The sequence below is a fragment of the Crinia signifera genome, chromosome 6 (genome assembly GCF_055691185.1).
Source record: "Crinia signifera chromosome 6, ASM5569118v1, whole genome shotgun sequence".
Taxonomy (NCBI): domain Eukaryota; kingdom Metazoa; phylum Chordata; class Amphibia; order Anura; family Myobatrachidae; genus Crinia; species Crinia signifera.
In genome coordinates, this window is record NC_139222.1 from 87,129,365 (window position 1) to 87,268,705 (window position 139,341).

Consider the following 139,341-nt stretch of genomic DNA (forward strand, 5'->3'; position numbering starts at 1 on the left):
ATAAATATCATAGCAAATATTTGCAAACAAGAAATATTTGCAAAACTTCCCAAAATATATTGTTACTAATGTTACATAGAAATATTTAGTAACAAGCATTTAAGCATAGACACGCCCATATGTGGTGACACGCCCTTTATAACATGCCCCCTCAACAGCGTCCAATGAATCTCCCTGATTCACGTTTTGTAAAGTAGATAAGTATGAAATCTTATCATTAGTATTGCTACCAGTCCATTGGCTCCAACAATCATCCAAATATAATAAAAGGGGTGATTCATTGTGTGCTGCATTCACTCCCCTGTCAGATGTTAGGGGTTTGCGCATGTGCGAATATGCACATGTTAAATAGAAACGCTGGGCAAACCCCAAAATGCCTGTTTGGGGTAGGCGGCTGACATCACATGCCCCAAATTCGGCCATCTCCGGCCACAATAACAGTCAGTCTTGTCTGACTTTTATTAATGAAGGGGGGAAATCATTTTATGGTGAATGACCATCAAATTATTCCTCTCCCGTGCGGCAGCATGCGAGTTGATGGGTATTCAGGCACGTCCACTCACATGGAAGTGAGTGAATTCGGGTGGCGGAGGGGTGGCGGTGGCGTTTACCTGCTCGCCGGTGAACAGGTCTGAATAAGGCCCAACTCATGGATCAGTAATCATTAGCTAAATACCATTAATGTTATTAAAGAATACAAGACAAATCCTAGTTTATAGAGACCGCCTGTAAAATGCATAAGAAGCCAAAAGTCCTTTCTTCCCGCACTGCAAGTGGCTCTCAGTAACACTTATATTTAGGCTGTATTGTGATTATATTTTGACCACTTGCCAAAAAGTAGCTCATTTTCATGATTATTGTACAAAAGAAATTAATTTATCCATTAAAGATCACTAAATGCTGCGAGAATGACAAATACAGAAATACTTTACATTTGTCTCACTTTTATATTGATTAGGCATAAGTAAAATCTTGTGTGTTTATATCTCGGTAATTATACAACCCACAGAACTCTTCCGTAAAGGGAAACAAACTGATCAAATGTTCCATTAGCAGAACCGAAATTCTTGTTTATCAGCGAACTGCTTATGCACTAAGGTAATTATACTGCTGTCGTTTTGTGCCATTTCTCTTGCGGTTGCCTGAGGGGCCTTCAAAAAGAATAGAATTAATAAGATGCCAGAAACGGGAGGTTCTTAACTTCATCTCTGTCATAAACAGGAGTCACACAAACAAAATGACATTTTCTTTCATAATTGCTTGACCTGCCTCCCTCTGAGGTCAACAAGTATTCTTTGCAAATATTTGCTTGGTGTAAAGAATTAGAATGAGTGGTGAGAATAATTTATATTATCATGTAAAGTTATCAGATCACTGAACCCAGGAATCTGGCATATGGGCTGCCTACAACAGTTGTGTGCAAGTGAGTGATGCCAGTAAACTGACATATCCAAGGGTCCCGAAGAGATTACACTGGTGGTATTCTAGGCTGGGTCTCCCATTGCTATTGTTATTTAGTAAATGTTATTAACCATTACGCTCTTCTTTTGGAATGCGGTTAGCATTAAAATAAGGTGACAAAATTATATGTACACTAGATGTACGTAGATCTGTGGCCCTTATTCAGATCTGATCGCAGTACAAATTTGTTCTCAAAATGGGCAAAACCATGTTCACTGCAGGTGGGGCAGATGTAACGTGCAGAGAGAGTTAGATTTGGGTGGGGGGGGGGGGGGTGATGAAACTGAAATCTAAATTGCAGTGTAAAAATAAAGCAGCCAGTATTTACCCAGCACAGAAACAAAATAACTCACACAAATCTCACACTCTCTATACATGTTACATCTGCCCCACCTGCAGTGCACATGGTTTTTCCCATTTTGAGAAAAAATTTGTGCTGTGATCAGATCTGAATAAGGGCCTATGTGTGGGTGTGAAACAAAATGCCAACATTCAGTTTATTGACATAGAAAGCAAGCTGACACGTAAAATGTTGAAATTCACAAAGTTCACATTAAGAAAAATACTATTATTCACAATTCATCATGCACTCACTGTATTGGTGAGGAGACTAACCCTAACCCCAACCCCAGCCTACCTCTGACCTTAAATCTAACCCAAAATCGAAAAAAAAAAAATTGTGCCATCTGTTTTTGACATGATTGGGGAGATGTTTCAAATCTTGGAGAGAGATAAAGTGGAGAGGTTGCCAAAGCAAATGTCAGTTAGAATTGGATCAGAAAGTTTGGGCAACTTTTCTCTCTCTGCAAGGCTTGACATCACAATGTCACTGTTGACATTTGTGATGTCGACATCCTGTCAGTATAGACATTTTGAATGCTGACATTCAACTATGTTGCCATTCTCAATCGATACACCACACATATATACTAGATTTTACCTTTATCAAGTCAAATCTAGAAGCAATAATGCTGTTATGTATTAACGTGAGTGAAAACTCCCCCCCCCCCCCCCCCCCCCCCCCCCCAGCCAGCTCCACTGGGCATATGCTACAGTAGATCTTGCAACCACCATCAGATCTAGAAGCTGCACACATATGGGCTAGATGCATGAAGCAATGATATAGGAGGAGGTGATAAAGTGCCTGGTACTTCATCACCGGCCAATCAGCTCCTAACTGTCCTTTGTAAACTCAGCCTCTAAATTAACAGCCAGGAGCTGATTGGCCAGTGATAAAGTACCAGGCACTTGATCACTTCTCCTCCCTTATCACTGCTTCATACATCTACCCCTTAGAATTGCATACTGTACTGGCAAATAATACTTGCCGATATGTAAATGAAGCAAATTTGTGATTATAGTTTTTAATACATATGGATGATTTTCCATAGTCATACAATAGTATGATAAATGTGACGTTGTTAAATGTTTGCAGATACTGTACAGAAAAGGGGATTTTGGTCCTACCTGTAAAATCCTTTTTTCTGAATCCATGGTGGACACTGGGACAGTGGGGTGTGGGTGGAGCTTCAGCTACAGGCACCAAGTAGAATAGAGTTCTTCAAGTGCAGCCCAGGCTCCTCCTCCTCCACGCCCCTACAGGCTTCAGTTTGTTCAACAGCTTACCCGCAAGGTACAGGAAAAGGAAGAGAAACAGGAAAGAAACCAGCAACCCGAAGGAAGAATAAGTTTCAGGAAGGTGTAAGCCGACCCCCATTACTGTAGATCAGTGTGCGAGGGCGGGCGCCCAGTGTCCACCATGGATTCAGAAAAAAGGATTTTACAGGTAGGACCAAAATCCCCATTTTTCATTCATGCCAATGGTGGTCACTGGGACAGTGGGACGTCCCAAAGCTGTCCCTTTTACGGGAGGGAACGCACCTGAGCTGCACTGATGACGCGTTGTCCAAAAGCAGAATCTGCCCTGGCGAACGTGTCAAAATGGTAAAATTTTAGAAAGGTGTGTGGAGAGGACCAAGTGGCCGCGCGACACAACTGTTCTGCAGAGGCTCCCTGATGAGCCGCCCAAGAGGCCGCTACCGAACGCGTGGAGTGGGCTCTGATAGAGGATGGAATTGGCTTATTGGAAGATACATAAGCCTGTTTTATAGTTAGCCGCAACCATCGAGCCAAAGTCTGCTTCGTTGCAGGCCAGCCTCTCTTGTTTGCATCATAGAGCACGAACAGGGCCTCTGTCTTTCGTAAGGATTGAGTCCTGTTAACGTAAACTTTTAAAGCTCTTGTAACATCCAAAGAGCGTAACTCTGGGGAGTCCTCCAACTGGGAAAAAGCAGGAACAACGATATCCTGGTTTATGTGAAAACTGGAAATAACTTTGGGTAGGAACTCCTTTTTTGTTCTTAAGACTGCCCTGTCCGGGTGGAACACCAGATACGGGGATGCACTAGACAAGGCTGACAGGTCCGAAACTCTTCTGGCTGAAGAAATAGCCAGTAGAAACACTGTTTTCCATGTTAGCCACCTGAGCTCTGAGGATTCTAGAGGCTCAAACGGTGGTCTTTGCAGTGCTGAGAGCACGACTGTGAGGTCCCAAGGTTGGATTGGGGGTACAAAGGGAGGCTGTATGTGAAGGACGCCCTGCAAAAAGGTCTGTATAGCCATCTTCTTTGCTAACTTCCGCTGAAACAAAATAGAGAGTGCGGAAACTTGGACCTTTAAGGAGGACAACCTTAGGCCCAAATCCAGGCCCGCCTGCAAGAAGGCCAGGATCCTGGAAAGTCGAAACTCCCTAGGCGGAAGGTTCTTCTTCGCACACCAGGTGAAAAAGGCATTCCAGATTCGATAGTAGATCCGGGAAGATGCAGGTTTCCTTGCTGCTATCATGGTTTTTATGACCGGTAATGAAAATCCCTTCTCTCTTAAAACTTCCGTTTCAAGAGCCACGCCGTCAAAGCTAGTCTGCCTAGATTCGGATGAAGGCATGGTCCTTGTACTAGCAAGTCCGGACGAGCTGGCAGCCTCCAAGGTGGCTGCAGAGACATCTCCCGAAGGTCTGAGTACCAGGCTCTGCGGGGCCAGTCTGGGGCCAGGAGGATTGCTGTGGTCCCTTCTTGTTTGAGGCGCCTGAGGACTCTTGGTAGCAGTGCCACTGGAGGAAAAATGTAGACCAGGGAGAATGGCCATGGAGCCGACAGGGCATCCACCAGATATGCCTGTGGGTCCCTGGAGCGAGCCCCGTAACGGGGTAACTTTTTGTTGACGCTTGAGGCCATTAGGTCTATTTGCGGGAGTCCCCATCTGTTGACTAGTTCCTGGAACACATCCTCGTGGAGCCCCCATTCGCCTGACTGTACCTCCTGGCGGCTCAGAAAATCGGCCTCCCAGTTCTGAACGCCTGGTATGTGTACCGCTGACAAAGCTAACAGGTGATGTTCTGCCCATTGCAGAATTGATGTTACCTCCCTCATGGCTGCTAGGCTCCTGGTCCCCCCCTGGTGGTTGACGTATGCCACCGCAGTGGCATTGTCTGATTGAATCTTCACCGGTTTGGAGTGAATCAGAGGGCCTGCTGACTTGAGGGCTAGCAGGATGGCTCTTAGCTCCAGTATGTTTATTGGGAGCAGCGCCTCCTCCCTCGACCAACGGCCTTGGAAGGAATGTTCTGCCAGAACAGCTCCCCACCCTCGGAGGCTGGCGTCCGTTGTTAACATCACCCATTGAGGGATGACAAACTGGCGCCCTTTTTGAAGGTTTAGAGGACTGAGCCACCATGTGAGCGACAGACGTGTCTGCCTGGACAGAACAAAGGTCTGCGATTTCAGGCTTGGTTGGGAACGGTTCCAGTGACGCAGCATTTCCCTCTGCAGGGGCCTGGAATGGAACTGCGCAAATTCCGCCATGTCGTAACAAGAGACCATCTTGCCTAGGACCTTCATGCACAGGTGCACAGAGACCCTTTGTTGCTTCAGGAAGAGTTTCAGGAGGTCTCTGAGGAGTATCCACTTGTCCTCCGGCAGGTAAACCCTGAGAGTTTTTGTGTCTATCAAGGCTCCTAGATGCACCATCCGCTGTGATGGGGTTGTTGAGGATTTTTTTCAATTTATGAGCCAGCCGTGGGTCTGCAGGAGGGAAACCGTTAGCTCCAGATGCCTCTGGAGTGTCTGTGCGGATTGAGCCAGTATCAAGAGGTCGTCTAGATATGGTAGTAGACGAACGCCCTGGGCCCTTAGGGCCGCCGCCATGGTGGCCATAATCTTTGTAAAGATTCGTGGCGCGGTCGACAGCCCGAAGGGGAGGGCTATGAACTGGTAGTGGTTGCCTTTGACTGCAAACCTGAGGTAGCACTGGCTGTCCGATCGAATTGGCACATGGAGGTAGGCATCCTGGATGTCCAGGGATGCCATGAAGTCCCCCGGTTCCAGAGATTGCAGGATAGACCTGAGGGACTCCATCCTGAACTTGGGAATACAGAGATGTTTGTTCAGGCCCTTCAGGTTGAGGATGGGCCGGTATGACCCGTCCGGCTTTGTCACCAGGAACAGGCTTGAGTAGAAACCTGCTCCTCGCTGAGAAAGTGGGACAGGTACTATGACCCCTGCTGCCAGCAGGGTGTGAATGGAGCTGGTCAGAGCAGCCGCTCTGTCCTTCTCCCGGGGCATGCTTGTTGTGAAAAACCGAGAAGGCGGACGCCCCTGAAAGGAGAGGGAGTAACCCTGGGCCACTATGGTGTTTACCCACCTGTCGGTGGTAGTGGCCTGCCAAACCCCGGCAAATGACAACAGGCGACCGCCCACCTGATGTGGTTGGTGGGCCGCCTGATCCTCATGCTGAGGGCTTGTCGGCCTGTTTTGGGGCCTGACGGCGACCCGCCCAGGACTGTTTGGTCTTGGGAGCGGATGGACGCCTTGTGGGGGCCTGCGCCCTTGATGAAGGCTGACCCCTGGGCCTCCCCTGTGGACGGAAGGTCCGAAAGGACTGAGATATAGGCCTAGCCGGTGCCGAAGGCAGAAAAGCTGTTTTGGACGTTGCAATGGTGGCTACAATCTTGTCCAGCTCGGAGCCGAACAGAACATCCCCTGAGAATGGAAGGGCCTCCAATGCCTTTTTGGAATCAGAATCTGCGTTCCAAGTACGCAGCCACAGTGCACGCCGGGCAGCAATTGAAGAAGCTGAAATTTTTGAGGAGAGGGCAGCTGCATCTATCGCTGCCTCTTCCAGGTATGTGGCCCCTTCCCTAATGAGGTCCACCGTTGATAACAATTCAGAGCGACGTGTGCCTGAGGAAATCTGCTCCTGCAGGGAGTCAGCCCAAGTTGCAATTGCCTTTGCTACCCAGGCTGAGGCCATAGCTGGTCTTGCTGACACGCCAGCATTGGAGAACACTGATTTTAGGCAGTGTTCAATCTTCCTATCAGTAGGATCCTTAAGAGAGGCCACTGTAGGAATGGGAAGGGTAGTAGCCTTAACTAGGCGGGCTACGTGAGCATCAACCTGTGGAGGCTCCTCCCATTTCTTACGGTCCGCTGGAGCGAACGGGAAGAAGGAAATCAGGCGTTTGGACACTAAAAACTTTTTGTTAGGGTGTTGCCACGCTTCAGATAAGACCTCATTTAAGTCTGAATTTGAGGGAAAAAGAGCCAACTCCTTTTTCTTTTTAAAAAGAAGTGTGTCAGGTGTTGTGACCTGGGTGTCCTGTATATTGAGAGACATCCTAACAGCCTTAACTAAGGAGTCTACTCTGGACTGGGTCATTCTTTCCTCCTTATCAGGTTCATCTATGTCAACATCATCTATGTCAACATCATCGTCCGTGTCGACCAGCACCTGGTCATCCAAGTCATCCTCAGCATCTGTTTGATTAGAAGCTAAAGGAGCTTGTGCTTTGTTTAGGTGGAGCCCTCAATGCAGATTGCAGAGAAGCAGACACCTGGACTAAATCCTGAACAGAGGAGGATAAACCCTGTACCCAGGCCGGCTCTGATGCAGCAACAGCAGGCTGAGCTGGCAATGGCTGCGCAGCAGACTCTCTGTTTGCAGCTAACTGAGTAGCTAACTCCTTCATGGCTGCTGAGAGAGTGGAAGCCCAACTGGGTTCTGTTGGGACTGAGGGGCCCCCCAGGGAGTCCTGTGCAGAACAGCGTTCACACAAACCTGCTTGTTCCTGTATGGAGGAATAATTCTCCTTACAGTTAGTGCATGTATAAGCATGCAGCTTAGGTGAATCCCTAGCTGGCTTTGCTTTGGGGTGTTTCTGTGACATTTTAACACAGACAGGCCCCGTGTGCACTGGTTACAATAATACAGTGGACAGTAACACCCTCTGAAACTATAAAGGTATACAGATGGATGACAGTAGAAAAGACACTATACTCTCTGACACTCAGCCAAATACTGAGGTACAGAGGGCTGCAGAAAAAACCTGTTCCTGTAGCGTGTAGAGGAGCAGGGATTCCGGTGCACTTCTCCCACAGTGTAGTCCCGCGTAATGGCGTCTTCAGTACGCTGCTGGGGCGTGGGGAAGCTAAGCTCAGGCGGGAAAAAAGCGTTATGTCGCTCTGAGCGTGGAGGCGGGGAGCTGTGGATCAAGGCCCCGCCTCCCCTGGAACCATCAGTGCCCTGCGCCATTAACAAAAATGGCGCTCCACAGTACGGCTCCCTGGTGGTCTAGTGGCCACGCAGAGAAGACTGGGTGCCACTGCCAGGGTCACCCGGGCTGCACCCCGCCCGGTGACTCGACCGCTAGCGGTGCGCACATAAAATGGTGCGCGCGTCACCTCACATGGAGGGCCCGCTTACCTGTGGTGGAGCGCGGCGTCCTCCGTGTCATGAGGAGAGCGGCGGGTCTGGCTATGAAAGTCAGCGCGCCGCTGCCAGCCACAGGGGAGCAGCGTAACGCTGTCTCCGTGTAAAAAAAAAAAAAAAAAAAATTGAAGATTTCAGACAGAGCACGGAGCCCTGTCCCATGGTACCTGTGCCTTGAGGCACCAAGAAACAACTGAAGCCTGTAGGGGCGTGGAGGAGGAGGAGCCTGGGCTGCACTTGAAGAACTCTATTCTACTTGGTGCCTGTAGCTGAAGCTCCACCCACACCCCACTGTCCCTGTGACCACCATTGGCATGAATGAAAAAAGTGATTTTACTTTACGTTATCCATACAGAGGTTTGTTATAAATGTCAAATAGTGATGGTTATAGCACATTTAACACCTTACATTTCCCACTTTGTATCATCAGTTAATAGTGAAGCCAGCAAAAATACTGTACCACCCATGTCAGCACAAACCAGCAATTTGAAATATTGTCATCCATTACTAAGCTTTATAGTGGTTCTATTGCTCCACAAAGCAATATTGCTGTAATTGGCAAGAACTGGATCACTGGAGAGTTGATGGAGGAGGACTATAACAGGTGGGAAGGTGGCACATACAGTAATAGACTAGCTGCAGTTTTGTCCAATCACATGTGCTTATTCATGACACATTACATCCTTACTCATATCACCACTGGAATACATACAGATGACCGGTGGACAGTATGCCAGTGGTCAGAATACCAAAGCTGGCATCTGCATAAAGGGAACCCTGATAGGCCTCGATAAGTATACTTACCGTCATCTTGCTTTAAGCAGCTTATCATATACGATCCTTAAGCAATGCAAATGCAGAAGGAGGCGCATACAACCTCCTGCCTGCATTTGCGATTGCAGTTTAGAGGAACATCACGACCACCGGTCACGGTGTGTCCCTCCGCGATTACAGCTGAGTAAGCCCAACCTTATTCATACAGGCCAACTTGGGAGGTGAAGGAGACTGTGGTCCGTGGTCTGTCTCGGGAAACAAGGGCATTATGCCCCCGATTCCCAAAATGGCTTCTCTACTGATTTATGTGTGAGACAATAACACCTCATGTACAGTATACCATTGCTGATCCCCCCCTGATGAGCACCAGTAAGGTAGCCAGCCTCTTCGTCAATTCTGACTGCATCTAGTCGTTAGTGGCTGATTCTATCCTACACCAATATAGTAGGTTATTAGTGTTCAGGCACTTGATTCTCACCACTGAGCACTAGGTGTTGCACCCCCCCCCCCCCCCACCTCACCCCCAACAGTATCCATAAGCTTATGCTTGTATTGGTACTTGTTTCCTAGCACGGCGCCACCGATTTTAATTGTATGCAATCGGGTTGCAAAAATCAGGCCAATCGCATCGCATGCAAACAAATTGCATGCGATGCGATCGACCCAACCGACTCAATTTTAAATGGTCCCTGAAACCCGATTTTACATTGGCCCAATGTTAAATGCCCCCAGACCCCATTTTTCATTGTATGCCCCCCCATTGTTAACGCCACGATCAACATGAACCCGAAGCATAGCAAGCGCAGCGAGCCAGCGAGGGGCGGCGGTACGCGTCCTCCGACCTTTTTATACCCCCACTATCCACGTCGGTGGAGTTGATTTTATATAGTGTGGCGAGTGCAGCGAGCCACCGAGCCCGAAGCGTGGCGAGCGGACGCGCATTACTTCATAGGTATTACGCGTCCCCTTGCGGGGCTGGATTTTACATAGGAATTTAACATTACATACAATGCTTACAATGTAAAATCGGGTCGGTCGCGTTGGTCGCATCGCATGCCATTATAATGGCATGCGATGGACCCGATTTTACATTTGTCGGGAAACCTCAAAAATAGCCCGAAATCGGGTCGGTCGGGTCCCATCGCACACCTTAAGTTAAGGTATGCGATAGGACCCGATGGGCGCCGTGCTAGGAAACAAGTACTGTACCCTTGTTTTTCCTTATTGTATTGTACAACCATGCAATTTGGCATTACAGAGTAACTTGCCTGAAGGTATACTGAAGCCTAGACTTGAATATTGAAGGGGGTATGACAGTCATACCTACACATCAGGAGACACAGTGAAAAACTACTTAATGATTAATACAATAGGCCCGATTTCTGGTAACACCAATCAAATTCTATTCAACAAGAGAGTTTGTGTCTTCGTAAATTGTTCTTCCAAGAGGCAATGTTGCCAAACAACCAAGAGGGTGATGTAAAAACACTGGCCGGCCAATGGATTAGCAACCAATCAGCAGTAAAGTGGCATTTATCATGTACTCTAAAATGAAAGGTGGACACTGATTGGTTGCTATGGGCAACTCATCCGGTGGCCTAATTTTCCACAGTTTTCATTGCCTGATACATCTCCCCAGAAGTGTGGCTTCCTAGCATCTACCTACACCAGGCATGTCCAAACTATGGCCCTTCAGCTGTTGTCAAACTACAAGTCCCATCATGGCTTGCCACAATTTTGCTATTATGTAATGCTAAAACTATGGCAAGGCATGCTGGGATGTGTAGTTTCACAACAGCTGGAGGGCCACAGTTTGGACATGCCGGACCCACACCTTCATGGAACATTCAGCCTCTTGCTGAATGCAGCTGAGACTGGATGCTGAATAGTGTTAATAGTATTCTTTGGCGCGCTAACCACATGCACTGACTGATGCTGCTCAGTGCTTTCTACAGTAAAGACTCAATTAATGAATTTATATAACAAACTATAATGTGCATCTAATGAATTGAAACCTGTTTGCCTGCAGCACAACTCACATATAAATATCTTTAGAACAATCTATAACTAGCTTTATCTCCGATTTTATTCATAAGCGATATACAAGAAGACTCTTCTAAGATCTGTTTACTGAAGATAATGAGAAGGTTATAAATGATTTAGCTCCCTCCCATAGGTACTTAGTGAGTGCTTTAGTTACTGAGTAAGGTTCTGTATCTTTTCTTTCCTGAAACATGATGGAGAAGAAAAACTGCAAGTGCGTAGGAAATGGGAGGTGATTTATTGAGCATGTCACCATAAATGATTCTCTAATCCAATCAACTTGATTCATTAATGGTTTTCATGTTGATGCTCAATCACTGCTGCCAGACGTTTGATTGATAGGTTAGGATCTATTTGGTTAAAGTGAAAAACAAAATATTCAATTAACCCTACACGGGTTGGGATACTTGTTCCATACATAAATATGCAGGCATATGGGCTGGGGAACCACTTATACCCACAATCGTCAGCCACACACACTATAACCAGGGGTGAATAATGCAATTAATACAAATGATATGGTGTTTACAAAGCCAGTTTTAATTATTTTGTACAAATTCAAAAATAGCCTCTGTACCTGATCACTCATAGGCCCTGATTCTGGTCTGATCGCTCACCTGCTTGTTCGCTCAGGGGAGCGATGATTAGCTTCTGCGCATGAGCATAAACTTTTTTGTGCATGTGCAGCCGCTTTGTGTGAGCAGGCATGGTGAATTGGTCATTTGCTGGCCCGTTCGCACCTAGCAGTGCAGGCGAGGTGGCGGTCATGGGTAGCGCCCATGGGAATGCCCAGTGTTTCATGGGCGTACTCATGAAAACGGTGACCATTTCCATGGAAATGCGCCGGTGATGCGGCTGTCGGGGGCGGGAGCCGGGTTACGGTAAGTCATGGGGGAGGGGGGGGGGGGGGCAGACTGGAAATGAGTCCTGGGCCCCAAAATTCCTGATGACGGGCCTGGGTTGGACTGTGCACAATTTAAGCAGTAAAACTGCATCTTTCACATCGGTATTTACCATTTGTCCATAGGAAGACAATTATAACCCTGAATGTCTGATAAATAACTAGTCACATTGCAGAATTGGATATACAGTCACTTTTCTCATAACAGTAAGTGGAAGAGAGGACCAGATAACTAATATAGCAGGTATCTGTCATAAACAGGTTTCCGATTCAGAGGAGCAAATAAGGGCATACCACAATAAATCTTAACCAGAGCTCTCAAAACTGATCCACTGTAACTAGAGATAGCTGACAAAGGCAAAAAGGGATGCACACAGGGAAGATGTTTTTCATTCATGTGCAAACTGGAGAAACCTATCAATCTACAGTAAGACTGCAATTCTCCAAGAACAGTAACATGTCATTAGCAAACAGTGATACCAATACCTTCTCTTCTGGTCCATTCATCTTAATCACAGAAAAGTATCGCCAATGACCAATGCCAAAGCAAATAGAGGAAGAGGCCATCCTGCTATCTATCTATCTATCTATCTATCTATCTATCTATCTATATGCACCAATGTGGCCATCAATGTTATTGGTCTATGCCAGGCATGTCCAAAGTCCGGCCCGGGGCCAAATGCTGTCACTTTAACCGGCCCGCAGCCTCCATTCGGAAATGGCTGGAGCATCAGACACGGGTCTCTAGAGGTGGTGCCCCTGGCGAGCGCACATTTACCCTGCTGGTTTGCTGCATGCAGTGGTGAGGAGGTGCCGGCCACCACTGTAGTCTGGTGAGTATGCGTCCAACTCCTGCCCGGGCCCCAATTCATCCTAGGCCTGCAATCCCTCCCCCTGCTGCTGCTGCAACCACGATCACAGTGACCGCAGTGTGCGGGGAGGGGGGTCAGCATGCGGATTGGAGGAGGGTGTCTGTCTCCTCTCCTTGGGGTGTCTGCTTGGCCTCTCCATCATCTGGCTCACACAAGGTGCTGGGAGCGATACAGAGGAGGAGGGTCAGACAGGGGATTATACAGAGAAGGGGCAGGTTGGCGAAATGCAGTGAATGAGGCAGGTTGGGGGACAAACAGAGAAGGTGGGGCAGAGTGGGGACAGACAGAAAAGGTGGGGCAGCGTGGGGGACATACAGTGAATGAGAGGCAGGCTGGGGGACATACAGTAAATGTGGGCACAGCCTGCGTGGCATCTTGCGCATCAAAACCACTGTATTTGAGCCAAACCTGGCCTATATACTGCAGTCCAGATCTCATTATCACCCTTCAAATTAGAGCAGGTAAGACAAATAATTTAGTTTTCTGATTAATGGTTCAAAGAATGTTATGCTGAATGTTCGGCCCCCACACATTTCCACCTCACCAAATCTGGCCCTCTTTGCAAAAAGTTTGGACACCCCTGGTCTACGCACTCTATAGATGTTTTAAACTGCACTATGAATAACCATTACTAATCTCAGTTGCTGTGTCTCATCCATACATAGGTGCACTGTATATGTACAACTGCATATTAACATTTTACATATTTATTATGGTTTCTTATATAGCGCATACATATTCCGCAGCGCTTTACTCAGTGGAATTTACAATCTACAGTATATTCGCTATACATAGGGCCTGATTCAGATCCGTTCGGTACTGCGTGCATTCGCACGCAGTACCGATGTTGTGCGCCTGCGCATGCGCAGGCGGGTATCTGCGCATGTGCAGGCGTATGGTGCGTGCACCCACTGCGACCTTTCGGGTCGCTGGGTGCACGCACCCATGCCGGCGTGGGGGGGGGCGGAGATGGGCGGGTGGCGCCGGGCTGCCCCATTACCATATGGGAACGCCCAGTGTTCCATGGGCGTTCCCATGAGAACGCTGGTCGTTCTCATGGAAATGAGGCAGTGATGCGGGTGTGGGGGGCGGGTGGCTGACATCACCGGATGTCAGCTGCCCGGCCGTATCCACGCCAGCGTGCACGTATATATACGCAACTGAAAACTCACTTATATATGCGTGCATGCTAAACATCATTTGATGGTCGTGACCATCGAAAGTTGTGGGCGGTTACCCGAGCCATGCGAATGGATGTTTATGCAAAACATCCATTCGCAGCTGTTCGGGCGAAGCCGCACTTTGAGGGGGGAGGTCGTTCGCCGGGCGGGGTTTGGTGGACTCGCAAGGCTGCGAATCAACCTGAATAACCCCCATACATACATTCTAGGGTTAATATTGTTGGGAACCAATTAACCTATCAGTATATTTTTGGATTGTGGGAATAAATCGGAGTACTCGGAGGAAACCCACGCAAGTACGGGGAGAATATACAAACTCCGCAGAGTTAGAGCCATGGTGGGAATCGAACCCATGACCTCAGTGCTGTGAGGCAGTAATGCTAACCATTACACCGTCCGTACTGCCAATGTGCATCCATTTGTTTTGTTTGGTTATATTTCTGTGTAACTGTCTGATACTGACCCGGTTTGTTCTTGAGACATTTCCCTGACAAACGTTAAAGGTCTAGTAGGATCTCTAGCATCTGTCTCAGTAAAGGCGGTGCTCCCGCCAGTGCTTGGGTTGCAGTGGCGTAATTACACCACTGTGTACACTGCAGAGTTTATTTACTAAGATGAGAGTTCTATTGAAGATGGAATGTTGTTTTATGCAACCAGTCAGATTATATTATCTTCTTAAAGGTGCTAAATAAATAAGTAGTAGATTCTGATTGGTGGCCCATATCATAATCCTATCTTAAATTGAACTCACATATTAGTAAATAGACCCCTGCCTGTCTTTGCAGCAGTCAACAGTCATTGGCTGTACTTCAGTGTGAGGGCTGGTTCTAAGAATCTGGATGTCTTTTTCCCCTAAGGAAAAAAGGAAATCAGGCGCTGTGGCAGGAGCTGTGATTCTAAGGGAAAGCTGCTGCTCAAAAATGGGGGGGTAGTCAATCCCCACCTAGAAAGAGATATACACAAGGGGTCACGCACTAGGCGTGTGAGCAGCGCTTAATAGAATTTAGACCAAAAATGTATGGAAATATAAACAATTTACTGTTTTAAAAATACATATACATAAACAATTGATGCACATTACATATACACAATATAAAACAAATATTATGGGTAAAATCCCGCAACAGGACAATGGAATTGGCCCAGGGGGACAAGGGGCAATAGGGTACAGTGGGTCACAGGTAAGTTCACTTTACCGGTACTGAATGACCTTTGGGTCCAGGTAGATCCACTTTTGTAACAAGCGTTGTATGTCCTCACTATTTTTCACTATTTGTATGACCGTTTGGAGGTAAGGTGAATCAAAGGCTTCCGCTAATCCTACTGGTAGTTTTTGCCCTAGTGGACTATATTGGGATATAGCCACCAGGGTAGTCCAGGGTGCGGTGTCCGCCAGGAGATGGAAAGTCACTGGAAAGAGGCTTCTGCTCACAGGATCCTCCTACAGAATTGGCTGGATGGTGTATGCCACTGGAGGGAGGCCTTTAGAGCAGTGTCCGCCACACAGTAGTGGTTTGAAGGCAAGGGGGTACCTGGTAACTGAAAGTCCACACTGGGCAAGGTGGTGGGTTTTAGGGGTCCTTGGCGTGAAGTGCAGAGGTGTCCACCTAATGCACTTTGATAAAGCTGCAGTTGGCAGTGAAACGCGTTAGGTGGACACCTCTGCACTTCACACCAAGGACCCCTAAAACCCACCACCTTGCCCAGTGTGGACTTTCGTATGCGACCTGTGTTAACCGTCCGGACCTCCGCTGGGAGGGAGGTTCGAGGTCGGACCTGCATACCGGTCCGACTTCCGATTCATGTCTGATACACACGGGAATGCGCATTGGACCTGAGGGGACATCACACTCACCCGATTTGGGTCGATTTCTCAGCCCTTTCTGTCAGGAATGGATGAAATCGGCCCAAATCGAGTAAGTGTACGGGGACCTTTAGTAAAGTCATAAAATATTATTTTCAAGCTCTTTTTCAAACTGCTCCATTTTTTAGTCAATTCCTAAATAATTAGGCGACAGTTCAGAGTTATGTGGGTGGAAAATGAGAATGTATTATACACTTACTGTACTTCATTCTAAATTTTCATATTATTTTGGGAGAACTAGAATACAGTATATTGAAAAGACTATACAAATAAATACTCTACAACATGAAAGTAAACAAATGTGGAACCTTAGTCATTGTAGACATCCCGGTCAGGGGGATTACCTGGGAGAGCAAATCAGCTTTTAATCACTGCGTGATGTTGATTAGTGAAGGAATCATGTGAATAAAGCTACCTTTGAGTAATTATAATCAGACACTGAAAGAACTTCAAAAGCTTCACTAATAAGAGCCCCCAAAGAGCCCTTCTTAAATACTTCATTCGCAAATAAGTCAACTTGATGGCTGTTTGTTTTTCCACATTGATTCTTTTTTTATTTTAATTTGGACTAAGATAATATATTAGAATATTCAGATTAATCTCTTTCTTGAAATTATGTTTACATCATAGTGGTAACGGAATCTAATCTAATAGACCTCCAAACAGTTTATTAAAGAGTATACATCGCCTACACAAAAATCAGGTACTATTTTTTGGGGGCGATGAGACAGAAGTTGCCTCCCAATTCACTACGAGATAGCAACATCACCGAAACATGACACATTTGTAACGCACAAGTTTTATATGATCTCATTGTGCACGACTACCTAGCTCTTGTGGTGTATTGTCAATTCCTTTTTATTCATTTGTTTTTCTTCTATTTATTGCTCTGTGATACACTACATTTACAGCCATAGAGGATTTCCAGATCCATATAATCTGGGCCCATTTAACACATGCTGTAATGAAATATAATAAGATGAAGTTTACTCATACTTGCTTATTTTTAGATGCCCCCATAACAGTTGCACCCCCTGCATCCTTTATATTTAAAAAGTCCGGACATGTCTGTCCATCTATGCCACCTCACATTTTTCCATTTATCCCCCTCCCATCTGTATATTTATGCCCCCTACTATCTGTCCATATATTCCCCATATGTGGCTTTGTCTGTCCATGTGTCAGTCTATGCCCCCTAATGCTCTGTCTATCCTCCTGTCCGCCCGTGCCACTATCCGTCCTTCTGTTCATCTATGCCCTCTTCTGTTTGTCCATCTATACCACCATATGATGCTATCTCCATCCATTTGTCCAACTATACTCCCTTCCATCTGTCTGTCTGTTCTTCTATGCCCTATCCTATCTGTCCATCTATGCCCCCATATGGTGCTCTGTACATCCATCTGTCTGCCCATGCCCACATCAGTGCTGACACGTCCATTTGACCATCTATGCCTCCACCCCCATCCTGTGCTGAAGTCAAGTAGTGTCTTTCATTCTTGCTCCTTCTCCCCACCCCTCTCCCTAACACTCACTCTCTCCTGCTCCTCTCTCCCTGACACTCTTTCTCTTTCACTCACCTCTCTTTCCTGTCTCAAAAGGGCATTGTAGTGACAAAGGCACCCTCTGCAAAAATACTTTCTGGTGCCCCTCCCCCATAGTACCATCTCATTGTCAGGGGTACCACCACTGCAGGTTTGCGGTCCTGCGTGGCCATGGTGGTGGACATTTTTGGAGGCACAAATCTTTCATGGTGCTTCCCCTCAGGCTGGTAGCACTGAGTAGAATTTGTGGACTGAGCATATCAATTGGTAGGTATAGTTAAAGGCGCACAGCAAATTGGATACTTGCACTTACTGGAATATGAATCACAGTATGTATATGTGGATTGAGTGTACAGTTTGCTGGACTATGCACAGCAAAGTATGTTATACTGTAGCTGATGGAAGGGCACTGCAGAGTTGGTATAGTTGATTGAAGTGCATAGCTGGTGGATTCCTGGTGCTTGTTGACATATGCACAGCAGAGCTGGTATAGCTGATTAGATCGCACAGCAGGTCTGACTCCAAACACATAGGAAGGCACAGAAATGCTTGAATATACTGAGATGGGAGCAAGGTAACCAGTAATAGAAGCAGTTTCCCTGGCAATGGGCTGTTAAGCCAGAGGAGTTTAAATAGTGCAATCAGGTACCCATGTGTATAACCAGCCCCAGGCTCTTTGAGGTGTCATGCCACAGCCAGCGGAAACTTTTTACACAAGTTCCCGTGGCTAAAGTATGACAACCCTGACTGGGACCCTCCAATAAAGGGGTTTCCACTCTCCAGGGCAATCCAGGTCACCCTTGGACCGGGCAGAACCCTCAGGCTATTCTCAACACTACTGAGCAGTGGATGCCAGGCTGATGTTTAAAGTGTAAAAAAAAGAGTTAAAAGAAAGGTATTGGGTTTTGTGGTTGAACTACAAGCCTCAGCAAGCCTCCCCCGCATGCTGGATCTTTGTGAACCACAAATCGCACACGCACACAAAATATATTACAGACATCACCCATACATACTCACTTGTCTTGATCCAGAAGGTTCGGTCCACTTGTACAGTAGAATCCCTATACAGACAGAAGAGGACCAATATACACAACAGGTGGAAAGTAGGTAAGTATAATTTTTTTTCACAGGTAATTATACTTACCTACTTCCCACCTGTTGTGTATATTGGTCCTCTTCTGTCTGTATAGGCATCCATGGGGTCAACTGGTACTTCCCTCGGCCTATGAGAAGTGAGCACAGGGGGGCACTGAAAAGCATAGGCTGTGCGCTCCTCTATAGATGCGAATGTTACGAATTTAAGATGGGCTTCTATGGCCGGTTCCCACCGTAGACCCCTATGTTAAAGTCCTAACATATGCGTCTATGGTGCGTCTATGCGTCTAACCAAAAATTATTGTCTGTGGCATGACACCGATGACTGTTTGAGCCCGGTGCTGGTTATAAAAATACGAGGGACCCCTATTCTTTTTGTCCCCCAGTGCCGGTTATACTAGTAAGGTGGGGAACCCATGCAGTTTTTTTTTTAAATTATTCATTTCTTTTTTTCTACATTTTACACAGAGAAGCCTGCACAAATCTAAATGATCCATGCATGCTTCATCAAAATACGGATGAAAAATTTGGTAATTTTTCCATTTGTATTTTGAGCTGAATTCATGGACGGATTTATTTATACGAATGATTGTAAATTTGCCGATCTGATAGAACTCTATGACCATATATGGCCAAGTTCTTTTGATGGTGTATTCATTCAAACAATCGAATTTGGCTGAGCTTGCTGTACATAAATACGGCAAATTGTCTATATTCGTCTGATAATAAAAGAGCCGATCATGGGGTCCCAGATGTAATTAACATCGAATGGTACGAATGTGTTCATTTATACCCCTTCGATCTTAGTAAATTTCCCCCTTAGTGTCTAAAATGTAGTGTCTACCTTCTTGTGTCTGGACAGTGTGTCAGAGTACTTTACCAAGCTGGATTATACTACAGTATATTGCTTGTTCTTAATTCTAATTTTGAGAATTTGTCTATGGAAAAAGAAAAATTATCTTTGGAACATGTTGGTGAAGTTGGAAGACCTTTTCTGTCAGATAAACCTATTTTTCATTTGATACATATAGGCTAAATCACTTTCGATGTGAATACATGTCTTGGCGTTGATTCAATAATATTGCACTAGGAGGTGCTAGTGCTAGGGCTTGCTCTCAGCATTACCCTCACTGTATGCCATATTCCCTTATAGACGATTACAGCTAAGATTACAGGTGGATTAAAAATGATTGATAGAACAATGGCTCCAAACATTGTAATTTAATTTTGCAACATGCCACAATACACTTGTACCTGTAAAGTTATTGTGGTCATGTATCATATGCTAGATTTCCCATACGTAGCTCATCTGAGCAGTTGTGCCAGACGGTTGATGTGTCAGGTGTTAGACATGTCAGAATATTTCCTTACTCCTTTCCTCAGTTGTTTCTTTTTACACATTGCATGTAATTTTATATTAACAAAGTCATTTCATAAACTTTATCTGTCTAGACAATGTACATGTCCTGAAAGCAAATAGTTGTATTTATGCCCGCAACATTTATAATATTTCATGAAATAAAAGTCTGCTAATTATTACTGACTGCTTTTGACAAGCAAATTTGTTTCATATTCTCAACATTAACATGAAAAATAAAGCAGAGTTTAATAGCTATGCTGAAGGCTGTACTTACAATGAATCACCACAATGAAAGTGTTGTGGCCAACATATTAAACACAAAAAATTGTCCAGTACAGCTAGGAATAAAATATTTAAAGAATACAGCAGGGCTCAGTATGATTTTCTTACAACCAGTGGTCAAAGTGGGAATTTTGAGGTAGGGTATGGAAAATGAAAAGAGACACACACTTCACGGAGTACTATTGCCTGATGGAAAAGGGGCGTGGCCTATCAGAAGGGACGTACCCTTAAGAGACACTGGATAAGAGGGAGGACACATAGTGGAGGAAGAAATGAGGTGGACAGGGGCATTGGGTGAGGCAAGGTGGGATGAGGACATATTGGGGAGAAGGACAGAGGAAGGGGGGGATGATGGGTGGTAGATGGACATATTTGAGATTGGTACACTGGATGGGAGGGTGCAGGGTGGAAGAGTGTCACTGGAGGACATATTGGGGAGAGGGACAGAGGAAGGGGGATGCTGGGTGGGAGAGGACGTAGGATGGGAGGGGGACATAATGGGGAGAGGGACAGAGGAAGGGGCGGATGCTGGGTGGAAAAGGATGCAGTGTGGGAGAGGGACATATTGTCATTTGTGATAATGGATGAGACCACAAAATTATGGGGGGGAGGGGCATCATGACAGTGTGTGTGTGTGTGTGTTTCTGTGCATGGGGGGGGGGGGGGGGGTTGAAACAGAAAATCTCCAGTCAAAACAAAAGCACCTAAACTTTATGAAGTGTAGACTTCTCACAAAACTAAAACTGGAAGCCCTCCTTTTTTTTTTAAAGGAGGGCTTCCATCTTTATGAGAAGCTCAACTGCCATTCATAAACATAGGCCCAGACCATAGCCTTTCCTTGCCACTTTGTGTTGTAAATGGCATATTGCCAATTTTACATTTCACCTCAAATAATGTTATGTTGCTTTTTTTTTCATGCTCTTTGACATTGGGCAATTTGTGAAGATTAATGTTATTGAAGTTAATAATACTGTACCATTCTAAAATGTGTACGCAACCTGCCATTTTCTAGGTGTGTCTCAAAAACACAGACATGCTCCAGATGTTTTTGAGAAGGGTCTCTGTGACATCAACGAGGACCAAGTCCACCTTGTCTGTGAAATCCTTTTGATGGTAAGTGAAATGTATATGGATTTGCGAATGGATGCCGCTAAGCAATCCATTTGCAATTCTCCTATAATTTTGCATAGGGCGGTTACTCTGTCTGTCTGGGTGGTGGCAGTGTGCAGCAAAATCTCACATTAGTGATAAGGCCCGATATGTGGAGAGAGGCGTGTTTATCCATGGGTCTCCATACACTGGGACATGAAGGCAATTATAGCTGAAAAGCACTGAATGAGCTTAATGATGGCCAGGAGGGTCAGACAGGTTTGATATCCACAATAAACCATCGAGCTGTTTTCTGCACTATGGCAAGCTTACATTTTGGGTGTCTAATATAGCAAAATTGTGGAGGCAATTAAATGATTGACAGTTTTGGTGTTGATAGTGAAAACGTCAACAGTATATTGTTGTTTGCCGAATATAAACACAGGAGTAATAAATTCACTGATGGAGATCAGAAAATTCATCAGGCCAAAGGTCAGCAATATTGTATGAAATTGTGATCCCATGCTAAGATGGTTGGGACCCACTTTCGGGTCAGAACCAACAATTTGTGAACCGCTGTTTTAGGGAAATGAACATCCCATGGTGTCAGTGTATCCTTTTTTCTATGAAGAAAAAGGTTCCAATACTAAACAGGTATCAGTACTTACACTTAGAAGTTGATACGGTACTTGTTTCCTAGAACGGCCACAATCGGGGGTAATCGTGTACCTTTCCTTTGAAATCAGGTCCATTTTGCCGGCAAAGGCAAAATCGGGTCCATTGCGTCGGTCGGGTGCATTAACATGGCACGCGACCGACGCGATGCACCCGATTTTGCCATAGGGTTAAAATATTTTTAACATTGTAATCGGGAAAGAAATGGGAAATGGGCCACGATTGACGCCAACCCGAAGCGTGGCGAGCGTAGCGAGCCCGCGAGGGGCGGCGGTACGCGTCCTCCGACTTTTTCATACCCCTACATCCACGTCGGCGTGGAGTTGAGAATATAAAGTGTGGCGAGCGCAGCGAGCCACCGAGCCCGAAGCGTGGCGAGTGCACGCGTATACCTGTGAAGTTATACGCATCCCCTGGCGGGGCTCGCTGCGCTCACCACGCTGCGGGCTCGGTGTCTCGCTGCGCTCGCCACACTTTATATTCTCAACTCCACGCCGACGTGGATAGTAGGGGTATGAAAAAAGTTGGAGGACGCATACCGCTGCCTCTCGCGGGCTCGCTAAGCTTGCCACGCTTCGGGTTGGCGTCAATCGTGGGGTGCCGTTGAGGGGGTTAAAATTGGGGTCTGGGGAGACTTTTACATTGAATCCAATGTAAAATAGGGTCCCAGGGACCCTATTCACATTTCAATCAATGTAAAAATCGGGACCATCGCGTCGTCGCATCGCATGCGATTTGGCCGTTCTAGGAAACAAGTACCGTTGATACATAATGTATAGTAACTTCCACACTATGTATAAGTCTGTAGATACTTTATTCATTTCTGAAATAGTTTCACTTATTGCTTCCTGTCTCTGGCTTACGTTATTAGAATTAAATATTAGCCCTAAAATATTAACAGTAAAAGGGGAAAAAAAAACCGACGATTGCATATACTGTACCACTGTTTGTTGTAGATCATGGAATACTGTCATACTTGTTAAGCACAGCACAGAGACAGTGGACATAAACTAAAGATTAAATAGGCTTTATGACAGATACAGTGTTCTTTCTGCTTTTATAATTTACTATATTTACAAATAATATACAGGAACAGCCACCGCCATGCTGCAGTGGATCTCTTTATATGCGTGCTTAGTTAAATGCTTCAGCACCAGGGATAGCAGCATGCGTCTCCCATACTGTAGGTAAGCGTGCTGCGCCCTCCCGCACTCCTCTCCTCCCCCTGTTCTACACGCCAGACGCTCGGCCCCGTGACGTCACGAAGCTGCTAATCGGAGCGTTCCAGCGGGATCCTGGCTACACTAGCGCATGAGCAAACCGCAGGTAACCGGGTCACCGTGACGTTTATTACCGGACAAAGCCAGCGGGGGGTATCCCTTTGCAGGCCAACCGAGTTCTAGCGTTCAATATTTAAAGCCAAGTCATAGCAAGGGCAGGAAACGACCGAATGACCCTGGTCTGCGCCAGTTGCATCGCTGTGCCTATGTCAAGTCTGCAAGGGTTGTTTATGTTGATAAACATGGCAGCTACCTGTAATGTCTCTACTCATTCGCGTGCTGCGACAGAGATCAGATGAGCGCTTGTAATACTGTATTGCCCCTTTGCAAGGTTAAATGATAGCTAGGCTGTAAAATACTAACCATTACTGGAGAGGACTATTGGAATGGATTATAGTTAACTCCTTCCCTGGGTAACCTCTGGGTCTAAGCGGTATTTTCAATGGAGTCTAACTTGTGAAATATAACTACAGAGGATGTTTTCAAAATATATATTGGAATAAATGAAATCGATATATATTCTGTGAGGATGTTGCCTATAGCAACTAATCAGATTCTGTCATAAAATATAATGTGATTGGTTGCTATGGTCAATATCACCTCTTTATTTTTAGATGATTTAGTAAATATATCCCCTAAAGGCTTTATTTATGGAACTTTAAAATGGTCTTTGTAGTCATTGTTAAGCCTGGTGTGCTCTATACTGACTGCGAGTGCTTACATTATCACTTCCAATTTGTAAATAATCACAATATTTTGTGTTTTCTAACATGACTGCAGATTAGCTAGCATGACCAGACTGTAATTGCGAGAACCCAGAATATAGCAGACACGTCACTTTATTATTCTCTCTGTCTATCCACAAGCATGCATTTTAGACTATGAAAACTTGTGTAATTCCACCAAACACCAGGCCTAGTACTTATAACACTGCACTCTAATTAATGTACATGTCAGCACTTTATTCAAATGTCACTCCTTTCAAAAACATATACAGTATTACAATAACGCAGGAATGCACTTGTGGCTACAAATGGCTTGGAGAGGGCCACACGTTACCTGTCACTGAATTAAACTGACTCTCCAAAATGGGAAAGTTGTTTTATTTTTGTTAAAGTTATGCAATAATCTTTTACTTTGCCAGCTGGATTGATAGGCGTGTCTGCCTGGTATATCAGGTATATTTTAGGGAGTTGTCTTAACCATTGAAGAGATAAATAAAACTTTACTGTGCCAGTGTGCATTTTGATAAAATGTTTCCACTTGGTGTCACTGTAGCAAGCTTGTTAAACAAAACTAATCTAAAGTGGCTATATAGTCCCTATTAAAGCGATGAAACAGTGGCTGAGCCACACATTACCTATCAGTTTGTGCCCCTACCAAAAGGAGGACATGGGATTCATCGGGATACATACAGATGAAAGGTGGTCATGGTGCTGACTGTCATAATACCATTGCCGGAATCACAAAGGATAGAACAGTGACCCCATAATCTGCCATTTTAACCTAACCTCCATGCACTTAGTGCAGTGGTTCCCAAACTGTGCGCTTGGGCTCCCTGGGGTGCCTCGGGACACTTGCAGGGGAGCCTCGGGTTGGTCGTCCAGGACCAATTCAAATTATTTATGATCAATTATTTCTGGACAAAACCAGTGCTGGTGGCTGCCAATCATAAAATGTGTACAATCAGAACCAAATCCTGCCCTTTACCACATAACTGAACCTAAGAAGCACATATAAACACAATCTACTTAATTTGATATATTTTTTGGGGCCTAGGGGTGCCGTGGAAAAATTCTGATACTCTAGGGTGCCGTGATTAGAAAAAGATTGGGAACCCCTGACTTAGTGCCTAACACTAAACCCCCCCCCAGCCTAACCCAATGTCTACCCCTAAAACTAACCCCCCAGTCAATGGTATCCTTATTGATTTCAGGGTTTCCAGTGCCTGTTCAGGATAACGCAATTAGTATTGTGAACCCCGGCATCCCCACTGCCAATCGCATTCTGGTCGGTAGAGTCATTGAAGAACCAATCATCCAGCGTGAACCAGGCCATTCCAAGAGTCCTAACCCATGAACATTATTGTCGCAAATTGATGACAAATGTTAATGGTCTGATGATCCATTTCTGGCCTGCTTTATAAAGTTGTGTGGTTTCTGCATGGCAGATTTTTTTTTTAGATAGTTCACTTTCCCTGAATTGCGCATTTAGCTTCCCTAAATCCTCAGGTAACAGCAGGCACCCAGCATTGAGCAACTCAGTCCAGCTGGACATGAATCTGAAAACAGTAGTACCCACCTAATCAGACAAATTGTGTATAATCGCCTTAGGACCTGGGCATCTTGATTCGTATTCCAATTTAATTTTACAGTATGTAGTATTTCACATTGGCTGAGTGGTCAGTGCATTTACTCTGTGACAATATTATGGATTCTAGAGATGATCATTTTAAAACCCATGAATCAATCCATCAATACATATATAAATACAATTATTTGAGGTGAGATGGGATGCCAAGTGGGCTTATTTTTCAATATTCCTTATGCCCTGTTCTCGCCATCGTTTTTACAGATTTTCTGCTGTCCATGTTTCAAAATGTAAATTGACTACTGTAAAAATTTGACAATTTTTTTTAAATGACACTTAAAAAAAAAAAAAAAAAAAAAAACGCATTGCCACAAGTTGTTTTCTTTTTTTTTATGTTTAAGGAAGAAGTCATGAGATGTACAGTAAGCTTTTTAAAGTTGATGAATATATGCCAGAGAAATAGCCTTCCACCTTGTTGAAAAAAAGACATGTCTTGACTAAATGCAGTAACTGCCTACGCATGCTGGTGCCTGTAGAACTGCCAGTGCCAGTCTACCCCAACATCCAGGGCCCACTGAAACCTGTAGACCAATTTTTAACACAACTATTTTAACACAACGGAGTCAAGTGCCATCAATATTGCTTTTTCAGTTTGCACGTTTCACAAGTGAGGTTTTCGGTGATCCTCCACCATTATTGAGGCTGCAAGGACTCTTACGTCGCACACTATGAGATTATTTCATTTGTGAAGCCATATATGCGCTAGATATAAATTAGCAACTCAATAGCTGCAGAATACTGCTATTTTTACAGAAACGATTCTCAGTGGAAATTGCTCAGACTGTATGTAGAGCTGATAAATTGAATAATGTATTAACATTGTAACAAATACCCTAGTACACAACAGTTGAAAAACACTACCTTTTTGACATAAACGCTCTTCACTGACTTCACTCTGATTACACGTGGGGACAACCGATTGGATAGTGTGTACCCCTGAGTGAATAAAGACTCAATGAGTAGTACCACAGCCTGACACCAAGAGAATGTACCAATATATGAAGCTATCTATGCGCTAGATGTCAAATTGCAGCAGCTACTAATAATTGCCAAATATAGTGCATTATTTCCACTACACGTGGAGCCAACTTATTGGATAGTGTGTACCCTGGAATGAAAAAGGTGCAATTGCTAGCACCACTGCTGTGACACCACGATAGCACATTAATGCATGATTTGTCTATGCACTAAATGCCTATTAACAGCAACATTCACTAATAAATACAGTTACTCAGACAGAGTAATTTTCCACTTATTATTGTTTTGTATGTGGAAACAATGTATTGGATAGTGTGTATAACTTAAAGTGCAATTAATAACACCGCTCTGACACCACATTTTTGCATTTAACTGTGGACATATTGTATCACAGTATCTTCAAGAGCTCTCCCAGTAACAGTATCCTAAACATTTAGCAACTTATTTGCAAATACAGTAATACTGGGAAAAACAACAAAGTGGCTACATACACAGAATAATCAACACCAACACAGTGCAATATTTTAATCACTTTATTCCTTTTTCTCTTTTCTGAATTTGCACATAATATTTGTTTGTCCATACTTCGCTGGCTTGCAGCAATTTTAAAACAATTTAAATAAAAGGTACATTTTAATCTTTAATTTGTCGGTGGATACTCTCAGCGGAAACAGTATACATTAGTTGAATGAGTGCCCCGAATTGGGAATTCTTTTTTTCTTCTTTCTATTACCATTATTGAGGCTGCAAGGACTCTTATGTCGCACCTTGGGACTTTCTTCTCTCTTTGTATTATGGGGGGTATTCAATGTTGGCCAATATTTCAGACAGGTGGAAGTATTAGCAATCAGTATTCAGTTGGTCAGGACTCCGCTCATGCAAATTTGAATGTTGAATCTGCATTGTGGAAAACAGTCAATGGATTGTCGAATCCACGGCCATTTTCAACTTTCGACAGGTGTATGCGCTGATCCACAGTTTCCAACAGCCAGAATAATGGACCCGACATTGAATGAATAGTTTGATTGTCAATTTTGAACTAATCTTGTTGGAAATTAACAATATTTCCACCTGGCGGAAATATTGTCTGGGATTGATTACCCCCCTACAGGTACCACTATTGATAAAATACTTATCTACTCAATGGGAATTTCTGTGTCTCCATGACTGCTTTAAGATTAAGTTAATATCCTGCATCCCGCCTATTTCCTAGTGAAGTTGCAATCCAAGGGGAGCGGATACATTTATATTTTTTTGTGTGCAGGGTAAATACCGGCTACTTTTGCATTTAGTCCACATATATTAAGCTGCTTTATTATTGAACACAATTTAGATAATCTGTATGTACCCCACCCAAATCCAGATCTCCAGGACCTAAATATTGCCCACAGAGCACATTGCAAATGTGACCATTAATAAATGGGCCCCATAGAGCTAAGAGGGGCATATCCTAGTTTAACTCTAGTAGACCAGTATTAGTGTCCTATGGGCCTGATCTGGAAGTAAAGCAAAAAAAAAAAACCAGGAAAACACATGTTTCACTGCACGTACGGCAGATGTACAGAGATCTGGATTGTAGGTGGTCTCCAAATATTTGCAGCAAACCCCCCAAATGGGAAATAGCTGCATTTTTTTTTAAAAAGAGCTCATAAATCGGTCTGCTCATTTTAAATCTACCACACCTACTGTGCAACCCATACTACTTTTTACGATTTTTTTATGAAACTCTAAACAATTTTGGTTAGACCCCCAGAAGAGTGGTTATCCCTCCTCCACCTTTCCTACTTACTAATGAAGGAGGCTGAATGGGGAGTATAATGCAAGGAATTTTGAATCTGTGAGGAGGGAGGGGGCAATATGACACAATCCAATGAGAATTGTGTAATCTTGGCCCACTCATAGACCTTTGATTCACTGCAATATGCCATAGTAGAGGCATAGCTTAATGACAGAGCCCAACCCCATTCCTTCAGTGGCCATCTGCAAGTCTTCTGCAGGATTCTCCAGGAGAGGAGTTGAAAAAAGTAAGTATAATTAATGGACTAATGAATACAGACAAACTATGTTGGCAAGAGGTGGTGGTGGTGGTGGTGGAGGAGGAGCGTTCTTTCTAAATATCAGTGGGTAGATGGAGCACTGATGAGTCCATGTTTGGTACTGAATTGAATCTTTAAAATCTTGTACAGCTTAAGTGTCTTTCACATTGTAATATAGTCTTCCACCTGTTGTGGTGGGGATGAGTGCAGCAAAATACTTTGAAATGTATAACTATGCAAAAAATAATTGTATTAATTTTAATTGACATCATTTTATTGATATATGATAATAAATGATGCCTACTTTGTAGTGTAATAGTGTTCATTCTACCATCCGCTATCTTTGAAAACCCATGCAGGTCCTCTTCCCTACATGGGGGGTTGCTGTTTGCTGTAGTGCTTCTAGCACAATGTGGTCTGTATATCAGCACTGATATGCAAACCAGACCTGTGCTAGAAACACCACAGCAGACAGCGACTCCCCAGGCAGGGAAGAGCAACTGCATGGGTTTTCAAAGATAGCGGGTGCTAGAATGAACACTAGTGTAAAGGGGTATTTGGGTGTTCATCCATGTAAAGTATTATGCAAATGAGATAGCAGAATTTTTTTGGGACAGAATATCCTTTTAGAGGATGACTCATCAGTTCATGTGTGACAGCCTTAGTCAGTTAGAAGAAGGAAGTTCCTGGATTTGTAGTTGGTCAAATCGATCACACTTTCATATGCAAGCATTTGGGAATCTGGTGTGATTGAAATCAGTAAGTAAAAAAATCAATGGTTTCCCCCAACTCACTGAATGGTATTAGTAACCAATCTTGAACACTACATGGTAATAGAATTCAGAGATATTGGTTACATATACCTGTGCAGGTGTAAGATATGCCCCCAAGCCATGTCAAGGCTTCTCTGTAAATTGGGGGTCCCTAGCGCTATATCTAGCTGCAGGGTGCGGCACCCCAAAAACTATCATAAGATAGAAAGCCCAGAGCATCACGCCAGTAAGATACTATAGTGTTAATAAATATTAGTGATAGGAAGCCGAAGCTATACATAAATCTGTATGTGTTTGAAATCAGTAAATACTATCATTAGTGTATTATAGTGAAGCATATAGGGCCTAATTTAGAGGTATTGCTATATTTTCAAGGAGCTAATATTGAACTAAGCATTTTTGGTAGGCGCATTTCATGCCTAATCCAGGTTTCGATTTAACACATGGATTGAAATGCAATATACTCTGAATTTGTACCAAAGTTTCTTTGATTTTTCTCTTAAATCACTGGAATCAATAGCTGTTGATTTGAGGTATTATAAACAAAGTTGCCTGCAATTTTGGCATTGCAATGATGGGTACAAAAAAGTTAATAAGTCCACCCCCTTCCAATCTCTCCATCCTATAGACCAGGCTGTTCAGGAAGACAAATGTTTGCCCCTCTCAGTTCCTAGAGATAATCAGTCTATTGCTGATGAGCAATTTGGCATTGGATCGGCTATTTCTAGGTAGGGAAAGTACAGTATGTTATTTTAATGCCCCATCCTAAGAGGATAAGATCCAATGCTTGGGCCAGCCTGAGCCTATTTGAGGAAGGAGGATGCCACACTTTTTTTTAACCTATAAGCATGCTGCTTGATGAATGGTTGGAACTATCCACCAATCTGAGTGTAGCGTTCTATACCTGCCTCCCAACCTGAAGCCAAACAGTGAATGACTGTCAGCATGGGGGTTGGTAGATGACTGAAGCTATACATATATCTATCATACAGTATATATTCATGTGGAGAGATGGCACAGGACCACAGGAGGGGTACGTTGTGTAATTATTATATATTTTTTGTTCCACTGAATAGGTGTGTAGTGGGCCCCAGTGCATTGTTTTGCCAAGAGCCTACAATTCTGTTAATTCTGTTAATTCTGTTAAGATGGGCCTGGCCAAGGAACCACTATTTTTATTTTTTTGTTATTTTTTTCCTTCCATTTTTGAAAAATCAGAGGCCCAGTTTGTTCTAAAACTGTTCATTAAGTAAGTGGATCGCTTGGTTTTATTTATTTTAAATACCTGTGTGGATCAAAAGATGGATTAGCCTTAGTAACTGAATATTTTAATTATTTAATTGAATTGGTTGCTTGCCATGTAGTGGGGAATTGAACACAAAGTGTACTTGCAATATATATATATCCTGGCATTTCTAAATGTCCTTGAGAAAGAGACATTGCTACTTAACATCCATTTACCCTAAAGGAAATAAATTCCCTCGCACCTCTCTGATCCCTGACTTGGCAACTTTTACTTAAGGAAATCAAATACATTTTTTTGCTCTATTTATTATCGTAATGAATGTGTCGTTTTATTATTTTAGGCACATCGTTCCAGAGAAATTGAAAACATTGCCAGAAAATAGTTTAATAGAACTAAAATATGAAAATGGATATTTTGGCAGCGGTGCCTTGCCTATATAAATGAAAGAGTTTTAATTAGCGCAGATGGGTTATGTTCTCAGCCGCAACTTATTTGTCTTTCTTTTTAAAACGTTGACATTCAGTACAGGAAGTAACATATCAATGTATGTGAGGTTCTATACACATGACTTGTACTAAGGCTTGCTTTAGAATTGTTTAAAGTTATCAATTGTTTTCTTTGTGCCTGTTTGGTACCTCAAGTGGGCCCATAAAACTATACTTCTATTGTTATCCTATATAATAAGAGTAACACTGCTCAACGCTGCTCCTTACGTCAATGGGTGGAATTCAGGTATATCTCTCACTGGCGCCAGTCAGCCAAGCATGTCCACTACAGGCAGTGCACAAAACCCAAGCCTGTTTCAGTGACATGATATCACCGTACACCTCAACAAGTTAGTATTGAATTTCAGCTCTTTGTGTACCCATTAGATGCAGAAATCTGAACTTTTTGTTGCATTGGACCATCAATGTGGAGATAGTGGAGCTAGCAGTGAGATATCCGATACAGAATAGTGTTCATTCTAGCACGCGCAATCTTTGAAAACCCATGCAGTTCCTCTTCCCTGCCTGGTGTGTCGCTGTCTGCTGTAGTGCTTTTAGCACAGTGTGGTCTGTATATCAGCACTAACATGCAAACCAGACCTGTGCTACAAACACCACAGCAGACCGTGCCACCGCAAGCAGGGAACAGGAACTGCATGGATTTCCAAAGATAGTGGGTGTTCGAACGAACACTACAGAAGCAGATAGTTCTGGTGAGTAGAAGTATAGTTATGTAGCGGACGATACTGGAGACAGATTTATTAAACTACAGTACTTTCCTTGATGAGAGGTGTACTGTGACTAAAGTAGAGGTTTGAGAGCAAAGCCCTGTGGGATGTCAGTGGGCATGAAGAGAGCAATGTGGCAGAAATTTTAGTACAGCCGCTAATAGAGCTTTTTGATACATAGGAAGTGAACCAAGACTAAACACACCAGCCAATCAACTCCTAACTGTCATTTTTCAAACATCTGATTGGCTGGTGTGTTATCACCTTCTATGTTATCTCTTCACCATGCTAAATACATCTGCCCCTGTGTCAAAAAGGCAACATAAGTAAAGGACGTGGAAAGAGGACATCTGAACAATAGTAATGAAGCAGTACAGATTTCCAAGAGACTGATTATGGATAAGTAGCACATAGACCTTTGTTTTTTTTATAAATGCTGTCTTCCTCGATTGTTGTGTGTAAGGCAAGATGAAGGTAGTCAATAAGGAAGAGAGAGGAGAGAAAGCAGGGTAGGTGGGAGTGCATATGTTGCTATAGAAGGTAAAGGATAAGATAGAAATAGGGTGCTAATACGAGAAAGAAGCTGGAGAAATTAAACCTTCTTTAAAGGAGAATGGAAGGTATGTAGTTGGGAGAGCCATGTAGCAGAGGGTGGCATGTATTAGGGTGAAGGAGTAGAGGTGTCAAGCTGATATGGTACCATCAGTAACAGGGAGGCTCAGGGAGTCCAGTAGTTATAATAGCTCAGTACATCTTTTAAACATTCTTATTTTTGGTGTCATGGCACTCATTCGCACTACTGTGACCTGTACTAGACAAAGGTTTCAATCAATTATGAGTACATAAAGTGAGAGATAGAACACATTAGTAGGCTTGAGCCTAATATTTTCCTGATTGGCTGATGGTCTGTGATTAGCTTGCATCTGACACTATATTTGAAATATGGACATCAGGGCTGATTGTGTTAATGACTGCCCTGCACACTCCTCACTGTGGAGCCTTACTCGGCCACGTACCTGATGTAAATTGTGGTGTAAATGCTGGTCATGAGTGTCTGCCATCCATACTCATATTCCAATCTCACATGAGTTGGGAATTGCAGGGTTTAGAAGTGATCTATAAATATAGTTATCTAATCGAACATATTCTATTCTCAGTGATGAGATAAAGGATTGTGGCAGCCCTGGATAAAGGTTGCAATGTGGACTAGAGATGGTTAAGGCACACAAATGGACACTCTCATTTACGGATTCCCATTCATTTTACAAGGTGTTCCAGCATTGGCATTACATGTTGAAATGAATGGAGAATGTAACCCCACACAAACGTACACTTAAATGGATCATCAAGTCATAGCTATTTTCCCACAGAAAATACAACAAGCATGGGGTCAACCAGCTATAATGAAATCCAACCCCTAGGCTAAATAATGTGATATCCACCTGTTCTAAAGGAAGTTTGGTTCAATCAGGCCATTGCAGTATAGGAGCCATGTTAATTCCCCTTGCTTGTGCTTGAAGGGCTTTGCACAGGCTGTCACTATATCATCTTGAAATACTGACAATAATAGTTGCTTGGATGTCTCATTATCAATGGCTATACCACACACAGCCTGGTAACCATTGATGATGATGATGATGATGATGATGATTACCATGTATGGCTGTGTGTGGTACAAATTTTGTATCACACACAGCCATACATGGTAATCATCATCATCAATGGCTGCCAGGCTGTGTACCGTACTAGCAGAATATATTATCAATTTCAGTGTGTATTACAATTATCTGATTTTCTTCCTTTCAAATCAAGGGGGTAGATAACGTTGGCGTATCTAAATATATATTGTGGTAAAAGGTAAAAAGTTCTATCTATCTATCTATCTATCTGACTTTGAAAACTGTGGGTGAGATTTAATAGGATGAGAGATCCAGAAAGTGAGAGATTTGGTAAGAAATCTCCAGGTTTTTTTTTAAACGGCAATCATTTACACTGCAAAATCACACTGGTTTTGAAATGTAAATGATTGCCTTTTTAAAAAAACAAACAAACCAGGAGATTTCTTACCAAATCTCTCCCTTTCTGTATCTATTTTCCCATTAAATTTGCCCCTGTGTCTCTTGAAGCATTGGCTATTTTTGGAGTGATATACTTTTTAATGGATGTCCTATGTCCTTGTGTACCATTTTTTTTTTTGGGAAGATGTGTATTATTCCAGATAAGCACAATGATGTGCCTTTAAGTAATGGAGTGCTGGCAGATTTGGGTGCCTCAGCCACTGGCTGGAGAAACCTCTCTGGGTAAATGTGTGCCAGCTAATAATTGGTTTGGTTATACTTGAACTAAACAGGAAAAAGTGAAAGACTTGCTGCTATGCTGTACATTCACCTTTGATCAATGTTACTAAAGGGCCATTGGGGATAGTCATGTTAATGTTAAACATTTCCTAAAATAAGTTTATCCTATGCTGGCTGATGGGGTCAATTAATTCACACTGTTTGATTAACTCTATGAGAGCTAAGTCAATTTGTCAAAATAGGTATGCCAAGCAAACATTTTTATTTATCATAATGACCTGTAATGTTTACCTGATATAGGAAATATAATCTTTTTTACACAACATTTTTTATTTGAATTTATATAACAAATGTGAACGACGCTTGAAATTCTAGTGGATATTTTGGACGTCTCTCAGAGATGTTGGCACTTAAGGGTTAAGATTTATTGTGAGTGATATTGTGTAAATAAACATGTTTATGTCCAGTTCTTATCTAGAGTCTGTTTTTCTTATGCAGTCTCTTGCTAGAATTTACAAATCATTTCCATTTATTTCCCAGGTGAGCTGCTAAATGAAACAAGATGAGCTACCTCTGGTCACTTGCTGTTCAATTAAGACCTCGTAGCATTGGTTTGTTGGTCAGGCAGACAACCACCCTCAGGACATTACTACCAAGATGCTGCGTACATTCCTCTGGAGCCAAAGAGCCTTTCTTAAGTGGAACAAATTCAACGTATGTAGAGGAAATGTATTATGCATGGCTGGAGAATCCGAAAAGTGTCCACAAGGTAAAGTCACTGCACAAATTGTCCTTTCTGAAATGCCCATAAAACAATTTTTGTTGTAGCATTTACAGATGGAGCCTTCTTCAGCTAGCCTTCTCAGAACGTCCAGCATTGTTGGCGGGCTGGTGACATCACATGATGTCAGCACCCGCCTCTTGTGAGAGAAATCATTCGATGGTCGTCAACCATGAAATGATTTTATGTCGCCTTCGGCCACATGCGAGAGGATGTGTTCTCAGACCGAGGGGATTCGGCGGTGATGGTGGCGGGGGCTCGGGCATTCGTTGGGCCGGCGACTGTACGCTGCCTAGCAATTAGTTCTGAATGAGGCCCTATGCTGCCTACATAGCGCTAGACAATCAAATCAAAGTGCTTTATTGTCCTTATACAAGACAAAAATTAATTGGTAAACAAAATTCAAATACAACCCTCTAGTGCTAAAATAACTATTCTGCTACGAGCCAAGACATTACTTGCCGATCAACATACGAATTGCTGACGGGAAAAAAAACTGCCATGCAATCAATCAGTGCGAGACGTTAGTTCTCTGAACATTTTATTGGATGGTAATTTAACATACTGCGGACTTCATGCACACTAAGTAACCATATACTTATTATTTTGCTTGAAGTTTTGCCAAGAGGTTCTAACCCCCCTTTCCCCTGCAGTACAATTCCCAAACCAAGCAATTATTCCAAATGTAAGAACAGTCTCGATAGTGCAATGATAAAAGTTTACGAGAGTGTCTCTGGTCGCACCCGCCACTCTCATATATTTTCTTAAAAATGTATTTGTATCTTAACTGTAAATGTGGTAATGCAGAGTGCAGCACAGTGAGGACAGCGTCATCAGTTGAGCGATTAATCCTTATATGCAAATTGATAGGAATCGAATCCAACCGGAGGAAGAGCCTTAATCTGTCTCCTAACTAAACGCTCAAAGCATTTCACCATCTGTAGCTTGAGGCCATCAGAACATTTTTGGTGATAGGAAGTATGGGGGAACAGTTATGAGTAGTGTTCATCCTAGCACCCTGCACCTGTCACAACATGTGCAGCTCTTCTTTCCTGCCTGGGGTCTCGGTCTCTGCTCTGGTGCTTCTGGCACACTTTGATCTGTCAATGCTAAGTTCAAACCAGAGTGTATAAGGCACACCAGAGCAGAGAGCGATACCCCAGACAGGAAAGAGGAACTGCATGGGTTGCGACAGGTGCAGGGTGCTAGTGTGAACAGAGTGTAGGAGTTGCCCATAGCCAGCAATCAGCTTGGCAGCATTTTTCAATTACACACTATAAAATGATAGGTAGATTCTGATTAGTTCCAGTAGGTAACTTTTCCCCTGGCCTAGTTCTTTACTCTTATCACTTCTTCGTAATCTACCATATATACCTTATCTAAATATGGCATGGCATCAATCAATTGAGATGTGGCCTAATTTGATTACATTTTTATAGTGTGTGATGAACTGGGGTATTTTGATATTTGATTAAAAAAAAAAACACTCAAAACTGTTGAGATGGTGGTGGGCTTTAGGAAGAAGTCGGCTGGTGTACCTACGCTAATGATTGCCGACAGTGTGGTGTTACTAGTGGACTCCTTACTAGTGGACTCCTTCAAGTTCCTGGGACCACAATCACCCAGGACCTTAAATTGGGGACCAACGCTGATGCCATTGTCAGTATTCTTTGGCAACTGAGGAAGTTCAACATCCCACAGAGGCTTCTGCTCTTCTTTTGCTCCACAATTGTAGAGTCTGTGCTGTGCTCCTCGATACTCGTTTGGTACAGCTCTGCCAGTGAGAGAGACAAATGCAGGCTCCAAAAGGTGGTCAGAACTGCATAGATTATTGTCGGGGCTGTCCTTCCCTCTGTCCAGAACCTGTACCTGTCAAAAGCTAAAAAACGGGCAACAAAGATGTAAAGAACCAGCTACATCCTGGCCATAACCTGTTTAATATGATGCTATCAGGCAGACAGTACAGGGCCATTTCCACCAGGTCTTCCAGAAGCCTCAAAAGTTTCTTTCCTCAAGCGGTCCACCTGCTGACATTTGAACTCCGGCAAAATTGACTGACTAGGTGTACTAATCCAATGCATGCCACCCTCTGTGTGCCTTATGATACTCTCTCTCTCTGTATGACTGTACGTGTTTCCCCACCTGTTGCCCTGTTACCTACCTGGCTGCTGCACATCTAACCAAAAACAAATTCCTAGTATACACAAGTATACCTTGCCAATAAAGTTAATTGTGATTCTAAAGGGTTAGTGACAGAGGAATTCACAGTAATGCAGATACACCTGCTCACAATAGAGAGGAATGTCTGCTAGTTGATCTAATGATCTCAATAAAGTTTTGGCTGATTCATTAGTATACAGCTGCAAGAAAAAGTCTGTGAACCCTTTGGAATTACCTGGATTTCTGCATAAATTGGTCATAAAATGTGTTCTGCCCTTCATCTACTGTAAGTCACAACAATAGACAGACACAGTCTGCTTAAACTAATACCACACAATCAATTATTGAGCACACCAGGTAAACTTTCACAATGCAGGGTGGATATATTATGTGATGGTCGCCGACCATCGAATGTTTTTTCCCCTGTTCGCAAACATATCAGTCTTGTCCCCCGAAGCAATCGGCCCACCGGCGTTCACATAGGGACGCCCACACTTATTGTGGTATTGTGGGTGTCCCCATATTCCAGCCCCCTGACCGCCTCCATCCCGCCACCCCCTGTGCGAACCTGCACCTGCTTATATTATACGCATGTACAGAGCTAAAATATCTGTCCGCAGTGCGAATATGCCGGGGACCGATCAACCGTGAGTCAGGCCCTCAGTCCGTGAAAAGTTTACTGTTCACTACCTAGAGAGATAATTCCCTTTTCCTCATTATATGTCTGAAGCCACCTTGTGTATATGTAGGTATAAACACACAATTTTGTATTATAGATTTAAATCTGTATTCATGCAATATTGGATATGTGTAAATACTGCGTCAATCATTTTGCGAGTTTCCCTATATAGCTTTAGTATCTATTTCAATTATGTTAAAATTATGGTAGGAGGCGTTACACATCCTTTGTATAGACTCATGGCAGTCCTAAATATGAAACAAAATCCAAGTACCAATTAGGGTCTGAGGTTATCATTGCATAATAAAGAAATGATGTGTAGGCTAGATACGTCACGTGGTTCTTATCTGATGCACAATTCTGTGTGTGTGTTTGGGGGGGTTCTCAAGCTCAACAATGTACAATGTCACACATCATCAGTTTGCAGTGCTTAATACAGAACCCAACATGACTTTTCTTTAATGTACAGTATATAGTGTTCCTTCTAGGACAGTGGTCAGGGAACTCGGTCCTCATTACCCCACGCAGTGCAGGTTTTGCAGGTCTCCTTACAGAATGACAAGTGAAATTATTAACTCCACCTGCGGACCTTATAATATGTGTCTGTGAGTAATTAGTACACCTGTGCACCTGCTGGGTTACCATGCACTGTGTGGGGTAATGAGGACCGAGTTCCCTGGCCACTGTTCTAGGAACTGAGCAGGGTGGGGGCAGAAATATAGGGGCAGACCGGGCCTGCCTGCATCCCCAAAGAGGGTGGGGGCTGGCCCGCCACATCACCAAAGTGGGCGGGCCAGGCCCCGCCGAAGTAACTGCCGTGGAAGCGCCGGGCTTCAACATGGGCTCTGGGCTTCCCCGTGCTCATTCGCAGCTCTAGCAGGCTGTTCTAGCAGGGCGCTGCTAGAGGGGTAGGGCGCATTTTACCCTTTAAAAAATCAGGCATGGCGTGGCACCCGCTAAAACAGCCTAGCAGGAACACTAGTACACAGTTAGACATGAATATTAATTGAGGTATTCATTAGGCTCATACATAGCATTGCTAAACATTTATGTATATTGATGTGTCTATGTTTTTGTATCCATCACAGCCTATTTTGACCTTTTGTGGAATGAGATTACAGTTCAGCGTTCTCTCTCCCTCTCTCTGTATATTTCGTTCTTTATATTCCGGAGGCATTTCCAGTGTCGGGATTTTCCTGAAAGCCTGTTTTTAAAGTATTTCAGGCCTAATGGCAAAACATTCCATTAAATCTATTTATGACAGTGATGTATTTCTGTCTGATACTGCAGTATTGTGAGCTCCTCAATGTGACTTTATACAGTCTCATTCCAGTGATCCTTTGTCTGGGGCATATTAATTCTATTTGGAGACATGATTCAATCCAGTAATCAATCTTTGCAGCTCAGTAAACTCCTCCATTTGTCCGGATTATTTGCTCCTTCTTCTACAACTTGATCCTTCCACCATGAGAACATTGTTTAACTCCTTAGCGATTGTGTAAGTTTTTTTTTTAATGAACAAAATGGTGTAAAGTGTTTTCCTGTATACTGGGAATAATCATTTAATATGCAACTATAGTAAAGCGAATGTTTATTAATATACTGTAAGTATGAATATATTAAATCAGGCAATGTAGTCCTATCCGTCTATAGGTTCTGAAAGTACATAGATTTCAATTGGTATTCCCTCTGAGTGGATCAACCTCTGGTACTCCCTATCCACTTAGGGATACATTAAGTGATTGCAATAAGTCAATTTTAACTATAAGTTTAAGTACTGCATTATTAGCCCCTGGGGGGCATTTTATTCTAATTCAATTTTAGAAATCCATATTTATCATTATGTTCTGATCTATGATTTAGAAGTCTCCCCTCAGAGTGATGGAAAACATTTCTCATCAGACAAGAGAAATCTACATTTATTAGAACATGCAACATATTTATAGCATTTTAGGATATATAACCTGTATGCCTTTTTTTTTTTTTTGTTAAAGTTTGCAATCGTGTTTCAATCAATATTTTGTACCCATCATTTCTTGGGTCACATCTCTCCTTATTTTGTAGTCTTTCCCTTTTTACTCTCTCTCTCTCTCTCTCAGCAGTATACGAAGCTGGCGAGCACAGCACAGCGTTCTCCATTTGCTGTGTTTTCTCCATTTTTTTTCTACCCCCTCGCCATGCCTCCTGTTCATCCTAATCAATGTGTCAGCTGGTCACCGCCCCTGATGATGAGCATTGACCAATGCGGCGTATGAGGAGTTAAGGCCCATACACACTTGCCAATTTTCAGCTGAAAATCGCCTAGTGTGTATGCCCCAGAGATTGCAGACTAGCGATAATGCGCGCTCCCACATCATCGCTAGCAAGGTGGTTCATCTGCTGGTTTTACCAGCAGATGTAGCGATGATGGCTGGTTTATCACGTATGTGTACGCTGTCGGGCTGAAAGATTAGCCACTTTCAGGCTGGTGGACCGCCCCGCTGCCCCTCCCCCTGCCTGTCATACTCATGCAGCGGCTCCATGCTGTGCTGCTACGGAGGCTCCACACAGAGCCCTGCTCCCCCTCCCGGCAAGCGGCAACACTCACTGCCTGCTTGCCCCACCCCCTGACCTGCTCAACACGGAGCACTTCTCCCCCAGGCTGCCCATCAACACTCTCTGCTCGCCCCGCCCCCCCCCTACTCTGTTTAACACGTAGCAGTGAGCATTGCTGTCCACTAATGTTTAATGTTTAAGGCAGTAATATATACATTACTGGCATATGCCAGCAATGTATATATTACTGGTACCACTGGCCACCAATGTAATGTTACTTATAAGCCAGTAATATATACAGCCAGCAATGTATATATTATTGGCAGCACTGGGCACCAATGATTATTCATTTGCTTACTGCCCACAATATGAATTAGCCAGTAATATATACATTGCTGGCACATGCTAGCAATGTATATATTACTGGCACCACTGGCCACCAATGTTACATTTAAGCCAGTAATATATACATTGCTTGCACATTCCAGCATTGTATATATATTACTGGCACCACTGGGCACCAATGATTATAAATTAGCTTGTAATGTATACATTGCTGGCACAGGCCAGCAATGTATATATTATGGGCACCACTGCCCACCGGGGGTTAAAGTGAGCCGGAACAGAACTGCGTTTTGTCAGTTCCATTTCCGAGGCGGAATGGTTCCGCCTCCGTGCAAAAGATGACAGCCAGATGTGGCGTTACTGTGTTTGGAATATTGTATAATGGGCATTACTGTGTGGCATAAAGTGTAATTGGCATGGGGTGGTATTATGTGGCCCACATTACTCTTTTCATGGGTGGAATAGGCCAGAAATGTAAAGCATGCAGGGGGTACCAAACACCCTAGCACCCACCCTGGCTGTGACATAAGGGGGGGGGGGGGGTGGAGAGGCAGGAAAGATGTCACAGGTGAACGGATTTCTCCCTATGTGCACAGCGGCAAAGGAAATCGTAGCCATACACATGGGCGGGATTTTGTTCAGTCAGAGCAGAGTGGGGGGGCGTTTACCTGTCCGCTGGGCTCCGAATATACACAGCCCAGCGATCAGTTCTGAATCAGGCCCCAAGAACAGAAATGCACTGAATAAAATGGCCCCTGCTCCCACCCTTGGAAATCAAACCCAGCCCATTGTGTAAATACTGTATCCTTTTATATGAAAGTCTTTCACCTTGTGAAAATCTCTTGCTCTTTGGGGAAAATAGCTCAGTGTGTACGCACGACTTTGGTGACAGATATATCTATAATGTTTCCATTTGTAGGCAGTGTTCAAATATTGCAGAGATATGCAGAAATAAGCAAATTAGCCTAAAAAAGTTTGTATAAGTACGTAAATTCAGTTCACTTAAAAAGACGCTGAGAGCAGAATGGAGAGGCAAGCGGGAAAAAAAAACAGTGAGCACCGTTCTCCATTTTTGCATTGAATACACAAACGGCGAGGTACATCATTTCCCATAAGAACGCAACGAAGAACAATGGCGATGACCAAGTGGCGAACAGGGCAAAGCTCTCTGTTAATTTTTGGCGAACTGGGAGCTGTGAATAGGGGCAAGGTACATTTTTGGAGAGAGGACTGGCCTTTTCGCCAAAAAAAAATCGAACTTTGCTGGAAAACTCCCTGAAATGGGAGCATTGAATACTGCCCAATATATTGTCCAGTGTGTATGCACAATGCTGGACATCCTCCATTGACTGTACATGTAGGACAATGCAGGATATCGTTAGCGATTGCCATGGGGCTAACTGGTTCTGTTCCATTCATCGAGCTGTGTTATAAACTTGACATCCGCTTTAGTGGACTAATGAACAAGACTCTTCTTGTCTTAGGGCCAGTGGACATGGATAGTCACAGGCCAGAGTTACATTCCTTGTGAACAGGGATGCCATCTGTCTGAAGCCTTGTTAATTACGTATATTCTAAATAGACCACATAAAGTGTAACTCCTTTGCCACAGAAGCTGGTAGAGCACTTAGTGTAATTGAGTAAAAGCTTGCTTATCATAAACAGCTTTTATAGGATGTCACTCAATTTAATGTTTTTATGTGCTTTTCCCAGCAAAGTCATTTGGAATGACTTTGAACAGTCTGCAGTTATTCCTTAATGCTGTTGATAGATTTATGTTCCCACCTGTGCGTTTTCAGTACAGTCATAGGTGGGTTTACTAGTCTGGCTACCCCCCCCCCCCCAAAAAAAAGTATGTATGTACATACATACATACATATATACATAGAGAGAGAGCAGGTTGACGGCGGCACTCGGGACAAATAACGACAGGACACCACAGCCTGATTGATTGGCAATCAGGCTGTGGTGTCCTGTCGTTATTTGTCCCGAGTGCCGCCGTCAACCTGCTACCTAATTGTGAGACATCCTTCTTGTAGTCCCGATCAGTGGAAGGCACTGTTAACTCTTTATCAGTGAGTGCCAGAATCAATGGACTGTATATGTGTGTAATATATATATATACGTGCAATAATAGGTACATACATGTGCTTACCTTTATCATAACAAGTTGCTCACTCTTCTCACTTGTTATGATAAAGGTAAGCACATGTATGTACCTATTATTGCACGTATAACCTTGACAAAGGGGTGTCATATACCCCGAAACGTTGGAAGCTTTTTTGCTGAAAATATATTTTTTCAAAAAATCCCCAGAGTGCCGCTGTTGTCTCTTCACTATTATTTATTTATATATATTTATTTATATATATATATATATATATATATATATATATATATATATATATATATATATATATATATATATATATATATATATATATATATATATATAGCGGTAGAGTAGCGGCACTCTGAGTCAGAAATAAACCACCGGCGGGGACGCGGGGGAAGCGCCGTCAGAAGGGGACGTGCGCGCATCTCGTGCGCGCGCGTCCCCTTTCGCAGATACGGATGGCGGCATGGCGGGGGATGGCGGCTGGCGATTCTGCCGCCATCCCCTGCAAAGACCAGGCCGGCTCCATCTGTACCAACAGTTAAGGTTTTCCAGATCTCCTCACAGAATCACAAGTGAAGTAAATAGCTCCACCTGTGGATCATTGAAAAATGTTTCAGCTAGTAATGAGTGCACCTTTGCAGCAGCTAGGTTGTCTGGAAAATGTGAACTGTTGGTAGCTCTCGAGGACTGGAGTTAGCTACCACTGGTCTAGAGGATGCTTATGGGCATGGATGTGCATGGAGAAAAATATTGAGGTGATGTAAGGTTGTGTTATTTTTCTTAGTCCAATAATTTTAAAACTGATGTGCCTCTTAACTTTCCCCAATGTAGCCTAATATACTGGTCCTGCAACAACCTGTTACACATAAAGGACATACAAATATGTCCACATACATCTACAGCAGGCATGTCTAAACTATGGCCCTCCAGATGTTGTGAAACTACAAGTCCCATCATGCCTTGCCACAGTTTTGCTATTAGGGAATACTAAAACAATGGCAAGGCATGTTGTGATGTGTAGTTGTACAACAACTGGAGGGCCACAGTTTGGACATGCATGATCTACAGCGATACAAGTAGTAGGAAAACAGTGTAACATAGCATTTCGTATACAGATGCAGTCACACACTGAATATAGACATGCCACATTTTAATCCATTTTAATCAGCAGAAGCTGCTGCGTGTCCTATTTACTCTGTTTTGCAAATACAACTCTATTTAAACAAAAAAGTTGGAAAAAAAATGCCTGGCACTACCAATTGACTAGAAGGGCTTTCTAACATGAGGCTACATGCTATAATGTTACCATAATATAGCACGTGATGGATCCCAGGTTTACCAGCTAAAACCAATTCAAAACTTTATTTCCTTCTGCTGTATGCAAAACTGTGTGAGAGAGAGAGTCTTTAGAATGCAGTTTAGTTATAAAATGTTGAAATAACCAACACCAACAGTCTTTTTTTATTACTTGTCACCTGACCAACTGACTAACTAGAGCCGTAATGTAACTTCACATCTGGCAGCGGGTCTGATTGTTTTATAACTGTGCAGAGCAGTTTTCATAATTCACATTCCATGTTCCTCCCATTTATTGGATATGAAACGCCCGGAACTACTGTACAAGTTTTTATAGACTGAACCATAAAGGTTTAGGACAGGAAGTATCATGTTGGAGAACCTCGGCATTTCTTTTAGCTTGCAATGCAATTTATAAAGATTTTTTTTTTCTATGTATCCACTTTGAAACCCTAAGATTTTTTTACACAGGTTACACATGTACAGAAATATGGGACTGTGCTTTCGATTCAAAAGTTTGCTTTTAAGTCCCAATCTGGTAATGACTATGGAAATTATAATAAAATGCAACAGAAAGCAGCCATTGTATACTGTAAACCAAGCATAACTCTGTAATTGCTTTAATCTTGTTGAACTAAGTTTGGCTTACTTAATAATTCCGTGTATCATAACATTAATAATGATGACCTGTTTAGATCCATTAAAAAAAAAATACTTACCTGGGCTAGAAGCTTTGGCTTAGTCTGCCTGTCGGAGTATAACTAGAGCATTGAGTGGGAAAGCGCATATTGGCAATCTCGCTATATAATAATTACATTATAAAGACTGAGAGCTCTGCAAAGATGGGTTCATGGCAGCTAATTTGATTGGCTGTTAGGCTTCCTGCCTTCTCTGTCTAGACCCACCCCAAGGAGTAAATACAACCACTGTCCTCTGCATTGGGTGCAGAAAATTAATGGTTAAAAAATAAGGTTGTGCATGACTACTGTAGATCATTCTAGGCTTATTTCCTTCCCTATCCCATTCTAATCAAATACATAGACAAAGCTGCATGCACTCCAACTTCATGACCAAAACTCGTCATACCTCTTGACTGATTGTTCAAAGGGGGTAATTCTGGTCTGTTCAGTCCCTGGCTTATTCACACCAGGGACCGATGTTTCGGGATCACCTGCACGGCTGCGAATGGATGTTTTGCATAAACATCCATTCACAGCCTTTGGGGGGTGGACCAAATCATTAGATGGTTGCAAGTTTGCCGCTCCCGTTTGCACCCGACATTTGCATATGCGCATGCACAGATGCCAAACATCGCTCCCCCGTGCGAATGCACGGGGGGCAGAGGAATCAGAATAAGACCTTAAGTGTATAGTAATCAACATTTTAAGAGATTAGAATAGCTTTCACTTTTATTAAATTTACCTATTTTCTCCCAAATTTCAAACAATTAGTATTCACAAATAATAAAATAAACATCCCCAACTCATCTACACGAATAATAGCTCTAAAAATACCCCAGTGTTATTTTGAATAGGTTCATCTTAAATTAATAAACCACACAATTAAATTAAATAGTCAATACTATGAAACATCACCACCAATAATTGGGCTTACTATGATCTGACCATTTCATTTAATTTTTGTCAACTGGAAACCCACTTAAGGTGTGTGTTTGCCTTTAGTAAGAATAAGACTGAAGAGGTATCGTAAGCTCAGCAAAGATAATGTTCTAACATAAAATACAAATGGTTCAATTGTATATTTTGTGTAGAGATATATTTTTTTTTTTTTCGTTATATTGTTATTGTGTATTTATACATCTATGAAAATAGAAATGTCCATCTTTTAAAAATATCCTTAATTTTATTGTATAGGTGCATTACCATTATCAATTTAATTATCTTAATGCATTGCAGTTCCAGATACAGTATTACATTAAAGTCCTTTATGACCTGACTTTGAAATGTCTCCAGTAATGCTCTTGCATTTTTTCCCTTGCATCATTTTAATAATGGAGAGTTTTACAACACATTTTATAGCTTCCCAATAAGTCTGTATTAAAATACATTTTAGTTGCCCCTTAGCATTTACAAGCAATGGTGATTTGGTTGAAATACTTTCTTAAACTAAAGGATCATCTGAAAACAATTTATGCAATGTACTTCACATTAAATGTTGCTGAGTCCACCTTCCAGGTACACTGTGGTACTGGTTAAGGACCTAACACTAACATTAATATTTTTCTCCTTTTTTTTTTATATAGTCTTGGGATGCTTTCTTCCGTAATGCTGATGCTGAGGTCTCTCCCAGAGAAGCACATCAACTAGCTAACGTAGCTGAGAGACAAAACAAAGTTATGCTGATTCAAAGAGATGGTCTTGCTATTGGGTCAGCTAAAACTGAAAAGCTGGTGGAGGACCACCTGGCAGTGCAGTCATTAATCAGGGCATACCAGGTATGTTCTAATACTGTATACAAGTCTACATATTGAAACAAAGAGTTAAACTTATTCTTCTATGTGGGTTAAATGGTATTTACTCCTTTATCCATGGGACACAGAAGTACACTGGGGTATAGATGGTAGTGTACAGTTCAAGCAAGGGTGAACTGCGGTCAAGGGGCTGGCCAGTAAGGAGGTGATTTTTTCATGAAGGCGCTCAGCTGCTCGTGATGGGGTGTGGTCTCTTTAAACACCCTATTTGTCACTCTTGGGGCCTGTCCAGCAATTACGAACATGTCGTACCGCCCTGCAAGCTCTTCCCCGCTGTAAATCGTTGCTTTGTGCAGAAACGAAGAGGCAGCAAGTGTCAGGGACTGGTGGTCCTCCCCTTTGAAATGCATGTCTGATGCAGACTTACATCTTCTCTGTATCACAAGCTTCATGTGGCTCTGCCCTCCATGCAGCAGAGCTTCACCACTTATTATAGTGGTGTTTTTTCGAATAAAATGCTTTTTAATTGAAAAGTTGAACAAAAAGGCAGTCAGCACTACCGAGCCACACCAGTGTCCAAATGTAATAGGCTCCGAGTTCGTCGGACGTGCAGGATGGTGGCCGAACTCTAAGGTTTTTTTAAAGGAGCAGCCATTTACAAGGCATAGTTTTGCCTAGTAAATGATTGAGGCTTTTTTTAAAGTTCAGTCGTCATCCCACATGGCTGTCCTATATGGAAGCTACAGTATTCCATTTGGCCACATGACATGGTGCAATTAAAAAGGCTGTTTAACATGCAGGGAGGCTAAATGTAAAGTATGTGACTTGTTGAGCAGGTTGAGTTCCTTTCGTGTTCCTCGTCTTCTTTAGGCAGGTCTGAATGCAGATATGCACCTCGGATCCCTGATGGTGCAGGCTTTGTCACTTTCCATTTTTTTCTAGTGCCGCATAACCTGGCTTCCTGAGTTTATACATGTGGTCTTATCTCCAACCCCTATTTTTCCCTCCAACAGCTCTGTGGGGCTTTATTCTTGTGTTCAATTTTTTTGCAATTGGCTCTTTTTGAACTGCTTCACTCAGAGGACATCAAATATTTTACTTGTAAAGCTGGTTTTCTCCTATAGATTGTCTTATCTACACTAAGCAACTTTTCATGTTTCTCTCCCTATCTGGTTTTCATGATGACTGGGTAGAGATCAATACTAAATGCTCCTTCTTGCCGAAGGTCTTCTCAAAGTGCCACATCCATCAACCTTTTGTGGTGGTTTCCAGTGGAGATTCCTCTGCTCATATTTTCTATTCCCTTTTAGGTTAATGTTTCCTTCACTTCAGCCTTACGCAAAATAACAAGTTGTTTGTCACAAGTGTGGTTCTCACAAGTGTGGTTGACTGGCATGCTTACCTTGCTCAGGACCAACCAGTGACTGTGAGGAATGCCTTTTTGGCTTTCTCATTGTACTATTGTGTCTCCCAGTGGATTTAGGAGGAAACTGTATATTTTTTTTCCACTTTTTCCGATTCCATGATTTCACTGTGATGCTACTTGTACTGCTGAGTTTAGTTATTTTGTACATTTTTAGGTTCTAGCAGTTTGGATATTTATTTTTTGTTGTGATGCGTTCCATCACTTGGCCGGGGGATGTTTTACTTTTCTAATCCTTCCTCATCTCCATCTCTGATTGGGCTTGGTTGAACTTTGCTAAGGCAGGATACAAATTGGGAGGCGCCTCATTTAAATCAACTAAGATTTAAAGGGTCAGGCTCTACATGCCACCAGTGTACTCCAGTGTCCCCCATACATTTAAGAGACATGGATTTTACTGGTAAAGTGTTTTGGTTTCTTTATCCATATTAGATCATTTAAATATATATATGTAGATACAGCTGTTTATATACACAATGTAGCCAACCTCTTACATTTACATTTTTTGCTGTGTTTTTTTTTTTTTTTTTTGGTTACTGCCCTAATATGTTTCTATTCCTCAACAGAACTTAACATTTTTTGCATTATATTTACATCTGCTTTGTAGTTCCATTATTTCTCATTTTCTTAAAAAGTAGTCTTTGAGGCTGTGTACAATTTCCTTCAATGGGACTGCAGACAGGATATATATAAATGATATATAATCTCTTACCCATCTTGTACTTTAGGTTAAATGGACTTTTAATGGGTCCTTAGATTTTAGGAATATATCAACATTTTGTATCACACTATTAAAACCATTTAAATTGTGTTTATTGCTGCAATTATGAATTTAACACCCACAATTTTTAATAGCATTCAGAATAAACAAGAGTACACACGCACATACATATAGGGAGACAACCCAACACCAATCGAACCATCGCAATATGAACCTGTCACTATCAAACATTCCTAAAGCAAACTTACACATGAAGAATATTAAGAAAACTAAAATACACAAACCTAATACACTTTCCATTATATATAACAAGGACAGGCTATGTTACAACCCCCCCCCCCCCCCCCCCCCCACACACAATTCCCTAACCCTGTAGGGTATTACTGCATCTTCATCCTAATTATATTACACTACCTGACCCCTCTACCCCCAGCCCAAAAGACATATGGAGTAAAGTTTCCCATTTACCTTAGGGCATGGTATATCCAGAGCAGGTTCTAAGGTGCACTAAAAATACTCCTCAAAACAATAAACAGAAGCCATGATGATACTGTCATTTAATTATTAACATATATAAAAATGACATTGACAGGATATGACAATGGGGGAACATTCAAATAGAATTCAAAAGAAAGGAATAGCAAAGTACAGGAGATAAGTATTATCAAATAATGAAAGAAGCTTAAAAAAATACACACTGATATTAAAAAATCATAAATACAGGCAAACAGTGTCAAACATGGGTAATAATTCAGGTACACCAATGGAAATCAAGCATAATCATCCCAGCCTGAGGCCTGCCATCCAAGACAGATTGGACCCCCTCCACAGAGAAAAAATCAACTAAACTGTTACAGCCTTCTATAACTACTTATAGTTGAATAAAAGTCAATATGGAGCAGGAAACCTGGCTGTCAGACAAACATTGTACTCTGTGCCGATGTACCCTCATCTGGAGGTTCAAGGAAACCAGCTGAGCAAGTACAAAAGCTTTACACGACACAAAAGGGGCAATACAGTCCCCAGGCCCAGCAATCCAAATCCTTGCATACTGTATCCTGACACAGAAGAGGTAAATCAGCAGGCAGGATCCCCACCCTCTGTCCCGAGGTGATTATGGCTTGAATGGATTGTTCCATGGTTCCTACAGAAGGGTTGGGAAAACAGGAGACATCTGGAACAGAGAATATATCAGTCTACAATGGGAGGTAAGTATATTTAATAAAATGTATAACTTCAGTAGAGATCAGGGCTTCAGGGTAGCAACATGGGTCCAGAACAATCCAAAAGAACAAGGATCCAGCTGGATAAAAAGGGTAGCACTGAACTGTAGATTAGACTAGCAAGGATGGTAGAAAACATGTATCTCCTCACCAGTGAAGCCAAGAGAGTCCAGCACACCAGATCCTTGGGAGTAGACGGGAGAAGTAGCAGTCAAGCTGAAAAGAGCAATCTAGCAGGCTCCAAGACCCTGTGGGACTTAAGGTGCCCACACACTAGAACGATTTTTTGGGCCGATTTCCGATAAATCGGCCAATATATTGTCCGATGTTTACCGATAATCGGTCGAAAATCGGCCGCTATCGGTCCGATGCGCGATCCCGTGGATCTTTAGCTCAATCTTCTGATGTTACATGCTACACGAAAGAGCAGAAGATTTAACAAAAGATCCATAGGAACGCACACAGGATCTTAAGAAAAATCTTTGGTAAAGATGTGCGCTTGCCTGAAATCTTTTGTCCAGGATGGACAAAAGATTTTAAGGCTAATTTATGCGCCCATCTTACGATCGCAGATCTTTCTAGTGTGTGGGCACCTTATATCCAGGCTGCATTGGTGATGTGAAACACAGGTGCCCCAACCAAGACAGGCAGCAGAGCAGCGGCTCCTAGTACAGCAGCGTGGAGCACACTTAGGTGGAGGACAGAACAGGCGTTTTTGCGCAGCGTGTATTTACAGCTATGATGGTGAAAATCGCTCAGCGCACACTTTGGGTGGCCGGCTTTCCATAGCAGGACACTATGGAAAGCTGTGCACTCGGTAATACCAGCAGATGAACGGTGACGACCGGCCATGATGCAGGAGCGCACAGCAGCGCTAACCGCTCATCACCAGGCCGTACACACTGTGTGGCTTTTTAACCATAACGTAGCTCAAACGGTAAAAGTGAGCTTCTTTCAGCTCAAAATCATCCAGTGTGTATGGGCCTTTACTCCTTTATGTGGCCCAGACCAATTGCAGATTCATCCAAAGGGTGGGTTCAGTCCTGGGCAATGAACTGTTACATTATCAGGAAATAAAAGGACAAAGTGTCTGCGCACCACTAGGATGCAGCAGGGTACTTGTAGTATCCCCTCCAACAACACCGGATACAATAAAGAAAAGATGGGACCTATTGGGGTGTATTAAATCCAAAATGTCCAAATTATAGCTCAATTTCTGTATGTCCAATGAAATTCCTTTATGGTGTAATCCCTGATCCAGAAAGGTGAACCATATTGGAATATTGGAGATCGATGTAAAGCCAGTGTTCACCAGGAATTCAAGAATTGAGCCATAATTTGGACATTGTAATTCTAATTCTGCACACATGTATGGGCATGTAACAAAGGTTATACAATTGGCAATTGGGGTTTTAATGCTTGTGGCATGTGAAGGAGGCTTTGGCTTTAGGCTGAACAGCTGGTGTTGTACCACAATGTATATAAAGTAATGGTTCCATCAGTAGGTTACTTTGGCACAGTCATCTGGCAGCCAACTTAAGAACTTTGCCCCCCACAGTACATCAGAGCAGATGTTCGCTAAGAAGCATAGAATAAACTAGGCCTGAATTATATTCTATTGCTTTCACCTGCAAGCCTTCCCCCTCCAGCCTTGTGGTTAATCAGACACTGTACATTACATACATTTTACTGCAAAAAAGTTGTAAGCCACACACTGTGCACAGTACAAAGACCCATCATTAAATGCAGTCCTTCAGGATTGACAACCACAGCAGATATACCCACACTGATTACATGTTTTGTAAGAGGGAGGCTTCTAGTTTTAATTGAGAACCTCCAGTCAGTGTAGACCATTTTTGGATGTTCCAGGCAGAAAAGGAGGGGACATGCTACTGATCTCTGATTATTAAAGTAGCATAGTATGGAGAAGAGTGTACAGTATCATTTGTTTCCATATAAGTTTTGAATGCCGATTGTCTAGCATTGTACAGTACATTGGTACAATGTCATAAAATGAATGCACATTAAAGAAAAAACTTTTTACAGATTTTTTTTTTTTATGTTTTCTCATTCATTTGGGTTTTATACCTTTTTATTCTTTGAAGAGAAGTCAAAATAGCCAAAAAATCTTACATCAAATACGTGGTAGGTAGCAGAGATTTATGTGTTCTGTGTTGTACCAAGACAACCACTGAATATTTATGGCCTGCTTAGTTACACAGCCAAAAAGCCGTTCCCCTGGAAATAAAATTAAAAATATCAGCAAATGTGACATTTGTAAAATGCAGTATGTATTGAACTATGGAAGGAACGTTGTACCAACTTAAGTTAAAGCTCTAGACCACAGTAGCTTGAGCCAGCAGTCTTGTCCTTACTTGCAGACCAGAGGGCACCATGATGCAAGTTTGGATCCGTTAGGAATTAATGAAGTCTTTTTTGATGATTCGATGGATGAAGACGCAGTGGGACACACAAGCATTGGTGAGCAATTTATTTTGACATCTTAGGTGATTTCTTGTGGTTTTTCTTTTTCTTTGGCTTACCACTTCAAATCGGACAGATCCGTGGACATCATGTGGCTCAGCTGGACCCTCTTGGAATCTTGGATGCAGATTTGGACTCTTTTGTTCCATCTGATCTTATCACTACTATTGATAAACTGGGTGAGAACTTAAGGCTGTAGATTGCCTTCACCTGTTGGAAGATAGCGGTCATTTGCTGGCTTTATGTCTCGTCATTGTGCCTTATTTACCAGATGTGTTCCTCATATATCCAGCCTCAATACGCCCCTCAGTGAGCTAACAGGTCCTGCGAAACTATAGTAACATCTGGCGCCCTTTTTACTCAAACCATGTCCTAGTCACAATGCATTGTGACTAAGACACACCAGTAAACTTATTAATTTGATGTGCCACACCTGTATATTGTGTGTGACTGAGTCTGTATATGGTGGAGAACAGAAAGTGTGTTGGGGAACAAAAGCTGCTTCTGCTACATTTTAGCACTCCATATACCCATTCAGAGACTCAGTTGCTCACAGATATAAAAGTGTCATATCAAATTATTCATCAGTCTCCCATTGTGTTTCAGTTGCATTGTGTCCTCCCCGGTGCTAGCAGTCTCATGGGACCTGGCATGTCAAAGGGGGCTGTTTGGCACAACTGCTGCAAAGATGTTTGAGGACACATCTGTACTTTGTACTTTTTTGTGCTTTGTGTAGATTAATGTACAGTATATGGATAACATTTAAAATTTCACACACTTTTGCAATGCTATAGATTCATCACCTGTATTGATTGTCATTATCTACAGATGCAGCCACAGATCTCTCAGATAACTCAGTTACAGTCCAATCACTATGTTTGTTTATGAACCTTCACCAAGTACCTCTTTGGCGAGATGTAATCTCAATTTCAGTAATGTAAATTTGCAATATTTTTGTCTTTTAAAGTAACAGGAGTGTACGATTTTTTTTGGTAATATTTAAGAAAAAAACAGGATCAGCACCCTTTGGGCTGGTCCTGGTTTTCCAGGGGGGGGGGGAGATTAACTGGAGTTCCCCCCTATTTGTAAGAAACCAGCATTGGGTTCTTAGATTGGTCCTGGTTCCAAAAATACAGGGGTGAAAAGTATAGGTGTCCCCCATATTTTGTAACCAGCACCACCAGTGTTAATTTTTTTTTTTTAATTTTTACACCCCCAAAATCAGCCTGCCGCTCGCAGCTCCGTGGTGCCAGGGACAGCCCCGGGCTTGAACCCTGTATGGACCCCAGAGACCCTGTCCAGGGCTGACCAGCCAGAGTGTTACTATGATGACAGGTTACTTTGTATAAAAAGTGTCCCCCGGCTGTGGCATTACATCACAGGCTATTTGAGCCTGGTGCTGGTTCCAAAATATAGGGGACCCCTATTCTTTGTACCCTGTACTTTTGGAACCAGGACCAGTCCAACCGCCTGGTGCTGGTTTCCTAAATACGGGTGGACCCCAGTCAATTGTTCCCCCGTATTTGGGAAATGCAATCTGATGTCAATCTCGCCTGCCTGAGGCAGGTCTATTTTTCTTGTGATTCTGGGTAAAGATTGGGGTGCGAAAAATCCATATTACATTTGCGATCTTGAAGTTTTCTATGAGAAAACCTCTGGATGCGATTTTTTAAAGTGTGATTTTTTTATGGGGTGCAAAATGTGCAATTTTTTACCACAAATCGCACACTACCACTTCTGCAATTTTTGGTAAACGTGCACCATATTATATTTTGTCCCTTATATGAATAAAGAGACTGTACTGGTTTTTTTTGGACAGTCACACTTGCAACTTTGTGCTAATGCTAGTCTAAGCCCTTGCTCTGGTGTACACCTGTGCATCTGAATCCACACCAAGGGGACGATTCAGACCTGCACACAACGGTCCGAATTCAGCCCCTCTTTTGATGGTGGACTACTGTGCACGGGTATTTTCGCTAATGCGCATGTGCAGGGCCCGGCTGTGAGCGCCTTCAGCACCGGCAGTTGGGTGACCACAAAATGATGTCTCCTGCTCAGTGACCGGAAACAGACATTTTCCAGGGGCAGGCCACATCTCTGGGACCACCCTACTGACATGGGGGCTTCAAAGACAGGTTTCCTCCCCATGAGACCTCTTTAATATTGGGGCGCCTACAGCGTGAACATGGTTTTTGCCACAGGTGTCAGTCAAGTAAGTGACGCCGCTGCCATACCACACCATTTAGATTGAATATCTTTGTGTGTTTATTTAGCTACATCTGCTATTACCCAGGAACTCCCGATTACATTCTAGAGTAAGTGCGGCTCAATCTGTTCTGGGACACAATAGGACATGTGTCATGTGACTTAAAGTATATGACCATTTGCATTGCATCAGACTCAGAATAAGCCACTATAACAATAATTGGGATAATCTGTATACCAATAAATTGAATTTCTTTGAACTGTAGCTGCATCTGAAGTAATTCTGGCTTGTTTTGTCTTTTTGTTGTTCAGTGTGCCCTAATGGCTGCTTCTATTAGTTTATATACAGTATGTGGATATGTTGTAGCTAGAAACCTATGGTTTGTGGGAACACGGACATCCTTTTTATAAATCTCAATTAGTTTTATTGGCCCATCACTGGTGCATGCAACCAATTCCCTCAGCTCAACACACTGCAATGGGCCAGCTAAAGTGACTTGACTCCTACATTATAATAAATGCAGAGGACTTGGTTACATACATTTACACAAATCTATGGCAAGCTGTGTCAATGCTGTTCTGTGCTGCCGGCCCTATACTACATGATATATCACCACTTTGGTTCATATATATATGTATACCGAAGTTAGAACCAACTCACTTGGCTGGTCCATTACAGTGTTCCTGGGGATTTATTTTGTTCTTTCTATTTTGTTCTGACTAGTGTAGATTAACCCATTCCTTACATGCATCCATAATGAGCCAATAAATTGATTGAGCAACTTCCATTCTGTGTATCACTGTTCTGAGAACCATGTACAAGATCAGTATTTGGAGTCTATGCTAATTCCTGTAGTGCCATAATAAAGGATCCTGGGATGCCTCAGGTGAGTTGGCTCTCAATTTAGAAATACAGAAATAAATTGTTTCATACCTAGACTATCTGTGTACCTACGATTACTTTTCCTGTTCCCTATTGTGTATCTGGATGGTTTAATTGCATATTCTATTTATTTATCTACGATTCAAAGTGGTGCTATTGTCATGGCATGTAGGACCACCACAACAGAGACTCCTTGATGTGGCTTACCATATTTTTGGAAAATACATGTAACTGAGAACCTGATTGAGAGGTACATGCACAATTGTGATTTTGCTCGCAGGTAACTTGTGAAAATAAGCCTCTATATTGTGCAAAGAGATGCCCACTGCCGCTGCTCATAGACTTCTGGTGGGGACCGGGGATGGTCGCATGTAGAGCTCCCATCCTCAGCCCCCCGCAGAAGAGGAGTGCAGTGAGCAGTGAGCAGGGGGGGGGGGGGGGATTCCTGGTTATTAAAAAAAATCTTTCAAAATACCTGGGGCTTTCGTAGGCTGCTTCCTATTATTTCTCAGGGTTTTGAACTGTCTCATTCTCAGAAGTCTGTGTGACTGATTGATGGCTGTGTTTCTGAGTGTAAGGTATTGCATCTGTCAGACAGAGGTGGATGATCTGCAGCATGTGAAAGGTATAGCACATTATAAAGCCCGGGATTAATGAACTCCAGCTGTTTACAATGCTTCAAGGAACTTCGTAGTTTTTCATTTTACCCACTTTTAATCTATTTTTTTTTTTTGTTTATGATAAATGAGTTGACGTATAGTTTTACTGCTTAGGTTGGTAAGTCATTGTACATATCTAGAACATGACATATATGTTTTATTAATTTCAGGTGAATAAAAATGACGGTACATTTTAGCCTTTTGGATTAACTCTCTTTAACATGACACTTTTAGCTTTACACTGTACAAATGTGAGTTGTTTGGGTTTTTTTATGTACTCCCTTTGCACAACCGGCCTTGGATGTCCTATTGCAACACAACCAATTAATTATTGATGAAAATACACAGCTGGAACACAAGTTACCATTTAATGGGTTGTATCTCATCAGGGTCAGTTGAATATTTCCTTAATTTGTACGTTCTGCGTTACACTGCCTCCAACATACATCACAGTTTGTGGAGTCATCTTTGCAGAATGTTACTGTACATTTTCTGGTAATTGAATCCACGCTGTGTCATCTCTGCTTATTATCTTCATTATTTTAAATACAGAAGCTGTGAGCATAGTCGTCCAAATATTGATCGTCTTGTGCAGGGTTTTAAGAGAACAGTTATTCACAGTGTATTTAAACTGTCAAACTCAGTCAGCTTCCATTAGACGTTGACCTTACATGTTTCCTTCTTTCCTCCCTCCCTGTCCTTGATTTATAAAGCTGGGAACCTGTGCTAGTACTTTTAAAATTCCGTCCTGCCCCCTGCCACATGCACATAACTGCACTGAAGCCGATATTAATATTCCAGGCATGTTAAGAGCGGTATTCAGCATCATACAGCAACATCTATGTAGTCCAACTGGAAACTTACGGTGTCCGTGTGATAGGTTGACAGTGTTTAGGTCCACAAGCACCAGGCCGTCAGTGACAGGTGGACAAGTCAGCATGCACCTGGTCGACATGCCAATGTCCACACATGAGAAGACGCACATGAGTTTTTCAATTTTTTTTAACATTTTCTGGACTATTTCATGCTTTACAATCCACGTGGCTACAATTGGGAATGGTAAATTGAGCCGAGTGCGGCAGTGGTGGAGCAAGGCTTCTGGCCTGAAGCATGGAGAGTGAAGCGATACACTAATTGTGGGGATCCATGATGACAGGTGTCAACGTTGACACCAACATTTTTTTTTAAACTTTACAACCCTTTCATGTTTGTACCTTTTTTCCCTTCGACCTTCTTGTATCAACCTTTTGTCAATCTCCAACTTTCCATGTTGACCTTTTTTCCATGTCGACCTATTGGGGTTGACCTAGACACTGTCGACCCCTTGATCCACACCCAAACTTCTAGAGCAAGAGGCTGTCATTATTGTTTAAATCCTTGAATTAAAGGATTACCTTTCATTTCACCTATATACTTACTGCGCAATCCTGCTTTATGTCCTTTCTAAGCCGAAATTGGTAGCTGATCTTGCCACCATGTTCTGTTACCAATATAAAAAAATGCATGTTTCTAATGGGCATGATCCTCATTTTTGTGATTTTATAAATGACTGGAGATCACTTTACCCAGATTGCATGGCTTGCTGTGGTTTCTTTCCTGCCTTATATCAATACACACAGGCTTTCCATACTGTCCCTTTAAAATGGGATGCTCATGAATTACTGCACACATGTTCTAAGGCTGATTGAAACTAGCTGAAATGCAGCCAGCCACAGAACCTGTATAATTCATGACTGTCCAGGTTTAATGGGATAGAATGATTAGCCAACTTATACAATTCTTTCTCTATTTTACTAAAACAGGTTTCTATGGTTTGCATGAGGGGGATCTAGATAAAGTGTTCAGACTGCCAACTACCACGTACATCGGAGGTAATGAAACCACCCTGTCTCTACGAGAAATCATTGGCAGACTGGAGGTTAGTTGTTGAAGGAATTTGACCTTTGTTTAAACTAAGGGCCTTATTTTGGTTCATTCTTTCTGACAAAATCCTTCTTAGATGGGCAAAACCATGTGCACTGCAGGTGGGGCAGATGTAACATGTGCAGAGAGAATTAGATTTGGGTGGGGATTTACTTCAAAGTGAGATCTATATTGCAGTGTAAAAATAAAGCAGTCAGTATTTTCCCTGCACAGAAACAAAATTACTCACCCAAATCTAATTCTCTCTGCACATGTTACATCTGCCCCCCCTGCAGTGCACATGGTTTTGTCCATCTAAGAAGGATTTTGTCAGAAAGAATGAACCAAAATAAGGCCCTAAGTGATGTGTTCCTATGAATACTTACTGTAGATCATTTATGTGGCTACATCAGTTATACAATGTTCCCCTACAATTTATACAGTAAAATACTCCTTACTTATACGCAGGGCAGCCGAGAGGTATGTCGGGCCCTGGCAAAATTTTGGGGCGTGGCCCCGCACTTAGGCCACACCCCCAAAATGTTTACAGGAAGGTGAAAGAAAACTCTAAACTCACCAGCAGGAGCAGCACACACCTACAGCATGTGCTGTGCTGACAGTAGGCTCAGCATGAGCTCACACGCTGTCAGTTAGATGCTCATGCTGAGCCTGCTATCAGCACAGCATATGCTGTAGAAGAGTGTGCTGCTGTTGCTACCTGGGAGGGATGGAGGGGGAAGGGAGGGGTCAGACCAGGGCCCCTGCATGGCCCCTCCAGCAAGCCTGGGCCTGGGTAATTAGTACCCGCTCCCCCCCCCCTCGGCTGCCCTGCTTATGCGCACTGTCTGCTTTTCAATTGAAAATAATATGCTACAGTGTAATTCCCATTGTCTGTTAGTAGTTTAGATCTCATTGTATCATTGCCTACTCAGTGTACTGTGTTTGCACTTTTGCCTTTCAGAATTCATATTGCCAACACATTGGGCTGGAGTTTATGTTCATCAATGATGTGGAGCAGTGCCAGTGGATCAGACAAAAGTTCGAGACTCCGGGTATAATGAAATTTACTACTAATGAACAAAGAACACTGCTAGCGAGATTAGTGCGTTCTACCAGGTATTGCATGTTGACAGCACTGTATCACAAAAAATGTGTATTGCTTTAAACCAGGCATGTCCAACCTTGGCCCTCCAGCTGTTGTGAAACTACACATCCCAGCATGCCTTGCAATAGTTTTAGCGTTCCCTAATAGAAAAACTGTGGCAAAGCATGATGGAACTTGTAGTTTCACAACAGCTGGAGGGCCAAGGTTGGATATGCCTGCTTTAAACTAGACTGAATCTATATTTTGTAGGCATGACTGCCACTGCACAAATAAATGTATCTGTGGGCTATTGTCAACCACTGTGCCGTGGCACACTAGTGTGCCTTGAGCTGTTCTCAAGATATTCTCAAGTGTGCCCCCAGATCTAGAGATGCTCAAACCAGTTTACAGCTACCACCAGTTTAACTGTTATTTACTGGTCTCTTCTTTTCATGTAAAGGGCCAATGTATTTTATTTTTGTTACCTGTGGGGACCAGTGTGATTGTTTTTTTTATATGGAGGTCAATAGGTTTTTTTTTTTCCTGTGGGGGCTAATATGTTTTGCCCTGTGGGGATCTCATGGTGTGCCTTCACAATTTTAAAATCTTATTTAGTGTGCCACAAGGTAAAAAGGTTGAAAATCACTGTTCTAGAGTGCCAGATACTTGTTCTAGGGGCGCGCTATGGTTTGTCAAGTGATCATGTCAATAGTCATCTGGTCTGAATGAGAATGTCTACATGGCCCAATGGTCAACAATCAGCATGTCAGGTGTGCTCTGAAGATATGTTAACATGATTAACTGTCAACAGCCATACCTGATGGTTTCTTACCTTCTACCACTGGCCTGACCAACTTGTGGCTCTCCAACTACACATTCCAGCATGCCTTGCCACAGTTTGGGCATTCCCTAATAGCAAAACTGTGGCCAGGCATGCTAAGACTTGTTGTTTCACAACAGCTGGAGAGCTAGGCCTGTTTTACCAACTGCTCAAGCACGACTTCCAGGTCCCACCAATCCTCTTACTGTCATTTCTGAGTCAGGCCTCTGAGGGACAGTTTTTGTAAGTATTATCTACTATCACTAATCGTAATCACTAAACCTCCCCTGGTGCCTTACCCTTACCCTAAGCTCCCTGTGGCATAACATTTCCAGAATATTGACATTTCACCTAGTAACAGGGTAACTATCAACCATGTTGACATTCTAATGTAGTGTCAACATTTTGATCGTAGACATGGATACTGTCAGCCATGTGATTGGAAACCATTCTAGGGATAATATAACATAATCTATACTGGATACAGTTTCTGACCTTAGCACAGTAGAAGAAATGATTGGTAATTGTCCAAGTTCCGGAAGCTTGTGTTGACCGACCAAATGTTTCCTCTTGAGATACAGCACTCAGCTAAGATGATTCAAATAGAAAAATTGTGCTGACCTACCTTTAGGGTCAGTTATGGGTTGCCGGACACCTTTGCATTATTGTTTGCACGTGTTGCTTCTGATTTGCATGAAGGATGTAATCATTTTTATGTATCTAAAACATTGTCACGATCTATAGAAGCAGTTCAATCCAACGTTTCTATTGCTTAAAAAAGGAATGGAGAACCTTTGGCCCTCCAGCTGTTGATGTACTTCACATCCCAGCATGCACTGCTACAGTTTTGCTATAGCTTGACAATAGCTCGAGGGCCAAAGGTTTCCCATCTCTGGCTTAAAATATATGTATTACATGTTGGTGAATTTTAGAGCATCCATACAATAGCACCCTATTTGTGTTTAAAGGTTTGAGGACTTCCTTGCTCGCAAATGGTCATCAGAGAAGAGGTTTGGATTGGAAGGTTGTGAAGTGATGATCCCAGCGTTGAAAGCCATCATTGATAAGTCCAGTGAGAGGGGTTTGGAGTATGTGATACTTGGAATGCCTCATAGGTAGGTTTATTCTAGCTATGCTTCACATCAGATTAAGAACAGCTCAGACTCAGGGATATCATACTTCCCTACTTTCCTGAAATGTCACAGATTCCTTAAATGTATTGAAGAGGACATGTGCTTGATGATACAATTGTCTGCAAGTAGTGTCATCATATCGGGGAACATGTTTCATGGGCCTCAAGCATGATACCCGATAAGTGCGGGTATGGGGGTGTGGTCAATGGGGGAGGACACCGATATCAGGACTTATTAGGATAGCCCCCTGGCAAACTTAATAGCAGCAGTAAAGTAATTCTGCTAATAGGATCCCCATAAATATCTCAAGTGTTGATAATACATTTTATGTATCATAGATTTATACAGGTTATCTTTGGGACACATTATACTGTTGTTTTATTTCGCAGAGGCAGACTAAATGTTTTGGCAAATGTCATACGCAAAGACTTAGAGCAGATCTTTTGTCAGTTTGACCCCAAACTGGAAGCTTCAGATGAGGTAAGCCTTCCTTACGTGACATATGCATGGTTCTTTTATTCCTGAGTTTAATTAAAGTGTTCAACATGGATGGTTCATGATATTTTTTTATAAAGTAATATTAATAGCAGCATATTTAAAACAGATTTAGCTTTTTGGTTTGGTTTATAACTATTTGTATGTAAAGCCTGCATGATACATCAGATAGCTTAAATTCTTTTTAAAAGTAATAACACATTTCACTATGGAAAACTAAAAAATTAAAGTAGAGGTGTGAATCTATTGTGGAGAAATCGTATACCATGGACAATGTAATCTGCAGGCCTTAGACACTGTAACTAAACCGTCTCTATGGTATAAATCATGTCCAGGCATCTATGGTACTCTAGTTATATAATAGGTTTTAAATGGTAGGATTGTGATGATAATTAATAACCATTCAGAGACGGAAGGGTTCCATCAGACATCCAGCATTATATAATGGACTTTCTGTCACAGTGAGATCGATCATGCAGAAGAGTGATTGAGTAGATGGCGATCAACCAGTTACCTGCTACTCCAGTTTTGGAATCAAGCATACTGGAGTTCCAAAAAGTTGATAAGGAGATGACGTTGCCAAAATTGAAAATTTTATGGCATTGGTGCATCACATTTCCATATGAGACAAATGCAAAATGGCAACAGTAGTATTTATCTCAACATTTATAAAGTATCTTGGGTTGAAATTGCTTTATCTCCGCTTGCTATATAACATGGTAGGTTGAGTCTGCTCCAGTCACATTCTACTAGATTAACATAAGACAAGTCTTGGCACACAATTCTATAATGCTATAACCAATGTGTTGGTAAAGCATCCTAGGAAAAGAAAGTTCTGCTCTCTTCTCACCAAAGAAACACTCCTGTTAATTGGCTGTAATATTGTTGGTCGTTTTCGGCTTTCCTTCTCTTTTATACTTTTTGGAATCCTTAAGAGGCGCCAGCAGCTACTGTTCTCTTTTAAAAGTTATGATATTGCACAAATTCTACCATCCTTTGTGTACCAGACCTCACATCACTTACACTGGGTACATGGGGCCAGCCGACCAATCCAATCATTGTTTAACTGTCCTTCATCAACAAATTGTGCATACACACTTGCTAGACAGTGATGGGTAACCTTGACACTCCAGCTGTTGTTGAACTACATATCCCAGCATGCCCTGCATCTGTTTTATCATGGCCAAATAGTAAACCTGTAGCAGGGCATGCTGAGATGTGTAGTTCAACAACAGCTGGAGTGTCAAGGTTCGCCATCACTGTGCTAGTATGTCTGGGCACAGGAATTGGTAGTGAAATCATTGCCAGCAGTACCTGCAGCTGGCATATGTTCAGTTGACGGGTTACCGCTCTGAGAACCCACTCAGACGCTGCCCCCGGCTTGCAGCCTGCGCAGCGTGACCTCTGACCATCACGCTGTGACCATCAGACCATCAGGCCACACTGTCGCATCCCCGATTTCAGCCGCAGCGTCGCTTCCCAGCTCCCGGTCATACCTCCTGCTGTGCTGATGCTGCTGACATCCACTTGAAGGCATGTGACCCCCAGCACTGCTGCTCTCTGCCCCACTCTTTGCCGCTCGCCCATGTAAGTAATCTGAGGGGCAGCTAGTGTGGGGACGACAGCCAATGTTATTTTTCAGCTATACACATGAGCCAATGTATCATTTTTCTGGCTGCACAAATGATATATTGTATAGTGTGTGCCCAGCCTTAGGGCAGTCCTAGCACTTTTGTATCAAAGTAAGGTTGACCATACAGAACTGGCACCACCCATTGTGATAATATTTAGGGAAAGGGAAGCTGTTACTTGGACATTAAATATACAGTTTCTTATACACAACAAATGGAAGCTTTTGGAGAAGCAAGAATACACTGCAGTAATGATTAGAATCAAGGTACCAAACCTGTGGTTAATATCCTGTAGTAAGCGTGAATTTAGATCAAATATGATTAAAACCTTTTAACCTTTATTCGCTTTGATCATCAGGGATCAGGGGATGTGAAGTACCATTTGGGAATGTACCATGAGCGCATTAACAGAGCCACCAATAAGAAGCTCACCCTGTCTTTGGTTGCAAACCCTTCTCACCTTGAAGCTGTGGATCCTGTAGTTCAAGGAAAGACCAAAGCAGAGCAGTTTTATAGGGGAGACAACGAAGGAAAAAAGGTGTGTTCTCCGATGCAGAACATAACCGTGGTGAGTGTATGCTCACAGTACTAAACCATGCAACTTTGTTTTAATGCTGTAGGTAATGTCCATTCTTGTCCATGGGGATGCGGCCTTTGCTGGACAAGGTGTCGTGTATGAGACTTTCCATCTCAGTGACCTTCCTTCTTATACCACCAATGGAACCATTCATGTTGTCGTCAATAACCAGGTAATTTATTACAATATGAAAACACCAAGCAAATTGTAAATGTCATAAATATATCAAGGGCCAATGTAAGAAACTATCAAGCACACTCTTTTACTTATGGTTGGTGACCAGTACAAGAGGGCATCCGCCTAGACTGGAGGGAGAGGAGGTTAGAAACCCTTAGCACTTAATGGATAATAACATTCAGGACAATAATCAACAAGTTACAATTTAGTGACGGGATCAATGGGTTAAATTAGGCCATATCCAACAAACAAGTCGGAGATAGAATAAAACTGTCAAATCCACGGCGAGGATTTCACATCTAGAAGGTACTCCAATGAGTCTAGTTGAAACACGTTGAACTTGATGGATGAACATCATTATTCAACCTTACCTACTATGTTTCTATATTCAATAGAATCTTTTTGAACTTTGCATATATTAAAATTTTCATAAGTAGTATTGTGTATGTGAATATCTTTTGTGAACCATGTGTTTCACCATAGATTGGATTTACCACGGATCCTCGTATGGCTCGCTCCTCTCCATACCCTACCGATGTAGCTCGTGTGGTTAATGCTCCCATATTCCATGTGAATGCTGATGATCCGGAAGCTGTAATGTATGTGTGCCGCGTGGCGGCAGAGTGGAGAAACACCTTTAATAAGGATGTGGTGGTGGATTTGGTAAGTGTCCTGTAAAGAAATAATCAGAATAGGAATGGACGTCAGTGGATTTTCCATCGATGGTACTATTTATAGGTAACCTCAATGGTGTGAAACCATCTGCAAGGGAACCATTGAGTTTTACTCACCGATGACCACCCCTGCTTTACAATTTAGAGAGAGAGCAATGCGGTGGGGCTTTGCAGGAGTGTTGGGAGGCAGACCTAAGCTCAATGTCCCAGCACTTTGTAAAAATAAATAATAATAATGTTTTTGTATCATCAATGGTTGGAAACCATCTGGTTCTCCCTCATTGAGGGCAAAAGTATTCAACATTGGTCATAGACCATCAATGATTTTGAAACATCGATGGTCGGTGGCCATTCCCTAAATCAGAATGCAGTGGTTGTAAGGCTTTTATTTAATCTTCCTGCAATGCTAAGATGCCTTGTTTTGCATTTCATGCTATTGGACAGGTAGCTGCACAGATAAATGTTAGCAGTAATTGTAATATGCTTACTGCAATGAATCAAATGTTTTGAGAATACTCATGGATCGCTCCAGCTGCTTCCAATATTTACCTATCAAACCTTTTACTACAGAGGCAATGACTTGCTAGTTTAATTGAATGTGTGTGTTGTATGTGTCTTGGATTTCATAGCAAAGTAGAAAGGTCCAAGGGTCTATAGCTATTAAGATTGGGGGAGCCGTTTAGAAAGTTGTGGACCATATCCCAGAATGGAAATGTTTTTGTACATGGCCTCCAAGAACGTACAGTATTACCAAAAGAGATAAAAACTTTTTCTCACCCTGGACCCAGTTATTGATTTGCCATCTCTCACCAGGACTACTGAAGACTCCTCCTCTTGCCTAAAATAACATCAGTGCATCCTTAACACTAATGCTTGTTCTCTATTGTCATTCTGCATTGGCCTCCCCTCTCCACCAGTTATTGCACTCCTTGTCGTCACCTATAAACCCTCAGTAACTTTTTAAAAATCTAATTTTCATCCAGTCTTACTCGTTGCTTTGCCACTTCACCTCCCATGTGATTACCTCTTCTGACTCCCTGCTCTCCTGCACCGCTCTCCACCTTTGGAACGCTCACTTGTAATCCACAGTAAAGTGCACCAATTAAATAAATGGGTACAGTATGGTTTACCGACATTCAAAATACCGACAAGCATTGGCAGAATGTTAAAATGCCAACATTCATTATGGCAACACGGTAAACATGCCGGCATTTAAAAAGTTGACGTGTTTTTGGGTGTCTATGTTGACATGTGTACCGCATCCCCTCACATGGCTCGCTGCACTAGGCACACTATTGTATTCTAACCATATGCACACTTTGATCCAGAAGTCAGTTTGAAAAAAAAATTAAGAAAAACTTGTCGTCATTTTTAAACCTGTTGGCATAATGAATGTCAGCATTTTTAAAGTGACGGTATTTTGACTGTCTGCTAATGGTTGTCTGAATTTTGACTGCCAGTAAATTGACTGCACCCCAAATAAATGATTACCTTCTGCCCACCTGAACTTATCATTGGTGGTGGATCTAGAACAGCCATGGGAGCAGTTTTGGGGTAGTGATGTCACCTATTGCTTGGGAGTGGGACTGTAATGGACATCTACAGTATCTTCCAACCCAGGTATCTATAGAGATGGAGCCACCATTGCTTCAATTATGGGGGAGTTGTGTCTTTCAAGCAATTGTAGGTCCCATAAGAAATGAGTGGCTTGTGATCAGTAGCCATTATCCTCTTATACTGCAGGGAAAAATATGGAGTAGAGGAAAGGGGAAGTTTTCTCCACAACCTGGTCACTATAAATAAAGGGCACTCACATTAGTGAGGTAGGGGTCTTCTCTTTCAAATTATGGGACTGCTTATTACTTATTGCCCACTGATCAATAAGACAATGTTACCATCTGGAAAGCGTCCGTTACATCTATGGGCAGAGGGGTGTTATGTTGCCCTCACAGACAAAATCTCACCCTGCTACCACAGCCTCTTTCAAATGATGTTGCTCCCTACTGGATATTGTCTGGTGATCACCTATGATCACCAGACAATGGGCCTTATTTTGGTTCATTCTTTCTGACAAAATCCTTCTTAGATGGGCAAAACCATGTGCACTGCAGGTGGGGCAGGTGTTACTTGTGCAGAGAGAATTAGATTTGGGTGGGGTTTTACTTCAAAGTGAGATCTATATTGCAGTGTAAAAATAAAGCAGTCAGTATTTTCCCTGCACACAAACAAAATAACTCACCCAAATCTAATTCTCTCTGCACATGTTACATCTGCCCCCCCTGCAGTGCACATGGTTTTGTCCATCTAAGAAGGATTTTGTCAGAAAGAATGAACCAAAATAAGGCCCCATATTATCCTGCACTACTTAAAAAAAACCACATTTTCTATATATGGGATGGGAGGCCCAATGTTCCCTGTCACCAATAACTGCACCTGTACATGCAGAGTGGTCCACATATGAAAGTTATTATCTTGTAATTACCGCAATAGCTATAAATGAGGTATATTGTGTGAGAGAGTAGATATTCCCCTTCAAAATACAGTACCTCCAAAGTAATGTGGATTAAAAAGAATCCAATCAGATCCATCCCACTTTCCCCTTTCGAGTGTGCATCATCTGACGTGTGTGCAGTAAAACTTGGTCACAGACTCTGTATTTACCACACTGTCCTTATATCTTCTACTACTACTAAGTACTAAGCACCACTATGTATACGCTCAGTTGTGGGAGGCACCTTGCCCAATGGCCCCCAAATTGTGTGAAATTATTCTTATACCCCTTTCACATCGCAGTGCCGGGGGGGGGGGGGGGGGGGGCGAGGCGATCCTGGGTCCGACCTGGTATTGGCACATTTCAAATTAAACCCGGGTCACCAATTGTACAGAGTGCAACACAGGTTTAACCCTTCTTATAACCCAGGTGGAATTGCTGATTGCTGGATTGGTTTGACCCAGTGTATAACCTTTAGTGAAAAAAGAAAAAGTAGCGCTAATACACCAATGATCAATTAAAAATGCTAATTTATTAACACATTAAAAACAATGCAAACACACCTCAATGCAGTAGGTGCAAGGATCCGTTCCTATGAATACCGCCAATAGTCCACATGTAACTCAAGTAGGGGTAATTGTTGGATGACTGAAACCGAAAATCCCACAGAAGGGGCACCAATATGACAGTCTCTGCAAATGCAGATGGGTTATAGTTACCACAGTGCAGCCACCAGGAGATTTTATTCCATTTTAGGATGCATGTCAGCAAGCGTTCTCCATAAGGTGGTGAAGAGGAAGTCCAGAGGTGGTGCTTTGGGGGGTGATGGAGTGGGTGGACAAGTTCTGTTGGTTGGGCAGCTCGCCCAGATCCAGGGTGAGGTGCAATAAAGTGGTGGAAGGGTGTCAGAGGTACAGGTCTGATGCGTTTCCCTGCATCCAAGTGTAGCTTTGTCAAAAGAACCCAGGACCAAGGTGCAATGTGAAAGGGGTATTATACATGTTTACCATAAAACACTTTGCTAAATAAATAAAATAATGTATTAGCAAGTATTGTAAAAAGCAAGTATCTCACATTATCTTTGTGTTGTTTATAAATAAATAATAATTAATACATTTACACATAAAAAATGTGATTATTAATGTTGGGGATGAGAGCAAACACCAAAACATCACAGGTGTGAGGAAAAACCCTCAGCAGGGATGGGGTTAGTCATTTGCAAATGATGTTTTTGAATGTGGTGCTGTTTTGTTACACCTCATATTCTAATAATTATATTTATATACTTGTGCAGGTTTGCTACCGCCGCAGCGGGCACAATGAAATGGATGAGCCGATGTTCACCCAGCCTCTGATGTACAAACAAATCCACAAACAGGTTCCAGTCATGAAGAAATATGCTGACAAGCTGATCTCACAGGGGATTGTGTCCCTGCAGGAGTTTGAGGTGCAGTATGATACTTCAGTTTTGACTCTTAAAACTCAAGAAGAAAGCGATCCATTACAGGAAATTGGAAAACCATTGTGTATAGCCAATTGTGTCGCATTACGTGGATTTTGCTCACCACATTCTGACCTACTGCTCAAGTCAGACAATAGTAATACTGGCTGATTATAAAGGTAATTGTAGTCCCCAATCTAAATGTCAAGGTCAGCCATTTCCTGGCAGTAGCTGTAACAACACGCACTCATCTCCAGCATGCACTTAGGGGTAACCTTAAGGCCACCAGTGTAGTATTGCCTGTGATAAATACAGCCTACCTAATGTAAAAGGCCATAGTTGTATTTCCCTGATAGGACAGGGAATAAAATAACACAATCACTGGTAAATTTGGTGCCACAAGAGATCTACAGTGCCCATTTACAGAGAACATAAACGAAAAAGCAAAACAGGAAACAGTGACTTACAGTTTAATACAAAACTTCCAAATCGCCGAGAAATTTGTGCTTCTAAAACCTCAAGCCAGTCTCTACCACTGCCATGGATTCAAATAATATTGATGGCTGTTTGTGTCTATCAGGCAGAGCAGAGGGGATCACATGCCATGAGCTAACCAATCAGTACTAGGCTTGATTGGGACAATGAGCCATCCCTTTATGAGCATGCAGTTGATTTGTTCCCATGAGTTCAAAGACGACCAATCCCTTATCCTTACGATCAGCACATCATAATTGAGCAGAGAGATTATTACATGTAAATGTATAGACCCAGATGACCGCTCTGGGTTCAGGGAGCAATATTTTATCTAACAATACAAATAGAATTAAATATAATAAAATAACCTATAACAAATATGTGGCAATTTGTCAGCCAACGTAGAGGGCAACGCCACATCATTTGTTAAAGCAACCAAACGTACACATGAGGCATCCTGCGGTGGCAGGAATTCTGTTACCAAGGCAATCCTTAGCTGAAGAGATGCTAATAGGGATTCCTGCATAAATGTTTTTTACAAAGGTTACATAAACCAGCAAAGGTATTCTATTACAGCAATCAATGTGCTGTTTATATTCCCAATATTATACCTAGTGCACACAGTATCAATGATGCAAATAACCTTATCCTTTAGGGAACTCTCCTGGCACCATTTAAAACCAGTTCAGTTATAATACTGGGGAACAAGCATTAAATATTAAACATTTCATACAGTGCACTTTAGTCTAAACAGAAGGAGATGCCAAGCAGTCTAATCCTCTATGGTGCCTTGCACTCTGTGTCCACCACATTCTACATTTATTGTTTGAGTCCAGAATACTGTAGGCTTCATATCACCATTATAGCTGTCTGGGATCTTCCCCTCAGTGTCTAGTGTTATGGCTGCTTTTAGTAACTAGCAAAATATAAATGATGTGAGAATCAATTATGTATTGTTAGGCGCTGCGGAACCCTTGTGGCCCCATATAAGTAAACTATAATAATCATAATCAGCAGTGGCGGTTTTTACCTATAGGCTGCAGCCCCCCCAGGTAAAATCCGCCACTGTAGCGAAGCCATATGCAGTTTGTGAGACTGCACTGGCTTCACTGTGACTGGCGGTGACTTCCTATTGGAAGTCCGATCCGCCAGTCACCAAGGCAGTCCCATTGGGAGGTGTTCCCTCCTGGGACGCCTTTCTGTGGGCTGCTGGGCAAATTTCCTGATTGCGCATACGCAGTACCTACATCAGTACTGCGCATGCGCAGGTCCCGGTGCCTGTCATCTGTATTATACAGGCGCCGGAACCATGATTTCCTTCTATGGGCTGTTGCCCAAGCAGCCCATAGAAGCTGACACATGTGCAGTACAGATGTTTGTACTGCGTATGCGCCAAGACTGGCACAGGCGCCTGGGACCGGATCGGGAGGAGAGGTGGCGGCAGCAGGGGGAAGGGGTTCCTGCACCGTGGTACCCCAGCGGCAGCTGCGGCAAGGGGCAGCCCCCCTCCCCCAAGAAGGTACGAGCCACCACTGATAATCAGGCTCTTCTATATTGATTACAACTAAAACACCTGTATACAGTATACAGGCGTGTAGAAATCATCTTCAATGGCACCAAATTTCAGTTTCCTGCCATATTTATGTCAGAGCTGTCTGCTGATGCTGCAGTGTTATGTATCCTATATTTGTCCTTTTATTGTATTCAATTGTAAGTCACCTTTTCCTGTTTTGCTTGTTCGTTTATGTACTCTGAAATTGGGCGCTGTGGATCACTTGTGGCACCGTATAAATAAAGGCCAATAATGTGAACAGCAGTATCTAATTTTAGACCACAATTGTTTTTTATAGTGTGCGCTCTGTACCTATAATCCGTTTGTAACTGTGTCTTTAGAAAGTTGATGAAAAAATATTATGCCAGGTAATTGTAAATTGATTGTTTTCAATTTGGAAGACTATTTGTATTGTGGTGACTCAGAGATTGGTCATGGGCTAGCTGTTGTTTTATTTATTAATTATCATTAATAAAGGAAGCAAGCAGAGGATGTACAGTAGGTGACTAAAGGAAGTAATATTTCCGTTTTATTGAACAACCCAGTACAATGGTATTTTTGGAGTGATTTGTATAGATTAAGAGAATGGTTTTGCAGTTGCATTTGGGCATGAGTATCCGCATACAATCACTTGAACTGTATTTATTTAGACATTGTCGGGTGTTTCTAGCCCATACAAATGTTTACATCAAAAAGCATAAATAGCCCTAACTGTGCGGAGTTTATATATTCTCCTCATGCTTGCGTGTGTTTCCTCTGGGCACTCTGGTTTCCTCCCACAGTCCAAAAATATTGTAGGTTAATTGGCTCTCAATAAAATTAACCCTAGAATGTCTATGTGTGCGTGTACATGTGGTAGGGAATAGAGATTGTAAGCTCCACTGGGGCAGGGACTGGTGTGAATGTTCAGCAATTCTCTGTGAAGTGCTGCAAGATATGTGTGCGCTATATAATTAACTAATATTAAATAAATAAATACATTTAGGCCCATATTCAATGCAGCTGGTGAGGGGCTTAAATGGCAGGGATCGCAAAACAACAAGCAATCCTCAATGCTTAACCACTGCGCCGACCTCTTATTCTATTTAATGTTCTGAGGGAATCCTCACGGTCAGAGAACAGTGAGGATTCCCCCAAACAACGAGGCTTGCGGCTAATGCAGGGAGTCCGCTGCATTTAGCCGTGAGTCTCTCTTTTTCTGCGGAGAGAAGGGGAAATGGTGTATGCAGGCGGTCAGTTGAATACTGACACGGAGAGCTGTGACAGCAAGCAGGCAGCACTACTCGCTGTCACAGCTTGCCCCCGGCATTGAATACACATGTATTTAAGATTTATTTTTTCTGTTCCCATATTGGAATATAGATCTACATTATGTGTAGCACTATGGTGGGTTTCCGTGTAGGACGGGAAGGTGTTTTAAGACAAAATTATGACCCGTCCACATTAAACTGAAGTGGTCTTGTTACAGGAAGAGATTGCAATGTATGACAAGATTTGTGAGGAGGCCTATACACAGTCCAAGGACAAAAAAATCCTTAACATAAAGCACTGGTTGGATTCTCCTTGGCCTGGTAAGAGAATATCTATGTAAAAGCCATATGTCCATATGCTAAATACAATGACACTGTTGATTCTTTCTGTCTGTCTGTCTTTCATATTTAGGCTTCTTTACACTGGAGGGAGAACCAAAAAGCATGACCTGCCCACCTACGGGTATTCCTGAGGATATGCTATCCCACATTGGCAGTGTAGCCAGCTCTGTACCAGTGGAGAATTTTACAATTCATGGTGGTGAGTTTAATTCCAAGGTTTCTAATTTAGTACTAGGCTTGTGAGTTGAGTATACAGTAAGTGCGCAGCTGCTGAAGTTTAAACTACAGACGCATCCTCCTACATCTATCCTTACTACGCCATGTACCACAAGATGCCTGGCGTAAGTAATCTGGCAGTTACTGTGTTAACATCAGGAGTCTTAAAATAAAAAATCGGCCTTATTTGAATCTCTATATGAATAGGATGCACAAGCAGACTCTGCTGATTAAACAATATGCAGCATGTGTATATTCTGTGTGCAACTGCATCTCTATCTGCATATGAAATGCTCTGTCACAGTATATTCCAGGAATACACTGTAGCTTAGAATTTAATATGGAAATACAGCAAGTCACACACAAAATATACACATGCAACATATCATTTTACTCAGCAGAGTATGCTTGTGCATCTTATTCACATAGTGATGTAAATAAGTTGCGTTGTCAGGGAAAATTTCATATCTGATTAACCAACTTATAATACAATTGTCGATTGCAGCATGTGTAACGCAGATAACGGTCATATTTAAATATTTGTAATGTATTGTGGAACTTTGTGGTGATGTTATTAGTTATTTCCTCTGCTGGGCGATTGAGATCATAAATTATGTAATTTGTTTAATGCTGATGTCACCAAGGTTTTCAAACATGGATGGTGATGTATTTATGAGCCATTAAAGTGGTCATCCATTGGGTTGTAATTGCTGATCTCTTTCATACTCACTTCTGTGTCCTCCACATAGGCAACATTAATGACATTAAAATGAAACTATCTCGCTATATCATTAATGTAGTCAACCAGTATGCATGATGTTATTGACAGGCCACCTGTTTAAATAGTATTAGGGGGGGGAGTAACAAATGTTGTAGAGATATGAAATACCAGCCAATTAGCTTCTAACTGACCATTTTCAAATCCAGCCAGTAAACTGACAGAAGCTGATTGGTTGATACGACATTTTTCTCTCCAAGGTTGGACATATTTTTCCTTTAGTGTTATAAGTTTAGTGATGTACAGTAACTTGTGATGTTCCTGATATTTATGCACCCATATATTTATAACATCAAGTATGGCAAATATGTTAATTGGCGGGATGTACCAACCACTTGCAATACAACTCACCACCTATCACGCTGATACCAATTGCATGTGTACAAACATATACAATTCGTTCTGCAAATGACACCTCTCCCGATAATATCTGCCCTTTGTGATGCACTCTGGTGTTTGGACTTCAAAGCCGGATGTACAAGTGCAGAGTGACACTGCAGGGCATGCTTGAGGAAATAGCTATTGGATACCTCACACAGTGCTGCAGAAAGAAGCACATAGGCTTCTATAGGGTAATGGCAGTTATAGCTGCGGTTACCCCTCTGCCCTATCATTGGGAATTTAGTACATTCGGAGATGTCCCAGAAAACAGGGCTGTTACCACATCTGCCATAGTACATTATGCGCAATCTGAGTATGGAAGTAAACGTTATAAGACACAGAATATTCTTTAAAATGCAAGGATATTACAAGCAAATTTAGATTTATAATACGTATATATATATATATATATATATATATATATATATATATATATATATATATATATATAAAAAACATGTCATCTCGTGATTTCATATAGTCAAAATCTAATATCATTTTATTGGGCATTATACTTCCTGCAGTATGCACAAGGCATTTTAACACTTTGTCGATATTGTTGCCAAATGGCTACAACTATGTCAGGAATTTTTTTAAAGTCCTATCACTGTAAATCTGTCGAAATTAAGACATTGTGGCCATTTGGCAACATCAGACCGACTATTACCATCTGGTGGTGAACTAGAGTACTGCAGCCACGAGGAAAAATATTTTCTTTTAAAGTACGAAGGCAACGTGACACATAAAGGGTTAATATAGTTTTAACTAATGCTTGTAAAAAACATCAGGCTCACCAGTCACTGTGGGGGTTATTCTGGTTGATACGTTCGCATGCAAATTCGCACGCATCGCGTATTTTCACATAGTACGTGTGCACAGAAGCCGCATTGCACACGTGCATGCTGGCACCCTTGCGAGTGAGTCCCAAAATGGAGGCGTGTTGTGGATGTATCTGTGGGCACGGCCTTGCAAGAGGCCAAAAATGGGCGTAAACTGGGACGTATACAGGGGGACTGGCTCCAAGTGCTGGCTGTTGGCTTCGCAACACTGTGCGTACACTAAAATTCAGGTTCCACAGCTTCTCTGTAGCAAGAGGAAATCGAAGTTGTTACAAAATACTAATCTGATAGCACATTTTGTCGAGAATGTCCTTAGGCTTATTAAGTAATAGGTTGGAGATCAACATACATGTTTAATTTAATAGAATGGCTTCTGTGTACTATTAATTATACAACATGTAAGTTTTATGAGCCTTTTAACAGCTGTGGCCTTTTACTATTAATGAAGTATAATTTGAACAATAAACAGAGTGGGTGTATAACACATCGTATGGGTCTGATTATAAATCAACCAAATAAAACTCCTGCTCTCCCCCGCTTACATTGAGGTACAGGGTTTTGAAGACACTATTTCCATCTTGTTCTTGCAGTGTTTAATTTGCTAAATGTTTAGATGCTGATATAATCTAGGGTTCAGGTGTGTAATTAGTGCTATGCTTAAATTGGGCTTTCCATGCTGACACACATTTGCTATATATTAATCATATTATCATATAACATATTATGTACAGTAACTAATGGGGGTCAGTATACTGACATCTGAATCCTGACTGCCGGTACTCCGACAGTGGGCGAGCACAACGAAGCCCCTTGCGGATTTGCTGTGCTCGCCACAGGTTCTGATCTCCCTCTATGCGGGTCGTGGACCCCCAGGAGGGAGAATAGCCCCCATGAGTCAGGCATTTAACAGAAGGGATTCCATTGGCGATATACTGACTGTCGGAATCCTGAATGTGTGGAGGTCATCTGGCGCCCTCTAATGGGGGCCATACACACAGTAGGATTCAGTACTGAATCCCGGCGGTCGGGATCCCGGCGTTCAGAATCCCGACGCCGGAATCCCGACAGCCGAAATGCCGACAAGGGGGGGACGTGGATCGCCCCCCCCCCCTTGCGGGCTCGCTACGCTCGCCACGCAGCGGGCCCACTACGCTCGCCACGCAGCGGGCCCGGTGCCTCGCTACGCTCGGCACACTAATTTATTCTCCCTCCAGGGGTGTCGTGGACACCCACGGAGGGAGAATGTGTCGGGATTTCGGCGGTCGGGATTCCGGCGTCTGGATTCTGAACGCCGGGATCCCGACCGCCGGGATTTTCACTGCATCCCACACAGTATATGATGGCTTGCCCAATTCAGGCTTGTGCCTATTCTCCTTACTGCTTTTCCGGGGCCACAGAAACAGGGAAATCGAACACATTGGTTTTTCCCAACTTGACGATTCTGGACAAAAACTGGTCGGGATCGGCGAGTCAGGGTTTTTAATATGCTGGTTTTCTCTTATTCCCCAACCAGTCATTGATGTTTTGAATAGCTTGTATCCCAATTGCACACTGAATGAGAAATAATGTATATTTCTCATTCAGTGTGCAATTGGGATACAAACTGTTTTTTTTTCCTAACCAGATTTACCCCTCCCTGTTGGCACCTGAATGACATTACCTCTGATTGAGCAGCTTGCCAATAAAAGTGTTGTGCATGTTTTGAATAGCGACTGGCATCGGTGAATCACCCAGCTAATGTATGGCCCACATTGTATTTTAAAACATTAATGGTTTTTTTTTTTTTAGAGCTTGACGTGTAGGTCTTTATCTATTTGGAAATACATAACTGCTTATTGTAGTTCAAAGAATTTAAATGTGATTATTCCAAAATATCAGCACCAACAAAATATTTGTCATTCATTTTATCTTTGAAACAAAACCGTACAAGGGAAAATTATTTAAAGCGTGAGTTTTTTTGTTCTTCATTGCTGCATTTGCAATCCTCCCAATTGTCCTGATATTATAGTTTTGTTCTACCTTTCCAATTGGGACATCATTAGCCAGGCAGCTGTGGAAAGGAACTTCCTTTAATAGCTCCTCTGCTATGTCTGGATTGGCTGAGCAGTTGTTATGCTATGCCATGGTGTCGCAAAGGAACAGCCCAAAGTGCTGACCAGCATGTCAGGGGCACTGGCCTGGGCAAATTACCACACTATCTTATTGGGCCAAGATGTGTAGAACTTATGCATTTGATACTTTTATATCACACAGGCTTTAGGAATGAGGCACAACCATTGAAAAATGAGTCATTGTTTGTAAACTATTCAATTCTAAGTATTTAACAATACATGTGAAAGCAATACTTAGGTTGTTTGGGGCTGTAATGGTATTGTAGCTCCCAAAGGAAGACAATGATATGCACAGAGGCATAAGTGCTGTGTAGGCTCTCTCTTTTTTTGTCAAAGCACGTGAGGCCGTTACAGAATTATAGGGTAATAATGACCTGACAAAGCTGGAACAAGCAGAGGTCACACAGCAGCCGGCTAGTGGTTATTCACTTTTAGCAATCTTTTATGGAGGACTAATTCATACTTTCATAGTCTTGATCTGGGTGACAAATGTACTTGAAAGAGAGAGAGTTCAGGAGAGTTCCTCAAGCATACTGGGGCATTAAAGATCATTTAATAATGGACTTCAATGACACCGGAATGAGGAGCAAGCCCAAAGTTATTGCAAAGTAATATGGAGTTTCTGTTTTATTGCAAAATTGTTTATTAGGGCTGTAGCCAAAATGTTCATTATGTTGACATCCCAACATCTGCATTGTTAAAATGTCAAAAATGACCAAGGGGCCCTCTGCCCCACCCACTGCTTGCTGGCCTATTGTGAACTTGGGTTGAAATTGAGACGGAGGGCCCAATTTATATTTTTGCACCTGGCCTAACCACTCACAAGTTCTGCCACTGATGTCAGCATATCAACATGCTCAGTGTTGACATGTGAAATGCTGACGTTATGTCTGGCAGCAGAGAGCTAATGTAAGGCACCAGGGGAAGGGTTAGGCTATGGGGGAGGGGTGTATATGTTTAGGCTATGGGAAAGGAGGTTAAAGTTATTCACCGGAGGGGAATTTAGTGTTAGCGATGCTACTGAACATAAGCGCCACAGTATCAGTCGGGAATCCTCATCAGCTAATAGTCGGACCAGGACACCCATGAAGCCACTGAACTCGGCATACTGATAAGTCACCACTAGTCCTCCAAGGACATTTTGTCAACATTATATACATGTTGATATTTCATCAGTGTCCGCATGATGAGTGTTTCACTTTGCGAGCATGTTGCCATCAACTTGTACAGCGCAACAAAATGTTTACCACATCCATCCAGCACCTTATTATAGATTCTTACAGATAAGTAGCGAGCTTTGTAATAGAGATGTGTCCTCAGACATCTAGGGCCAAATGTAATAGGGTGTGAGAATCAGTAAGTGAGAGATTTTGGAAGAGGTTTCCCATTTTTGGGGGCAATCAATTACATGGCAAAATCAACCTGGTTTTTCCAGTGTAAAATGGTAAAACTCTCCCAATATCTCTCACTTTCTGATTCTCACACCCTACTACATTTGACCCTGTCCCGTTCTCGGTCAGCTCGACCGAGAACACGCAGACGGGATTCAATGTCCCGCCTGCAGTGGTACGAGAAGAGGGCGTGGCCGCAAGTTGCGGCCAGGAAGAGGCGAGCTGCAGCCGGCAGCTCGTCACTTCCCGGCCATTCTCGGCAGAACGAGCCCGACAGCTTGTGAAGTCGGGCTTGTTCTTCCGAGAAACCCTGCTTAATGTTGTCGGGGAAGACAGCATTGAATAGCGCCCGGCGGCCATCTCCCCTGTGGGGAGATGGTCGCCGGCGATTGAATACCCCCCTATGTCTGAGGACACATCTGTATTACATAGCTGTGTAATCTCATGATATGCCATCTATCATGAGATGCCTTGTGTGAGTTAGCCCCCAGGTCCCGTGCAACTCTGCTAACATCCGTGCATCTTAGTCTCAATGTGATGCTGCTGGAATGCATGAGGAGACTGCTGATTTAATTTGATATGTTATTTGTATATTGCATGTGACTGATATATAGGGCAGAACAGAACCTGTATTAGAAAAAAAGCTGCAGTTGCATTTTTTTTAGACAGATTCAGAGACTCAGTCGCACACAGATATACTAGTGCCATATATCAAATTATCCAGCACATTTTCCTTGTACCCAGGGGCGAATTTAGGGGTCAGGCCGCCCCTAGGCACAGCTTTTTTGTGCCCCCCCCCCCCAATTTTAATGTAATCATATATGTATATACATTGTTATTTATTTATATATATATATATATATATATATATATATATATATATATATAGTTACAGCAGGATCCGGCTCTCCATATGTAAGTAAATCAGCGATCAGCGCCGGGTGCCCATACAGCATAACAAACAGCAGGACATGGAAGGTATAGCACTCCAGGCAACTTGGTGAAGAAAATACTCACAGACCAGTTAAGGTTCAGAACGTTTCAATGCCACTAATAAACGGGCATTGAAACGTTGTGAACCTTAACTGGTCTGTGAGTATTTTCTTCACCAAGTCGCCTGGAGTGCTATACCTTCCATGTCCTGCTATATATATATATATATATATATATAGAACGGTGGTGGGGCAGCACTTCCAAACTTGCAAGTGTATACTTGCTCCGGTGCCAAGCTTTAGAGATACCGCGGTATCCAGACAAAGTTACCAGATAAGCGGCACCCGGAGACTGTTCAATAAGGTAAACCAAACGTGGATGGGATCAAACGTTTTCGAAGTTTATTCACTTCTTCATCAGGATGCAAAAACACAAATGAAAACACATACCTATATCAGGAACACCACAACACGTGAAGATCATCCCGGCGACGCAGGTCCTGAATGACGCGCCCACTGATGACGCCATCATCCCATTCCCGTTGCCCGGACGACCATCTAAACAAAAAACACAACAGTGAGAAAGATCGTAAATACATACTAAATGTTAAAAACATGGGAAAGTTCACAATGTTAGAATGCGTACATGAGTTAATAAATGTCATGGCGGTCAGGCGCCACTATTAAATAAGCACAAAGAATAATACGCGAACAGCATAGAAATGCTAATAGGAGCACTGTGTCCGCCTGAAGCAGGCCGGTGTGTATGAAACGGAAGATCTTACAGAAAGCAGTGTAGTCCTGCCGACTCGTTAAGCCCACGTGGGGCAAGTGTTCCCAGGCTGTGGATCCAACGGGACTCCCTTTGTAGTAGTCGCAGTGACCTATCTCCTCCCCGTTTGTTCACAGGCTCATGGTCAATAATAATGTATTTAAGTTGATTAATGTTATGGCCGGCAGTCACAAAATGTCGTGCTACCGGTTGGTCACTGTGTCCACTAAGCAACGCAGCACGTAATGTCGACTTGTGTCCGGCAATCCTTTCCCGCAAAGTGCGGTCAGTTTTGCCGACATAACCTTTACCACAAGGACACATGATAAGGTACACAATGTACTTGGTGGTACACGTGACCACATGTCGGATGGGAATGCGTTTGCCAGTCAGGGGATGTGGGAAATCACTGCCAGTCATGAGTGCACTACACACTATACAATTAAGACATTTATAGCACCCTGATCTTTTAGCCAGGAAATTGCCCTGTACTGATTGTAACCGATCCAATCCACTGATGTCGGTCTTCATGACCCAATCCCTAAGATTTTTGCCGCGACTATAGCATGGCATGAGTCTCCTTTCCCCTAGTAGTAAGTCGGGGTCAGTCTGTACAATGGGCCATAGGTTATTGGATACTGAGCGTATGGTATCACTCATGGTGTTGTAATGGTTAACCCATGGGAATCTTTTGTCCATGTCAGTGTTCTTACAAGAGGTTTTGAGCGTATCCTCTCTCTGGCACCTAAGCGCTTTGTCTTTAGCCAATTGTAATAGTTTACCATCATACCCCCTTACTACAAAGTCAGCAATCATGGTGTCGATATATTCAATAGCAATTGCTCTGTCAGAGCATATCCTAATCGCCCTAAGAAATTGTGAGTAGGGTAATGAGAATTTGAGTTTAGGGGGATGGAAACTGGTGGCATGTAATGTGGTGTTTCTGTCCGTTGGTTTACGGAACAATCTGGTACACAACAGACCGTCACTGATGCTCACCTGAACATCAAGGTAGTTGACACTAGTTTCACTGATATTATATGTGAATTGTACAGGATGATTGGAATTGTTGTGTACCGAGATGAACTGTTCAATGCTCTCTTTGGGACCAGTCCATAAGACAAATAAATCGTCTATATATCTTACATAGAATAGTGCATGTTGGACAAAGAGGGCATTAGTCATCATGAGATCGTCTTCGATCATATACATGTAGGCGTTGGCGTACGATGGGGCCACATTGGACCCCATCGCACAGCCAGACGCCTGCAGGTAATACACACCATCAAACATAAAAAAATTGCACGTAAGCACCAACTCAAGTAAATCAATAAGTACATCAATATTTGGGCCCTTGTATGCAGGGTTTCCAGTCACCAATCTGCGCACTGCCTCCAATCCATCCTTGTTAGGTATTATGGTGTAGAGACTAGAGATGTCAAGGCTGCACAATAATGTTCCATCAGGTACACTAGGTATAGAGTTGAGTTTGTTAATAAATGCAGTAGTGTCCAGTAAGTGTCTTGGGTGTTGCACAATACATGGCTGGAGCATAGCGTCAAGATAGGTAGATACCTTCTGGAACAAGCCATTGCGGGCAGATATTATGGGACGGCCGGGAGGACAAGTTAATGATTTATGAATTTTGGGTAATGAATACAAGATGGGGGTAACCGGATTGTCATTAATTAAAGCAGATTTGAGGTGATTGGTGATGTGTCCATCACCGACCGCCCTATTTAATCTGTCATTAAGCTGTTTACTGAACTGGTCAGTAGGGTTACGATCCAACTTCTGATATACATCAGGCATGTCTAATTGTCTCAAAAGTTCTGCTCTGTAGTCAGACAAGTTCTGCACCACTATAGCACCGCCCTTGTCGGCCGGTCTAATGGTAATATCAGTGTACCCCGAAAGGTCCCTCAATGCCTGCATCTCCACTTTACTCAAATTAGAATGCTTACCACACTGCGGTGTCCCGTTCCCCAATACTTCTGATGTCGTGCTGTTAAGCATACGATTGAAAGTTTTGATAGATGGATTATTCGTCATGGGGTCAAATCGGGAACGTTTCTGCAATTTTTGTAAGGCCGGTGGTAGAGGGTCTTCCGGAGGAGAAGTGGGTGGGATTCGTGAGGCTGCTTTTGTGCCTCTAAAGTGTTCATGCAATTTCAGTTGTCTGTGTAGCTTATATTTTTCGATGGACCACTGCATACTGTTAGGTTGAACGGTAGGGACGAAAGATAAGCCCCGTTGGAGAACCCTCTGTTCAACGTCAGTCAAAGTATGGTCCGAAAGGTTATAGATCAAGCTTTCACTTTCCTGTAGAGAGGTGGACGCCCTGGCTGTCCTCGTCCTCGCCCTTTGGGCCCTTTCGCCCCCTCTGCGGGTTTTGGACCTCTGTCGCCGCGTCCGCGACGTGGACCATCCCCTAAAGGGGTCCCTCGGGAAGTACCAGATGCCTCAGTCGTACCCTCAGACTCGCTATTAGTGGCAGCTTCTTGAGACGAGTCGGATTGCCACAGCTGTTTGTAATTTCTCGGACGTCTTCTGTACCGGTTGTTATGTTGGTTAGAACTGCTAGCCCACTGATATACGCGGTTGCACTCGTAATCAGCGTTGACTTTTGCTAATTTGTCTTTTTTGAACAGGATCAGGTCGTTGCGATAGGAGGCGATTTGCGTCTCAAGCTTGCTGCACCAGTTCTGTGAAGTGTCAGCACGAAATGCTGGTAGATGTTGTGCTTCAAAGCTTTTTATCCTTTCTTTGGCAATGCCAAGCTCCCGGGCCGACTCCTCGATCACTAAGAGCAGCAAATCATAGCTGCACTTATTTAAGACGGCAATCCATCTTTTACAGAAAGCTGTATTGAATCGGCCGATTGTGGGGGCGTTGTTCACACGGAAACCACGGGGAATGCGTTTGTCTTTGTAATATCCACTTAATGTGATCCCGTGGTACAAGTAATCGACCTCTTTTTGTTTCAAGCGTACCCAATCCTTGTACAGATGATTCAGGGGTACCGGTACCGTAGCATCACAAAGTAGTTGATCAAATAAAATTGCTTCAGCCTCGTCTTCGGTAAAATTCAGGAACGTGCCCTGGGTCAGGAGGGACAGGTTATCCGATTCCAAACACTCACCCACTTCAGTGTTAACAGCGCTCGTCATAGCAGACTTGCTGTAAGTATTGTGAACAGTCCCGTGTGGGGAGTGTATCCTGGGGAATATAATCCGTGTGGGTGCTATAGCCCGATATTTCAAATGCAAAATGCACACAGAAATATATTTGTAGAACGGTGGTGGGGCAGCACTTCCAAACTTGCAAGTGTATACTTGCTCCGGTGCCAAGCTTTAGAGATACCGCGGTATCCAGACAAAGTTACCAGATAAGCGGCACCCGGAGACTGTTCAATAAGGTAAACCAAACGTGGATGGGATCAAACGTTTTCGAAGTTTATTCACTTCTTCATCAGGATGCAAAAACACAAATGAAAACACATACCTATATCAGGAACACCACACCACGTGAAGATCATCCCGGCGACGCAGGTCCTGAATGACGCGCCCACTGATGACGCCATCATCCCATTCCCGTTGCCCGGACGACCATCTAAACAAAAAACATAACAGTGAGAAAGATCGTAAATACATACTAAATGTTAAAAACATGGGAAAGTTCACAATGTTAGAATGCGTACATGAGTTAATAAATGTCATGGCGGTCAGGCGCCACTATTAAATAAGCACAAAGAATAATACGCGAACAGCATAGAAATGCTAATAGGAGCACTGTGTCCGGCATTGCCAAAGAAAGGATAAAAAGCTTTGAAGCACAACATCTACCAGCATTTCGTGCTGACACTTCACAGAACTGGTGCAGCAAGCTTGAGACGCAAATCGCCTCCTATCGCAACGACCTGATCCTGTTCAAAAAAGACAAATTAGCAAAAGTCAACGCTGATTACGAGTGCAACCGCGTATATCAGTGGGCTAGCAGTTCTAACCAACATAACAACCGGTACAGAAGACGTCCGAGAAATTACAAACAGCTGTGGCAATCCGACTCGTCTCAAGAAGCTGCCACTAATAGCGAGTCTGAGGGTACGACTGAGGCATCTGGTACTTCCCGAGGGACCCCTTTAGGGGATGGTCCACGTCGCGGACGCGGCGACAGAGGTCCAAAACCCGCAGAGGGGGCGAAAGGGCCCAAAGGGCGAGGACGAGGACAGCCAGGGCGTCCACCTCTCTACAGGAAAGTGAAAGCTTGATCTATAACCTTTCGGACCATACTTTGACTGACGTTGAACAGAGGGTTCTCCAACGGGGCTTATCTTTCGTCCCTACCGTTCAACCTAACAGTATGCAGTGGTCCATCGAAAAATATAAGCTACACAGACAACTGAAATTGCATGAACACTTTAGAGGCACAAAAGCAGCCTCACGAATCCCACCCACTTCTCCTCCGGAAGACCCTCTACCACCGGCCTTACAAAAATTGCAGAAACGTTCCCGATTTGACCCCATGACGAATAATCCATCTATCAAAACTTTCAATCGTATGCTTAACAGCACGACATCAGAAGTATTGGGGAACGGGACACCGCAGTGTGGTAAGCATTCTAATTTGAGTAAAGTGGAGATGCAGGCATTGAGGGACCTTTCGGGGTACACTGATATTACCATTAGACCGGCCGACAAGGGCGGTGCTATAGTGGTGCAGAACTTGTCTGACTACAGAGCAGAACTTTTGAGACAATTAGACATGCCTGATGTATATCAGAAGTTGGATCGTAACCCTACTGACCAGTTCAGTAAACAGCTTAATGACAGATTAAATAGGGCGGTCGGTGATGGACACATCACCAATCACCTCAAATCTGCTTTAATTAATGACAATCCGGTTACCCCCATCTTGTATTCATTACCCAAAATTCATAAATCATTAACTTGTCCTCCCGGCCGTCCCATAATATCTGCCCGCAATGGCTTGTTCCAGAAGGTATCTACCTATCTTGACGCTATGCTCCAGCCATGTATTGTGCAACACCCAAGACACTTACTGGACACTACTGCATTTATTAACAAACTCAACTCTATACCTAGTGTACCTGATGGAACATTATTGTGCAGCCTTGACATCTCTAGTCTCTACACCATAATACCTAACAAGGATGGATTGGAGGCAGTGCGCAGATTGGTGACTGGAAACCCTGCATACAAGGGCCCAAATATTGATGTACTTATTGATTTACTTGAGTTGGTGCTTACGTGCAATTTTTTTATGTTTGATGGTGTGTATTACCTGCAGGCGTCTGGCTGTGCGATGGGGTCCAATGTGGCCCCATCGTACGCCAACGCCTACATGTATATGATCGAAGACGATCTCATGATGACTAATGCCCTCTTTGTCCAACATGCACTATTCTATGTAAGATATATAGACGATTTATTTGTCTTATGGACTGGTCCCAAAGAGAGCATTGAACAGTTCATCTCGGTACACAACAATTCCAATCATCCTGTACAATTCACATATAATATCAGTGAAACTAGTGTCAACTACCTTGATGTTCAGGTGAGCATCAGTGACGGTCTGTTGTGTACCAGATTGTTCCGTAAACCAACGGACAGAAACACCACATTACATGCCACCAGTTTCCATCCCCCTAAACTCAAATTCTCATTACCCTACTCACAATTTCTTAGGGCGATTAGGATATGCTCTGACAGAGCAATTGCTATTGAATATATCGACACCATGATTGCTGACTTTGTAGTAAGGGGGTATGATGGTAAACTATTACAATTGGCTAAAGACAAAGCGCTTAGGTGCCAGAGAGAGGATACGCTCAAAACCTCTTGTAAGAACACTGACATGGACAAAAGATTCCCATGGGTTAACCATTACAACACCATGAGTGATACCATACGCTCAGTATCCAATAACCTATGGCCCATTGTACAGACTGACCCCGACTTACTACTAGGGGAAAGGAGACTCATGCCATGCTATAGTCGCGGCAAAAATCTTAGGGATTGGGTCATGAAGACCGACATCAGTGGATTGGATCGGTTACAATCAGTACAGGGCAATTTCCTGGCTAAAAGATCAGGGTGCTATAAATGTCTTAATTGTATAGTGTGTAGTGCACTCATGACTGGCAGTGATTTCCCACATCCCCTGACTGGCAAACGCATTCCCATCCGACATGTGGTCACGTGTACCACCAAGTACATTGTGTACCTTATCATGTGTCCTTGTGGTAAAGGTTATGTCGGCAAAACTGACCGCACTTTGCGGGAAAGGATTGCCGGACACAAGTCGACATTACGTGCTGCGTTGCTTAGTGGACACAGTGACCAACCGGTAGCACGACATTTTGTGACTGCCGGCCATAACATTAATCAACTTAAATACATTATTATTGACCATGAGCCTGTGAACAAACGGGGAGGAGATAGGTCACTGCGACTACTACAAAGGGAGTCCCGTTGGATCCACAGCCTGGGAACACTTGCCCCACGTGGGCTTAACGAGTCCGCAGGACTACACTGCTTTCTGTAAGATCTTCCGTTTCATACACACCGGCCTGCTTCAGGCGGACACAGTGCTCCTATTAGCATTTCTATGCTGTTCGCGTATTATTCTTTGTGCTTATTTAATAGTGGCGCCTGACCGCCATGACATTTATTAACTCATGTACGCATTCTAACATTGTGAACTTTCCCATGTTTTTAACATTTAGTATGTATTTACGATCTTTCTCACTGTTATGTTTTTTGTTTAGATGGTCGTCCGGGCAACGGGAATGGGATGATGGCGTCATCAGTGGGCGCGTCATTCAGGACCTGCGTCGCCGGGATGATCTTCACGTGGTGTGGTGTTCCTGATATAGGTATGTGTTTTCATTTGTGTTTTTGCATCCTGATGAAGAAGTGAATAAACTTCGAAAACGTTTGATCCCATCCACGTTTGGTTTACCTTATTGAACAGTCTCCGGGTGCCGCTTATCTGGTAACTATATATATATATATATATATATATATATATATATATATATATATATATATATATATATATATATTCATAAAAATGTAACTGTAGCCCACCTTAATATTTTTTTTAAGCACTCTGGACTGCTCACTGTACGGAGGTCTTGGAGGGAGGGAGGCACTTATTAGTACAGTGATTAGCACAGTGTCTCCGTCAGTCTCTCTCTGGCTCACACACTGTGATGAGCACAGGGAGGATCTGCGCGCCGCTTAGCTCAGCTGCTGGATACACAGCAGCCAATAGACTGTGTGTTTGTAGAGTAGCCAATGGGTGGAAGCCGGCAGCAGTGAGCCTCAGCCATTTCCGGACGTGCAGGGGGACCGTCGGACCCAGCCACCAGAGGTGATGTAATGTGCATGGCAGAGTGGGTGGGCAGTGGCGGGTGACTAGTGGCGCTGCCACCTACATATAATTCATCTATGCGGCGGCGGCGCTCGTCACTCGCCGCTGCCCACCCGCTGTGCCATTTAACAGAATGTCAGCCAGCCTGCCGCCCTTAATTGGTGCCGCCCTGAGGCCGGTGCCTCACGGGCCTAGGCACAAATCCGGCCCTGCTTGTACCCCCCAGTGGCATCATATTGCAACAAACTTTAGCAATGATGTATGAGGACATATCTGTCAGTTCTACCATATAGTTATGGTCAGAGTGGCAGACACTTTGGGAATATCTGCCTTACAAGCCATGTAACTCCTTTGGATGGCAGCACAGCTGGGGATTGGGTTTTTGGATACCTTATTTGGAACCTGCAGCAGTCTAATCCGATAACCCGCTACAGCATTCCCAAACATGCAATTGGCTATTGCACTACTTTACTAACACTATAGAAAGAAACAAAATTAAAATCCCATACATCCCCAGAATTTTTACCGAAGTTAATGTCTCATGTGATCACATCGATCTGATAACACAAAGACCAGAGCTGGCAAGCTTTTAGACTAATTAAATCTGTTGTTTTACAGCTGACATAAGACATGACAAATAGGAAGAGTTATTTCAGTTGTCAGTAACGTAATGTTCTCTTCCAGGACTCTCTAGGATCCTGAAGGGCAGACTGGAAATGACAAAGAATCGCCTGGTGGACTGGGCACTGGCTGAATACATGGCATTTGGCTCTTTGCTAAAAGAAGGAATTCATGTTAGACTAAGCGGACAGGACGTGGAAAGGGGAACCTTTAGGTAACTATTTTATTATATGTACCTGTATTTTATGTGATAGTTTATTCATTTTAGATTTGGGCATAAGCAAATGCATTACTAAGACAGGGTAATGTCTAGTGTCGGCCTGGGGCATAAAAGGCCCATCAGAGTTTGGGACCCATGATGTGGGCACCATTTAGGGGGCACTAACCCCTAGAGAATCCACTAGTACACCTGTGCAGTGACTGGAGCTTGGTGTCACCTTTATGTACTTTTGCCCTTACAGTACTTCTCCCAGCACCAGTGACTAGCAAGACCCCCCGATATCTTATGCTGCAGGGGCCGCTCGGCACAGGGTAGCTGAACCTCCAGTCTCCTAAAAAAACCCTAAGGGGTGAATTTTAATTAGCTCAGTAAATGTTCACAGCTTATTGATCTCTAGAGAGTAATTCAATTATCCCTGATAGCCAACACTATTTGGGATTTTTTTTCACCTGCCCACAGGCAGGAGAAATAAAATCCCCAATAAGTGTCAGTTTTCACGTTCATGATCATAAAAGCACATGGATCCGATCCTTTGTCTTTTTGAACTATAGCACAGAAGTTTTATTACAAAAATAGCCTTTATTTGATTTGCCTTAAAGAAACATTTTGTAAAATATATTGTCATCAATTGAATTCCCCCCTAATTGCTAATTCATATCCAACTCCTGAGTCTGGGATTTGTGACTTTAAAGTAGCCCTAGCTTTGCGCTGTGTTATTGAACCTAATGTAGCGGTGACAAGGATTTTTTTTACCTGTGTCTCTGGAGTGTTCCTCTTTACCTAATGGTACTCTGAAATAAGCTGATACATTATACGGTGACTAATATAATTCTGAGAAAAACAAACGATTGTATAAAGTAGTTCACATATATTGTGCTGCACTTTACCGAGAATATTCCAGTAATTCGCGTCAGTCCCTGCACCATTGGAACTTACAGAGTATGGGGGTCATTCAGGTGCGGTTGTACTTGTGCCCATCATTGCAAAATACAGATTTCCGTACTCTGGCATGCAAAGGACACATTCTGCACATGCGTTAAGGGGTCCTGAGGCATAGAGCACAGGACGGCACCAGACTGTCATAATTGAGGCAATTTTGGGGGCATGTGCGATCCAGTACGCAGCTAATGTGCGAGAATATGCTAATGCTCTAGTCTAAACAAAAACAATATACTTTGAGCGCTATGGGCTAGTGTTTAAGTGCTGTGTGCAAGTGGCTGCCTTCTGGGAGGGGGATGCCGCCCCCAAAAAGTACAAGAAGGAAGAAGGATACCAGTGGGCGCCTTTTGCACACAAATATAGCAATTTATTGAATGGACAAATCACATAAAAAATAAATATACTAATAAACAGAATATGGACAAAAATAAACACAAAATATTAGATATCCATAAAATACTTAAAAAGCATGTGCAATAATAAAATGCTGATTTGATGTGGTATATAGTTACCAGGTCCCGGTAGATGATTCTCATATGCGCATATGAGGCCAGGTACTAGTGTCCTGATTTGGAAGGTAAAATTACCAGCGATCTGTGGGAGTAGGTGGATACTTGTAGAATCTCCCAAAATAATATTTGTAATCCACAAAGGGTATTCCTTTATAGGCTTTGTAGCCCAACAGAAAATTGCAGAGTAGGTGCAGTCAACACCTTTAGGTCGATGGAGACGACAGCCAATGGAGACGACAGCCAATGGTTATCTCACTTGCAGATGCGGGGTCTTCAGCAGGTCCCAATTCGGGTATGTGAGTGCGCCGATCCGCCTCACGCCTGTCAGTGTTTGGGTTGTATAGAGCAGCTGTACCAGCCAGCGAGCCAGGTACAAGCCGCTGAACACTGCGGCGGGCGGAGACTACCTTGTTTGTGTACATCCAGCAGAGCGCACGAGACCCACAAACAAGGTAGTCTCCGCCCGCCGCAGTGTTCAGCAGCTTGTACCTGGCTCGCTGGCTGGTACAGCTGCTCTATACAACCCAAACACTGACAGGCGTGAGGCGGATCGGCGCACTCACATACCCGAATTGGGACCTGCTGAAGACCCCGCACCTGCAAGTGAGATAACCATTGGCTGTCGTCTCCATCGGCCTAAAGGTGTCGACTGCACCTACTCTGCAATTTTCTGTTGGGCTACAAAGCCTATAAAGGAATACCCTTTGTGGATTACAAATATTGGTTTGGGAGATTCTACAAGTATCCACCTACTCCCACAGATCGCTGGTAATTTTACCTTCCAAATCAGGACACTAGTACCTGGCCTCATATGCGCATATGAGAATCATCTACCGGGACCTGGTAACTATATACCACATCAAATCAGCATTTTATTATTGCACATGCTTTTTAAGTATTTTATGCATATCTAATATTTTGTGTTTATTTTTGTCCATATTCTGTTTATTAGTATATTTATTTTTTATGTGATTTGTCCATTCAATAAATTGCTATATTTGTGTGCAAAAGGCGCCCACTGGTATCCTTCTTCCTTCTTATGCTAATGCTCTAGCTGCCTTGAAAATATTAATATTCATCTATGTCCAAATATGCAGTGATGTTTGCAGATACTTTTAATAATCAACTCCCTGAATAAACTTACAGTTGTGCAGAATGGCCGTGGGAATAGAGGTGAGACCATTACTTGCCACAAACAGTCCCTGACTGGGAATCACTTTGTGAATAAATCCTTACTGCTTATTAAAGTATCTTGGCAAGGTGCATGCACATTCGGATGATAATCGGTCAACTCTGTAAATATCGGCATTGCCTATTTCTCTGAATATCTCCTTATGAGCCTTATTCTGGTTTACTAGCAAAAGCAAACTCATTCTCTAATGGACAAACCAAGTACACTGCAGGTGGGGCAGATGTAACATGTGCAGAGAGAGTTAGATTTGGCTTTTGCGAGAGAACCAGAATCAGGCCCTATATTCCCTATCACATGGACACACACTAGGGTTATATTTTCTTTTGGTAGAAGCAAATTAACCAGTATGGGAGGAAACCAGAATACCTGTGAGGCAGTAATGCTAACCAGTACGTCAACACTATATACATCAAAACAAGAGCTTACTGATGTAGCAACAGAAAAGAAAATGAAGTTAAAAAAAGCAAAAAACAAGGTTTTATGTGTTTTAGCATTTGCCTTTATTGGTGAAAGCCCAAAATAAAACTGTGAGTCTGTTTTAACCAAAGCACAATATTGGATTTGAGACAGAACGTGGGACGGCTTGCTTGTCTTGTAGTCTTGACGGCCTGTCTTGTTTACTGTACTGTAGTAATCAGAAAAAGGTAGAGATGGGAGAACTCTGAATTCAGCTGAAATGTCCATTTGACAAGTAGCTTAGAAAATACTTAATATGCACATTTTAAATTTGTTTGTATTTTCTTCCCCAGTAAAATATCATGCTGCAATACGTAAATATAACTCTAATTCCTGCTTCAATCTTAGGCTGGGTACACACTATACCATATGCTGCGGCACCGCCGCTGAATGAACAGGGACCCTCGCCCTATAATCGGATAGGCCACAAGGGGTATCGTTAACAACCTGTGGGTGCATGCATTATTAATGATCTAGCGGGACATACTAAACAAAATGCAAGACAATATTATTAACAATATCCGTTATCGTGCATATCATTGGCTACAATCGCATAGTGGGCAGGATGTATTAAAATAAATCGCTGCCACAGCGATGCGAGCGCATATGTATTAACATATGCGCCTAGCATCGCATAGCTGCGACGGAGGCCCCCACGATACATGTGATGTGCGGGTGGGTGGGGGTGTCTCCGTCACATCTCCGGCTCAGCAGCTGTCCCCGGCGCCGCCTCCTCCCCCTGCAGCCGGAAGGACATCGGGCTGTGACATATGGCCAGGGGGAGGAGGAGTTTCACGGAAGACTGGGAGGGGGGTAGGTGTCTGCGGGGGCGGTGATAGAAGCCCATAGACTTCTATAGGGTATACCCACACAAAGGTGGCGATACCCTATAGAAGGTAACCCAAAGGTGGCGATACCCTGCGAAGACGCGGCAGGGGTTTTACCGCATTTTTCCCTTAGTACATCCTGCCCAGTGTGCTCCCAGCTTTATTTCCTTGAGGAAGTTTAAAATGATGTCCCATCATGTTCCAATATAAAATACTATGAGTAAGTACTGTACAGTCAAAGTCATGGTTTGTACAATCACAGAGGTAGCTACGGTACTCTTACACTTGCCTATGAAGTGGTGGCGTAAAGAGCCCCATTTAATTTTCTTCTGTGTACCAGATAAGCGGTGTTACAGACTCACAGAAGTCTAAATCAATAATAGAGATAGTATAATATATATAATACATTGAATCTTCTGATCTACTGAACCCTATCTTTAATTTACTCAACCCCTTTACCAGCTCACCTGGCCTGTTATGCTGTGCTGATTGTTAGCATAATGTTTGAGAAAGCAATTTTTTTCCTGACACACATTACAGCAGAGGAGGGTGTGAGGAGGCGTCGCTTTCACTGTGCTTGACACTGGCAGCCACGGAGCAAGTAATACACATAATAGGTATTATCAGTGTAATAGGCCATTTTGCCTGGGCACTTGCAGAGGTGAACATATTGGTGTGATTCAGTCAGTTAGCCTCGCTCATTACTCAGAGAGTTAATGGATTACAGTAATTGCTTCAGTCATCTCTGTTTTCATAATGTGCCTCTGCCTCCAATTTTAATGCTGATTAATGAACACTCTGCGCTCTGCAGGGAGGGAGGAAAGGGGGGGGTTTGGAAATATCCATAGCTATGATATATCTTTACCATGCGCTGTAAAAGCACCAGCAATATGCTTGTAATAGTGGACTGCTGGTTAATGTAATACTAGCTTCTCTGCTGCATGTTACTGTGTAATTGGCCAGAGTTTTATTTCATTAACTAGGATTATTTACAATGTTGAACACCAGGCTGCTGATAAACACAGTTCCTTACATAGACTACGATATTAAGATTTATTAAGCAAACTGCAGATGTAATAACCTCATTATTTATGTTATTTACAGTATGCTCCCACTTTGTGGAGTTTTTTTTTTTGGTAGTTTCTTGGGTTTGCAAAGCCATATTAGAAATTATATTCTGGGATTTCTAAAGGTCATTTAAACGTTAATAGAAAAATAAAATAAATGTGCATCCACTTGGGGCTAATAAATTCACATTAGCAGAAATAAAAAAATAAATGTCTGTTTGGGTGGAAGCGGCTGGTGACACAGCCTGAAATGACAAATCATGATTTGATCGTCTGGGGCATATGTGCTGGAGTCCCCTAACCTGTCAGTAACTGGCATACAGTAGCAATGCTTTTATTCTACAATACAGTGTAGTAGTAGTAGTATAGTATTATATACAATATACTGTACTATAGTATTATCTGTAGTGTTATTATTGTATGTTATCGACAATATAGTGTAATATTATAATATATGTGACTAAGAATCTATGGACGGGTGTAAGCACTGAGGTCATGTGTTTGATACCCATCATGGTCATAACTGTGTGGAGTTTGTATATTCTCCCTGTGCTTGAGTGGGTTTCCTTTTGGGTGCTTTGGCTTTCTCCAACAATCCAAAAATATATGATAGGTTTATTGACTCCTACAGAAAAGTGAACCCTAGTGTAAATGTGTGCATACATGTGTATGGGGCAGGGATGCAGTTAGCCTTCCACCACATGGGGTGCTGGCAGTAAGAAGTGTGAAGTCGTGTACACACGGGGCGATTCATCTAAGCCAGTGGTTCTCAACCTCGGTCCTCAGGACCCCCCCCCCCCCCGTGCACGTTTCCAGGTCTCCACACGGTCACAGGTGAAATAATTAGCTCCACCTGTGATCATTTAAAATGTGTCAATGAATAATGAGCACACCTGTGCAGCTGCCGGGTGACCTGGAAAACGTGCACTGTTGGGGAGGTCCTGAGGACTGAGGTTGAGAACCACTGATCTAAGTGATTTTGACTTCATGGTTAAAATGAGTTAGAATATGTCCCTGAATCGCCCCCCCCCCCCCTTCCCCGTGTGTACACCGCACGCAATAGCGATGCGTGGCCCAACAGCATCGCTGTTGCCTGGCCAGATAGACACTACAAGCCAGAATATTCCTGTTAGACGCTGCAGTGTTTATTAAGCTGTACACACGGGCTGCTGCTGGGGATAGCTGCCGGTGTGTACTCTCCTTCAGCTGTAGGCACTAAGAATTTGGTGGGGTAAGGGAAAGGCATGGTGAAGGTCAGTATACTTACTGAACCCCCATGTACTCTACTGCTGATCATTTTTTTATCTATTCCATGACTAGATAGGCCAAGTAGTTCTTATCTGTCTACAAATTATGTTGCCAGAGGCAGACATCCTGTCTGTGTGAGGATGCTCAGCTGGCAGAGAGCTCCCCTTTCCTCCCTACTGTATGTATTCTGTGTATGAGGACGCTAAGGTGGTTACAATTGACTGAATTCTACATAACACAAAGCTCCATGTTGCCAGTATGATACTGGTTTAATAATCTAAAAGCAGCTTTAATAAAGTTGGGCTGAAGTTGGGTCGCCCAGTGTCATTGTCCTTCACCCAACAGTCTTTCAACGTGGTAGAGTAATTACCATAAATGATGGGTTTAACAATATGGTGAACTTTATTTATATACTGTAGCAACTAGAAACATCTAAAAAAAATATTCTTGTGAATAGATAAATCTGTATATATTGACCTCATTTTCTTTTTCCCTACAAGCCATCGTCATCATGTTTTACATGACCAAGATGTTGATCGCAGAACCTGTGTCCCAATGAATCACCTCTGGCCAGGCCAAGCTTCATATACTGTGTGTAACAGCTCCTTATCTGAATATGGAGTCCTGGGTACGTAATATCTAATAATACCGATGGCAATTCTCCTGAATTCTAACATTGTCCCGTGCATTACACTCTCTTACATTTACTTTAATTTAAAACTGGTCTGTTAAGAAATTGCTGTTATATGAAAACGTAATTGCCTAGTAGCAATGCCTTACTTTATAACTTAAGACCCACAAAAATCTTGGTATTTGGGAAAAGTACAGTATGGAATTTTAATTTGTGTAGCTGTCCTGTGCATCACCGAGAATCACCGTAGAACAGTGGTTCCCAACCTGAGGTACTAGTACCCCTGGGGGTACTCTGCAGACCAGTTGGGGGTACTTGAAAATAATACTGGTAATGGCGGATGATGAAAAGGTCTTTTGATGGCTGAAGACCCATTGCCATGGAGAAAACCATGTTGTGTCATATGCCTGACCAGCAATCCACTGGGAGCTTCCCATGCTGCCCTCAGACATCAGCAATCATCTGCCCAGCACTGACAAAGGTGGAGGAAGCAGCGGCATTAATCCTACCGGTGTTAGCGGGAATCCTGGAGATAGTATACAAACAGTGTCTAGACACAGAAGGGCATGATTCCTTGCTGTATACTACTCCTCTTTAATATAAGGACATGCATAGGTATCCGCATACCGCTAAGTACTGTCCATATTTCAAAATGAGAGGAGGGGGTACTTATCAATGAAAAGCCTAATCAAGGGGTACAGGAGAGAAAAAAGGTTGGGAACCACTGCCCTAGAGCAATGATGACGATGTTGTAGTTATTATTGTTAGTAGTTATTATTATGCTAGCAATTAGGCTCAGTTTTGCCTGTTTTTTATTTTGCCTCGTTCTCTCAATCATATCCCCCCCCCTCCTCTATATACACCCCTAATGCATTCCGCCACCTGTAATGGTAAGTTGGAACTAGTTCAACCTTCACCTTGACCCTGCACAGTGATTCTAACAGAAAAGCATTATGGTTTGCAGCACGGTGCCTAAAACCCTAGTATTGGGCCAGGCTCAGCCTAATGGGGGAGGGAGGCGCAGACCATTTTAAGCCCTGTCCATAAAATAAATGGAAAAGAAACCAAACATTAATAGCTGGAGATGAGGTGAGGCATTACCGACTGGGGAAGATCAAATACAGCGTACCATAGGGAGGGTCTCACATCTGAAACAGAAGAAGTAATGTGTTCTGTAGGAAAGCAGCAATTGAAGCAGAGGTGTCCCAGAAAGTAAAATCATCCTACTATGGAAGGTGAACAAGAAGAATCCATCTCCAATACTGATTCCTCGACCTCCAGGTGATTCATTACCAGCATTGGTTTAAACCACAAAATATGGGCCTTATTCTAGTTCACTCTTAAAGGCAAATTCCTTCTCAAATGGACAAAACCATGTGCACTGCAGGTGGGGCAGATGTAACATGTGCAGAGAGAGTTACATTTGGGTGGGGTTTTGCTTCAAAGTGAGATCTATATTGCAGTGTAAAAATAAAGCATTCAGTATTTTCCCTGCACAGAAACAAAATAGCTCACCCAAATCTAACTCTCTCTGCACATGTTACATCTGCCCCCCTGCAGTGCACATGGTTTTGTCCATCTGAGAAGGAATTTGCCTCTAAGGGGGGGTATTCAAACACCGTCGTGCTCCCGCAGCCATCTCCCGACGGGGAGATGGCTGCGGGGCCCTATTCAATGCTGTCTTCCCCACAGCATTGAACAGGGTTTCACTGCAGAACGAGCCCGAGCATCACAAGCTGTCGGGCTTGTTCTGCCGAGAAAATCCGGAAATAGGTGAGCTCCTAGCCGGAGCTCATCTATTTCCGTCATCAACTCGCGGCCAGTCCCCCTTCTTACCGCTCAGCGGCCGGGACATTGAATCCCGACCGCAGAGCTCCAGTCGAGCCAATCGAGAACGGGACAGGATCATGGAAGATAAAGCAAATACTAATTATAAGCACAGAACCTTTCTGTTATTCCACTGGTATAATCAGATTTTAAATTAGCAATGTCTTAACCCTTTGAGCTCCAATGGGGTTTTATTAACCCTTTGAGTGCCAACGTTGCTGTGAGAAATCCTCAAAATATCAGTTAAAAATGCCAGCGCCACTCACAGCGATTGTTCTTTTTTGGTTGCAATATTTAACTAAACTTCAATGAATTGCCTCGGCTGTATTTGTATTTATTTATACTTAAAGAACATTAGCTGTGAGCGATGCTGGCATTTTTAGCGGATATTTTCAGGATCGCTCACGTCGATTTTGGTACTTAAAGGGTTAAAATCCTCCCTTACTCTATGCTCAGCCTCTAAAGGCCCGTACATTAGTGCAATTTGGGCACTTTTCATCTGATTCTGATGATTGGGCCGAGAAATCGGTTGAAAAGTGTCATATCGTGTGTGTTTCAGCACTGATCTGATGCGCAGTCCCGTGTGCTTTGGAACTTGAGACTGCAAGGCCTGCACTATAGATTTATCAAATCCTGCAGGCCTAGCTGGGATTGTATACATTACATTGTATGCAGAAGGACAACATGAGATGTTTCATATTCGATCCTAACACCCGGGAAGCTGGCAGGCAGTTCAATGGAATTCTTTTGTGACTTCTACCGTCGAGAAGTGTATGGAGGCCTTAAGCTTAGTGGGTTATTTGATCTTTCTGATCTTTAATCTTTTTGTGAGCCTGTGTGAAAATTGTTGTTTGGTCCTACAATAATACAAGTAATGAGGGACCCAGGGGTATCTGAACTAGAGAGAGATGTAGATTGTAGGGTTTTGTGTCCATATCCGCCACCTTGCTGTCCATGTGGTGTAGAGAGGAAAGTCTCCATTCAGGCTGCCAGTGGGATTGGCAGCAGCAAAATAGCACTGTATTGATGCGTTGAATTGATGAAAGTGATGATCCCATGTATATATGAGTATTAAAACATCCTTTAAATGGGTTGCCTAATATAACCTGTCCCTCCAGGAAGCACATAGAGCACCCGGCCGTACCTGAAGCCCTGTTATTTTATTTACTGCAGGTTTCAGTGCAGTACGTCTAGTCCTCTTTAACAGCACACAATGGAGTTACCTTCAAAATGACTGGAGGACTCCTTGTATAGGATAATCTATGCCATATTATACTACCATTGCGCATCATGAGAGCAAATGAGTGTAAATTGTCACCTTAAAAAGTTAGCATTTATCACAATGCCTAAGTGAGGAGCAACATATGGGCAGATAAGCCTTAAACAAATGAATCATATTGAAAGTTCCTGAGCCATGTCTCCCAGTCGTCACAAATGGGCTCGTAATGTTGAAGTTAAAATTAGACTTGGATTAAGAGCTGCCAGGGGAAATTTCACTTTGTATACTCTGGAAAAAAGATGAACTATATTGTGCACTGCATCTACGCATATAGGAAAAAAGCCTGTGCAATATTTTGTAGTGAGAAAAAGATCAAGACTAGATTAGTGTAATGTAATGTATGGAACGCATGGAAATTAAATTTGACAAATTAATAAGAAACACTTTTGTTCATGTGATTTTTTTTTCTTTTGTCTGTGGCCAAAAACCCCCCGGTGTTCTGTTTATTTAGTACTTATATGTTAGTTGGGCGCCCAATTTACATACGTACGCTTGCGGAAGGAAATTGCATCGCATCGCATGTTCCGTTTTAGTGCGATGCGATGCGATCCCAGTACTTTATATGCATATAGTACTGATGTATGCATTTAAAGTAGCGTAACTATGTTTTGTGAATACACTTAAGCACCACACCACTATCCACACCATCCTGAAGCGTGGCGAGCGGCGACGGAACGCGTCCTCCCGACCTTTTCATACCCCCACTATCCACGACGGCGAGGAGTTGACTATATATAGTGTGGCGAGCCACCGAGCTCGAAGCGTGGCGAGCCCTGCAAGGGGACGCGGATTACTTTACCTATTTTATGCGTCCCCTCGCGGTGCTCGCTATGCTCGTCACGCTTCACTCGCCATGTTTCGGGCTCGGTGGCTCACTGCGCTCGCCACACTATATAACATCAACTCCACGCCGACGTGGATAGTGGGGGTATGAAAAAGTTGTGAGGACGCGTTCCGCCGGCCCTCGCGGGGCTCGCTTCGGATTGGTGTGGGGCTGTGGGTAGTAGGGGGATACCTACAATTGGCAGGACAGTGTAAAATCGCATTGCATGCGTGAGGTGCGATGCGATGCGACCTGGAAAATTAGCACTGACTACATTAATTATTATTTTGCTAAGAATAATGCTTGTGAAATTATATGTCATACATAAATGTATTAAGCATGTGGATGTGATTAGCTATATTACCGGCATTTGGAGCCCCTATTAGAGAAGTAACTAGTTTGTAAGGGCCCCTATGGTGAAAATTGTATATAGCACATGTTACTTTATCAGGCAAGGTGGACCCCTCTCAGCTGTGGGACCCATAGATGCCGCAAACCCTGAACCTATGGTAGTTATGCCCTTGGCTCCTATACCAGGTCATTGGTTCCTAACTTCAGTTCATGACCACTGTTCTCTCAAACACTAAGTGGTAGTGACTAGTGATGTCAGGTGGGGAGCTGGGAAGGATGGCTTTCAAATAAAGCACTTGTGCTGGATTTCAGCTACAAAGAGAAGCTTATGGCACCAAAGACAGCAGAAGTATTGGCTGTGTGGGTCATGGTGTAGGTAAAGCTACTCATTACAAACTCCCTATATGTATAAAAGCAGTGTTGGAGCAGACTGTTATTACTCCGAAGTATATTGCAGTGCCAGGCAATACAATCTGGTCTCTGCATAGTAGGCCAAAGGATTCATCCTACACCAAGTTAATGACCTAGAACATACCCCAGCCTATATCAGAACTAGCTAGTTTGGGATGAATGGACAGGAGGGTGAACGTAAAAAATACATTTGTGTGAACTTTGAAAACGCAAAGTAATTCCAGAAAAATATTTGATTTCCATATTAGAAAGAATACCAAAAGTGGTGGTTGCCTCTGAATAGGGTGGCTTCAGATGTGCCCACATACACCTAGTCTTAATACGCCTGGCCGGGAGTGCGTTGTGCCAGGCGTCTTTTGCTCAAATGTGCACCTTAATCGCAACAGTTTTGTAAGACTGCAGTGGTTCATTTAATATGAAAAACACTTATATATCTGTATGCAAAAGAGTCTGAATCTGTACACAAAACACAACAGAACTTGGCAGGAAACAAAGTCATGGCTGATGCATCATAGCCCTTAGTAGACAGAGTGAGACTCAGCTGTGTCGTATATCATATGAATCACTGCAATCTCGCAAAGAGGTTTTAGATGCAAATTTGGGCCAAATGGATTTTTTTTAAACGCGGTGCAAGCAGTGTTTCATGGGACATAATGTGCTGAGAAGGGATGTTTTGTAGTGTATGAGGACACATACTTTGGTGAGCCAAAGAAATTGATTAGATTTAGATTTTCAGGACTGGATACAATGGTTGTTTAATAATTGCACAGTATAATTTTCTCTATATTGTAACTTCATTTTCACTACCTTGCCCTTTGAAACACTGCACAGCAACACTTCTTATGTTGTGTATGGATGTTATACTGTATATGGATGAGTTGATGTTCCCATATATCTGCAGTATATATAATATTGCCATACCATAAATATATCTTTAGAGTTATTTATATCTTTAGATGGTATAGAATCAGTGAGAGTGGCTCTTAGTGGGAGTTTGCATAATTTCACAAGTGTATGCCCAACAAACTTGTAGCCCTAGAGGCAAGCAGATTTTTTCATGACATGTATATTTGACTTTAATTTGATGCACTTAGGGAGCATGTTGTTATAGCAACGTATGTATTTTACCCTTAGAATCATAACATTGTTGAATACTAGTGATCCTGATTATAGTATATTGCATGTGCATTGTTCCGAAAGCATGTGTCATCATGTCTGAAACCTCAGCTTAAGGCTGAATTACGTATGTGTACTGTACTGGAATAAGTATGTCACAGGTAGGTCAGTTACATATACAGGATATATATATATATATATATATATATATATATATATATATATATATATATATATATATATATATATATATATAATACATCAATGATGGCGGCACACGCTAAAAATAGAGTCGGAGTCACGTCATGGATGTCAACGTTTCGAAGCTCTTTTATTACGCTTCTTCTTCAGGACAGGTATTCCTGTCCTGAAGAAGAAGCGTAATAAAAGAGCTTCGAAACGTTGACATCCATGACGTGACTCCGACTCTATTTTTAGCGTGTGCCGCCATCATTGATGTATTGAATTTGGTCCCTACATTGGGTTTCCTGGACGTGCACCGCAGCCTTACTTATCCGATGGATGTGCTGCTCCATACAGACAATATATAAATATATATATATATATATATATATATATATATATATATATATATATATATATATATATATATATATATATATATAGATACAGATACAGAAGTACCAACACACTCGCCATTCCTAGGAATGGGGTGCAAACAGCACCCACATCCCAGGGTGGGGTGCGGTGGCCTGTGACCACACACTCTAGTAAACACAAACACAGGGGGCCCAGCACTCACTACAACAAACTAACTCACCTTAACATTCAAATAATCAATAAATAAATAATGGGGTTTTTATATATATATATATACAGAAAAGATCAGAGTGCGCTAAATGAATTACACAATTTTAAAATACAAATATTTAATTAAAAAACAGCCATACATTGGCTAGGACACATATATAATAATATAGTCAATATACAAAGAGATTTCACATGGGGTGTGTGGCAATCCAATGTGGTAGCAGGCCCAACGCGTTTCGTCAACTAAGTGACTTCATCAGGGGCAGTTTGATTGAGAAAGGCACAATTGCACTTCTTGAAAAATCTCTTATTGCTAGAGAGAAAAAAAACTGTGTATCCAAAATAAGGGCTGCAAGACCATATATATGTCGCCAAACATCAAAACATTGTTTATCAGACATAAGGTTTGTTCAAGAACCCTTTCTCACAGTTTCAACAATGGTATTGTCACCTCTATATACCGAGGCTCCACAAGAAAATAGGGTTAGTTAACAGGATGTGCACTCTAGGATATCCAAGTACTAGCATATATAGAGGTGACAAAACCATTGTTGAAACTGTGAGAAAGGGTTCTTGAATAAACCTTATGTCTGATAAACAAATGTTTTGATGTTTGGCGACTTATCTTACAGGGTCTTACAGCCCTTATTTTGGATACACAGTTTTTTTTTCTCTATCAATAAGAGATTCTTCAAGAAGTGCAATTGTGCCTTTCTCAATCAAACTGCCCCTGATGAAGTCACATAGTTGACGAAACGCGTTGGGCCTGCTACCACATTGGATTGCCACACACCCCATGTGAAATCTCTTTGTATATTGACTATATTATTATGTATGTGTCCTAGCCAATGTATGGCTGTTTTCTAATTAAATATTTGTATTTTAAAATTGTGTAATTCATTTAGCGCACTCTGATCTTTTCTATATCTCTACTTGCCACTTGGTCCCAGCTAACAGGGGACTTTCAGAGGTGCTGCTATTTTGCTATTTGTCTACTAGTGCGCGGTTTCAGGCACCTTTTTGCTCTTTGATATATATATATATATATATATATATATATATATATATATATATATATATATATATATATATATATATATATATATGCACTCTACCTGGAAGGGTTCAGCTGCCCCAGTGCCCTCTCGGTGTATTTGTAGTAATCAATCCAAAGAACAGGCAGAGGCACTCGGGAGGACTTTGAAAAATAGTGAAAATAGATCCCGACGTTTCAGAGTTAACAAAACTTGATAAAGGGGTTTGTTAACCCCGAAACGTCGGTATCTATTTTCACTAAAGGTTGCTAATTTTCAAAGTCCTCCCGAGTGCCTCTGCCTGTTCTTTGGATTGATTACTAATATATACACACAGATGTGGAGTGGGCTTACACCAGGGCTGGGCAACACCGGCCCTCCAGATGTTAATGAACTACACATCCCAGGATGCTTTGCAATAGGTTAATTGGCTCCCAACGAAATTAACCATAGAATGTCTGTGTGTTAGTGTACATGAGGTAGGGAATATAGATTGTAAGGTACACTGGGGCAGGGACTGATGTGCATGTTCAAATATTCTCTGTAAAGCGCTGCGGAATATGTATGCGCTATAAAAGATACTGTAAATAAATAAATAAATCAGCGGCACTCGGAGACTTCAGTAAAATTCAAAAAAGTATTTTATCCCATAAAAAGGGTGCATATATATATATATACATCAATTTCCAAATTGGCACTCACGTTACTGAATAATAGACAAGGACTACTGTAATTGAGTCATCTGATGACTCAACTAAAGTAGTCCTTGTCTATTCTTCAGTAACGTGAGTGCCACTTTGGAAATTGATGTATGTAATTGCTGGGCAAAAAAGACTTTGTGCGGTATATACTGGGGGCACCCGTTTAAGTATTCCAGTTTTGTCTGAGTGCCGGATATATCACTTTGCTATATATATATATATATATATATATATATATATATATATATATATATATATATATATATATATATATATATATTATAATGGTACTTGTTTCCTATCTGGGCGCCCATCGCGGGCACATCGCATGTCATTATAATGACATGCGATGCGACCGACGCGATTACAGCGATTTTACATAGGGACCAATGTTAAATGTCCCAATTGACCCGCGATGACCGCGATTTACCATAGGAAACAATGTTAAATGGATCAATTTCCCCAAATTATCATAGGGAACAATGGGAAATGGGGCAAAAACACCCCTGAACATAAAAATGTCCCCCCAAAAGTAGTTGACGCGACCCCGCCATCAACGTGAACCCGACGCGTGGCGAGCGCAGCGAGCCCGCGAGGGGCGGCGGTACGCGTCCTCCGACCTTTTCATGCCCTACTATCCACTAGGGCGTGGAGTGAGAATAGAATAGTGTGGCGAGCGCAGCGAGCCACCGAGCCCGAAGCATGGCGAGCGCAGCGAGCCCCGCGGATACCTTCACAGTTATACGCGTCCCCTCGCGGGCTTCCCAGGTGTCCATGGCGACGCGGACACCTGGGAAGCCCGCGAAGGGACGCGTTTACCTGTGAAGGTATCCGCGTCCCCTCGCGGGGCTCGCTGCGCTCGCCACGCTTCGGGCTCGGTGGCTCGCTACGCTCGCCACACTATTCTATTCTCACTCCACGCCCTAGTGGATAGTAGGGCATGAAAAGGTCGGAGGACGCGTACCGCCGCCCCTCGCGGCCTCGCTGCGCTCGCCACGCTTCGGGTTCACGTTGATGGCGGGGTGGCGTCAACTACTTTTGGGGGGACATTTCAGTGTTCAGGGGTGTTTTTTGGCCCATTTACTATTGTTCCTATGCTGATTTGGGTAAATTGATCCATTTAACATTGTTTCCTATGGTAAATCGTGGTCATCGCGGGTAAATTGAGGCATTTAACATTGTTCTCTATGGGAAAATCGCGGGCATCGCGTCTGGCACATCGCGATTAAAATCGTGGGCGCCCAGATAGGAAACAAGTACCTATATATATTCATACCATATTCTATTATTGCTTCTGCCTATTTAATAGTATGTTGGATAATAAAGACTTTGGCTTTCATTCTGTTATTCTCTACATCCGTCTCTTTATTCTTAATAAATCTTCTGCAGTCCTGACGGTAAAGATAAACTCTCGCAGGTCGCTTTTCCAGTGGGAATTTGACCTGGTAATAGTAGAAATGACAGGTACATGACACCTGCCACTGAAAGCTTAGTGGTGGCGTCTGATGGCGTCCGGCTGTGCGTGTAGAATAACAAGGAGCTGAGAGCCTGCCTGTCGCCTGAGCCTGCTCGCTCGGCACACTTTGCAGGATGGCACTAATTAAAAATGATACAGCTGTATTCTCAGCAAGACACCTTTCTTAAATGTATGCGTTTATCCAACGTGTAGTTTTAAAAAACTCGTTAATAAATAACCATTAACATTTATTTTTCCATAGAGCAATTTATTTTTCTAAATATTTTTTTTCATGCTGAGGTAAAATGAGAATTTAATGATTTTTTTATATATATATTTAAATGCCACCAATTGGTCTTTATATGTGATTAAAAACACAATTCCCTGGTCACGCGCGAATAGGGCGCAAATTGTTTTCTAGTTTCTTTGTTTATATGTGATTAGTTACCAGCCCAACAAAATGACGGAACCACATAACCCTAATGTCCGCGCCAGCGGCTGTGCACACCCAAACAACACTCCAATTGCTCCATTCTATGAATTTCTTTTTTCTTTATAGGTTTTGAGCTTGGTTTTGCCATGGCCAGCCCTAATGCCTTGGTTTTATGGGAAGCCCAGTTTGGTGATTTCCACAACACAGCACAATGCATCATTGACCAGTTCATCAGCTCAGGACAGGCCAAGTGGGTGCGGCACAATGGTATTGTACTACTCTTACCCCATGGAATGGAAGGAATGGTAAGTGATCGCTGATCTGGCAGCTATTCATCACTGAGTAGATGACTGTGGGAAGGATGAGACATATCCAATGCCCCAGGAGACTTCTACATAATGACTGAGTGAGGCGTTACTGCTCATCATGACTTAGAATTTGTTTATTCAATGACTTGAAGAGATCAAATGATCAGTCCCTACACACAAGGATATATTTAGTTGAGCAAAGCTAATAGTGTGTGTATGTGTGTGTGTATATGTGTATATATATATATATATATATATATATATATATATATATATATATATATATATATATATATATATATGTGGAAACCAAGATATAGATAGCGCTAAGTATGTATTCCACCACCTGGTATGAGTGTAATATTTCACTTTACAAATTGATACATACAACTTTGTATAAACAGGATGATTTATTAAAACTTTTTCTTAAAAATCCATTGTTGTGTTCTTTCAAGTCAACAGAAAAATAACCCAACGTGTTTCGCCTTTCAGGAAGGCTTCATCAGGGTTTTTTTTTTTTTTTATGCGCACATGCACTGCAAGTGGTAGAAAGAATGCCAAACATAAATAACATAAATAAATAAATAAATAATACTGTTCAATCAATGTTTTTAGGTTTAAAAAGAAATACAATAATGAGGTACAATGAAGAAGGAGGTACATACCACGAAAGAACAGTATAAAAACAATCACTGACGGAAGTGTAGGCTTTAGTAGAACTTCCCACAATCTAGAGAGATAAAGTGATTTTCTAATCAGATTTTTTTGGAGGAAAAAGGATGAGGAGGATAGCATGTAGAATTAAATATTACCTGCGGTAATAATGTGGGGTCCGACGGCAGAAATGCCCGGATTGGACTTTTCACTATTTAGTGACCCCTTATTAGGAGAGGCGTGATAGCCTATCTGGAGGAAAAGTATATAGTATTAGCCCTAAGAAGCTTATTTTAGGGAATATAAGTAGTACTACTACTGTCTTACGTACCACATGTGGGGGGAGATCTGTCCAAAACTTAGGTGGAAGGATTTTTTTCACTTATAGTGAGGATTTTCACAACTTTTTTAAAAGGCTATCAGCCTGTCAATAGGGAGATGGTGTATAGTTAGCATCCATGCCATTTAATTATAGGGTTTATAAAACATGTGTAAATATAAGTTTTACATACCACGTATAAAAGTGAATATTTATCGTTTTGATGTAGAGGTTTTATTCCAATAGTCCTCCAGGAATGTGTGACGAAAATCTCACTAGTGGTAAGGATTTTCCACAACCTTTTGAAAAGGCTATAAGCCTATCAATTGGGAAATAGTTATAATTAACTTCCATGCTTCTTAATCCTGATGTTTATAGGACAATATAAGTTTTGCATACCACGCATAAATGAAAAAAACTCTCGATCTGATGTAGAGGTTTTTCGAAAGTCCTCAGGGCACAAGTGGCAAATATCTATAGGAACAATATTTCTCATTTAGCATTGATACATAGGGGATCTTAATATTGTCCCCTACATTCGCTGGAATATATTTAACAGGCTTGACGGATCTTTTGTTTTATAATATACCATAATATTGGCTTAATTTTTTTAGTATCACAAGTTTCATTTACAAGGCTTGGAATATATATATATATATATATATATATATATATATATATATATATATATATATATATATATATAGTATGTGATGTGACTAATTTAATTCCCTTTCCTTGTTTATGTAAGTAGTGTCATCTCCCATAGTGAACATTCTCATTGTAAATGTTAATAGAAGCCCAGCTCTTCTTCCATAATTTATGCAGTCTTCTGTTTATACACGGACGTCCTCTCATTGCTCACAGTACACTGGGAGCAGGAAATACTGCTACAGTGATGCTAAAGAGGGTTTGTTTTCTATAGCCTTCCTTTTTTTTTTTAAATAATTGTAACCACTGTGACAGTGTTTTTATTTACTTTATTTAAGCCTATGAGGGTTGCAGGGGGGAGGAGCCTGATTCCCATGTTGATGTATGGTTCCATATATGTGTTCTTTTCACCCTTAAGAATAACAAGGGGGCACCTTGCAAAATTTTCTTAATGGGGTAAAAATGCTGAAGCTAGTCATTAAAGCTGGCCATACAGCAGATCAACTGTTGTCCAAGGCTAAATATAGGCTTCTGTTTTATCTGTTGCTGTAGAACAGTGATGGCTAACCTTGACACTCCAGCTGTTGTTAAACTACACATCCCAGCATGCCCTGCTTCAGTTTTAGCATGGCCAAATAGCAAAATTGTAGCAGGGCAAGCTGGGATGTCAGTTCAACAACATATGGAGTGTCAAGGTTAGCCATCACTGGTGTAGAACAATATGAAATTATGGTGAACAGTTCTCCTGTAAAACCCTTAGCCTAGGGAAATGGCCATTTGCCCATGCACTTTGATATGAGAAAAAATAATATTTTATCATTATATGTATGCCATATCCTTGTTGGTATTTCCTAACCTTAATATAAGTTAGATTGTCTATCTAAATGTGGCTCTGTTAAATTCAGTCCACTATGTTTCCCCTAAAAACTCCCAGTTTAGTTTATTTAATGTATCCTTTTTTTTAGATGACAACTTTGAGCGCCCTTTCCAGCTGCTGTTTCATATTTTATGAGGGACATTTCCTATTGCACCAGAATAAATTGCTTCTCAGGGCCTTTAATGCTGCTGCTTCTCCCTGGCTATCAGTAATGTAATTCTCAGACAAGCATTTTTTTTTATAACTCTTCTGCCTAATGTTATTACCAGGGTCCTGAGCATTCTTCAGCCAGACCTGAAAGGTTCCTGCAGATGAGCAATGATGACTGCGATGCTTATCCTGTAAGTTGATTTGTCTAACACTATGCTTACTCCATCTTGACCTTCTTTTTCCAATTGAACCTGTTAGAGAATCCATTTTCCTATTGGTCTGTGTGCTCGTTATTGTTCTGCTTTCCTTCTGGTTAGTGCATAATGAAATAATGGTTATGACTCGTGTCCAGATAGATGTATTATATTATGCAATTTTAACCAGGCTAATGCAAACATATTACACCAGGCATAAAAAACTTCAAAAAGGCAACTGATGCTCTGTTTTCCATAAACATACAGTACCGTATGTTTATGGAAAACAGAGCATCAGTTGCCTTTTTGAAGTTTTTTATTTTCTCCTGCATCTGGGCGAGTTCTAATTAAATTGCTCCCTATCAGTGGGAAAAATGCCAGTTTAAAGATAATTTTTGGTGCTTTTTCTCTCTCCAAGCATTGGTGTATATCTGCCCCTTGTTTAGGGGGGAATTCAGTTATCCACAATTAATTGACTCCCCCGGGTTTATTGAATTAGCAGGGATTTTTATCCCTGATGAGGTCCCATTAAAAAACCCCAAAAAGTGACCTGTTTTTGCGGCCACGATCGTAAAAACACTCGTCTTCGAGCAAAGACAATGGGCTTCAATTGAATTGCCCGATAGAAATTGGGTGAAAAGTTATGGCAAGGCCCTTTGGCCATTGGGGCGAATGGTTTCAGGGAAGATACCTTATTGCTTATGTTATGCCAATAGTACGATGGCTCTAACTTAGGGCCCTCGTAGACTAGGCCGACTTCTCCGAGTGGAGAAGTCGTCTGCAATGTCCACTTGATCCGCCTGGGACCTACCCGGAAGGCAATATCGCATGCAATTTATTTTATGCAGGCCTTTCACATACGATATATTGTATGCGATCCCAGCCAAGCCTGCCCAGCTCACCAGCGATCTAACAGATCGCTTTTGCAGCCGGTGCAATTTGCAGGCTCCAGTACGATTTGCATGGGGCCGCAAATCACATCGGACCACCGCAATCTCATGAAAAGAGCCCAAATGGCATATAAATCACATGTGTACTGCCAGCTTTATACTAGAAAATCTAGTCTGCATTTCTTTGCATTTAATTATGCTTCTATATTGTTTTGCTGAAAATGCAGGAATAAAGTGAAAGTAAGCCACACTTTATAGCAATAACGGTCATCACAAGAGACAGGATTATATGCAACATAAAAAGCTTGAAATATGCATGCAAATATCCATGAAAAATACTTAAAATATGCATGAAAAGTGTTAAAATATGCTACATTAAATAATAAAAAAGTACTTTTTAACTAATTTATTTAAAAATTGGCATACAATCAGTTGCAAATAATCCTCAAAAATAGGCCCACAGCATCTGCAGATGTCTAGTGGTGTACACAGGATTTTTTTCTTCCTGGCTGCTACAGCAGACTGCAGCGTCCAAAGCTCTTCTTGCATCAACTACACGGACCTTCATCTCCAGCGCCGATGGATCAAATGTCAGCATAGCGTGTGAGGGCGACGCAGTGGAAGGCTTCCTCCCTGCGCCGCATACTCACTATGACACGGCATTTCCTATGCGCCGCGTGATGTCACAACCCTTCCGCCCGCCTACTCTGCTGCAGAAATCTGTCTCTTGGTTTAAAGTCCCAGGCCAGGGGCAGGCAAAGGTTCAGGAGCTTCATAATGACATCCGCCCCGACTGACTTTTATCAACATGGAGTGGCAGCCTAGAGCAGTGTCAGACATAGCATACATCCAAGGTTCCCCACACTGCGCACATATTGCCCCAGCCTGCACACTCTACCACTACTTGGCCTGCAGCAGCAGGGCAAAGCAGTGCTGTGACTTGCGGGTGGAAAGGGGGCGGAGCCTAAAATATGCACCATTACTAGATTTTAGGTAAAATATGCAATAACCAGTGAGAATGGGCAAAATATGCAAATGCATATAATCCTGTCTCTAGTCATCACCAATACGACTTGTTAGATAATGGAAATTTAAATAATACACATTAACCTGTTGGAAGCCTAAATATGGGCTTCTTATTTTACCTGTCATATTTGAAATCGACATTAAATGACAGCTCCATCTTTTATTGAGTTTATGCATATTACATATCAGTGATCTGTTAATCAGTCAGGGGTTTTCTTTTGAAGCCTTTGCTTCAGTTTCTAGCAGACGTCTTTTACTTTTCATTAAGATAATTAGAACCCTATTGCATTGTCTAAAACTGGGCCCAGATAGCAATTGTGGCTGCCAACACTGAATGCTGTATCCAAAAACCAAAAGGCGCTATACGTTTGCTCTAGATTTTGCTGCTTTTTGCAATTAACTGTTGGCCCTATTCAGACCTGCTCGCTGAGCTGCGAGTGTTCAGAATAAACAATGCTAAGCATGGTAAAAAATCCGCACTACCACTTGGATGCTGCAGGGTGCCTTGTAGTACCACCCCCTAGAAATAGGACAAGACAAAAAAAGAAAGAATAGGAACCCGCGCTTCCTATTGGGATATATAATGGTGAGAATATCCCAAAAATCTCCACCTTTATAGTTTTTGATCCAAATTCACAACCTCAAAGATAAAACAAAAAGAATATCATGGTGCAGATTTACAATAATTATAGAAATTTCAACTTCCACGCATATCTATGCCTGTACCGTATCAAGGCCTTTTCCAAGGCCAGGAGATATAGCGTAGATCAGGGGTCATACTTTAAACTTGATTCCCTCTTAGTCTTCCTTTTTTCCTCAAAAAGCGTCTCTGGCCTTTCACAAAAGGCCAGTTATGAAGCATATGTGGGGTCAGATATTAGAACCCGGGCAGACCTCCCCATACAGTCTTTAGAAAAAGTCCTATTGCCAGGTCACAGACAGGGATCCCAGGCGCCTCCAAACCACCAACGCGTCGCGACCCTCAGTCCTCCTCACACCCTGAGGAGGACTTAGGCAGGTATTCAATGCTCTGGCGAGCGCAAGGTAGCGAATCCTGTTTTGGATTCGCTGTGCGCTCGCCAGCAAATATCGCTGATCTTGAATTCGTGTGGCTCCCCCAGCCCACACTATTCAATGCGTCAGGGGCTCGCTGCCCCTGACTTCGAATACAGGCGAATGGTAGTGGGGAATGGTAGTGGCGATTCACCCCCCCCACCCCCCCCCCCCCAGCGCGCACAGCCCGCAGCAGCAGTCCTCCAGCTCCGGCAGCCCCAGCGCTGACATCACCGTGCTGTGGCTGCCGGAGCTAAAGGCCTGCTGCTGCTGCGTCCCTGTGGGGGCTCCCGGCATGAGTGAGGGGGGCAGGCGGCAGGCGGACGAATCCCTGAGGCGAATCCCCCTTTCCTCCCCCCCCCCCCCCCCCCGCACAGCCTGCAGCAGCAGTCCTCCGGCAGCCCCAGCGCTGACATCAAGAGGTCTGCTACTGCTGGAGCCGCATATCTCTCCCCCCTCCCGTCCCCTCTCCTCCCTCCCCTCACCTCACCCCCAGCAGAAGGGCAGGGTGCTGCTGGGTGCTGCTGGGGTCGGAGCCGCTGCACTCACTGGTCCCGATCGTGCCTATGTAATGATCGGGACCAGTGTGCAGTGAATATATGAATATTAATGAGCGGCTCCGGCTCCCGGCCCCCTGCTGGCGAATGTGTAAAAAAAAAAATATATATATTGTTTAAAAAAAAATAAAAATAAATTGAAAATATATTCATGTGCTGCAAGTATATGAATAAAAATAGCATGCCCTTTCATAGAAAAAATATTCTGATTTTTTAACACCAAAAAAATAAATAAAAACGCTTTAATTTAAAAGAACACATTACAGTTCACCTAAAAAAGATGCCGAATGCTAAACGGAGACTCATGGCGAATTTCAATGGAGAATGCAGCACTCGAATTGAGCATTGAATACACTGTCGGCGAATTCCACTGAAAACACCATTGAAAATCACAGGCGAATTGTGGAGAATCATTTTCGGCGAATCGCCAGACATTCGTGGTTCATTTATGGCGAATTGCCTCCATAGAATATGGCGAATTGTTTTTTCTAACAGAAAATTCGCCATTCAACCAGGGAATTGCCAGATTCACTGAAAAAAACGGCGAATCTGAGGCATTGAATACTGGCCTTACAGTTCAAGATGCGTTGGTGGTTTGGAGGACTAAAGCAGCCCATACACGCTGCTCTGTGGGCGTGCTGTACTAGCACGGATCACATTGCATTGCATTGCATGTGCATCCGTTGTGCATGCAATGCAATGCAATGTGATGAAACCTAAGTACAAAAAGTATGTGCTTGCACATACTTTTTGTACTTAGGTTTCATCAAATAGCATCGCATTGCATGCACAACGGATGCACATGCAATGCAATGCAATGTGATCCGTGCTAGTACAGCACGGAAAGCACGCCCTCATAGCAGCGTGTATGGGCTGCTTAAGAGGGAATCAAGTCTAAAGTATGACCCCTGATCTACGCTATATCTCCTGGCCTTGGAAAAGGCCTTGATATGGTACAGGCATAGATATGCGTGGAAGTTTAAATTTCTTTAATTAATTGTAAATCTGCATCATGAGATTATTTTTGTTTTATATTTGAGGTTGTGAATTTGGATCAAGAACTATAAAGGAGGAGATTTTTTGGATATTCTCACCATCATATATCCCAATAGGAAGCGCGGATTCCTATTCTTTCTTTTTTGTCTTGAGTGTTCAGATCCTGTCGAGCAGGTAAATGCTGCCCCGCCAAGCTCCCACCCACCCCTGTGCACAACTGCAAATGCGTTTGCAGCCACGCACATGGTAAAAATCAATCTCCATCAAATCATTTTCCCTCCACTCCCAGTACCCAGTAAGTCTAGACTCACTCGTCACTGCGAAGGCCGTGGGGGAAAGAGGCCGCTGGTGACATCAGCAGTCCTTACAACAGCTGGGGAACATCTGCATTTTCTGGGGCACTCACAGAAATCGCTGGTTTACCGCCCCAAATTGCCTTCAGGGTTCAATCACCCTGTTCAAGCAGCCAGCGGAGCTAGCCTTTGCTGGCTGCCTTTGTAAAGATGGATTGCTCATGCACACAGCCTACTGTGCCCATGCATGGTCGTCTGATAACCACTCATGCTGTGAATTGTCAGCACAGCAGACTTAATCGTGCTCTATAGGCGTTTAAGGCTATGAGTTGTTGACTTAGGTCTAAGTCGCAGATGAGCGGTAGGGTCGAACTTACTTACAGTACATGTGCACAGACTGGAAAAATCATTCAGTACTCTGTGAACTGCGCATGGATTTGTGGGTGGATAGCGAATAGCGATCCATTTGCAATTCATTTGAGAATTTGCATGGGGCCGGTTTTCCTTCTGTCTGGGCGGGGCTATCTAGTAGCAACTTTGCAGATGAGCCATCAAGTCTGAATCAGGCCCTATACATCTTGCGTATTTGAAGATTTCTCAAACCTACTAAAAATGACAATTGTAGAAACCAATCAGATTGTAGCATCCACTCACCTAGTACTTCTAAAATGATTGCTAGACTGTTGGGTAACAACTAGTCCTTTCTTCAGGAAAGATTATTAAAACAGATTAACTGAGATACTAATAGTTACATGTGGCCAAGCATGGAAATAGTTAAAAGCTGAATTGTTCAGGTGCATTGAGGACCACGTTTGGGTAGTTCTGACTTAGATAAAGCTTTTACCCAGCATGCTTTACACAGAATATGAGTGCCGCTTTAAATTTTTAGATTCAACCCGTTAGGAAGTATCATCTTGAATACAATAACTCATTTATTCCTGGAAAAAAACTTTAAAAGTCTTGTGTGCCATTGTATCTCCCCTCTTTGCATGGTTCAGTAGTAGCTTGGGTTTACAATGAGGTCTTCTCATATCCCCAGGAATTTACACAAGATTATGATGTCACCCAGCTCTATGACTGCAACTGGATCGTAGTGAACTGTTCCACTCCAGGCAACTACTTTCATGTTCTCAGGCGGCAGATTTTATTGCCCTTCCGCAAGCCGGTAAAGTGCATTCCTTATGGTTAATAGTAAGTGGTGTGTGTTGGTGGATTATTCTCTAACCGTGTCACTTACAATACTTTCAGCTAATTGTTTTCACACCAAAGTCATTGCTGCGGCACCCTGAAGCAAAGTCTAGTTTTGAAGAAATGAAGTCAGGTTAGTATAAAATGTATTTGTTTTTCCAATTGTTGGCTATGTTCCTAAATGTATATCTACAGGGATGTCAAAAAGTAAATCTTAAGGTCCTTCATAGATTTGCAAACTATTAAGTCAGGTCGGAGGATTGAGGATATTAAATCCCTGTATATATCAACTGTTTTCGGTGAGGATCAGAGAATCGGTGCATTTTTTACATGGTTAGTTTCCACCATCCCCGAGCAATCATTGATGGCTGTTGAATAATCATTTTCCTCAGGGTTGGGAATCTCTGCATAGATGTATCGGGACCATAAGGTTGTGTATGTGTCATACAATTTATGTTAATGGGAGTATTAGCTGTATGAGGCTTCAAGTGCGATAATGGGGAGAGAGCATAAAGGTATGGGACAATTGGGATAAGCTGTTCATAATTTAAACTGCCTAATTTTATCGGATGCAATTGGAAATGTGGACGCTGAAGAAATCACTGACCTTGTATGCACTGGACAGTAATGTGTACACACATTGGACAGTGTTTGTGGGTGCATACAGATACTGTAGATCACAGGTTCTCAAACTTGGTCCTCAGGACCCCACACGGTGCATGTTTTGCAGGTCTCCTCACAGGATAACAAGTGAAATAATTAGCTCCACCTGTGGATCTCTAAAAATGTGTCAGTAAGTAATGAGTGCACCTGTGCACCTTCCGGGTGACCTGGAAAACGTGAACTTTGTGGGGTCCTGAGGACCAAGTTTGAGAACCACTGCTGTAGATCAGTAATTTTTTTTTTACTTTTTCAACCCGCGGCACACCAAACAAGATTTTAAAATTGCTGAAGCACAACATTTGGCCCCCCACAGAAATAAAAAACACACCCATTGGCCCTCATATAATAAAACAATCACACTGGTTGCCACGTGTAATAGAGATAAAATACATTGACCCTCACAGGAAAACAAGATACCAGTGAATAACAGTTAAACTGGTGGTAGTGGCTGTAAACTGGTGCGGACAACTCTGGGGATCTGGGGGCACACTTAAGCATAGCTCAAGGAACAGTAGGGCAGATGTATTATAGCAGCGCTTATCGCGCCGCTCTAATACTTCCTACTTCGCCTCATTAGCGAGGCAAAGCAGGAGGGGAGACAGACAAGATGTATTAACATCTTGTCTGCCAAAGCGGGGGAGCGCTAACTCCCCCCTCCGGCGATGTCCCCTCCTAGAGATAGCGCATCAGTTTATACTGATGCGCTATCTCCTTTCCCCCAGCCGGCTGGACTGGGCATGTGCAGGATCTCGCTTTTCACGCGAGATCCCCAGCGCAGCCCAGCGCTGTCCCTGCTGTTCAGATAGGGCTTCGACAGCCTGCTGCTGGCGAAGCCAAAACCAGCATCGGGGGGAACGGTCAGCGATGCTGACCGTTCATACATTCGGCCTGCTATCATATAGATAGCAGCGTCGATATGGACAGTGGCTACGTCATACATGGGGGAGAAGCGATATCAGTGCACATAACGTGCGCTAATACCCCTTCTCCTCATATCAAATGGTCATACATCTGCCGCAGTGGTTGAAAAACACTGTTGTAGAACCTTCCTTTGAAAACTCTCTTTCAGTGAAATGGGTAGTAACTGGGCGCTGTGATGATATATATCCTCGATAAAAAGAACATATGGGAGCACTATTGGAGGTAGAAAAAAAATGATAATGAATAATATACAGTATAAATGTGCTATATAAACTATGGTGGATGAAAGAAGTTAAATGGCCATCCATGTGTAACAGTAGCCATATAATATACAGTAAGTGGATGCAGATTTATATGAGTGAAGTGCTGGGCTAGTATAAAATAACCTCAAATGGTATATAAAAATAACAAAAAATTATATAAAATTGAATTTAGCTATAAAATCGTAAAAGTTAAATTAAATATGTGATTTAATTGAAGGCTGGGAGGTGATGATGATTATTATTTTAGCTTTATTTTACACTATACAGGTCGGGTCTCCAAAAACCGAAATATTCTGAAAACCTTGTATTGTCAGAATATTTTTTTTGGGGGGGAGGGGCATCCCCCACCCGTTTTTTACTTTGTCCCCCGATGTCCACGGCGCCCCTTCAGGATCCTCTTCAGGGGCATCTCCAGTCCTAGCGGTGCATTGCACGGGTCCACCGCTTACATCACTGGCACGCCTGTGCACTCGCGCAATGCACCCCTGGGACCGGAGATACCACTGAAGAGGATCCTGAAGGCCACTGTGTACGTCAGGGGACATTGGGGCACCACCAGGGGACCAGGTACAGTAAGTATGGAAGAAAAATAAATTCAAAATCTGGAAAAATCCCTTATCCAAAATGGTCGTAGTCCTGAGCATTTCAATTTAAGGGATATTCAACCTGTACTAACCATCCACTGATATAAATCTACATTTCCTGTATTATATGGATACATATAGAGGGGGAATTACTTTGGTTTGGTTGTGGCTAAAATACCTTTTATTTCAGCCACAGGTTTTGTTAAATGACTTTTGTCATATTTTACAGTGTGTGTCTTTGCTGATGCTAAAACATTAACCATTCGTTTTCTGCTGTAACTTTAAGGTACAATCTTCCGCCGCCTGATTCCTGAACGTGGAGCAGCTTGTCAGAATCCTCACGATGTGAGACGGGTCATTTTCTGCACTGGGAAGGTCTATTACGAGCTTGTCAAGGAAAGGCATCAAAAACAGTTGGAGAGCCAAGTAGCAATCACAAGGCTGGAGCAGGTAACAGATTTTTCAGCCGTAATCTATCTGACACAGAATATTTTGACAGCCTGTTTTGTTACAAAATGAATGACCAGGCAAACGGTTCCACAAAGGGGGATATTCCTCCTGTCATAGCAATAGAAACTATCTGCCCTGATTAGTGATGAGGCAGCAACAAACTACTTATCAGAGAGTGCATTTATCATTAAATGGTCAGTCTGTCAGAGGAGCAGGACAAACAGATGGGCTTTAAAAGGGAATCCCTAAACACAGTTATTGATTGCACTGCCTAAAGAAGGGGATTATATTCTTTCCTGCTATTGTGTATTTCATGACACTACGAGGATTTAGGGGCATTGTAAAAATACGTTTTGTTTGTACACAACATAAAAATATATTTGGCGGCTATTTTGAGTGGATAAAACAGCGCTCACAAAGGGCCAGATGCACTAAGCTTCAGAAGTGATAAAAAGGAGAGTGATAAACAGCCAGCCAATCAGCTCCTACCTGCCATGTCACAGACTGTGTTTAAAAAATGTCAGGTAGGAGCTGATTGGCTGGTTGTTTCTGACTCTACATTTTATCACATTTGAAGCTTAGTGCATCTGGCCCATTGTCTTATGCAGAATTGAATGTATCATACTTAAATTTGCGTAGTGCTGATTCACAATGTGCGTGTGACTGAAGTGGCAGAACTGGGGTGTGAAAGGGCTAGCTCAGATACAGATGTGTCCTCATACATTTAACATCAATACAACACGCAGCACGGGGTGCCTGGCGTGAGTCAGCTGCCAGGTCCCGTGCTACTTCGTTAGCCTGGTGCAACTAGGACCCAACATCAGAAAATGTGATGGGGTCCAAGTTCGCTCGACGTGCGGAATGCCAGACGATCTTGGATGTGTTTTGTTTTTTTTAAGCAGCAATTATTTACAAGGTAAAACCATGTCTCGTAAGTAAAAGATTGGTTCTCTAAAAATAAAATGTCCGGAAAACTCTGCCTCTATAGCGCACTGACAATTAAGACTAGTAGTAAACTAGGTGCATATCCTGCCGATCTACTGTACAGGTGCATGCAGCTCTGAGTACAGTCTCCCACATTTGGCATGCTGTAGGCACTTCGTGTAATAACAAATCAACTAATTGCCTGTACAGTATGCTGAGCCAGGCTACATGAGTTAGCACATGTTGTCAACCAATTGATTAGTGGGGAAATAATAAATAATACAAAACCAGGTGTCTTTTGTATTCAATAATATTGTCACTTTAAATTTTGGAAATGGGCATTGATAAATAAGATCTGGCTTTCACATTTCATTGTAATATTGTTGTAAACAGTACCACATCCCATTGAGCCATTAGAAATATAGTAAACATGGTTATTTTGGTATCTAAGTGATGATTAACACTTTTTCTTACAGATAGCTCCATTCCCTTACGACTTGGTGAAGGAAGAGGTAGAGAAATATCACAGAGCAGAATTAGTCTGGTGCCAGGAAGAGCACAAGAATATGGGTTACTATGACTACATTAAACCGCGCTTCCTCACCCTTCTGAACCACACAAGGCCAATTTGGTAATCTTTTGGTTATTTACTTTTAAAATGCTATCTTAACTATGATTTATTTCAAAGTTTTAAAGAGGTTTCCGGGACCAAGGTCACTGTTTACAAGTTCCCAGAAATGTTTGCTAAGCATTTAGGTCTAACCCTTTGCCTTGCCTGATAAGGGGGACTCATCAGCACTCTTTATGCTTCTCAAAAACAGTTGAGCTAATGAGAGATCACTGGCACTGTTGTAAAGTAGGCTTCTTCGTGGTTACAGCCAGTGTTGGACTGGTGCACAAATGACCCTCTGTGGGGAATGCAATGGTAGGGACTCATGTCAGCCACCGGTACATGGTCTTACTCTGCCAAATAACTGGCCCATTATTAGAGTAACAATTAGTGTGCAATCTTAAACCAGACCCATAAGGGAGGAGGAGCCATCAGCAGGGAGTGGTGTCCATTGGCAATTGGCTCCTATCCACCTATGGGCCAGTCTAATGATTACAACCTTTGTGAAGTGAGTTTTCTCACTAGAAGCAATGGGGCAGAGTCCCCTTCAGAATGTTGCTACGGGGACCATTGAGTTGTGGCTACACCCCTGTGCTCATGCATTAATTTGATGTATGTCATAGGACCTGCCATTAGAACCAGCTTCTAAGTTTTCCCATTAACAGTACTTCCCTGCTGCCATGCCGGTAACATCTCTGTTGGTATTAGGACTTTGCAGGAGACTAGGTTGCACTTGTTAGGGCAAGGACTTATATGCGTTAAATGTATTGATTGAAGGATGTGTTACATATGCTGACAGAAAATTGTTATACATGTTAATTTATCCCCTTCAGTGGTGGTTTTTTTTAGGGAGCGCTCCCCACTGGGTGAGTTTTCTGGGGAGTGCTCTGTAAAAGAAACCCACCACTGTAACCCCAGGGCCAGGCAGCGCCGCTGAACTGTCCATCAGTCACTCCTTAGCAACCCGGCTGTGTGCGGCATGACATGACAAGATCACGCTGCACACAGCCGGGGAAGGGAGGCAGGGCCGGGCAGCAGCTGCAGCCGAGTCTGCCGCTGATCTCCGCGCTCAGTGGCGCTGCCCGGCAGGAGGGAGCACAGGCAAGGCCACTCCCAATAATTTTCCGGGTTTGCCAGCCTGCGCGCTGGAGCAAGACCTGGAAAATTCTCGGGAGTGCAGCTGAAGCGGTTAACAGTGGCGACTCCAGAGGTGGGAATGCAGCACAGTCCACAATTCAAATAGGGGAGCCACACTCATTGCCCATGAGACTGTTTGGAATGGCGGTTGGTGGCAGTTGCTGTGCCTCCCCTATTTGAATTTTGACCTATGCTGCCTTGAAATTCACCAACATGTTTGTACTCTATTGTAGGTATGTTGGACGTGATCCGGCAGCTGCTCCAGCGACTGGCAATAAAAACACTCACCATATGGAACTGAAGAGATTTCTGGACACAGCCTTCAATTTGGAGTGTTTTGATGGGAAAACCTTCTGATGCAGGAGAATAATCAGTATAATTAGTATTAGATAAATAGAATACCTTATTACCTCTAAATAAATCAGCTTAAGAACTGTGGCATTGTGTTTATACATAAAATGACTCGTGTACAGGGAATTGCTGGGCATTTCTTTCATCATTCACAAATGTTTCATTAAATGTTTTTGGATTTATTTTGCCTACATTGGCTTACAATTATTGTAGTTTCCACATTGACTTAGTGTTCATTCTAACACCACCCTGTGTCTGTGCAGTTCCTCTTCCCTGCTTGGGATGTAGCTTTTTGCTTTTGTACTTCTAGCACAGCTATGATCTAGGTGCTGAAATACAGATCACACTGTGCTAAAAGCACTACAGCAGAACCACAACCCAGGCAAGGCAAGGCAGGGAAGAGGATCTGCATGGGTTTTGGAAGATGCAGGGTGCTAGAATGAACATTAGACTTAACCTTTTTTAAAGTAAAGAAAGAGACAGTACTCTGACCAAGACTCCAGTTAAATGTACCTTGTTAGACAGACCAGCCATGTGTTACTGAACAGCAGTTAATTTCCTGCTCCTAACCTGTCATTTTATTTACATACAAGAACAGTCCCAGCCCTTTAATATTACAATCCTTGATACAGTAGACTGAGCGTTGTTTTTAGCATCAGAAAACATGTATATCAAGTAATTGGAAATCAATACAGAAAGTGATTCCGTACACAAAACATGTCAGAATGGGAATGCACTATCGTCCATACAGGGATACTATTTATTAAACAGTTCAGGGATTTTTTTTAGTATTACTAAATCTTCTGAATGTAGACTAGAAACGGATACACTGCACTTGCTGCATCTCAGTGAAACATTCCATTGAAATCTCTTTCATTGTTTTGAGATATTGATACATTTTCTGAATGTTTTAAGTAACTTTTTTCACATTGGATCTTGTGTGACTTTCATCTGTTATTATTTCCATACTGGCTAATTTGCTCTATTAAAACTACGGATCTAATCACTATTGTTTGGTCTGCTGCATTTTTTTGGGCTTTCCTGGCCCTGATATTAAGGTGAGCACCTAAAGCCATGCAGCCTGATTTCCACTGGGCACCTCTACCCTACTACTGAAGCTTCCCTTCCCATTGCTCCATACCCTACTATGAATGCCAGATGCCACCATTTATTAATTTATATTACATTGGGCACCAACAGGAATCCACTATCAGGCAGTTGATGAATCGGCTTGTTCACTTCACTAAGTATACTTAATTGATGTGTGCCCTTTGTGTCTAAAAGGTCATTCTTACAGCATGTATGACCCCCTCCATTAACTCCCCTCTATCTAAATTGTAGTTTATTAGTTTTTACCATTTATCACAATCCAAATATGGCTCCTAATTCAGCATGGGTCGCTAATCAGAGAATTTGACCACTGGTTTTTCTCTTACTAGCGATCATTGCTGAATTAGACCCTTGAAACGTAGTTTTGATCTAAAAATTTGTCCTGGACTAGTATTAATGTATCAATAATTAAGTATTGAGATAAAGCTTATGAGAAAACTCTCTCCCAGCAAATCAACTCCCCAACTTATTTTCTACTGGCATTCAGCTTTCCCATCCCCCCGGCTGCCCAGTGCTACCACCGCAAGCAGAGTCTGACCTGTGCTGTACAGACCTTCGCAGCATAAATTGTCACAGGCTCAGCTTTGTCACCAGCTGCACCTGTGTCATAGCAGAGATAGGGAGAATAGGAACCCGCTCAGCCTTCCTGTAAGGCACAGGTGTAGCAGGAGAACAAGGGGAGGGATCTGCACATCAGAAGAATGGGGAGGGATCCTTCTAAGTTTGACAGCTGCTTGTGCTGGATTTGTGGATCCAGTGTGCACAGATCTCCTTGATCCTATCATGCTCAGCCTCAGAGAAGGGAGGTCACACAGCTGCTGCAAGCTTACATAAGATTAGTTATAAAATAATAAATTAAATGTAAGCTTATTGGTGAACTGCTTCTGTAACCCAATCAGCTGAACTATGTGGTCAGCTGAGCTGCCAGCAGGGACATTCACCACACCTTAGCTGACCACAAAGCTCAGCAGATGATCGTACAAGTAAAGGCCCATACACACTGGGCGAAGTTCTAGCAGCTTTCAGCTCAAAGCCACCGAGTGTTTATTGCCTGGCGGTGAGCGCTGCTGAGCACTTCCGCATCATCGCCGGGAAAGCCGCTGGTATTACCAGCAGATGAGCGGCTTTGAGGATGGCTTTGCATAGCACAGCGCTATGTAAAGCCATCTGCCCTGTATGTGTGTGTATGCACTGAGCAGCTTTCCCCCCAGCGATGACAGCAGTTATCGCTGTCCATACATGCTGGGCATAGTCACCCAGTGTGTATGGACCTTAAGCTTTATTCATATATTTTTCTATTATAAACATTTTATTCTCTTTTTGCATGAAGGTTGTGTCCTATCGTGCACATTCTGATCACAGAAGATGGGAATGGGCTCTGCTCTGCCTGTCCGATGTCAGGAAGGGCAGAGCAGGATTATGTGAAAGGGTCCAAAACCTCTAATAACACCATCTCATGATGGCATTATTTCAGAAGTGCTTGGTCTGAAAAGATTTAACAGTTGAAGGGCCAGATGCACTACGCTTCAAATGTGATGAAATGGAGAGTGATAAACAGCCAGCCAATCAGCTCCTTCTTAACATTTTTCAAACAGTCTGTGACATGGCAGGTAGGAGCTGATTGGCTGGCTGTTTATCACTCTCCATTTTATCACTTTTGAAGCTTAGTGCATCTGGCCCAAAGTCTATTATATCTGGGCAGAGTTATGGGAGTATAAAAAAAAAATTGATATTTATGCCCCTCTGGGTTAATGGGATTATAAAGTAAATTGACTACAAATTCTCTATCATGGTGTAATGACTCCATCTTTATGTTGTCAATTTGGCATTATAAATGTAATGTAACTGCTTTAATATAATTATTTGCAATAAGAACCTTTCTGAAGGAAATTGTACAAATGGAAATGAAAGACAATACAGCAAATTAAGGGTTGTTGGGTTAACTGACATCTTCAGTGCGACTGTTTTGAATTTGAACTCCAGAAGTTTAGAAATAAGCCATTAAGAGTTGGCTCAATTTGATTATTTGTTGCAAACAATGTGATGGGAAAGTATAATGGGTCTAATGTACTAGGGCACAGCAGCAATTAGTAGAGTTGTTTTGTTTTTCTCTTACTAATTACATCTACGTAGTACCAAGAGTTCTAAACAATGATACATACCTTTTCCTTCTTTTCCATGTGTATTGCATATTATTATTTGTTGAAGTACTGTATAAATTAAAATTTTATTTTGCCAAGGTTGGAATGCCCATAACCCCATTGTGGCAGAGACAAAAGCAATATAAGAGGATAACAGACAACACTGACAATGAGTTCCAGGTGAGCCGACACCTGTAATGGGAGGTGCGTTTGCCCTCTATTGACAAATGGAAGGCCATACTAATTTGCATTTATCCATGTGTTAAATTAACTCCTTAGTTTACCACACTCACCCTGACATGAATTCGAGAGGACTGGGACTAAATACTGGATTGCTAGAATTGTGCTATTAATTGACAGCTGCTTGGTGAGGAAACGTCTATGGAAAAATTGCTATTAATCCAGGCAGACCTAAATCAATGAACTAAATTGAGGCTATTCGTGATGCTGGAATCGCTTCTAAAGACCAAGTTCAGTGGAATAAAATTACAACCACAGCATGATGGGTGTGTAAGATAAGCCAATTACTGCTTCTTATCTATTCTTTTACCATTGCGGCTTATTATGTTTTAGGAATCCCATGAGATTCAGATTTTGACATCCATACAGTTGACTACAGTAGCTATCTTACAGCCTGTAAGGCATCTATTACAATCAACGTCTGTAACACATCTGCTTCAACCATGTACTTCAGAAAACACCAAGGCTGAAGTCAATAAGGTGAAGCTGGCTGCTGCCCTTGGTTGACGTTGAAAAAAGATGTACAGTATGTCCATCAAGTTTAACTTTTGACCTAGATTTATCATCCCCACTTGGAAATATATACTTTGTTTTAACATTGACTAAATAGTGGTTATAGGTTGTATCCCTGAATGTTTTTTCCAATAAATGTTTGTCCAACCTTATTTTAAACGAGATTAATGTGTCTGCCATCACCACCTCTTCTGGAAGAGAGTTCCATAACCATACTGCCCTGACTGTAAAAAAAACCTTTCTCTTAAGAGTACGGAATCTTCTCTAGTCTGAATGCATGTCCATGTGTCCTAGTCTCCATCCTCAAAGCAAAGAGGTTGCCCAATGATTCAGTGTATTGCCCTCTGATCTATCTATATATCTATCTATCTATCTATCTATGTCCAGTGTAAACATTCCTAATTGGGCTAATTTGTCCTTGTAGCTTAAATACTCTTTCCCTTTTATTAACTTGTTTGCCCTTCGCTGAACTTTTTTCCAGTTCTACCATGTAATTTTTGTAATGTGGAGCCCAGAATTGCACTCCAAATTCAAAATGCGGTCTAACCAGTGTCTTGCAGAGTGGCATGATTACATTTTCGTTCCTAGTTTCCATACCCCTTTTATACATGCTAGTATTCTGTTCACATTCCTGGCTGCTTCATGACACTGTGTATTGCACGCCAATTTGTTATTAATTAGGACTCCTGTGTCCTTTTCCATTTCTGATTTCTCATGTTCTACCCCATTTCCCAGTGTGCCGTGTTCTTAACAGTTGAGGATATTGTGAAATTATGTCTATTCTAATCTGTGAAACTAAGGAGGTTATTCGAGTTCACACTCTGCATGTCTTTTTAAGCCCACTCGCACAGACTGTGACCCGCCTTTGCAGCTTGAATTCACCCACATGACTGTGAATGGATGTTTTGCATAAACACCCATTTGCAGCCTACGGGGCCATACCCTCATCATTCGATGGTCACCGACCATCGAATAATGTGGAAGGTAAACGCAAAAGTAAGACACTCTCAGGTGTCTTAGCTTTGCATGTGTTCTGGAGGGGAACATGGCGGACAGCTGACATCCGGTGATGACAGCTGCCCTTCCCTGGCACCCTCGTTACTGGGTCATTAACATGGGATGCCCAGCGTTTTCATTGAAACACTGATGAAATTCTGGGCGTTCCCATGGGTGAAAGCAGATAATATAAAGAAAAATCACCTTTTTGGATATCCTCAAACATCCAACAATCTCACCATACTCTTTTATGGTAACGGAAGATCATTCAGACATAAAATGATCAGCGCACTTGTTTAGAATTTTTCAAATATCCGCACAGATTAGGGCCTCACTAATCAGCAACTATTTTAGCTGTAAGTATATAAACAGTATTAATAATGGAATACCCCAAAACATATTTTATAATTAAACTTTAGGGTGCTTATAATCAGGGGTACCAACAGGTCTGCCAGACCTGTTGCAGGGGATGCAGTTGCTATGGGGCCCGTCAGCTGGGGGGGCCCGGGGCCAAGCAAACATCCCCTGCACCCTTTTAATTTTTAAGTAATGCGGGCAGTGGCAGGCTGACCCCACTGCTGTCCCGTGTCCCAGGGACAGCGCAGCACTGTGAAAGCGGTAGTCCAGACTCCAACTAGTTGGTCCTGGGGCTCAAGGTCACTCTCTAGTAGTGACCAGCCCCAGCGCGACATACAAAAGCGCCTGTGCACAGTTTCCGGCACTGATGTGCGCCGGTGTGCTGACCAGCGCGGTGATGAGGACTCGGGAGACCCAGCTTGGGTGCATCTCCTGGCTCATGATGCAGAGACCCGGCGTGGTGGAGATCAGGTGGCGTGCTGTGAAGCCCCGACGGTGCAGAGACCCGGCAGGGTGAAGACTCGGTGTCACACACCGTGCTGCCAGAAGTACCGTCATCTGCCCTGGGGGCTCTACACAGTGGCACCTTTACTTTGTTCTGGGGGGGGGGGGGTTGTAATTACACAGCGGCACCTGTAGGTAATGGGGTAAAGTAGCAGTTATATAGCGCCATCTTTATGGGGGGGGGGGGGGGTGCCTGTCCTGCTTTCTCTCCTGTCTCTCTTTCTCCCCCTCTTTCTTCCCTGCTCTCTTTTCAACTGCACATCTTTCTCTCAGCCCAAACTCTCACTCCACCTGTCTCGCTGCCCCTAGTCTTAGTCCTTTCTCCTCCCCACACTTCCTCCCTCTCTCTTTCCTCCATCTCCTCTTTCTTTCTCTCTCTCTTTCTCTCTAGCAGTCTCCAACCCCTCTTTTACCTGTGTGTGCTCTCTCTCTCTCTCTCTCTCTGTAGTCCTGTCTCTTCCCGACACCTTCTCTGACTCTTTCTTCTGGTGCAAGCCCCCCCCCGTCATTGTAGTGCCATTAGGGGGGGCCCCGTCCAAGATTTTGCGATGGGGCCCACATCACTCTTGTTACGCCTCTGGGTGTGACCATACCCTCTCCTTACAAAATCATTTTGTGCAGCTGGAACAGCATGGGTGGAGGCAGTAATACTGGGGTAAATTTGCTGGGCAGTGGGGCAGATGCGATCACCACCCCACCGCATGTAGAAGAGAGGCTGAATGCTGTTGTTGCCGCTGCCTCTCTCCCTAGCTCAGCACATAGCAGCATGTATTGTGCTGTGGCAGAGAGGCTGCTGAAGCAACAGCAGTCAGTCCTCTCTCTCTGCCTGTCCACTGCCTGCAACAGCCAACAGGGATGGGGGCCTTCCCGCTCAGCGCAACTGCTTATAATACCATACTATCTGAGAAGGACCGTCAAAGAACAGCTCAAGGAATTTGGTGATAGAATTGCCTAAAGGTCCCCGATAGCAGCGTGCAATGTGACCCCGGGCATCGCATCGCACAGTACAAAAAGTATGTGCTGCGATGCGATCCGCCTGATAACGCGTCGCATTGCCCGCTGCTTTCGCAGCATGTATGGGGACCATAACTCCTTTGTTGCAACCAATGACTTTGCAATTTAGATAATTAAATATAGATAGCAGATTGAAGAGCACAGAAATAAACAATTGTTCCTGTCCTGATGATACAATTTCTGACTAAAAAGCACAGAATTAAGACAGGAAGATAAACCACTGCAATAACAAAGTTTTTCTATACCAGCAAAACAATAGATACAAAAACCACGCTTTTATGGGCTAGACATAAAACACAAATTTGTAGAATCTGGGTTAGATTTATGATATGGAATAATTGAGCAAATTAAACGAATACTAATAACACAGGGCCATTTAGATGTGAACGAACCTAATTTGTTCGGATGTATCTGGTCCCTGGGTTGACAATGTCTAAGTCGACAGTCACTAGGTTGACCACTATTGGTTGACAGTGACTAGTGCGGCACCTAATGATGGTCGATATACCTTAAGTTGACAATGACAGAAGGTCGACACAAGCTTACCGCCTACATGGGCGTGGTCGACACTCAAAAGGTCAACATGATTTTTTCATGTTTTTTTGTTTAGACTGACTTGGTTCATACTGTACGTTACTATCGAAGTGAGAATATAATAGTGTGTCAAGTGCAGTAAGGCATCGTGCCCGAAGCAGGGCGAGCACAGTGAGTCATGTGAGGGGACACTGTATACAGTGTCCATGTCGACATAGACACCAAAAAAAGTGAAAAACTTGTGTCATATCTTCGAGTGCCGACCATGTCAACCTTAAGCTTTTGTCGACCTGCCAATGTCGACCATTTTATTTGTCTGTCTAGTCACTGTCGACCATTAGTGGTCAACCGACAGATGGAGCAGCTCTCAATGGAACTGCTCCTGGCAATAGAATAGCCAACTGCCGCTGTGCGCCTTGACAGGAGGGGGGACGCACGAATGTGATGTTTGCGCGCCCCATTCTGTCAGAGCCCACCTCCGCTCCCAGCTGCTCCACCCACAGCCCCCACTCACCCTGCCTGTCTACCTGAAGCGGAGACGGGCAGGGAATCCGCTCCCCGCCGCCGTGTTGACTTGGACACTCGTGCATGCCCAACAAGATGGAGCTCCTGTCCGCCAGCCTGCGCCAGCTCCGGAGGTCTGGTGATAGATCAGGTTGGCTGACAGACGCTCCACTGTACACATTGTTGACCATAACCATTGGGACTTATTATCAAAATTAAATGACTATAGCTATAGGCCTAATTCCGCTAGACACCTACTTCATGTTATATGTTCGTTTATTTTGTTTTATGAAGAAAAGTTCAATTGGAAATTCTCCGGCCTGGCAGTAATCTAAATCCATCAGAAGGCATGGTTGGAGAAACATTGTCACGTCAACATTGTTGTTTTTTATAGGGTAATTACTTTGTGGAGACTGTGTATAATCACCAGCATGAAAGATTACATGGACTAAAGTTACATTTTCCTCCTGGAGAAAAAGAAACTTGAAGAATATGTTTAATAATACTTTTTGTTGCTGACAAATTGTAAATGATTTTGAAGAGAATGTGCTTCATATGGTGTTACGGCGACTGAGACAGTGTTAATTATGCCTTTACCCTGGGATCAGGACAGCTTCGGTTTCAGAAGCAAAACACGTAGTATATTTTGTTGTGCCTTGATACATTTAGTTCAGTAGACACATTATTTAAAGCAACAGCTACTGTAGCTACATTTTAGGTTCCGCTGTGTTTGTGCGCTGTGGCAGTTAGATGCCGTATAGTACAAAAGAAAACACGGTACTTATGTAGTATCTGGGCTGCCGATTTCTAAATCGGGTCGGATCGGGAGATCGCATCGCATGCGACCATGCGATTCGATGCGATGCGATGACCCGATTTTTCCATAGGAATCAATGTTAAAATGGACTGAGTCCATTTTAACATGGAATTCAATGGGAAAAATGGGTCCTTTTCATACCCCTACTATCCAAGTGGGCATGGAGTTGGATATAAACCTGTGGCGAGCGTAGCGAGCCACCGAGCCCGAAGCGTGGCGAGCGAAGCGAGCCCCGCGAGGTGACGAATACCAGCTGGGCACTCTTATATGTTGTATTATAGTGTTTATTTGCTTCATGTCCAGTGTGTGTCATTTGTACTGTGTTGCCTCTTAACAGGTACTTGTATAGCACAAGTAGTGGCGTAAATTCGTCCCAGTTGCCCAGGGGCAAGATAAATATTGGTGCCCCACCAGACACACACACACACACACACACACAAACCACATTATATATAATCTTGTTACATTGCACAACATTTATTAACATTACTGTTTATTTTAAACAAACTGATTTCTTAGCAGTCATACCTAGGATTAGAACCTGTGACCTGTCTCACTAGGGGCAGACACCCTACTGACAGACATTTGCTCCTGCACCACGAATCTGCATATTCTGACTATGTATAATTGTTAGTTCAAAACCATTACTATTAGTCAGAGCTAGGTAGTGTAGTAACTTCATTTACTGTAGCTAAATTTGCATGCTTCCTATGCAGGAGCATATACTGTAGCTCTATCAGAAAGGTACAGGCATGGGTGCTAACACTTGCAAAATGTATGTTTAGAATAAAGAGTGTGTGGCATCTTTTGTCCTGCTAGGAGGGGAGTCAGCCACACAAGCGGTATAGACAGATTTCAATTAACTGATTCAAACTCGCGGGGGAGAACAGGTGCCCCCTTGGGAGTAGGAGCCCAGCGGCAGATGACTCCATTGCCTCCCAGAGTTACGCCTCTGAGCACAAGCAAATTCCATTGGGCTTAAAATTGGGAACATACAGTAATAAAACAAAATAGGGTAATAACAGACATGCTTAGAGGTGAGAGGGCCATGCTTGCAAGATATAACTAGTAAGCCTACTCAAACCAAATGCTTAGAAAGCTAGTCTGCTGCCTTGTGATTGCCTCTGTGCATGTGTGAGAGAGAAAGAGATGTAGTTTCACTTGCTGCCAACATATGGCAGTGTTTTGGAGACACACAATCACACACTAGACATATATATAGATGATAGGTGTCAATACACAAGAAGAAGTGCTACCTGCTGCATATTGGTCCTGCCAGATTGCAGAGTTCTTGGTGGTCTGTATGATTTAATCACACAGAAATACTGGCCTAGGGTCAGGAGGATGTGAAAGTGAAGATAGTGAAAATATGTTGTAAGTATAGGGGATGTAATTGGGTAAGATAGCTTATGGCGATTATGTGGTTGCTTCATTTGTGATAAGATGTATGTTGGTGTAGTTTGGTCACTAGTCTTGTGTGAAGTAAAACTTTTTATATTGAATTTGATTTTTTCAATGCGACCTGTAAAATCCGCCATCTCAGCTCTGTTTCATTGAAGTCAGATGCAGTCCAGGACGCACTTGTGAATGGCAGTGCCTTCCTATTGGAAGTCCTACCTGTCAGTTGCAGACACACAAGGCAGTCCAATCAGGACGTGTTCCCTTTCTTATACTGCCATTCCAGGCTGATATAAGTATAAAGTTAGCTTCCTGTAGGAATCCATTCCCTGCCTTATTGCGCTGCCCAATCTGGATTCTCAGTGCAGTCCATAGAGAGTGAGGGTTTGTGCATGCACAGTTGCACATACGTCTAAACTCTCTGGAGGAAATATGCAGGTGTCCCGTCAAAGCACTAAGAACACTGATCGTAAAAACAATTATGAAAAACTTTACAATGGCCGGATATATGCTAAGAAGCATTATTTATACCCCAAGTTTAAATACAAGAGTCCTTCCACCATGTCAGTTGAATCCCATCTAGTAGGTCCATAACATTGCTAATTTTAGCACAATGGGTAATTTGACAGAAAGGTACAGTAAATTTTAGATTGATTTTCAAATGGATTTAAATTGATGGGATTTCTGTATAATCAGCATACTGTATCATATGTCCAGTTTCAACTGCAGTTTAAACATAACATCAATGTTTTTTGGATTGTACAGATATAAATGCGTTCTGTTTTCATCTTTCAGTTTAAAACCAAGAGCAGACAGAAGCTCAAACATGATGACAAATCCATTCAAAAAGACAGAAAACCCATCTAGCAGGAGATTCAATTTGAACTCTTTCTTCTCTCTTAACCCTAATGCAGGGTACACACCACGACGACCCGCTCACGATGCACCGTGAGCGGGTCCGATCCGATGGCGACCCGCACCCGGCTGTATGGTCGTCATTCAGATCCTACCTGCAGCAGGTAGGATCTCAATAACGACCGACCCGCGGGACCGCGCATCGGATCGGTATCGGTCCACACCAGGACAGAAAAGGGCCCAATCACCACACAATCTACATCCAATTGGTCGGAATTGGATCTAGATTGAGGGGATCGGGCCCTAGTCGTATGTGGTGTGTACCCAGCATAAGAAGCCTGCAAAGGTTATAGGTCAGATAAAGTTCCTAGTACAGGAGAATGATGGGAGACGCATGTAATTAGTAAAAGGTGTGAGGAAGGGGGCATATTTTATGATTATGTTGGAGGGTATTCTACTGTATTGTATGAGATCACCTGCTCCATGAATTGCAAAGGCCATAGCTTCTTTTGCCTATTGGGTGTAAGGCATAGCTGCCTACCCTCCTGCATTCTGAAGGGGACTCCCTGAAATAGCATCAGTCTCCCTCTCTCCCTCATTAGTCTAGCAATCTCCCTTATTTCCCCTAGCCCACATTACACTGTTACATTTTTGGGGAAAAAAGGAAGGAGAGATTGATACATTTACATTGAATCATCAGCACCATTTCCCAGCACTTTACTAAGTATAGTATCTCTTACTAACAGCTTTGGGGATCATCTACATTTGGATAGAAGTAATTTTAAAAGATTCCTCTCAGATGTAGAGGTACACACCCACGCTTCTAGGTGCCACGTTCACAATCTCTTTTCACAATCTCTCCATATATGGAACTATACACGCCCTTTGGTTGGAGTGTGACACGCCCCCTCAATTGGGTTCTGCACAAATTTCCATTACCATCTAAAATCTCCCTGAAAATGGTTTTCAAAAGTAGGAAAGTATGGTGTAAGGTGGGATGATCTGTATTGGAATTGTTACAGGTGTGTCTGATAGTAAATGCAATATGATTAGTGGTGGGAAACATCCAGCATTCTGTCCTCAGCAAGGACCAGTCTTGCCCTGATACTTTGCCTTAGTAGTATGATTGGTTATTTTCAATTCATCTGAAAGAAGCCTAGTTTTAATGTCCATGAATCACATTATTTAGTGTGTCTGGAAATGTTAGAAGAAAAACAAACATGAAAATCAATAACAGAGACTGACAGTAGTAAATTTCAGCTGGGAAACAATAGCATTAAAACAGACTTGATAAGGCAGCATGACATAGTATAGGGAGCTAAATAATAACTTTCTGTCTGGTTAATAAATCATGTTGAGTAATTATTGAATTGCACTTGTAGAGTTACCTTTTGTTTTGTATGGCTGTGTAGTAAAGAGGATCTAAACCACCAAAAATCCAAATTAAATGAACAAAAAATAAAAAAGTATCTGCTATTGTTACATTTATTAACCACAGATATATGGCTATAAAACACATTGATTAAGGTTAGAGAAATAGGACTGTAGAGTGAATATTTATATATGTAAACATGAGCTTTAGTCATTGAGGGATGCATTTATCCTTCCCATGTGAGCTATATATCACTGGTAACGTCCCCTGCACTATAAGTAAGGAATTTACCCTAAAGCTGGATACACACCTGAAGATTGTGTTATGGGGGTTTTTCAGGAAGAATCTTAAAAGCAAAATCTTTCTCTAATGGGCAAAACCATGTGCACTGCAGGTGGGGCATATGTAACATGTTCATGGAGAGTTAAGGTCCATACACACTTTGCTTTTTTGCGGCCCAGTGATGTACACTGATTACAGCCATTGATGATGTGAAAATCGCTGGGCTGAAACTCACTCTGAGCGATTTTTGCCTGGGCCAGCGATTTTTACTGTCATTGAACCATTTTCTTCAGTAGGAGACTGTTGAAAGGTGGTTTAGGGGGATATTCAATCTGCCGTTCAATCCTATTCAATGCTGCCGTTTCCAACAGTATTGGAGGCGGATCTCGACAAAACCGATCCTAATTTCATACCAGTTGGATCTGTTTTGTCGGAAACGGCCATGGATTGTCAAATTCATGGCCGTATCTCGACAATCCAGGGGCATTTTAACCGGCATGCCCCCTTTTCGCCACTCGACAGGCGGAACGTTGAATTCCGCCTGTCAATAAACTGTCGTGCTGGGCGAAAACGGGCCAGGATTCCGACTGTCGGAACTTTACAACAGTTGGAATCCAGAAATGAATATCCCCCTTAGTCTGCTGGTAAAACCAGCAGATGAACGGCGGCGGCAGGCTATGATGCGGGAGTGCGCATCAGCATTCATCGCCGTGACATTCACACTGGGTGTTTTTGAGCTGGAAGCTGCCGTGTATGGGCCTCTAGATTTGGGTGAGTTCTAATGCTTCTGTGCAGGGTAGGTACTGGCAATTTAGATTTCAGTGTAAACAGACCCCACCCAAACCTAACTCTCTCTGACATGTTATATATTGCCCCACCTGCAGTGCACATGGTTTTGCACATTTTGATAACAAATTTGCCCTGCAATTAAGTCTGAATTAGGCCCCATATGCTATTATATAAAATAATACTACAGCAGTAAGAATGGAAGCCAGTGTATGCATTAATAATATATTGCCTATTTATTTATGCATGTAAAAATCAATATAAATAAGCAATCGATAAATATTAAGATACACAGGAAAATCAATCCTGCAGGACACTTTCTGGGAATGTATAACATAAATACAAATGTTGCAAATGGCAAACGTATGAATGTGAGAGAGCCGGGACCTGATGTAGGCGTGATCTGTTTATCTTTTTTTTCTGTACTGAGACTTTTTTTTTTTTAAAGCGGCAATCATTTACAAGGCAAAAGTTGGTTTCACCTTGTAAATGATTGCCGCTTTAATAAAACATCCAAGATCGTTTGGCATCTGGTACCTCAGGCAACTTATTTACTTAAGCCTCACAGGTGAATCATGAACATATCCAACAAAATGAATTGGCAGTCAGCAAAAATGTTATTCCATGTAATTAAAATATATTGTTTGTAATTTATTTCTATATGAATGTTAAGTATATTTATACATACTGCTTATTGTTTGTTCCTGTAGAAATGTATTTGATATAATTATTTTTTCACTTTTCATGTAATTTGTAATTCTGAAAGAAATATCCTACTCCTAGTAGTAAACTGGCCTTTTTTGTATTCCTACCAGTTTTATGTATGGCATCCCAAATTACAGAAAGGAACTACTCTAACCCACCAATAATTAATCCTGATAATAGATCCAATACCTGTTTTTAAACTTTAATAGTTCTGTTGGAAAGGCAAAGGTCAAATATGGAGATAAATTCAGGCTCATGTTTTAATTTGTTTTTAATCATACTGTATGTCTGGATATTCATTGTTATGTTATAGGGTAAAAGGTGCTGAGTTTTCGGAAGTAGCACAATTCTGATTAAGTATCTCAGCTGCAGATTTAAAGCAGCAATCATTAAATAGCAAAAATGCAGCCAAGATTGCTGCAATTGTACGGCATCTGAATATTGGATGGTGTTACATAACCCTATAATATACAAAGCCTTCTTTGTTTGTATAGCTGGCAAGAAGGCACAATAATGTTGACATTGGTAAGATGTTGACATCATTAATGTTCATGTTAAGGTCTGCATTCAGACACTGGATGGAGTAGTTCCATTATTGCTGCTACTATTTGGTTTGCATCACTAATCTGGGTTTTTCCCACTATTGTATGCCAGCATATATTCATTGGCTGGATATCATTACATCATTTTTCTAAATACAAGAAGTTGAACCTTCTTACAACTTTATCTTCTTCACCCTATAAATTGATAGGGCGGAGTCGATTCCCCTGATGAAGTCATGTATGATGAAACGCGTCAGGTTATCATCCATTATGAAAGAACAAACCAATGATTACTGTGTCTGACTCTGTAAAAGCTTTTTATTATTAGTTTTAATAAATTTTACAAAAGTGGTCCCACTGTACAATTGTTTAAAGGTGGAGGCCGATTCTGAAGCGCACTCTAAATTCTCTCTATATTCTATCCACCCTACCCTCCACTAACGGGGAGGTTCTTAGAGTGCTGCTATTCTATCTAGTGCAAACAAAGGTCTATTTTCTTTTGGTATCATTAATCTTACACCTGAAAAATGGTGACCATCAAAGAATGCTGACATTGACAACTCTCAGGTTGCTCATGACATTCGGCAAAATTGCACTTCCGGGCCAGTGAAATTGCATATTAGGATGTACCCAATGGCTTCAATACACCCAGAAAAATGAACCGGTAACCGATCCATCTCAAAACACCCCCCAAAAATTGCAAAGAGTGGGGCAGCCCCATTCTTATGCATGTACACTGTACTCCTGTTGCACTCGCACTTATGGTCACATGCAGCCTAATTAAGACTGAGGCCATTATTCAGATCTGATTGCAGTACAAATTTGATCTCAAAATGGGCAAAACCATGTGCACTGCAGGTGGGGCAGATGTAACATCTGCATAGAGAGTTAAATTTGGGTGGGGTGTGTTGAAACTGAAATCTAAATTGCAGTGTAAAAAGAATGCAGCAAGTATTTTAACCTGCACAGAAACAAAATAACTCTCACAAATCTAACTCTCTCTGTACATGTTACATCTACCCCACCTGCAGTGCACATGGTTTTGCCCATTTTGAGAACAAATTTATACTGCGATCAGATCTGAATAAGGGCCAGAGTCCGGGGCTGAATCAGACTCATAGATGGAATAATAGCAAAGGCAGAAAACATGCAGTATGTAGTTTTTCACCTCAGCATGCAGACCGTGTGACTTGCTTACATCATAAACAGCCTGTGATGTCACTCAGCATTGGTAGAAAGGTCACATCTGTGCAGAAAGTGGTCAGTTATCAACTGTATCAGATTATGGAATATAACAATGTAAGGTATGCATACTTTAACCTAAATATTATATTAAAATAATATTAGAAGCTCACAGGAATATAAACAGGTGCAGGTCTAGGAACATATGTTTTTCATGTTTGTCCCTGCCAAGATTTCTTGATACAGTACCTGCACCTGGGTACTGTGTCTAGAAATCTTGGCAGGGCAAAACATGAAAATCCAAACATATGTTCCTAGACTTGATAGATCCAGAAAAGGTGCTAACAGTGCATATGATAAGCCGTTATGGCTATCTATATATAAAAGGTTAACTACTCCTGACCTCTATGAGGTGAAGTACTGGCACCAACCTCTAGAGGCCACTTGAGCAGAGGTTCTGCTCTTTGGACTCATTAATCAGGATACCATTCTTCTTTTTGTCTCTGGACTTCCGCTTCTGTTATTACTATTCAAGTTTTCAAGTTCATTAAACATAAGTGAGCATCGATGACCTAGCCCTGAGTGCTGGGATCACACAGACTTAATAGGCAGCTGTCAGGTGTAGTCCTTGTTGGTAATTAAATCCCTCATCACCAAATACCTGAGAGCAGAACAGAGTCCAAAGAGCAGAACCTCTGATTGATTGGTCTCAATTGGTTAGTGGCAGTACTTCACATCATAGAGGTTAGGAGTAGTTAGCCTTTTATATAACTACTCTCACTGTTCAACATTTTGAGGCCAGGTATATGAAGACACATCTTAATGTCTACTGACCATGTAATGCAAATTTGAACCTAAATCAGTGCTTGAAGTGGGCCGGTATACACCGGTATGGCATACCAGCACCTTCTTCGAGCGGGGACGTTCTGGCGAGCCCCGGCAATAAAAGAGAGGGGCTCCCTCGCTTTCATTGCTGACATACAGATGTAAGTTAGCCATTTATAAATAAAGGAAATATTACTAGGAGTCTCACAATAAAACATCATTTTTGCAGTAATAAGAAACAAACCTCTTATTAATGAATGCTGTTATACTTGAGAATACCTCATTACAGAGTTGTTAATGCCCACAGCCACAATCTTGTAATAATTCTTGGTCACCTCACACTGAAAGCCATGCAAACCGCTGCACTGTAACAGAAGTCAGGCTTCCTGTTTATACGCAAATCTGGTGTACAATTTATTACAGTATTTACTGGAAAGAAATGTGTTACAGAGTGGGACTGGGAATGTAAGGTTACAAGCCACTACAGCGATCATTAGTAAGCTTTCAGTACAGCTTGTCTTGCTTGTTCACAAAGTAGGTCCAGCTTTCCATCACCTCCTACAACAGAAACAGCAACATGCCATGGATCAGTCATATTTAGAAGCTTACTGTGAAAAGGTTCCTTACGCAGCATTTTGACTATTCATTTCTATAGTGAGAAAGTAAAACAGTTTTCCCCATTCACTTCTGTGCATACAGTACTTGCATACCCCTCCAGAAGTGGCTCGTTCATTTTGGTATAGTTGCCCACAGACCCGGAAGAGTAGGCCTCTCTACCACATCCTGCCTGCTTCCTAGTGAAGAGGACAGGATTGTATGTTACACGCAGCCAATATTTGAAGTTGCAGGAAGGGGGCGGGGATAAATCACCCCCTCACCACGGACATGTGAATCGCAGGTGTTTGCCTATGTTGGGGAATTGGTCTAATGACAAGATAATTGGGCCCACACCCTGAAGTGCCCTGCAGTGCAGGGTTGCCGGAAATCGGATTTCCCCTTGGCTCCCCGGAAAGGTGGGCAAACCTCCCAGATTCCACGGGGCCCACCCACTCGCCGCCTCATCCCATTGTTTAAATACCCCAACCTGGTGTTTAATGCCGCGATTCATGGCTTTTCTGGAGGGGCAGGGCTAAAAGGACATAATTTTAGCCCGCCCCTCTTCAAAGACCTGCAAATCCTGGTATTTGCAGGACTGGGGGCGGGGCTTGATGACGCCAATATCAGGCCCACCCCTGCAGTTCTGCTGACAGTCTCCTCTCCGGGCTTTTCCAGAGAGGAGATTGTCATTGTAGGCAACCCTGATGCAGTGTCTCTATTATTTTTACAGCACCCCTAGGCAAAAGTTTATTATTGAGAAAGTATGCATAAATTACTAAATTATGTAAAGTGGCCTTATGATCATTTATGTGGTGATGGACAGAGTTGTACTTCTGTTGATCACATATTTTAGATGTGGCAGCAAGCATCACATTGACCATGATTGGACCATAAACCCATGGCGCCCCTGTAAGTGCCTTGCCACACCCCAGGCTGCCCCAGCACCCAATTTATGAACCACTGCTATAAACTACATTAGTTTTAAATGTGTTTTTGTTAAGAGTTACAAAAAAGTTGCTGCTCTGCACATTACATATCAAAAGTCTGTTTCCTCACCAAAGTCAAGTTCCTTGATGTTACAGGTAAATACGGTTTCTCCATTCACAATAAGTTCCACAACATCCCGATCTGAGATTTCTTCCAAAACAACTCTGTGTCCATCTGAGATCAGCACAGCTGTCAACATAATCATTGCAATGCATTACACCAGTGATTATTAATAGTAATAATTATTTCATCACATTTACCTGCATTAGTTACAAAGAATATTTAAAACTCAGTTGCCCATACCTGGCTTTTAAGGGCGAGATTTACTAAGCCTTGAAAAGTGATAAAAGGAGAGTGATAATCCACCAACCAATCATCTCCTACCTGTAATTTTTCAAACACAGCCTGTGACATGGCAGTAAGGAGCTGATTGGCTGGTGGTTTATCATTCTCCATTTTATCACTTTTCGAGCTTAGTACATCTGGCCCTAAGTCTTTCCTGTCATTCAAGTGAAAAGCATTTAGGGATTCAATCTCAATTTATTACAGTTTACTCATGACTGAGAGCCTCCTTCAGAGTTGTACACCAACAAAGTGTCAGTCAGTACAGAATACACCTGTGCACTAGCACAGAGATAGGTAAAAGCGCTGTTAAGGCCCATACACACATGGCGACTTTGAGCTGAAAGCAGCTCAATTTACTTGTTTAAGCTGCTTTCAGCTCGAAAGCCTCCCATTGTGTATGGGGCAGCGATGAGCAGAGAGCGCTGATGCGTGCTCTTGCATCATCGCTGGCCCAGCCGCTCATCTACTGGTATTACCAGCAGATGAGCAATGGAATGGACAGCTTTCCATAGCATCCTGCAATGGAGAGTCATCCATCACCAGGAAAATGGGGAAAAACATAAGACAGGCAAAAACCGCTTAGTGTGTATGCACTGAGTGGTTTTCCAGCCCAGCGATTTTCCCCATTTCCGGTCGGCATACACGCTGGGCAAAATTGCCCAGTATGAAGGGACCTTTAGTGTGTCCAGATTTGAGTAGCATTGCTCTAAACAACACTTTATCAGTGTTCAAGCTATAAGTAGTTATGGGACCATAGAAGAGGAAGATTTGACAGACCTCACTGCATATGGACCAACCTCCTCCTCTATGGATCAGGTTCCAGACTATGCACATTAAATATACATTATACATATATAACA

At 42.6% G+C, this 139,341-nt stretch overlaps 2 protein-coding genes across 4 annotated transcripts in view; one reads left to right on the forward strand and one right to left on the reverse strand.

The window, feature by feature from the left end:
- The first annotated feature begins 23,073 nt into the window (after positions 1 to 23,073).
- OGDHL (oxoglutarate dehydrogenase L) lies at positions 23,074 to 120,881 on the forward strand. Of its 2 annotated transcripts, none has more exons than XM_083146378.1 (23): positions 23,074 to 23,229; positions 34,637 to 34,865; positions 46,275 to 46,466; positions 52,191 to 52,290; positions 57,843 to 57,958; positions 58,904 to 59,058; positions 60,815 to 60,961; positions 61,369 to 61,459; positions 63,464 to 63,643; positions 63,726 to 63,854; positions 64,343 to 64,522; positions 68,319 to 68,471; positions 71,960 to 72,062; positions 72,154 to 72,282; positions 87,586 to 87,736; positions 94,484 to 94,611; positions 104,943 to 105,121; positions 107,895 to 107,966; positions 113,824 to 113,949; positions 114,033 to 114,105; positions 116,690 to 116,853; positions 118,254 to 118,408; positions 119,758 to 120,881. In XM_083146378.1, exons 2-23 carry the CDS (start codon positions 34,659 to 34,661, stop codon positions 119,879 to 119,881), a joined length of 3,054 nt encoding a protein of 1,017 aa, XP_083002504.1. In that variant the 5' UTR covers positions 23,074 to 23,229; positions 34,637 to 34,658; the 3' UTR covers positions 119,882 to 120,881. The 2 variants fall into 2 exon arrangements, with proteins under 2 accessions (XP_083002504.1, XP_083002503.1); XM_083146377.1 differs by lacking the exon at positions 52,191 to 52,290 and adding an exon at positions 52,370 to 52,472.
- Positions 120,882 to 136,953: 16,072 nt separating this feature from the next.
- The window catches only part of C6H10orf53 (chromosome 6 C10orf53 homolog), an 8,512-nt gene continuing 6,124 nt past the window's right edge, over positions 136,954 to 139,341 (reverse strand). For both annotated transcript variants that reach the window (XM_083146379.1, XM_083146380.1), the window contains 2 exons: positions 138,206 to 138,325; positions 136,954 to 137,110 (listed from right to left, as the gene is read on the reverse strand). In XM_083146379.1, coding sequence (XP_083002505.1) covers positions 137,046 to 137,110; positions 138,206 to 138,325 — 185 coding nt within the window. In that variant the 3' untranslated portion in view covers positions 136,954 to 137,045. The remainder of the gene's footprint in view (positions 137,111 to 138,205; positions 138,326 to 139,341) is intronic.

Coding starts and splice junctions, on each gene's coding strand:
- OGDHL (XM_083146377.1), top strand. CDS start 34,659: ATGAGCTACCTCTGGTCACTTGCTGTTCAATTAAGACCTCGTAGCATT. Junction 59,059..60,814: donor AGATTAGTGCGTTCTACCAG/GTATTGCATGTT, acceptor TTGTGTTTAAAG/GTTTGAGGACTTCCTTGCTC. Junction 64,523..68,318: donor AGGATGTGGTGGTGGATTTG/GTAAGTGTCCTG, acceptor ATACTTGTGCAG/GTTTGCTACCGCCGCAGCGG.